The sequence below is a fragment of the Pristiophorus japonicus genome, chromosome 7 (genome assembly GCF_044704955.1).
Source record: "Pristiophorus japonicus isolate sPriJap1 chromosome 7, sPriJap1.hap1, whole genome shotgun sequence".
NCBI lineage: Eukaryota > Metazoa > Chordata > Chondrichthyes > Pristiophoridae > Pristiophorus > Pristiophorus japonicus.
In genome coordinates, this window is record NC_091983.1 from 88,184,866 (window position 1) to 88,329,044 (window position 144,179).

Consider the following 144,179-nt stretch of genomic DNA (forward strand, 5'->3'; position numbering starts at 1 on the left):
ATATATTCAAATCACAGATAGATAGATTTTTAACCAATAAGGGAATTAATGGTTATGGGGAGCGGGCGGGTAAGTGGAGCTGAGTCCACGGCCAGATCAGCCGTAATCTTGTTGGGTGACGGAGCAGGCTCGAGGGGCTAGATGGCCTACTCCTGTTCCTAATTCTTATGTTCTTATTAATGTTGGGGAAGTCCAGAACCAGGGGTCACAGTCTAAGGATAGGGGGTAAGCCATTTAGGACCGAGATGAGGAGAAACTTCTTCACCCAGAGAGTGGTGAACCTGTGGAATTCTCTACCACAGAAAGTTATTGAGGCCAATTGACTAAATATATTCCAAAAGGAGTTAGATGTAGTCCTTATTACTCGGGGGATCAAGGGATATGGCGAGAAAGCATGAATGGGTTACTGAAGTTGCATGTTCAGCCATGAACTCATTGAATGGCAGTGCAGGCTCGAAGAGCCAAATGGCCTACCCCTGCACCTATCTTCTATGATTCTATGTTTCAAGCTCCAAAACACGGAGCTCGAGTTGGTGCAGCTGGAGACACCTCCTGCCCAGTGTTTTATAAGGGTTTAGCATAATTTCCTTGCTTTTGTACTCTCATCATCATAGGCAGTCCCTCAAAATCAAGGAAGACTTGCTTCCACTCTAAAAGTGAGTTCTCAGGTGACTGAACAGTCCAATACGGGAACTATAGTCTCTGTCACAGGTGGGACAGAGTGTCGTTGGAGGAAAGGGTGGGTGGAGCGTCTGATTTGTCGCACGCTCCTTCCTCTGCCTGCGCTTGTTTTCTGCATGCTCTCGGCAACGAGACTCGAGGTGCTCAGCACCCTCCCAGATGCTCTTCCTCCACTTAAGGCGATCTTTCACCAGGGACTCCGAAGTGTCGGTGGGGATGTTGCACTTAATCAAGGAGGCTTTGAAGGTGTCCTTGAAACATTTCCTCTGCCTACCTGGGGCTTGCTTGCCATGTAGGAGTTCCGAGTAGAGCGCTTGCTTTGGGAGTCTTGTGTCGGGCATGTGAAAAATGTGGCATGCCCAATGGAGCTGGTCGAGTGTGGAGCTTCGATGCTGGGGATGTTGGCCTTATCGAGAACACGGAAGTTGATGCATCTGCCCTCCCAGGGTATTTGCAGGATTTTGTGGAGACATCAGTGGTATTTCTCCAGCGATTTGAGGTGTCTACTGTATATGGCACACGTCTCCGAGCCAGAAGAGGAGCAACCCCTCCCCATTGGGAATGATGTTGCCGGACCAGAGTCCCAGACTGGAGAGGTACAACCTGTACCTCTTTACCTATTTATATCCTACCTAATATTGCTACTGCCTCCTTCTTTACTGCTACATTGGCAACATCTTCTTTAGTGAAGACAGACCTGTGGTAATGGTACTCTCACGATGGTCCCACCCTTTGTACTTTTACCTGCCAATCTTTGATTCCAGTGCAACTGGGCCAGATCATTTTTCAGCTCACTAATTAGCGCTCCAGTTGAGTTTTCACATTTGATTTTTCCGTTTTTTAATAACTACACTAATGCTCACGATAGTGATGACAGTTTGCCAAATGCTCCCCCCATTGAAACATACTTCTTGATCCAACTCATTCCCCAGTACTAGATCCGGTACTGCTTTCTTGCTCATTAGGCAAGAAACATACTGATCAAGAAAATTTTCGTACACATTTCAGGAATTGCTTCCTCTCTCTGCCTTTACACTGCTAATTTACCAGCATTTTGGAATAATTGAAGTCCTCCATTATTATCACACAAGTTGTTGCATATTTCTAGTTTACGTGCAAATTTGCTCCTCCATCTCCTTCCCACTATTTGATGGCCTGTACTTTACACCCAGCAGCATAATAGCTCTTCTCGTAGAATCATAATGGTTACAGTACAGGCGGCCATGCAGCCTATGCCAACTCTCAGCTAGTCCCAATCCCCTGCCCTCGTAGCCCTGCAATTTTTTTCCTTCAGGATACCTATCCAACTCCCTTTTGAAAGATTAGATTGAGTCTGCCTCCACCACCCTTTCAGGCAGTGCATTCCAGATCTTAACCACTCGCTGTGTAAAAATGTTTTCTCTTGCATTGCCTTTGGTTCTTTTACCAATCACCTTAAATCTTTGTCCTCTGGTTCATGACCCTTCTGGCAATGGGAAGTTTCTTTATCTACTGTCTAGACCCCTCATGATTTTGAACACCATCAAATCGCCTCTGCTCCAAGGCGAACAACCCCAGCTTCTCCAGTCTATCAATGTAACTGATGTCCCTCATTCCTGGAATCACTCTCGTAAATCTTTTCTGCGCCTTCACATCCTTCCTAAAGTATAGTGCCCAGAATTGAACAGTACTCCAGTTACAGCCGAACCAGTGTTTTATACAGGTGGTTCATAAATGTCCATACTTTTGTACTCTACACCTTGATCTAGGATCCTATAAGCCTTTTTAACTGCTTTCTCAACCTACGCTTCACCTTCAGCGATTTGAGCACATATATCCCCAGGTCTGTTCATTCACCCCTTTGATTGTACCATTTAGTTTATATGTCCTCTGACATTTCTACCAAAATGTATCACTTCGCACGTGTTAAATTTCATCTGCCACATGTCCGCCCATTTCACCAGCCTGGCAATCTCTTCCTGAAGTCCATCATTCTTCACTACTTTCAAGCTTTGTGTACACCCACATCCAAGTCATTAATATATATCAAGAAAAGCAATGGTACAAGAACAGACCCCCAGGGACCACCACTATACCTTCCTCCAGTCCAAAAAAAACATTCACCACTACTGTTTCCTGTCACTTAGCCAATTTTGTATCTATGCTGCCACTGTCCCTTTTATTCTATGCAGACCTGTTGGGAAACACCACCAGCAGCAGAGATAGAAGGACCCAGCCCCTGCAGGGAGCAGCGTGAGCCATCCTGAGAAAACGACAGAAGCAAAGAGGACGACAAAAGCAGTGTCACAGGAACCTAAGTAGTTGACTGGTGGTGCATCTTGGAGCAAGGTCAGGACCCAGGAGAGGGCGGACCTGCAGGAAGGACAGTAGGAGTGTGTGTGTACATGACCCATGGTCTACAGTTGTCTTGGATCCCCTTGCCATTGAACAAAGACCCGGCTCTGCCAAACCTGTGAGGTAGCTGCTGTGCAACAGCCACCCTACGTTAAAAGAATTTATGCACATGCATCTTCCACCCTTCAAAATGAAATTCAGGACCCTCATGGACAACCCCAACAAAGAGGAATTCCTCCCTCTCTCGTATAACGTCATCAGAGCAAAGCAGTGAAATACATGCATCAGTGTTGATTATGTAGGGAGAAGTGTGATTAAAATGTTAAAAGGAAAAATCTTCCCTTGAAATGAAATTAATGCTATCTGTACACAGAGACTGAACTACAATTATATGCATCTACCATGTAACAGCTCAGCTAACTGGTAGTCCAGTGACAACAGCACTTATTCCATCTGGCTAAAGGCAATTCTGGATGGTTATGAGGAATATTGAAGTTAGGAGTGCCATTTACCAAGTGTAAATAAGTCAAAACATGGTGGTTAAATACCATTTTTATTTTTCACAAGAAATAAATTCATGATTGAAATTTACAGTGAGAGACACCATACATTTGTCCTGCAACAGAATTAACATGTATTTGGCCAGTACGCATAAGGTTCACGAAACAACCAGCACTCTGGTCCCATAATTATGTACATATAAAATTTTCCTTGGGTTAAAACTACCCTTTAATAAATTAATCAATGAACAAGGTAACAGTATTGCACTTCGACAGCAAAAAAAAAATTAGTCGTCATATATAAATGGAGCCAGGTGATGGGCCAGCCAAACAACTTTTATACCTTGTAACATGGATTACAAACAAGAAATTTGCATTTAGTACTTTGGATAGGCGAGGAGCAGGAGTGGAGGAGAGGGGGTTTAAGGACAATGACGGGAAACAATCTTATTTTTATGTAACTGCCAACTTAAGGTACATAAGCTACATTTGTCAAACTTTGAAATATCTGTTCCAAATTAATTAAACAGTACAATATTGGCTTTAGTTTCAGAAAAGACTAATGCATATTTTACCAAATATATAGTCCTCCTGCCTTTTTGCATCAATTCATGCGTACCATTTGGGAGAGCGAGAGATGTTGGTATGGGGAAATATGACACTTACATGGAAGAAACATTTCTACAAGTACCTCCAGATTACTTTGAACACATTTTATCCTTTCAAAAGACCAAAGCATTTGGCATACTTTAACTTGTTTGAAAAATAACAAGTCTTTTCAATCAGAAGATCAAGCACAGATGTGAGTTACATGTACTTTAACATTGTGTTGAGTTTGTAAGTGAAAAAGGTTTGCCAGACTAAAGATGCTACTCCATTTTTATAAAAACCTACCACCTACAAAAGAGGGGGTTTTCAAAAAGCAGAGTGGTAATTGAAGCATTTCTCAACTAATCCACATGAAGAACTGGGCAGACAAGATTCTGGAACTCTACATTTAGAATTATGATGCAACTATAAGTCAATCACAGACCACAGTCATGTTTGAAATAATTTTCCATGTTACCAAACACCAATATCATGTCATCAGGTATATAATCATCCAAAAAATGGAGCCACAATATAACTTATTTTCTTGATGCAAAAATATATATATTTAAATATAAAAATTGACTTCAGTTTTCAAATGTAATGCAACAGTTCTGGTCTTAGGAACCCTCAGGCACACAGATCAAATACATTTACTTAACCTGACCATGGATTTAATCTTGAACAATTTGAATGCCATACAAAGGAATTGTCTCATTAAGCAAGGTTATAGAATAAATGGAGATTGTATGTTAATCCAATACTATATGCAAGTCAATACAGTACAAAACTCAACTGTTATCCAAGGTTTGGACTCAAAAGGGACAGGTTAGAATAGGAAATGAACAGCAATATCACATGTGTGACAGCTGACAAGATGTCTTCTAAAAATCTGCTCTTTTGGTATGTGAAATCAAGTCAGTCAATTGTCTTTACAGAATTACATTTTAAGCACTGGATTGATGGACTGGCAATTATTACAATTACAGTAAGCAGCAGCAAGATAGAAACAGTATATAGAGAGAGGTACTTGCTTTAAAAATGCCTTTGCCATGACTGGGGCAGATTATGGAAATGTTTAGTGCAGCTAAGTCACACCTTTAAAATGGATGCGTTTGAAGTGACCATCATTGTTTCACTTCTATTGGAGAAGAATGGGTAGTTTCAGGTCATTTGGTAGCATGATGCATTTGTAATGTTAAACAAAGGTAGATTCCACTAGATGAGGATTAAAGGCAATGCATCAGCTCATGAATAGAAGCAACCTGAAATTAGAACAGGACAGTGCTAAGACTATGTTTTGCCAAATTAAAAATTTGACAGTCTCAAGATTTGGCAACCCATTTCAAATGTCATATAGCCAAAGAACTTAAAATGAGTACTATTTAACTAAAAAAGGCTAAAACTGATAACATTTCACAAAATATTTCACAAAACCTCTTGACAGACAGCATGCAGCACAAATGTATTTAGCTCATTACTTACTATGGTAATTGGAAACAAACCATTGCAAGACTACTAAAGAAGTTAATCAGTTGTTAATATTGCAGTTACTTAAAAATATACAAGTTGTCCCATTAAATTGTGCGAGCACCTGGCTTGAATGGCATTGGATTTTTTAATAGAAATGCTGTACGCTTAATAAACCATTATTTGAATCAAAACTCTCAGCTGTTTTATTACACCATGTTAAATTTAACTTAAAGCTGCAACATTCAGATGTTTATCATCCAATGTCGTCATGTGCAGAAACACATGTAAAGTCAGTTTAGAAGACACCGACAGTTAATATTTTAAAGACTTTTGGAAAAAGTGAGTACAAAATACATGCATTTGATAGATAAAAATTGTTATAACAAAAGCAAAGAATTAAGTGGCATTTGTACTTTTAGTTCAATCAATTCTCAATCCTCTCCACAGCAGAAAACGCAGTTAGCTTCTCAATGCTCCAACTGTATAATTGCTACTCCCAAAAGAACATGGAATTTGCTTCTTGTTCAGTGATTGGAGATCATTGAGGAGGCCCAGTTTTTGACAGCTGTAGTAGTGTTCTGTAGATAACTCCACGTTAAATGCGTGGTGTTCACAAAATGCTTCTTCATACACTCCCAACTGATTTGACCCCTGAAGTTTGGCAAACATGCAAGAATTAGCATAAAAATATTTAATAGAATGCTATAAATATAGGTTTCCAGATAACACATCGGACTAGGTAATTTACTGATTGTCGTCACAAATCTAAGTTTAATGTTAGAATAGCACTAATTCTAGCTTTCAGTATTCAAAGCATCACAACCAGTTTAGTTATATACCTTGAACAGCCATTAAGTATTTTTTTTAAATATGTCTGTTAATACACGAATGTAAATAATTAGCCAACCCTTTATTAAAATAATTATAATGTTCACAGCCTAGGGGTCATATTTGACCATGAATTGAGCTTCCGACCACATATCCATGGCATAACTAAAACTGCTGATTTCCACCTAACATTGCCCATCTCCACTCCTGCCTCAGCAACCTTCATCCATGCCTTTTGTTACCTCTGGACTCGACTTACTCCAAAGCACTCCTGACTGGCCTCCCACATTCTACCCGATGTAAACTTTACTTCATCCAAAACTCACCAGCCCATGTCCTAGCTTGCACCAAGTTCCACTCACCCATCACTCATGATCACTGACCTACATTGGCTCCTGGTTAAGCAACGCCTCAATTTAAAAATTCTCATCCTGGTTTACAAATCTCTCCATGGCCTTGCCACTCCCAGCCTCAACCCCACCCCCCTCCCAAAATATCACCTATAAGATATTTTGATCTTTTCGGTTTCATGGAAAGGATTGTGGTATTGAGTTGTTTCAGGATCTGGTTTTAAAACAAAATGGATTCAAATAGGTGTAAAAAGGCCACAGACATGGGACATGTGTATTGAAGCCAGAAGGGCCACGCTTTGGATTCAAACAGATAAAAGACAAATGTCAACTGTCACATCTCATGCCTATTAGCTGGGATGGTCACATTCATCTAGAGAACAGATGACCACTTTAAACTCAATCCATGGGTGGGTGTTGGGAAAGAGATGTATCCCATTAACAAGGCTAATGGTGGATCATTTTGCTGGAGACCCCAAGGGAGAAACAGGCAGTCAGGTTTAGAACAAGCGACTGAGGAGTCTAAAACTTAAGTCTGCACCTGGAAGCAAAAAATGCAGATTGGCCTCATTTTAAAAAAAAACAGCCCAAAAAGGTAGCCCTCAGAAAGAACATGGCACGCAGTTTATTTCCCCTCCCATGTTTGAGAAAAATTATACTGTACCTAGTATGAGAAATTGCTAAATTTGTATCAAAACTTGGTTACACCACACTTCGCAGTACGATGTGCAGTTCTGGTCAACATATAAAAAGGATAGAAGCACTGGAGAGAGTGCAAAAAGATTTGCAAGCATAATACCAGAACTGAGATTATGCCCATCAGGAAAGGATGAACAGGCCGAGTCTCTCTTCTGTTGTTAAGGCTGAGGGGTGACCTTAGGGGTCTTTAAAATTATGAAAGAGTAGACAGTGTTTTTCCACTTGTGGGGAAGAGCAAAAAAGACCAACACAAGATCGTCACCAAGATATCAAATATGGAATTCAGAAGAAACTTCTTTACTCAGTGGTGAGAATGTGGAACTCGCTATCAGAGTAGTTGAGGTGAATAGTATATAGATATATTTAAAGGGAAAGCTAGATAAGCAAGAGGGAGAAGGGAAGAGGGAGCTATGCTGCAAGTTGGATGAGGAAAGCAGGGAGGAGGCTCGAGTGGAGCATAAACGCCAGCATTAAACTGGTTGTGCCGTAATGGGCTTTTTCTGTGCTTGCTTTGACTGTTACTCTATGTTCACTTGTGGCATGTGAAATAAAGCAGCTCAACAATTCCTATCTGCCCTCATATCACCATGTGTTTGTTAATCTGCCTTTAAAAAGATTGGTGGAGCACATGTACCGAAAGTTCAGATTACAATGGGGTACTATTGTTATACCCCAGTTGTGCAATCTGAAAGTTAGATATTGTGTAGCACTGGCACAATGCAAGATGCTCAGACCTATTGTATGACCAGCACTGCTGTATCAAAGAGAATAGCTAAGGTACACACTAAATTTGTAACAGTAAGCAATGTACCTACGTTACGGTCAACTAAGAAAATGTAGGCTTTAAATGACATCAGCCTGAACAGGTTGGAAACAAAACAGAATGAAACACAGCACAGAACAGAGATACTTACTCGCAAGAATTAACAAATTGTTTCCACCACTGTTTCATGACCATTTTCATATATTCCAAAGCTGGAAACAGGTAATTCTGATGTATAAAGAGAAGCAATTCCTTGACATACTCTACAAGCTGCAACACCGCATCTGGGAGGTTCGAACGAAGCTGTAAGAAAAAGTGCACTGTGGTACTGAGACAGAAAAAAAATATATAAAAGCTAGCTAAATCCATGCTTCAGACTGTGTCCAGGAGCCAGTTTTTCATAAATCCATCAGAAGTGACAGGGTGAAAACAAGTACCTCGGAAGTCATGGCTTCTGCTTGAGCACCACTTACCAGAGTCCCGGCAATGTAAAACACAGGGAGAATAGTGCAATATGATTAAAGCATGTAGCTGCCACAGACACATGCTGTAATTATGTTTGCCTATGGGAACTTGGAATGTTCTTTTAAAATAAGACTTGCACTGCCAGCAATTTTCTAAAAATTTAGAGAGTTGAAAGATACACTCCATTAGGAGCCCAGTGACCTTTAGCTGGAGTCTTTATTCTAAAATATTACAGTTCAAATCCCCTACTAATGGCTGGCATTCTGATGGGAGCCATTATTTCCTTGACTGGGGCCTGCTATTTAACAATCTTGTACTGTCTAGTTCTCCCCAAATCAGATTATTTTGCAGATTGGGAACTGGACCTTTTACCGTAAGCCAGAGGTGGGAATGAGAATGGAGATTGTGGTGTCCCACTTGCTTCTTGAACTACAATATAAAGTCACATTAAATTTCTTGTAAAACAACCAAAACATAAAAAGTAGGTGGGAAACCAGTAATCTTGTCAATTCACCACTGCAAAATTAAGCATGCAACTCATGAGCAAGTACTCAAAAAAATCAAACCAAATTTATGAATAGGAATTGAAGCACATTTTAATTGATCCAGGTGTCAGAATCGAGAAGGTGCATTGCAATTCTCCTTCAAAACCTGTACTTACCCACTCAGTAAACTTGGGCAGATTTTCAATGATCCATGCAATATGACTTGACAACTTCTCCTTTGTATACACAACTAATTCAGTCAGCCTTCTCCAAGCTAGCTCAAGGTTTGGCCCAAACATGGTTACAGCCTCAGAGTAGTAATGAGGAATATGTGTTTCTATCCAACTGTGAAGATAATGAACATGAGCATATGGACAGATCAGAAACCAATTGCAGCAGATGGCACTTTGAATCCTTAACACACAAAGCTCCCACTCAATTCTATGATCCCCTTTGCCAGAGATGAATTCATCTTTTGACAAGTAACAGTATTTACATGTTTAAGATTCATATTGAACAGAATATTCCAGAGACTTCCAATAAATAGCTTGTGAACAAAGGGTTCTGTGCAAACCTGGACATCTATGCCAAGTAATTATAAATAATATTTGGGGCTTGCAACGAGACAGCACAGATGAATACGTGGCTTCAGCAGTGGTGCAGCAGGGAGGGATTCAAATTCCTGGGGCATTGGAACCGGTTCTGGGGAAGGTGGGACCAGTACAAACTGGACGGTCTGCACCTGGGCAGGACCGTAACCAATGTCCAAGGGGGAGTGTTTGCTGGTGCTGTTGGGGAGGAGTTAAACTAATATGGCAGGGGGATGGGAACCAATGCAGGGAGACAGAGGGAAACAAAATGGAGACACAAGCAAAAGACAGAAAGGAGATGAGTAAAAGTGGAGGGTAAAGAAACCCAAGGCAAAAAACAAAAAGGGCCAATGTACAGCAAAATTCTAAAAGGGTCAAAGTGTAATAAAAAGGCAAGCTTGAAAGCTCGGTGCCTCAATGCGCGGAGTATTCGGAACTCAGGAGAGGGCTGTGAGCTAGTTCGAGTGGGAGAGAGTGCAGATGAACAGGACCCCAAGAAAGAATGCAAAAAGCTGGATGCAACAGAGCAGAGTAGTACTGGGGTAAGTGTAAACCACAAGGTGATAGGAAGGAACAATATGTATGAATATAAATAGGCTGCAGGAGGTGTCAAAACTAAAAATCATGGTTTAAAAACTAGTATTAAAACACTCCACCTAAATGCACGCAGCATTCGAAATAAAGTAAAGGAGTTGACGGCACAAATCATTACAAATGGGTATGATTTGGTGGCCATTACAGAAACGTGGTTGCAGGGTGGCCAAGACTGGGAATTAAACATACAGGGATTTCTGACAATTCGGAAGGATAGACAAGAAGGGAAAGGAGGTGGGGTAGCTCGGTTAATAAAGGATGATATCAGGGCAGTTGAGAGATGATATTGGCTCGAATGAAGAAAATGTTGAATTGTTGTGGGTGGAGATTAGGGATAGTAAGGGGAAAAAGTCACTGGTGGGCGTAGTTTATAGGCCCCCAAATAATAACTCCACGGTGGGGCGGACAATAATCAAGGGAATAATAGAGGCATGTGAAAAAGTAATGGCAGTAATCATGGGGGATTTTAACCTACATATCGATTGCTCAAATCAAATTGCACAGGGTAGCCTGGTGGAGGAATTCATAGAATGCATATGGGATTGTTTCTTAGAACAATATGTTACAGAACCTACAAGGGAGCAAGCTATCTTAGATCTGGTCCTGTGCAATGAGAGGAATAATAAACGATCTCCTAGTAAAAGATCCTCTTGGAGTGAGTGATCACAGTATGGTTGAATTTGTAATACAGATTGAGGGTGAGGAAGTAGTGTCTCAAACAAGCATACTATGCTTAAACAAAGGGGACTACAGTGGGATGAGGGCAAAGTTGGCTAAAGTAGACTGGGAACACAGAATAAATGGTGGCACAATTGAGGAACAGTGGTGGACTTTTAAGGAGCTCTTTCATAGTGCTCAACAAAAATATATTCCAGTGAAAAAGAAGGGCGGTAAGAGAAGGGATAACCAGCCATGGATAACCAAGGAAATAAAGGAGAGTATCAAATTAAAAACCATAAGGTGGCCAAGGTTAGTGGGAAACTAGAAGATTGGGAAAATTTTAAAACGACAGCAAAGAATGACTAAGAAAGCAATAAAGATAAGATAGATAACGAAAGTAAACTTGCGCAAAACATAAAAACAGATAGTAAAAGCTTACCGATATATAAAATGGGAGAGTGACCAAAGTAAATGTTGGTCCCTTAGATGAGAAGGGGGATTTAATAATGGGAAATGTGGAAATGGCTGAGACCTTAAACAATTATTTTGCTTCGGTCTTCACAGTGGAAGACACAAAAACCATGCCAAAAATTGCTGGTCACAGGAATGTGGGAAGGGAGGACCTTGAGACAATCAGTGTCACTAGCGAGGTAGTGCTGGACAGGCTAATGGGACTCAAGGTAGACAAGTCCCCTGGGTCCTGATGAAATGCATCCCAGGTATTAAAAGATGGCGGAAGTTATAGCAGATGCATTCGTTATAATCTACCAAAATTCTCTGGACTCTGGGAAGGTACCAGCGGATTGGAAAGCAGCTAATGTAATGCCTCGGTTTAAAAAAGGGGGCAGACAATAGGCAAATAACTATAGGCCGGTTAGTTTAACATCTGTAGTGGGGAAAATGCTTGAAGCTATAATTAAGGAAGAAATAGCAGGACATCTAGATAGGAATAGTGCAATCAAGCAGACGCAACATGGATTCATGAAGGGGAAATCATGTTTAACTAATTTACTGGAATTCTTTGATATAACAAGCATGGTGGATAGAGGTGTACCGATGGATGTGGTGTATTTAGATTTCCAAAAGGCATTCGATAAGGTGCCACACTAAAGGTTACTACAGAAGATAAAGGTACATGGAGTCAGAGGAAATGTATTAGCATGGATCGAGAATTGGCTGGCTAACAGAAAGCAGAGAGTCGGGATAAATGGGTCCTTTTCGGGTTGGAAATTGGTGGTTAGTGGTGTGTCACAGGGATCGGTGCTGGGACCACAACTGTTTACAATATACATAGATGACCTGGAAGAGGGGACAGAGTAAAGTGTAACAAAATTTGCAGATGACAAAGATTAGTGGGAAAGCAGGTTGTGTAGAAGACAGAGAGGCTGCAAAGAGATTGAGAGGGGTTAAGCAAATGGGCTAAGGTTTAGCAGATGGAATACAATGTTGGAAAATGTGAGGTCATCCACCTTGGGGAAAAAAAACCAGTAAGAGGGAGGATTATTTGAATGGGGAGAAATTACAACATGCTGCAGTGCAGAGGGACCTGGGGTTCCTTGTGCATGAATTCCAAAAAGTTAGTTTGCAGGTGCAGCAGGTAATCAGGAAGGCGAATGGAATGTTGGCCTTCATTGCGAGAGGGATGGAGTACAAGAGCAGGGAGGTCCTGCTGCAACTGTACAGGGTATTGGCGAGGCCGCACCTGGAGTACTTCGTGCAGTTTTGGTCACCTTACTTAAGGAAGGATAGACTAGCCTTGGAGTGGGTACAGAGACAACTCACTAGGCTGATTCCAGAGATGAGGGGGTTACCTTATGGTGATAGATTGAGTAGACTGGGTTGTTACTCGTTGGAGTTCAGAAGGATGAGGGGTGATCTTATAGAAACATTTAAAATAATGAAAGGGATAGACAAGATCGAGGCAAAGAGGTTGTTTCCACTGGTGAGGGAGACTAGAACTAGGGGGCACAGCCTTAAAATACAGGGGAGCCAATTTAAAACCGAGTTGAGAAGGAATTTCTTCCCCCAGAGGGTTGTGAATCTGTGGAATTCTCTGCCCAAGGAAGCAGTTGAGGCAAGCTCATTGAATGTATTCAAATCAGATAGATTTTTAACCAATAAGGGAATTAAGGGTTATGGGGAGCAGGCAGGTAAGTGGAGCTGAGTCCACGGCCAGATCAGCCATGATCTTTTTGAATGGCGGAGCAGGCTAGAGGGGCTAGATGGCCTACTCCTGTTCCTAATTCTTATGTTCTTATGTTCAGTTGCATTCTCCACCCAGAAGTTTTTTTGGAATCAGAGTGTTGAATGTAAACAGAATGCAAGTGGCAATTGGAGAAGTGACTTCACTATGCATCATATATAGATTTACTTGCTAGGCGAGATTGGAGGTATGCCTCGTCCAGAAATTTACCTGAGAATCCAGTTCCAGTACTTCAACACCCTCCCTCCCAAAAACGCTCAGTTCCTAGGACACGCCTTACACTATAGCAAGATCTTGGGATACCACTCAAATGCATTCACAACCCAGAACCACCCCAATTCCATATCCCAGAACCACCCTCCCACACCCATGGATCACCCTCTCAAATTCTCAGACCTTTATACCCAGAGTTCTGCCAGACCCCACTAACCTCAACTAGCTATTCCCTATTTGTGCTATCAACTAGGAAAATTAGCTATACCTTCTACATGTGTATCTGGCTTTTAAAAAAAAAAAGAGTTAGAATTCATTGCATAATCCAACAGATCCAAGGCCAAAACCAGATTTAAGAAATATGGATATAATTGTGAATTCATTCAATTCTGAAAATTCCACCAACTCTCCCACAATGCACAGTGTGTATTTAAAAACTCAATTTGGCCAATTCAAATCACAACTTCACAAAGTGGCTCTCCAGTGACACTGATCCTGGTGAGGTACAGAATGCATTGTTTTACATAGGGGTATATTATGCCATGTAATGTACAATGCTGCAAGTTGAAGATTAGACTTTTTAAATTCAAGTCCTTCGACTCAAAATATTCAATGAAAGTACTCCGACACAAAATGACAATCTTTATAGGCAATCTTAATTGTGTTAATGTAATGTTTAATGTCTTTATATTTTGGACAATACAAATTTCAGTTAGTTAGAGGAAAAAATGGTGATAAACTGTGTGACTTTACAGGAAGCACGACAGTTTTAAAAAAAAGGAATAAATGAAAGACTTTTGATATGCAAGAGATAATGGGAGAGTAGCTCAAGGGAGAAAGTCCAAGAGTATTATTCAAATTTTCTTTGTATGAAGGAACAGCTAAAAAAAAAGTGGCAACATTTTGGGGCAATCTTAGCACACACCCACACTGCACTAACCTGTTTCCCAGTTTGGAATAATAAGATATTTTATTCCAAGCCTGCTGAGACACCGACATCATCCCTGACTGCCGTAGGACATGAGCAGAAGACGATGCTGAGGAAGAAGTGTTCAAATAGAATCAATGATCAGTCAGTAATAATGGGATTCAGATACTTCTCCATAACAGGCATCTGTGGTTCAACTAGTTCAAATCATACTAAGCAAGTAACTTATGTAAATGCCCCTAGCAGTATACAACTTATCATTTGAGACCAAGTTCAATTTAGTTATAAATCAAGCCGCAGTGCCTGCTGTTTGAATTTCCCAAAGAGCTAACTCATATCAGGCACCAGCTCTCTGCATTTTTTGACTACCGAGCACTGGAGACCATTATGCATAGCATGCTAATGTGGCTCTAAAGCGCTTCCATCCTAGAGAAATCACACACAACTACAATTATATGTTGATGAAAAGTCCTCCCCATAATGTGACTGGGAGGCATGAAGAAGGGTGCTCACCCAGCAGGCAATGTAAAATGGGCACTACTCTGGAAGGCCAGTTAAATACAAGTTGCTATTCTTGTTCGATTTCATTGCGACAAAGTTATTGAAACATTGGAGCTATCCTGCTGGCTACCTAAATCTGTTGTGCAGGTTAGGTCAGTGACTCCATCCATTGTATGCCCATAGTAATTTCTCTCAATTTTAGTAATTTCTCTTTTCAGGAGGAATACCACTTTAGACACTCCATTCAGACACACCCTTGCACTGCCACTTGTGCATACAAGGAGTGAGTTTCTTATTTGAATCTGACTGAAGACTGCCAGCCAACTTCCATCCCTAATAAGAGCCAATACCAAACTCCACACACTCAGTTAGCCAGATTTGGAGGCCATTTCCAGCACAGGGATGCAGTCAAGGTTACACCGCTTTCCAATTTTATCAAGCAGGCTCATTCCAGGCAAATACAATAAATCTCCATTGGATCGCCCAACTTTCAGTCCACAATTATACAAAACAGACAAGTGAAACAGTTCAATTATTTCATTTCAATTTCTTGTGGAAAATAGACAGCGTTGAGTGAGTTCTGCACTTCCACCATGTGGAAGTGTTCTCAAGTACAGAGCATAGTTGACTGCACTTATACATGCTTCCAGTTTGAACGCAGCATAATTTAAGAGTAGAAAGAGCTACCATTCCATCAACATAAAGGTGGTCTGTGACCATAAAAGCAGAATCATACATGTAAACTTGTTCGTACCCAAGAATAAATTGGAAATTTAAAAGAGCAATTTACACATTGATTATTGTAATAATTTAAAATATCTTTAAAACAAGCTTTGCATCTAAAAGATAACACTGAAGTGGCATTGAACCTTCAAAGTGCAATCTTGCAAATTTCAAAAGATATTTGACAGTATGCTAAATATGGGTGTAAGAATTGTGTTGTCTGAAGCCAGATACTTCTCAATAAGGTTGGACAAGACAACAAATGCACACGCTGCTCACATCTCAGAATTGCCAATTCACAAGTCTCATTAATAGAGACAGAGTTTGATGTTCTCAATGATACAGCACAGATGGTGACCATTAGGCCTATCGTCCTTTGGCAGAGCTATCCAATTATTCTAATAGGAGCAGGAGCAGGCCATTTGGCCCCTCGGGCCTGCTCTGCCATTTAATAAGATCATGGTTGATTTGATCCTGGGCTCAGCTCCACTTCCCTGCCCATTCTCCATAACCCTTCACTCCCTTCTTGCTCAAAAATCTGTATTGCAGCCTTAAATATATTCAATGACCCAGCCTCCACAACTCTCTGGGGCAGAGCATTCCATTGATTTACAACCCTCAGAAGAAATTCCTGCTCATCTCAGTTCTAAATGGGCGACCCTTTATTCTGAAACTATGCCCCCTAGTTCTAGATTCCCCCGCAAGGGGAAACATCCTCTCTGCATCTACCTTGTCGAGCCCCCTCAGTATCTTATATGTTTCAATAAGATAACCCCTCATTCTTCTAAACTCCAATGAGTATAGGCCCAACCTTTCTTCACAAGTCAACCCCCTCATCTCAGGAATCAATCGAGTGAACCTTCTCTGAACTGCCTCCAATGCAAGTATATCCCTCCTTAAATAATGTGACCAAAACTGTACACAGTACTGTAGGTGTGGCCTCACCAATACCCAGTACAGTTGTAGCAGGACTTCCCTGCTTTTATACTCCATCCCCATTGCAATAAAGGCCAACATTCTCACACCACTGCTCTTTCCCCATAGCCCAGTAAATTTTTCCCTTGAAATATTTATCCAGTTCTCCTTTGATTATTAAATCTGCTTCCACCACAGAGTCAATTCCAGAACACTAAATAAAAATGTTTCCTCATGTCGCCGCTGGTTCTTTTGCCAATCACCTTAAACCTGTATTCTCAGGTTACTGACCCTTCTGCTACTGGAAATTTTTCATTTATTGTATCAAATTTCCTCGAGACCAATCCTAGCTTCTCCACATAATTGAAGTCTTTCATCCCTGGTACCAATCTAGTAAATCTCTTCTGCACCCTCTCCAAGGACTTGACCTCTTTCCAAAAGTGGAGTGCCCAGAATTCAACACAGTACTCCAGCTGAGGCAGAACCAGTGTTTTATAAAGGCTTAGCAGATCTTTCTTGCTTTTGTACTCTATGCCTCTTAATAAAGCTAAGTATGCCATATGCTTAAAAAAAAAAACACCTCCTCAGCTTGTCCTGCCATCTTCAAAGATTTGAATACACACCCCCAGTTCCTGCAACTCCTTCAAAATTGTACCATTTAGATAATATTGCCTATCCTCATTCTTCCTACCAAAATGTATCATGTGTCTGCCCATTTTACCAGTCTATGTCTTTCTGAAGTTTGTTACTATCTTCACATTTACTAGATTTCCAAGTTTGATATCATCTGCAAAGTATGAAATTATGGCATGTATACCCAATTTCAGGTCATGTACATAGCAGTGGTCCCCTGGGGGTATGGAGAGAAAGCAGGAAAGAGGTACTGAGGTGATGATCAGCCATGATCTTATTGAATGGTGGTGCAGGCTCGAAGGGCCGAATGGCCTACTCCTGCACCTATTTTCTATGTTTCTATGTATACCTCCCTCCAATTTGAAAAGCAACCAACCACTCACCACTGCACTCTGCTTTCTGTCCCTTAACCAATGTTGTCGCCATGCTGCCACTGCCCCATTAATCCTGTTAACAAATGTATTAAGTGGTACTATGTCAAATGCCTTTTGATAGTCCACTTACACAAAATCAACTACACTACCCTAATCAACCCTCTCCGTTACTTCAAAGAACTTGATCAAGTTAGTCAAACACGATTACCAAATCTGTGCTGACTTTCATTTATTAGTACATACATTTTCAAGTGCCAATTAATTTTGTCCCAGATTAATCTCTATGCCCACCACCAACATTTCATTGACTGGCTTGTAGATGCTAGGTTTATCCATCTCCCCTTTTTCTTTCCTTTTTTAAATGCAGGGGTGTAACATTTGCAATCTACCCACTTAGCTGAAAACATTGCTATTGGCCCCAAATCATTGGAAGCCATTTTAAGCGGTATGTTGTGTTCTTCAACATTAACCTAAGAAATAGGGGCAGGAGTAGGCCATACAGCCCCTAAGCCTGATCCGCCATTTAGTAAGATCATGGCTGAAATTCTACAATAACTCCATTTCGCACCCCATCCCTGGATTCCCATAATGCCCAAAAATCTATCACGATCTTGAATATACTCAGCGACTGAGCATCCACAGCCCTTAGGGGTAGAGATTCCAAAGATTCAAAACCCTGAGTGAAGAAATTTCTCCTCAGCTTAGTCCTAAGTGGCCGACCCCTTATCCTGAGGCTATGCCCCCTACTTCTAGATTTTCCAGTCAGGGGAAAACAGCCTCTCAGAATCTTAAATGTTTCAATGAGATCACATTCTTCTAAACTAGAGAAAACATAGACCCATTCTACTTGATCTCTGCACATCAGACAGCCCTCTGCTCCCAGGAATCGATCTACTGAACCTTCATGGCACCCCTTCTAAAAAGGGAAATACATCTTTCCATGGGTAAGGAGACCAAAACTGTGCACAGTACTACAGGTGCCCTGTATAATTGTAGCAAGACTTCCTTACTCTTACAATGCAACCCCCTTGCAATAAAGACTACCGCACTGTTTGCTTTCCCAATTGCTTGCTGTACCTGCATGTTAACTTTGTGATGTGTACAAGGACACCCAAATCCCTCTGAATACCAACATTTCCCAGTCTCGCCCTTGAAAAAAATATTCTGCTTTTTCATTTTCCCACCAAATGGATAATTTCACATTTCCCCACATCACATCTGCCACCTTCTTGACAATTACTTAGCCGGTCTATATCCCCTGGAGCCTCGATGTCCTCCTCAAAGCTTACTTTCCCACCTAGCTTTGTATCGTCAGCGAACTTGAATACATTACGCTCAGTCCCCTCACCCAAGTCATTGATATAGATTGTAAATAGCTGAGGCCCAAGCACTGAATCTTGCAGCACACCACTAGTTACACCCTGCCATCTGGAAAATGACCCGTTTATTCCTGCTCGCTGTCCGTTAACCGTCTCAATCCATGCTAATACAGTACCCTCAATTCCATGAGCCCTAATCCTGTATAACAACCTATTGTGCGACACCTTATCAAATGCCAATCCAAATATACTACATTCACTGGTACCCCCTCATCTACCTTGCTAGTTACACCATCAAAACTGATTTGCCTTTCATAAAGTGTTGAGACTGCTTAATCAGTGATTTTTCCCAAGTGCCTGTAACCATGTCCTTAATAGAATCAAGCATTTTCCCTACCACCGATGTCAGATTAACTGCTGTATAGTTCCCAGTTTTCTCTCCTCTTTTTCTTGAACAGCAGGGTAACATTTGCTACCTTCCAATCCACAGGGACCATTCTAGAATCTAGGAAAGTTTGGAAGATCAAAACCAATGCGTTCACTACCTCTGCAGCCAACTCTTAAAACCCTAGGATGCAGGCAATCAGGTGCAGGGGATCTGCTGGCTTTTAGTCCCATTAATTTCTCGATTACTTTTTCTTTATTACTTCAAGTTCCTCACTCTCATCAGACCCTTGATTCCCCACACTTTGATATGTTCTTTAAGTCTTCTACTGCAGAGACAGAAAATATTTGTTTAATATCTCTGCCATTTCCTTATTCCCCATCATAAGTTCTCCTGACTGTGGCTCCCTTGGAGACATTTACCTTCACTAATCTCTTCCTTTTTATATATTTGTAAAAAGTTCTAAATCGGTTATATTTCTTACTAATTTATTCTCATTCTATTTTCTTCCTTAATCAATTTCTTGGTCATCCTTTGATTTTAAAAACCTTCCAATCCTCAGGCTTACTCCTCTTTTAGCAACATTGTGAGCCTCTTAATCGAATACGATCCTTAACTTCTCTAGTTCGCCCAGTTGTACCACTTTTCCAGTGGAGTTTTTATTCCTCAAAAAGGAATGTATATTTTGAAAATATGAATTATTTTAAAATGTCTGCCATTGCTTACCGACCATCATATCTTTGAACCTAGGTTTTCCAATTTACCTCAACCAACTCGCTCTGTTTAAATTTAAGATTCTAGTTTCAGACTTAACCACATCACTCTCAAACTCAATGAAATTCTAAAATATTATCACTTTTCTACATATCCTTTACTACAAGATCATGGATTGTGAACAGCAGCATACTGGCTAGTGAAATACCTCATGGTCAAAGTAATATCAAACTTCAAAGTGGTAACATTCAACAATGACAATTCATAGTTTTACAAACCATTGAAGGATCCATGTATTCTGATGTCATGCATCACAAAGCCTGCAGCAAAAATCATTAGCACAAACAACAGACGAAACCAGGGGAAACCGCCAGCTCTCAACTTCTGCAGGAGGTTCTGGAAAATGAAGAACAGTCACTATCAATGCTTAAAATGAAATAGATGTTAAATCAGTGGTAAAAATAAGGGAAGAGCAGAAACCTGCAACTATGCGATTTAGCTATGACAACTTGAATTTATATAGCGCGTTGCATTGACTTGTCAAGGTGCTTCACAGGAGCAGAATCAAGACAAAAATCGACACCAAGCCAAAGATATTAATACAGGGTGACTAAAAGGTTGGTCAGAGGTGTAGGTTTTAAAAGGAGCATCTTAAAAAAGAAGAAAACAAAAATTAGGAAGGGAATTCCAGAGCTGAAGGCATGGCAGATAACATGGGGGGGGTTTAAAGAAATCAGATTTGTACAAGAGGCCAGAGTTGGAGGAAGAGTTCTCGGAGAGTTGTAGTGCTAGAGGAGGTTACAAATATAGGGAGGGGGCAAACTCATGGAGGGATTTGAACACAAGAACTAAAAAACCATAGGTCAGAGAGCACAGTTGTGATGGATGAACGGGACTTAGAGTTACAATAAGAGCTTGAGTTTTAGATGAGCTTAAGTTTATGGAGGGTGGAAGAGAGGATTTGAATAGTGGAGTCTATGGATTACCAAAGCATGGATGAGGGTTTCAGCAGCAGATGGACTGAGGCACGTGCGGATACCAGCACTTTGTGGTGGAAGTAGGCAGTCTTTGTGATGTAAAGGATATAGGGTTGGAAGCTCAGCTTAGTGACAAATCGAATGCTATGTTTGTAAACAGTCTGGTTCAGCCCAAGACAGTGGCCAGAGAATGGAGTTTATGGCCGGGGGGGGAAGAGGCGGGGGAGCAAAGACAAAGGCTTCAGTCTTCCAAGTGAAGGGAAATTTTGGTTCATCCAGGACTGGATGTCAGACAAGCAGCCTAACAGAGGTAATGGAGAGGCCGAAAGAGGTGGTGGCGAGGTAGAATGAAAATAGAAAATGCTGGAAATCTCATGTCAGGCAGCATCTGTGGAGAGGAAGCAGAGTTAATGTTTTGGGTCGATGACCCTTCCAGATTCCAGCATCTGCAGCATTTTGCTTTTGTGTTGTGTGGTGGTGAGGTAGAGTTAAGTGTTGTCAGCATACATGGAACGAAGCTGTCACCAAGGGGCAGCATGTAGATGAGAAATAGGAGGGGTCAATCAAGAGTAGATCCTTGGAGTATTCCAGAGGCAACAGTGCAAGGGCAGGAAGAGAAGCCACTGCAGGAGATTTTCAGTCTACTGCAAAGGAGTGTGGAACCAGGCAAGGGTAGCCCAACTCAACTAAACAACAGAATAATGTGGATGTGCCCATTCTAACGCTTTAAAACAGTATTACATTTAATCCCTTACATTACATGCAGTGTTGCAGGCACCTATTTCCTGTGAATTTGTGACACCTTTTCCAGACAGTTCTTCATTTGTAACTTTAAATGAACGCACAGTTTCCTGCAGAGTTTTCTGCACCTGCAATTAAGGATGTTCAATGTTAAACTCATTTATTCATCAAGGCTGCACAGAAACATACCCATCGACATTAGAAGTTTTACATCCAGTACACATTTATAAAATCCATCATGGTCCTGTCACTGTCTCACTTTTTTGTGACCAATTATTTTTTCTCCATAAAAAAGTTTCACAATGCACCATTTTAAGTTCTGCTTTTTATTTTATTAACTTGCAAGTGAAACAGTTCTCAAGTAACAAAAAGTGAATCTGACACGATCGCACCAAAATAAAACTTAGCAAACAGGATCACTTGTTTAGTCACAAATTTTCCAACTGTGCAAAGGATTTTTGCTTTTGAGGGGGGGGGGGGGGGGGGCACAATCCCCTTTTATTTCCAAAATAGAAATAATGCTCCTTCCCCACACCACTCCCCTCCCTCGTGCCTGTGTTTAGGAGAAAATAGTAAAGACCACATTGTCACCATGTCGAGAGGTAGATGGTTGACGGAAAGGGGGGGGGGGGGGGCGCACAGAGAATGAAGGGAGATGGGAATAAAGCGGGAACATGGGATTAGGACTACTGCTCACATAGAAGATAAACACCAAGTTGAATTGTTTCAGTGTTGTAAATCCTTGTAAAAAATGTGCACGTTGCTGGAGATGTTAAGCATGATCACAATTAGCCCTTTCTGATTGGTAGCAGAGTGAGCTTAAGAACACAAGTTCCAACTCCATGCTGAGGGAGCTTTCCCGCTGGGAGGTACACAAAGAACAATGGGTTCACATGATTAATGAAAAAAATGAATGCACCAACAACCCCTTAACAACTGATAGAGACCAATCCAGACTATGTACAAATGGAGCTTTATCATGCTTGACTATTAAATTAAAAGTAACGCAAACACTTAAACTTACTACTCTGCGTGATAATTTAAAATTGCAACAAATCTGAAAACTGCGACTTTGGAAAAGAATTATGGCGCCAAGAAAACAGTAACTTCATAATAGCACCTGATTTACAGCACAAAATTATTAGACGGAAAATCCCATTTTATTGGGAAAAAAGTGTTATTAGAATGTACAGTAGCATTAAGAAAATGTACAAATAAAACAAAGAGAAAACCAATTACATCAAAGATCTATTAATTATAGAGCAGTGGATGGCACCAGACTCTTTTCTTTACAATACAGCACTCTCCAGTCCTGCTGAAAGAGTATCAGGAGTTAGGCTATAAATTAAAAAGCAGGACCTCAAGGGTGATAATCTCGATTATTGCCTGAACCACGTTCAAATTGGCATAAAAGCAGACAGATCAGAAGAATTAACACCTGGCCAAAGGGCTTGTGTGGGAAAGAGGAGTTTTTCATGGGACATTGGCACCAGTTCTGGGACAGGAAGGAGCTGTACCAATGGGACAGGCTCCATCTGAACTGGGATGGGACCAGTGGAAAGGGTAAATAGGGAGATGGCAAAGGCTTTAAACTAGTATGATGGGGTGGGGGAAGGATTTACAAGAAACATAACCAACCTAAATATAAACAATACAGGAAGAGAGAGTACAAGAATAAAGTAAGGAGGACATTGATGGCAAGGGAATAAATAGAGTTATAGAAAAGGAGTCTAAAAAGATGGTTCAACATAGAGTAAATCTTATTAAACAGGAGTTAAACTGTCTGTACAGCAATGCAGTGTCCATAATAAAACAGGGGAGCTGGAAGCAATCATGCTCTGTCTGGTTCTTCACAATGCAAGATTACCGATACATGGCTACAGAAAAATAAGGACTGGAAATTAAACATTGCAGGGTATAACATATTTAGAAAAAAAATATAAGAAAAAAGGAGACGGAGTAGTTGTATTTATTAGGGATAACAATGGCAGTAAAAAAAAAAAGTGACGCATCAATCAGCAAGACAAAAATAGAATCCATATGGATAGAGATAAAAGATAAAAGGTGTGGTCTACAGAGCATCTAATCATGGACAAGAGATGAAGAAATATACAGACAAATTAGGGAAATGAGTAAAAAAACAAAAATCATGTGGGTTTCAGCTGCCCTGATAGTAATTGGACAGAAGACGGAGGTAAAGGGGATAAAGGAATGGAGTTTTACAAAGTGTACAGGTCTCCTTTCTAAACCAATATACATCAGGGAATGAATCAGAACAAAAAGGAGAAGCAAAAGTAGAGGAACATCTATGCAATAGTGACCATAATATAATACGCTTTAAAATGATAACTAAGGACACAAGTATGACAAAAACCAGGGTAATAGATTGGAGAAAAGCGGATATTGATGGGCTGAAAATTGAACTTGGGAAAATAAAATGGCAAACAATATTGACAAACAACGATGTAGAACATAGAATCACAGAAAATTACAACACAGGAGGCCATTCGACCCATCATGTCTGTCAAAAGAGCTATCCAGCCTAATCCCACCTTCCAGCACTAGGTCCGTAGCCCTGTAGGTCACGGCTCTAAGTGCACATGCAAGTACTTTTTAAATGTGATGAGGGTTTCTGCCTCCACCACCCTTTCAGGCAGTGAATTCCAGACCACCACCATCCTCTGCTTTTCCTCAGCAGTGGGAAATATTTAAAATGGTGTTCAACAGAGTGAAGGAACAATATATTTCTCTAAAAAAAGAAGAAATGAAACTAAACACTAATGAGATTCCATAGATAAATAAAACCATAAGGGAACAATTGTGTAAGGAAAGAGGCATATATTAATTTCAGACAGCAGGGGAGTGCATTATAAGGGATAATGAGATTAGGAGACAAGTCAAAAAACCAATTAGGAAGGTAAAGAGGAACTATGAAATTAAATACAATTGAGGAATTATAAAACAAAATAGTAAAATATTTTATGGGTACATCAATAAAAAAAGGTTGGAATGGGAATAGGCCCATTAAGGGACAGATAGGATAATACCACAGGTAACGATAGAGAGATGGTAGAAATATTAAATAATTATTTTGCTTCAGTATTTACCAGGGAGATAGATAGATGGACATGGCACTGGAGGATGAGACAAGTGCATTAAAAAAAAGGGGGGGGGGGGGAAGATATTAAATCAATCAAACTCAGGATAAAACCCCTGGTCCAGATGGATTGCATTCACACATTTTAAAAGAATCTAGGGAAGAGATAGCAGAGGCATTACTACACATTTAATAATTGGTTAAAAAAAAGGAGCAATGCCAAAGGACCAGTGGACAACTAATGCAAGACCTATATTTAAAAGGATAGAACATGTCCAGGGAATTATAGACTAGTCAGCTTAACATTGGCAGTAGGAAAAATAATGGAATCCCTACTAAAAGGAGAAAATAGAACATCCAGAAACCAGAAATATAATAATGAATAGTCAGCTTGGATTTCAAAAGGGAATGTCTTGCATGACCAACCTCATTGAATTTTTTGAAGCGCTAACAGAGTAGACAATGGTAATGCAGTAGATGTAATTTATCTAGATTTTCATAAGGCCTTCGATAAGGTACCCCACAATAGACTGATGAACAAGATCAGAGAATGCGGAGTCAGGGGACAAGTAGCAGAATGAATGGCTAGCTGGCTTCAAGACAAAGCAGAGAGTTGGGGTAAAGGGTAGCTATTCACAGTGGCAGAATGTGGGTAGCAGTGTTCCACAAGGATTAGTGCTGGGACCACTTACTTATTCACAATTTACATTAATGATTTAGTCTTTGGAATCAAAAACAATTTCTAAACTTGCAGATGACAGGGGCGGGGGGGGGGGGGGGGAGGTCAGAGTCAATACTAAGGAGGACTGGAACAAATTACAGGAGGACATTAATAAACTTGCAGAATGGACATATATTTGGCAAATTACATTCAACACAGATGAATGTGAAGCATTACATTTTGGTAGGAAGAATAAGGGGGTCACTTATTACTTGGAGGGCAAGAGTCTAGGTTGGGTAGAACAACAAAGGGATCTTGGAGTACAAATGTATAAATCAAAGTTGCAACACAGGTTAGCAAGGCTGTTAAAAAAAAGCAAGCCAAGCAATCGGATTTATTCTAGATATAGAATTGAAAAATAGGGAAGTTATGCTAAACCTGCATGCTAAAATGGTTTAGTTGCAATTGAAAATAACTCAAAATTACCTTGACTGGAATGCTGTCCCAAGTTTCCAAAAGATTGTTTAGCAGAAGACTGAAAAAAAGAATCACTTAATAATCAATGTACTATTCACCTTGAAATTGAATTGCACATCTGATACTCCAGCAAAATAAAATTGTAAGCATTTGACATGAATGGGAAGGTGCCATGAGCAAATGCAAGCCAAAATTTTGCAATTTTTAAATGGTCCTGTAGAAGTAGGCAGTTAAGTTGCATTAATATAGATGCTGTAACCAGAAATTGAACAGCATATACTTATGTAATATAAAAAAAAGAGACCTGAACTCTCAAACTGCAGACTAGCAAATCTAAGCTTGGTAGTGGAAAAATGCAAGAAGGAACAGATAATGTAAATACAAAAAAAATTATTTAACATGGATTGCACAATGAACCAAAGGATACAATTACAAAATTAACTAGCCTCAAACACAATGACATTAAAAGGAATTTTTCAAAAGGACAAATTGATAAATCAAAATAGGCTCCCAGCTAAAGCAGTTAAAATATGCGTGTTTTAAAAAAAATCAAGTAGGCTCATTATCTGGTTAGGATTATAAGTATAAATAGGAAATATTTTGTAGAACTTTCCCCAAGGAAAATGAAATGGATTGAACAGAGCAACAGTATGTGCCCTGTGGGCCTTCTGCCATTCTTAGATTTTTTAGGTCCTTAAAGCAAATGAACTAGTCTACACAGCATTAAAGTAATGCTTCCGCACAGACCGGCAGATATCAACAAGCTCTCAGCATCAATCACAGGTATTCTGGAGGAAACTAAATGTTTGGGAAAACTACTGCAGTCCTTCAGATGCAGCATGAAAACAATTTAGAAAAATGTAGTTTAATTAACAATGTTTGACTACACAGATTTTGGACAAACGCCAACAGTGGAAGTGTAAATTCATGATGAGAACAATTGCATACTATTAAGGTAAATCAACATTATCCTTTTTTTTTTTAAATATTTATTTATTTGTGGAAAAAAAATACCAAACTAAGACACGAGAAAGGAACTGCCCTAGAGTAGCTCAGTAAGGTGAGGCCAATTGCCAATCAAAACAATTACTACACCAGAGTGCTTCAATAACCACTGTGTAAATTCACTCCCTCGCATCACATGCTCCTTGCCGATTAAAAATGAGGACTCCATTTAATAAAAAATATCTAAGTCAGAATACTAAAATGTTACCAAATGGTATAGCTGGCAACTGCCTGCACAACATGAATTAGCCCATGCACAATATGCAAACCAAGCCACACCATAGGCTATTGAGAATTCATATTTGCTTTCTAAATTGGGACAAGGAATTTGAACCAGGGTCCTGCATTGGGCAGCAACTAAAGTGGAATTCCCAAAACACTTCAGTTTTTAATAATTTGGAGGAGAGGAGGCAGGAGAGAAGAATCCTAAATAATTCTGTTTGCCACGCTAAATAGGCTCTGGCAACCATTGTGGTTGAGATCCAAATATTGCAGGGGGCTCTGAAAAGTTAGGTCTGATGACAAATAAAAAAAGTGCTTCATTGTCAAGGGGAAAATAGATGGCCAAGAACCATACTCTGGACTTATTACTAGCATCAAAACATGCATTTAAACCTAAACAGCTCAAAATATTCATAAGCTGCAACAGAAATTCCAACCACAATAGACCAGCTCACTCAAAACAGAACTCAAAATAGCAGTATCATTTGGTTTGACAAACCAGCTTATTCCAGTGTAAGTCTACATATAGATACACTCTGGAAAAATTGCCATGTTTAAAAAAAATACAAGGACATTTGCCCATTACACCACTCATTTGCTCTTCAGTGTTCCTCTATGCAATGAGTTTTTGCACTAGTCACCTGGACTGAGAGAGATGTTTGGTGTACAGTTGCCGCCAAACGCTGAAACTGTTCAAATCTGTGGTCAAGCATTCAACCATACATTTTAAGAGCTGAAAGTTAAGAAAAAGGGACATTAGCTTCACATTATACCAATTCACAAAAGATATGCAATTCATACTACTTTGCACCTTATTGCTACATTGCCTTTGGCTTGATTGGCTGATCAATTGAAAAAAAGTATCAGATTAAAGTTCTCATTAAACACAACTGGGAGACCCAGTAAACAGGTAATGCAAAATAAATTGGTTACATGCAAGCAAAAAAAGTGCACACTTATTTCTTGCTCTTTATTTATTATGTCACATTTCAACCTTCATTTTCTCCCAAGAGTTCTGACTCTTCAGAGGTAAAGCTCCATGGGCATCAATTGCTCTGATAATTAACCCAATTGCATATTTAAGAGACTCTCAGCAGTGAATGTACACAGGCTATTTCAACATCTGGGCAGTGGGGGGGGGGGGGGGGGGATGTCACCTCCCCAACTTACCCCCACAGCAATTTTCAACAAGAATCACTGGATTCTAGTAAGGAACCTCAATTAATTTTCTCTAGTCCAGGAGTACTGAGACCATACATTGTCTCAGGTCAATTAACTCAGCACAGACTGGGATCAAACTAGTAATCTTCCAGACCTATGCAGCTAAACTACTTTACCAGCTGGGCAAATTAATGAGAAGGCCAAAAATAATGTGAAAATAATCTCTCGTTGCTTTCAAAATACACAGGTACGACCTCCCAAATCCCGACATCTTTCACAGCCAGTATGAACGCAGCTTAAGTTGGGGTCTTATGATAGTGGTGATCAAATGGATCTTGTGCCACTCGCTATTTACTTTTCTTCCTGCAGCTGTTGCAATGCAAGGATTGGTGGAAGCCGGAGACTGGTGATTGATTGATGCAAAGCAACAGAATCTGGCTCCATGCGTTGAGATTAAGTGAACAACTGGCATCAGCTTGCAGGATCTTGGGCACCTTCAAGACTACATGGATCCCTGGCTCTAAGTTAGAGTGTGTCGCTGACAGTGAATGTACCAGTCATGCCATTAGTGATCCTCCTTCCATATAAAAAGTGTGCCAAAAGACCGATTTGAAATTTTTTTTTTAAAAAAAAGAGTAAATAACTCCCCCCACCCCAGCAGACACCAAAAAAAAAAATCAAAAAACATTCACAAGACACTTAACTATACTATCGCTGAAAAAGAATTGATAAAAACTTTAAACTTACCTTTTTTTGCAGGTCTTCATACTTAACAGTCCCAAGGGCTGCAAAATAGGCCTTTTTTTTTTAAAGCAACTACAGGTCACCGCTGAGCCAAATAAGGTTTCTGGATTCAGGACGTCTCCAAATTCCAGAAATACCCAAACCTCGACCCAGGCATTTCCAGACTTCGGAAATAGGTTCCGAAATCCAGAACTGCCTCGGTCCAGAAGTTTCCAGATTTGGGAGGTCGTACCCGTACTATTTTTAATAATCGTAGAATCATAGAATAGTTACAGCACAGAAGGAGGCCATTCAGCTAGTCGAGCCCATGCCAGCTCTCTGCAAGAGCACTTCAGCTCGTCCCACTCCCCAGCCCTTCTCTGTAGACCTGCAATTTTTTTTCCTTCAGGTACTTATTCAATTCCCTTTTGAAAGCCACGATTGAGTCAGACAGTGCACTCCAGATCCTAACCACCGCTGCGTAAAAAGCTTTTTCCCTCGTCGTTTTTGGTGCTTCTGCCAATCACCTTAACTCTGCGTCCTTTGGTTGTCGACCCTTGTCAATGGGAACAGTTTCTCGATCTACCCCATGATTTTGAGCACTTTTATTAGATCTTCTCTGCTTTAAGGACAACAATCCCAGCTTCAATTCTATCCATGTAACTGAAGTCCCTCATCCCTGGAACCATTCTTGTAAATCTTTTCTGCACCCTCTCCAAGGCCTTCACATCCTCCCTAAAATTAATACATTTCTTGATATGGATTTATGGAAGATTAAGAACTCAATATCCCCATTCAAAGAAATCACTCAATAAGCCTTCATATAAAATATTTGATATAGATTGGAAGTTAGTTTGATGTTAAAATAAAATAGTAAGTGCAAGAGAACTGGATATTATTTTTAACTTTTGATGCAAAAACTGCTATTGTAGTCCTCTAAATTTCAGGAATTTTAAATATTCTTCTCGACCTTGTAATCAACAACAGTTGCAACAATGTCAAACTAAGTCTTGTACAAGATTGAGCTGTAGTCTTTTTAAAAAAAAACTGAGGTATTGTGAATGCATTTTATAGGAATCAAACTAAAACTAGCTCATTTTCCACTCGCACATCAAATTGCATTTTATTAGTCATCTATAGTCTCATAACATCGCTCACCTCTTTCTTCATGTCTGGAGGACAGTTAGGAGTTGCTCTGGATAAGAAGGAGGGAAAGTAGGTGTGCAATGTAGATTCGGGTTTGGCTCCAAATGCCAAAACTTTCAGCCTAGGATAAAGATGGCGCAACTGATCCTGCAAACTGAAAATAAGAGTTACAAAATATCAGAAGATTAACAGGCAATTTTAAGAACGTGTGTGCGAATAGGAAAGTGGTGAAACAAGGATTACATTGCACAGGGTGCAATGTGAATTAATTACAAGAAAAGCTTAGAAAGAAAAAAAAAGCACACTGTAGAGATTATTGCAATCCAATACATTGTTTACTTGACAGTTATACGGTTTTTGCATTCAAGTTTAAAACAGTGTACAATGGAATATGGCTGCATTTACAATATTGTATGCAATTTTGAGTTCTGTGCTTCAGAAAGGATATTGATGCATTAGTGACAATTCACACAAGAATGACGACAATAATTTGGGGAATTAGGGCTCCAAGATTTGAGAAAGGCTCACATACTAAACTTATTTTTGTGGAAGAAACTGTAGTTTTTATTTTAAATACTGAAGGCACAGATAAATGTAAATATTTAAACTTAGCCTCCCAAGGGCAGAATGAGATGGTAGAAGGACAAAGGTAACTAGCCTAAAATGTTAAATTGCTCCCACTCCACAGAAAAAAAAAAAGAGTAGATACAAAGGGCCCCAAGTTTCCACAGGATAAAAAACGGGCGCCCCTCAGAGCTGGGCGCCCGTTTTTCGCGCCTAAAACAGCGCCAGTAAAAAAACGCGCTATTCGAGCGCTTTGCAGCTCCTTGTCTGTTTGGCGCGGCGCCCAGGGGGGGCGGGACCTACACTCGCGCCGATTTTGTAAGTGGGAGGGGGCGGGTACTATTTAAATTAGTTTTTTTCCTGCCGGCATAGCTGCGCGTGTGCGTTGCAGCGTTCACGCATGCTCAGTGTGAAAAAAAATTGGCACTCGGCCATTTTTGTAGTTCTTTGTAGCGGTTTAATTTTTGAACATTTTTTTTAAATAAAACCACATTGCCATCAGCACTGAGGCTTCCCTTCTCACTGTCTCCTTCCCCTCCCTCCCCTCCGCGGCAACAAGCCGCTGTGTCCTTCCCCTCCCTCCATGGCAACAAGCCGCTGTCTCCTTCCCCTCCCTCCACGGCAACAAGCCGCTGTCTCCTTCCCCTCCCTCCCCTGCGTAGCAACAAGCCGCTGTCTCCTTTCCTTCCCCTCCCTCCCCTGCGCAGCAACAAGCCGCTGTCTCCTTCCCCTGCGCGGCAACAAGCCGCTGTCTCCTTCCCCTGCGAGGCAACAAGCCGCTGTCTCCTTTCCTTCCCCTCCCTCCCCTGCGAGGCAACAAGCCGCTGTCTCCTTTCCTTCCCCTCCCTCCCCTGCGCGGCAACAAGCCGCTGTCTCCTTCCCCTCCCTCCCCTGCGCGGCAACAAGCCGCTGTCTCCTTCCCCTCCCTCCCCTGCGCGGCAACAAGCCGCTGTCTCCCTCCCCTCCCTCCCCTGCGCGGCAACAAGCCGCTGTCTCCTTCCCCTCCCTCCCCTGCGCGGCAACAAACGGCGGTTTCCTTCAAACGATGGCTGAAGCACTTTCACACAGGTAGGAAGATGGTTTATTTAATCTTTTCTTTGCTTATAAATGTTTATTCAGGTTGGATTTATTTGTATAATATTTGTAGAAGTATAAATAAGGATTGATTGTAGAATTTAATGAGTTCCCTTCCCCCCCCACCTCATTCTGGACGCCTAATTTGTAACCTGCGCCTAATTTTTTTAATGTGTAGAACAGGTTTTTTCAGTTCTACAAAAATCTTCACTTGCTCCATTCTACTTTAGTTTGGAGTACGTTTTCACTGTGGAAACTTTCAAATCAGGAGTCAGTGGCCGGACACGCCCCCTTTTGAAGAAAAAATTCTGTTCTAAAGTAGAACTGTTCTACCTGACTAGAACTGCAGAAAAAAAAGGGGAGAATTGCGATTTCTAAGATAGTCCGTTCTCCACCAGTTGCTCCTAAAAATCAGGCGCAAATCATGTGGAAACTTGGGCCCAAAGAAACTGAACAAAAGCAGTCAAGATTATGCACATTAACCAGGTTAAAACAGCCAAATAAATATGATTAAAGAGTGGATTGAAGATTTTAAGGAAAGTGTAAGCCAATATGGTCAAATACTAATTAAGTATTTAGTTATAATCAAGAACACGTTCATTGAATCAGACTAGACTGACTGGAGTAGTGCGTACAGAGATCGATTGCCATAGTTTGGAGCCAGGCATAGGATTATATTTTTGAATGCACAGTAAATATTCATGCCATTTTTGGTGGGGTACATTTAATCTGTGCCCATATATAGTTTGAGAAAAAAAACTATTGAGTCATGAAACTGCTTCAAACATAGACTAGAACAATCTCAAACCTGCAGTGTTCATAAGCAAACATCAGAATTAACTTACTTGGGTGAAAGCGAGTTGTTAGGCATGTAAGCAAAGTCTAGCAGTGGGAAAAAGTCTTTTGGCCCAATTGTTCCAAATCCTTTGGACAGATTGGAATGCATCCTGAAAATTATAAGTAGTCATGAGAGATGTAATCAAAGGTTTAATCAGCAACACATCTTGTTCATCAAAGCAGATATTAAGAGATTAACCATTTAATGAGGGTAGAACACATTATCCAAGTTCACACTGATGGCCTAGCTCTCCTTTCATTCTTGATTCAGATTAATTTTCCACCCAACAAAATGTGGAGTTAACTAGAAAGATCACAGTATGAACTAACAATTCAACTGCATAACTGACAATGACCCAGATTTTCCCTCAAGAATAACGGCGAGTCTATTAGTGCTCTATTATAATGGAGTAAATCGGACAGCAACGCCCGGCACTACACAAGCGCAGTTCAAGACAGAAATCCGGCAGTTGCCGTCAGATACCCTGCTCCTCCATAGAGTGCGCTTTAATAGTCCCCAACTATAGATTCGGTGCTGAAATCAATGCAATGCCATGAAGTGGGGGGTATTTGCCCACGAGTTCCTCACTAAAGACACCAGAAAAAGTTAGGGCTGGTACATTCAGAAGTGTGAATTTTTAAACAGTGTGATAAATGACAATTACTGCCAAACAAGCTATCTGACCCTGAAAATTTCATTTTACAAGTGTGGAGTGTCATTCCATCAGCAGTTAGTGTTCGAGATTTTTTTTTATAAGTTACATTTTTTTTTACATTTTCTGTTCTTGGTCTCACCCCTCTCTCCCAATCCAATATTTCCCAATCTTTATTTTGCTTCCTGGACATGATTTAATCTAATTTATACTTCCTGATTTAGACGTTGCAGCTGGAATTTTAATCTGGAGGCAGGTCATGAGTGGGAGGGGTTGGGGGGCCTGGAGAGCGGTCAGGAAACACGGGAAAATTTGTTTCTAAGCAGGTCCTGCCTAATTCAACGGCTGGGCCTGAAAGCTCCATTTCCTGTCCGCAGCCAGCCAGATAGAGGATGGCTGACTGCAGGCAGGTAGCCTGCGGCACCAGGCTGCAGATAACAGAACGCGGAGAGTGGATGAGGTAGGGACACTGGATCCAGGAGGTAAACGGAAAGGGTCCAGCAGTCCTCGCCTCTCTAACTGGCAGGTTCCCCAAAGTGCAGGAAACCCGACCAGCCAGTTAAATTTGTAATGGCAGATCACCATGGAGGCACACCAGCCTCATTATATTTAAATGGATGATCCGCCTCAGAGTGGTTTGGTTGCCCTCCCCTGTTAAAATCCAGAAGTAGGCAGATTGGGATTAAGTTTTTTTTTTTAAAACTCTAACCTCTCATCCAAAGAAGTTAAAATTCCCCCTGCGTGTCTCAGAGAATTCTTCAATGTAATTGGTTTACGAGCCTCTGGTTTAAGAGCCTCGCTGTTTCTTTGCATGCTCACAGATGCTACAGATCCCCTGTAGAGGGAGTCGTGCTGGAACAGACACCAGATTAGAGCAAGTCTCTGCTCTAAAGCCAGCAAAAACTTCATGGGCAGCTATCAGCAAGGTGAATGTTCCTTCACTGCTGACTGCAAATTCCAGGACATTAGGATAATGGCAAAGGATTAACACATGCATTAGGCAAACTACTTTGTCAGAGGGTGGAAAAATTTACACAGCACACTTAGACTTGGATCCGATAAGTAAATCTAGTACATAATGACGATGAACATATCTTCCTGCCAAGCTAAATGCAGTCAGAACCCAAATTTCTGTAATAAACTGGCAGTCTGTCACAAGATTAGATGGCGACAGATCTGGGAATGTCACAAGTACTTGACCTTATCTGGAATGAAGCTGTGAAGTACTTACGATCAGTTTCAGCTCAATGGAAATGATAACATTGCTCAAAATAAATGAATTGCATTTATTCATTGCACGACCGGTTTAATTTTGAAGTCTGCATCTCAGACTCGACAGTGAGGAATGGACTATAACTGACCATTTTGTCCATCATTCTAGACAAGGAGTGAGTGACTGAGCTTTTAGTCATAGTTAAGGTTTTCACCCATGAGTAATGTGCTTTCCATTTGTACAGAAAAACACTAATGTGATGAATGCGGTGGGGGCAGAAGCATGTACTAATTAAAGATTATAGCACTCTACTGTTATTCAATCTTTTCCAAGGATGAAGCAGCCATCCTCTGCAGGGACTGTGGTCTCCAGAGTAAAGGCAAGGTTTCCGTTCATTAATGTGGCCACCCCTACTTGGGGCAAGCAGAGGGAAGCCTGTATTTGTTCCAGCCAATACTCCATGTTCTGAGGTGAGGTGGATGTCTTGTAGGAATGCCATGTCTGTCTATTCTGCCTTTGGGTAGCTCAGAATTCTCCCTTCTCTGAAGAACAAAGCGAGTCAGTTCGGTTTTACAACAATCCGGCAAATTCCATGTTAGTCCACAAGTTATCAGACTTTACTGAATTCAATTTCTCAACTTGCCATAATGGGATCCGAACTCCAGACCTCTGGGTTGCAAGTTCAGTGTCAACAACTGGACTACCCTTGCCAGATATTTAGGGTAATGAATGCTTTACAAATGGCAACTGAAGCCAATTACAATATTAAAAAAATAATATTAAAATGGTAGAGGGAAAGAGCAGCAAATAACTTCATGGAGGAAAACAAATGCCCGTCTTCTATGCTGAAATTTGTGATTATATCATGGAGCCATACAATATGGATTTTGGTACAGGTTTTCCATATTTTAAAATCTCATTAAAAAGATAGTGCATACTCACATTAGCAATCTGTCCAAGTAGCTGATTGAATAGGCAGACAGAGCTTTGACACCCAATACAGGAAGCATGATGTTAAGCCATACTAAAGTGGGAGGAAGAAAATCGTAACTTTGCTAGACCAGAATATATTGCAAATGGATGAAGAATTCCTTCAACTAAAAATTGCTTCAATCTAAATATGAATTTTGCTCAAATTCTCAAGAGAAAAGAGGGAAACCTTGTATGAAGATGACCATTGTAATTAAAATCTGGTTTCAATTAAGAGTTTCCACCGTTCTACCTTTAAAACATGTTAATGTATGCACCAATTGTAGAAGTTCAGAAACCCCAAGAGCGAGAGTTGGAGGGATATGGTGAATATTCGGATAGTACTAAACCACAGCATAAAACAAATCAAATCGATTAATTTCCAAATATCCCAAGTTAAGCATCAATTCCTTACCCTTCAATCCTTCTGCCAAATCTGCCCCAGCCTGCCCTAGGGCCCACATGATGCTGAGGCATTTCATTGGTTTGTTTTGCTGGGACCTCAGCAATTCCAGGTACTGAAAAATTAAAAACACTAATGAGTAATAAATATTTGCCAGGTTAAAAAACTGTAAAGGTGAAATTTATCAACATGAGAAAGCCCTTTTGCTTTGTAATTAACACAAATTGCATTCCCACATATTGGACTTATTTAAAGCTGCAATTCCATTTGTGGATCATTAAGGATGGAGAAAAAAAAACATACGTTCTCTTTTTTCACTGGGGCCCTAAACCCATTCACATTACAAGTGATTAAATTAGTGTCGAAATGCTCTACCATCAATCCCCTCCCTGCTTTTTAAAATACAGCACGTTACTCCAACAGATCTCAAATCTATTAAAACCTGGTAGTCTCAATATTTTATGAATACCCCAGAAGTCCTGTTTTCTAACACCACTTGCCCTGTAAAGAATGAGAAGTCACACTGGGGTAAGCAAGAACTCTACCCATATTCTATATTTATTGCTAAACTGCAATTCACCTCCACAAACCAGACATTTTATTCCTTTTCATAAAAATATTGCAACTTTACACAATTTATTTGAATTATTTGCAAGTTTAGCTAAAATTTGCTATTTGCAATAAGTGTGAACAATCAGGCAGCCCTGTCAATAGGAATTTTAAATATAAAGGACTCCGGGGGCCGGGGAGACAACATCCACAGAGACAGCAGGCAAGGATTCCTGCCATCAGTGTGTTCAAAACTACCCCTCATGCTCAATAAAAATTTCCCAAGAGGACTGAACTGCGCAAAACTATCACATTCCGCAGATGAAATTGTCTCATTGCTTATTCCTTAATTACACTGGATACAAGGAGCAGTTATCCGACCTGCATCTAAATTTGCCTAATTGACACAAATAGACTGGATATTGCTCCATCCCCAGCAACATTCTTGAAAAAGGCTGTACTTGTACTGGCAGTCAGCATCGTTGCTCCAAAAAGATTGAGCATTATTTATTTTGAACCTTCAGCTGGGTTCACTACTGTGACCAAAGCAAAGATTTTGTCCTGCATGAAATGAGGATAATTTCTGTATGGGAAGGGTAAATTAACTTCAATTTATAGAAAAACAAAAGTTCCACTCAACGGGTTATGTTTTAGCTGCATTCTATCACAATGAAAATGTGGCCAGCCTTCATTGTTCATCTCATTGCCTGTAGTCTGATTAGGCTAGACCACTCTTGGAAATAGTAGCATGTCAGTCCACAGATTTCTGAAGTAGGCAAAATGCATCTGCTTCAGTGTCCAAGAGGAGATAGGTGTCAAAAAAATGGTGAGCCATCAGGTGTGGTTAGACGACTACTGATTACACCATACCCGCTCAATGATTAATATTTCAATTTCTTTACTGTTAAGAATGTGATGGAGGCAGATTTAATATTAAAGTAATGGAGGAGTCACCCAGTGGTCCCCAGTTATCTATTCCAGACTGCCTCACCCACATGAGGAGGCTAATGCATACTCAATCAAAAGCTATTGAAAAACAAGGAGACTGGACACGCTTTTTGTTTTGAAATAGTTTATGAATTAGAAGTATGTGTTTTTCTACTTTCGTAGGAATTATCTTAACATTTAATTAAATTTGATGATTAGTTTTACCCTGAACGCAATGTGGTCTGTATCACCTTCCAGAGTAGACAGCAAAAGAGTTTGCCTCCTCCATATTACTTTTTGGTTATGCGGCTATTTTCTATCTCATGACATGCCAAAGTCCAAATCATCTACATACACTGGAAACAAAAATTGACCTAGCATTGACCAAGCCCCACCCTCTCCTCAGAACAGCACCCATTTAAGTGAACCGTTTAATGTCCAACAACTAACTTTCTATCCAAACTGCTACATTTCCTCTTATACCAGATGCCTGCATTTTTCTAATGGGCCTCGTGAGAAATCTTAAAATGTCTTCTGAAAATCCATACACTGTACATTACCTCTCCTGCATTCCCTTAATCTATTCAAAATCAGTAACCGCTTCAAAAAAAATTTTACAAACAATTTGCATTCAACAAATTTGTACTGGCTGTCCTGCTCAAGTCTGCAATAAGTGACCTGCCACCACTCGTATACAAAGTATGCCCTGATTTTTTAAAAAAACAAAACAAAGCTATAATATTTTGTGCAATCTGTGCTTACCTTTCCTAGATTCATTGTTCCAATTTTAGGTTTGTCCAGCAATATAGCCTGAATGCAAATTCTGTAGCCATGCAGAGATTCACCTGAAAGAAGCAAGGTTTTAAAAAAAATATAGTAAACTGTTTGCTATGCTTTGGATACACTTGGACATTCCTTCCTTTGGCCACAAGTTATCAGGTTTCCCATCAGTACTAAAAAGTCTGATGCACAATACAATTTCTATTATTTCTTCACTCAAAGGGTCTGTGAATCTTTGAAATTCTCTCCTCCACAGAGCTGCGGATGCTCAGGTAGAGAGTATATTCAAGACAGGTCGATAGCTTTTTGGATACTAAGGGATGAGGGATATGGGGATAGTGCAGGAAGGTGGAGATGAGGTAGAAGATCAACCATGATCTTATTGAATGGTGGAGCAGGCTCAAAGGGCCGAATGGGCTACTCCTGCTCCTATTTCTTACGTTCTTATGTTCTAAACCATTCCTGTTCTAATCTACGTTAGTAGGGTAGAATCAGTGATTAAAGGTAATCTAGTCAATCTTACAGATGAGAAATTGCAGAAAAGTATCCTGTCAATTTGAATTTACAACCCAAGACTACATGCATGCTAAAATGCAAAAATATTATGCGATAGTCAGAGAATAGCAATCCCAATGAATCAGGTTAATGTTATACAGTCCTGCAACATCCAGTCATGCATGGTGGTAGACAATTAAGTAACAGGAAAGAGGCTAGATGAACATCCCTATTCTCAAAGATGGCAGAGCCCAGCATGCAAGTGCAAAAGACAAGGGTGAAGCATTTGCAACCAACTTAAGCCAGAAGTGCTAAGTGGATGATGCTTCTCAGACTCCTCTGGAGGCCTCACCATCACAGATGGCAATGTTCAGCCAATTAGATTCACGCCATGTAACAGCAGAGTCCACTGGGACCCCAACAACACCTCAGCTGTAGATACAAAGACATGTGATCCAGAACTACCCATACTCCTAGCCAAGTTATTCCAGTACATTACAACACAATGAATGATACAGCACAACAGGAGGCCATTTGGCCCATCAGGTCTGTGCCAGCACATTGAAAGCTATTCAATTAGTCCCAGTCCCCTGCTCTTTCCCCAAAACCTGCATTTCCACCCCCCCTAAGTATTGATCCAATTGCCTTTTGAATCTGCTTCCATCACACTTTCAGGCAGAGCACACTACGCTATAACAAATTGTTGCATAACTTTCTCCCCCTCTGGTTGTTTTGCTAATTACCTTAAATCTGTGTCCTCTGGTTACCGACCCTTCTTCCACTAGAAACAGTTCCTTATTTAATCCATCAGAACCACCGAGAGATTTTAAACACCTGTCAAATCTCCTCTTAGCCACCTCTGCTCTAAACTAGAACAACCCCAGCTTCTCCAGTCTCCAAGTAACTGAAGTATTTCATCCCTGGTACCATTCCAGTTAATCTGCTCTGCACTCTCTCCAAGGTCTTGACATCCTTCCTAAAGTGTGGTTCCCAGAAGTGGGCACAATACCCAAGCTGGGCCCTAGCATAACTTTCTTGCTTTTGTACTCTATGCCACTATTTATAAAGTCAAGAATCACATGCCTTTTTAACAGCCATCGCAACTTGTCCTGCCACCTTCAAAAACTTGTGAATGTACACCCTTGGATCTCTGGGTTCCTACACCACCATTAAAATTGTACCATTTATATTGCTTCACCTCATCCTTCTTACCAAAATTAATCATTTCACACGTCAGTGTTAAATCTCATCTGCCTGCCATGTGTCTGCCCATTTCACCAATCTGCCTACATCCTCCTGAAGTGTATTACTATCCTCCTCTTCACCGTGAAGTACATTTGAGTTGTGTAATGTGCAAACTTTGAAATTATGCCCTGTGTACCCAAGTCCAGGTCATTATTCTAAATCAAAAAAAGAGCAGTGGTCCCAACACCGAACTCTGGGGGACACCACTGCATACCTCCTCCCAGTCTGGAAAAAAAAACTTTCACTACTACTTTCTGTCCCTTAAAAAATTTTGTATTCAAGCAGTCACTGTCTCTTTAATCCCATCTGCTTCAATTTTGCAACGTCTATGTGGTATTTTATCAAATACATCTACCCAAAAATGTGGAACACTGTCCAGGTATGTACGCTCCACAAACAGCAAGACAAGTACAACCTGTTCAATTACTGCACCATCAGCCTACTCTTAATCTTCAACAAAATGATGGAAAGAGTCAGCAACAGTGCTATCAAGCAGCACTTATTCACCAATAACCTGCTCACCGATGTTCAGTTTGGGTTCTACTAGGGCCAGTTGACTCAAGGTTTACAGCCTTGGTCCAAACATGGAATGGAGCTGAATTCCAGAGACAAGGCGAGTGACTGCCTTTACCATCAAGGCACCATTCCACTGTGTGTGGCTCCAAGGAGCCCTTAGTAAAATGGAAATTGATGGAGTTCAGGGGGAAAACTCTCCAGTGACTGAAATTATACGTAGCACAAAGGAAGATGGAAGGAGACTGATCACCTGAGCCCCCAGGACATCACTGCAGGAGTTCCTCAGGGCGGTGCCCCAGGTCCAAATATCTTCAGTTGCTTTATGAATGATCTTCCTTCCATCACGTCAAAAGTGCAGCTGTTCACTAATACCAGGCATTGCCCAGTTCCAATGCAAGCCTAACAATCTCCTCTTGACATTCAATGTCATTACCATCAAGTCCCATGTCATCAACTTCATGCGTGTCTCCAAGGACCAGAAACTCAAGGACCAGGCACATAAATGCAGTGGCTACTAGAGCAAGTCAGAGACTGGGTATTCTATGTTAACTGTCTCACCTAATTCAGAAGAATGAGGGGTGATTGTATAAGATTGAGGGGGCTTGACAAGGTGCATGCAGAGAGGATGTTTCCACTGGTGGGGGAGACTAGAACTACAGGACATGATCTTAGAATAAGGGGCTGCCCATTCAGAAATGAGATGAGAAGAAACTTCTCCGAGGGTTGTGAATCTGTGGAATTCGCTGCCTCAGAGCTGTGGAAGCTGGGACATTAAATAAATTTAAGGCAGAGACAGTTTCTTAAACAATAAGGGGAAAAGGGGTTATGGGGAACAGGCAGGGCAGTGAAGCTGAGTCCATGATTAGATCAGCCATGATCTTATTGAATGGCAGAGCAGGCTCAAGGGGCCTTATGGCCTACTCCTATTTCTTATGTTCTTGTGTAACTCTCCAAAGACAACCCACCAGCTGCAAGGCAAAAGCCAGGATAGTGATAGTATACTCTCCAATTACCTGGATGAGTGCAGCTGCAGCTCTACTCAAAGCTAGACACCATGCAGGACAAAACAGATTGCTTGATCAGTACCTCATCCACTACCTCCACCACACTGTGGCTGCTGTGTGAACTATCTACAGGATGAACTGCAGCAAATCGTAAAGACTTCAGCAACACTTCCCAAATGCGTAAACTCCACCACCTAGAAGGATAAGGGTAGCAGATGCTTGCAACCACCATCATGAGGGGAGTGGAGGGGAAATTGTTTCACCCAGAGGGTGGTGAGGGTCTGGAACTCACTCCTTGAAAGGGCAGTAGCAGAAGAAACCTCATGACATTTAAAAAGTGCTTTGATATGCAACCGACAAGGCTACAAACCAAGATCTGGAAAGTGGGATTAGCATGAATAGCTCTTTTTTGGCTGACAGACATGGGCTGAATGGCTTCCTTCTGTGCCATAAATTTCTATGATTACCTCAAAATTCCCCTCCAAGGAACAAATGGCGGGACATCTAGATAGGAATAGTGAAATCAAGCAGACGCAACATGGATTCATGAAGGGGAAATCATGTTTAACTAATTTACTGGAATTCTTTGATATAACGAGCAAGGTGGATAAAGGTGTACCGATGGATGTGGTGTATTTAGATTTCCAAAAGGCATTCGATAAGGTGCCACACAAAAGGTTACTGTAGAAGATAAAAGGTACGCGGAATCAGAGAAAATGTATTAGCATGGATAGAGAATTGGCTGGCTAACAAAGCAGAGAGTCGGAATAAATGGGTCCTTTTCAGATTGGAAATCGGTGGTTAGTGGTGTGCCACAGGGATCGGTGCTGGGACCACAACGGTTTACAATATACATAGATGACCTGGAAGAGGGGACAGAGTGTAGTGTAACAAAATTTGCAGATGACAAAGATTAGTGGGAAAGCAGGTTGTGTAGGGGACACAGAGGGGCTGCAAAGAGATTTAGATAGGTTAAGCGAATGGGCTAAGATTTGGCAGATGGAATACAATGTCGGAAAATGTGAGATCATCCACCTTGGGAAAAAAAAACACAGTAAAAGGGAATATTATTTGAATGGGGAGAAATTACAACATGCTGCAGTGCAGAGGGATCTGGGGGTCCTTGTGCATGAATCCCAAAAAGTTAGTTTGCAGGTAATCAGGAAGACGAATGGAATGTTGGCCTTCATTGCGAGAGGGATGGAGTACAAAAGCAGGGAGGCCCTGCTGCAACTGTACAGGGTATTGGTGAGGCCGCACCTGAAGTACTGCGTGTAGTTTTAGTCACCTTACTTAAGGAAGGATATACTAGCTTTGGAGGGTGTACAGAGACGATGCACTAGGCTGTTTCCGGAGATGAGGGGGTTACCTTATGATGATAGATTGAATAGACTGGGTCTTTACTCGGCGTTCAGAAGGATGAATGGTGATCTTAGAAACATTTAAAATAATGAAAGGGATAGACAAGATAGAGGCAGAGAAGTTGTTTCCACTGGTCAGGGTGACAGCCTCAAAATACAGGGGAGCCAATTTAAAACCAAGTCGAGAAGGAATTTCTTCTCCCAGAGGATTGTGAATCTGTGGAATTCTCTGCCCAAAGAAGCAGTTGAGGCTAGCTCTTTGAATGCATTAAAATCACTATTAGATAGATTTTTAACCAATAAGGGAATTAAGGGTTATGGGGAGTGGGCGGGTAAGTGGAGCCGAGTCCACGGCCAGATCAGCCATGATCTTGTTGAATGGTGGAGCAGGCTCGAGGGGCTTGATGGCCTACTCCTGTTCCTAGTTCTTATGTTCTTATGTAAGCCACACATCATCCTGACTTGAACTTGCATAACTGTTCCTTCATCGATGCTGGGTCAAAATCCTGGAACTTGTTCCCCAATAAATAGCATCGAGCGCATCTGCACCACATGTACTGCAGCGGTTCAAGGCTGTGTCACCCATCTTCTCAGGCAGCTAGAGATTGGCAATAAATTGCCAGCTATGCCAGCAATGCTCACACCAGAGAATGATTTTATTTTAAAAAGCCAGTAAATTGAAATGGTCCCCCCCTTAAATGCTTAGAATCTTTGATTGCCTACTGTGAAACACCACATTTAGTAATTCTTACTTAAAATGAAGGGCACCGAATTGTGAAACCTTTATTTTGTCACTGTGTTTAGCCGACAGGCGTTCAAGCCCATGCTGTTTATGGCTTTATACTTGGTTATTAACTTTGTAAAAAAACATTGCAGGTTTCATTAGTGAAGCCATGTTGGACATTAATATGGGGGAAGTTTTGAAGTTTTTTTTTTAATTGCCCATTTAAAATTTTGCAAAGTCAAAATTGGAAAGTTGCCAAAGTAGCTTAATTGAAGGAGTGATGCTAAAGCCTCTATGCAAGATCACAGTCCACAAGAGACTTGAGAAATGGTCAGAGAAAAATAAAGTTGGTGTCAAGTGGAACACTGTTAAATGCTTCCCAAGTTGAATTGAAGTGAATTCCACTGTGACATTGTCATTGGACCCAACATCACAATCACTTATAATGGCATAAAAGCACTAAAATGGTTCTTAGTAATTACTTACCTGTGGTCTTATCTTGTTCGCGCAACATAGTGTAGATGCAGTGGTCAAAGAAGTGCTCCAGGTGGTCTGAAGCTTTTCCCAGCAGCGATTTGATAATATTCCGAAGCTCTTTACTCACAAGGCTATGTGGATAGTCTATAAAACAAGTGACTTTAAAAGTTAGTTAAGAACACTTGGCTCTAGCAAGTCGAATTTTAAATGGAGTGAACAACAATTAGAATTGAAGCAAATTCTGGACATCATGAAGCACCAGCAGAAATATAAAATGTTTAGTATTGCTTTCGGTTCGGATTCGTGTCTAAACATTTAATTCTTCCATTATTTTTGCTGATCATCATAATGGTGCAGGTTAAATTGCATTCTGCCACACACTTACTTGCACAAAAAGAACAGCCACTAGAGCAAAATATCAAGGTGCTCCCAGTATCCATGCAATTGTATTTCAACATCAGGCTAACATCTTCAAGGTCAGCAAACTGGAAGAGTACTCTTACACCCTCAAGCTTTCTGCACTATTTATTGTGCCACCTAAGGTTAGTGTCATCAGAAAACTTAAGATATATGGCTCTCTATTCCTTCATCCAAGTCATTTAGAAAATAATGAAAAGTTGAGGCCCAGATCCCCAGGTGTACGTGATCACATCACATTCTGCCAATTTGAGTACATACCCCTTATTTCCATTGGACGGAGGCAGAGCATTTGACTGCAGATCAAGAGGTCCCTGGTTCAAACCCAGGTGCCCCCTTCAAAGCATATTGTAGTAAACACTAAGGAACATTTTAATAGACTTAAAGACAGGCTATTAGAATGGGCAGACACATGACAGATGAAATTCAATGCAGAAAGTGAGGTGATTCAACATTTTGGTAGAAAGAATGAGACCATACACACTAAATGGTACAATGTTAAAGGGGGTGGTTGTGCAGAAATCTTTGAAGGAGGCAGAACAGATCAACAAAGCAGTTAAAGCAGCATATGGAATCCTTGGCTTTATAAATAGTGCCACAGAATACAAAATCCAGGAAGTTATGGTAAACCTATATTAAACACTAGTTCAGCCCCAGCTGGAGTAGTGTATCCAATTCTGGGCCCCACACTTTCGAAAGGATGTGAAGGTTTGGGAGAGAGATTTACTAGAATGGCTTGAGGGATTATAGTTACATGAATAGACCGGAAAAGCTGGTGTTCTCCTTAGAGCAGATAAGACCGCGGAGATTTGATAGAGGTGTTTAAAATCATGAATGGTTTAGATAGGGTAAATAAAGTGCAACTGTTTCTAGTGGCTGCAGGGTCATTAACAAGAGGGCAAAGGTTTAAGACAATTGTCAACAGAACCAAAGGTGACATGAGAAAACTTTTTTTTAATAAACACACTGAGTGGTTAGGATTTGGAATGCAAGAGGGTGGTGGATACAGATTCAACAGTAGCCTTCAAGAGAATTGGGTAAATACTTGGAGAAAAAAAATTGCAGGGATATAGGGAAAGAGCAGGAGAATGGGACTAACTGGATTGACCTTCGAAAGAGCTGGCACAGACTCAAAGGGCCGAATGGCCTCCTTCTGTGTTGTACTATTCTATGATTTCCAGGTTCACAGTTCATTTAAAAAAAGTTTACTAGTCACTGCGCTAAAACATCAAAACTTTCAGTGCACCATGGCACACATGAATCCAGAATGAGGAAAAGGCAGGTGGGGGAAGCAAAATCCCACTGTACGGATGCAGAAGCCAGATAAGAAAGCGTCATCATCAACAACAAATGGCTTCCTCTGGAAACCTGCAAATTCACATCTAAATATGTCTGCAACAAATTTTCTACGAGCTATGGGAGAGCTGGAACCACTTTTGCCCTCGTCAGCTTTGGAAACTACATCTAGCAGGGGGAAAAAAAACATTTTTGCATGAATGTTGAATAGAACTTCTGTCTCTTGCCTTAAGAAAAATCATTGCCCTCTCCTCTCTGTCATATGTTGTTAAAGAAGGAGGTGGTACTAACATGCTCCAGCATAGTTTCCAGTGAGTTTAGCTCGAATGGATTAATTTAAAGATAAACAATTTCCAAGAGAGGTCAATGCTCATCACAGTACACTGGTACTTTCAAGTTTCTGTTTTAGCCATGTAGCAAGAGAGACTTAACAGAGGCCAGGTGCTTACATAACAGAAGCAAGGGGGAAGAAAGAAGAAAGGTAAAATATCAGTTATTTAAAAATGTCAATACTGTGCTCATCACACAAGTCACTCTCATAACTCCTGAAATCTACGAAGTACAAGAGCGAACAAGAAACTTGTATGATCAGCTTCGAAATGATGCATGGCATAAGCCAAAAAATGAAAGCTCATGAAATACGAAGTAAAATAATGAACTTTCAAGCAATCAAACCATTATCCTGTAACTCTGAACATGTTTCATCACACAGGTTGACCTTAAATTAGCAAATAATTAACAAGTGTGTCAAAAATAAAGATACCACAAAGATGGCAGAGTGCAGAAATCTATTTTTCAGCAAATCATGTTACTTTTTGGGCAACTACGAATCAATTGCCGGTAATTCCATTTAATATATTGTGATGGTTGCTGGAACCATGTAATATACTTGCGGAGTGACTCATGAAAGATTCCGGCTTCATTTGAAGTTGTTCACCAGTCAGTCTGAAGTTTGTCAGCAGACATGCCCATTCTTGCCCTGCAAACAACTGGTCAGGTGCGGTGGGTAATCCACACATTTGCAAACCATAATGGATCTCACATTTATGAATAGGCCACATGCTTAATCAGTGTGGTTGGTTTGCAATGCCTTTTCCAGTCAAAAAGGCAAATAATTGGTCCAAGCAAGAGTGCTCAGTTGATACTGGGAATTTTAAATATTTGTGTCTTAAAATGTAAAACTCCTAGGATAGTTTTGGGTTGAATAGGTGTTTTTCTTACAGGTGCCAGCTACACAACACAATGCTTAAGTGATGCATGACTGAATTTATGTCTATTACACAGACAAAGGTTAACAGAAAGTACTAACTAAAATGACAATACATCAAGGTTAAAATCCAACTGACCGTAAGAATATTGACTGAGGGTAGGGTCTGCCTCTGGTGCTTGTAACTTATAATTTAGGTATCCAGCCAAATCCTTCACCCAGACAGATGGATTTCCAGGAAACAAGTTCTGGCTTTTATCCAGCTGTTCCTGAAGTTCTTTCAAATCAAGCTGCAGAAAAAAGAACTACATTTTAGTTTATATGGCAGTACCTATAAGCTCAATTTATATAACTAGGCAACACTACAATTATCTGGCATTTGCAGAATAGCTTTTGACTGGAGGCAGGTAAGTTCCAGCAGGAGTTAAGTTTAGCTCTTTAAATGAGGCCACCAACTCCAAGCCAAGTGTTGGGACTCAAGCTCTCATTTCAAACGTGGCATCAAAATCACTGTTCAATTTACCAGATTACAGAATCAGAACACATGAGCAGCTTACTAGCACAATACATTGGTGTAATAACATGGTTGAGATAGGTCAGGCAAGCAGCCTCATATCACCCCAAAGACTAGCTCTCAATATTGGTTATGTCATCAGATAGATTATAGAGCAGGAGTGTCAAAAATCCATTACTTAAAATGTATTAAATGTGAAATAAGATTTAAGTAGGAAGAATAAATAGAGAAACTCAATAACCAACACAAACAGGTAGATTTCTTTAAACTTCAATTATGTCAACCAAAATTTCAACAGGTTTCTAACCAAAATCAGTTTAGTGCAGCAACTGAAATCCACAATACTGAAAAGCCAGAACAAACAGAAAATATGGAAAAAAAAAAATATATATATATTTCTTGTGCACGTACAGCTTTAACAGCAGCCTCCAAAGAAGGAAACATCTTGTGCTTCATCCCTGCATCACCACTGGGTTTCTTGATCACCTTTCCTCCAGAGGTTGGTTTCTGTTGCTGTTGCTGTTGCTCAAGAGCGGATACTGGAGGAACTTGCTCTTTGTTTTGCTTCTTTCCCATTTTCTCAAACCCAAGTTCAAAAAGGGTCTCAGAAGGTTTCAAAGGAGCTAAGAAATAGGGAAAAGTTATTGTCCATCAGATTCAATTATATTTGACAGTAGTTTTCTTGTCCCCATGCACAACTGAAATCCACATTTCAGCACCAACAGAACATTGTTTGAGCCAATATTTTTTTGACCAATGAAATTGGACATCTGCATCACACCGAACACAACCTCAATTCAATTGGAATTTACCTAGTTAATAAAGGCAGCACATCAAGATATTCTACAGTCACAACTCAAATGAAGCACAGCCCTTGTTCTTCCAGTTAATTTCTCACCACAATTCATTTGAAAACACACACCAAAATCGCCAGATGGAATGTGCAGAGCTACCTAATCTCTGCTAATAGATTGATGTGGACACTACAAACAAGTTGAATATATATCCTGGAATTACGAAGCGGGGGGGAAAGAAACAGAAATTTCACCCCAACCACTCAATGCACTCATCATGGTTTTATGAAAGGGAAATCATGTTTGACAAATTTGCTAGTGTTGAGGATTTAACAAGCAGGGTGGATAAAAGGAAACCAGTAGATGCTGTGTATTTGAATTTCCAGAAGGCATTTGATAAGATGCCACATAAATGGTTACTGCACAAGAGAGCTCACAGGGCTGGGGGTAATATATTAGCATGGATAGAGGATTGGCTAACTGACAGAAAACAGTCGGGATAAATGGGTCATTTTCAAGTTGGCAAACTAACTAGTGGGGTGGCACAGGGATCAGTGCTGGGGCCTCAACTATTTACAATCTATATTAATGACTTGAATTAAGGGACCTAGTGTAATGTAACCAAATTTGATGATACAAAGATAGGTGAGAAAGCAAGTTGCGAGGAGGACGCAAAGAAATATAGATAGGCTCAGTGAGTGGGCAAAGATTTGGCAGATGGAGTATAATGTGGGATAATGTGAGGCTATCCACTTTGGTAGGAAAAATAAAAAAGCTAAATTATTTAAGTGGGGGAGAGATTACAAAATGCTGCGGTACACAGGGATCTTGTACATGAAACACAAAGTTAGCATGCAGGTACAGCAAGTTCTTAGGAAGGCAAATTGAATGTTGTCCTTTATTGCAAGGGGGATGGAGTTTAAAGCTAGGCAAGTCCTGCTACAGTTGTACAGGGCATTGGCAAAACCACACCTGGAGTATTGCATACAGTATTGGCCTCCTTATTTAAGGAGGGATATATTTTCACTGTAGGCAGTTGAGAAGGTTCACGAGGTTGATTCCCGAGATGAAGGGGTTATCATGAAGAAAGGTTGAGCAGGTTGGACCTATACTCATTGGAGTTTAGATGAAAGAGAGGTGATCTTATTGAAGCGTATAAGATTCTGAGGGGACTCGACAAGATGGATGCAGAGAGGATGTTTTCCCTCATGGGGATATCGAGAACTAGGGGGCAAAGTTTCAGAATAAGGGGTCACCCATTTAAAACGGAAATGAGAGAATTTCTTCTGGGGGTTGTAAATCTGTGGAATTCTCTGCCCCAGAGAGCTGTGGAGGCTGGGTCATTAAATATATTTAAGGCGGCGATACACAGATTTTTGAGTGATAAGGGAGTAAAGGGCTATGGGGAGCGGGCAGGGAAGTGTAGCCGAGTCCATGATCAGATCATCCATAATCTTACTGAAAGGCAGAGCAGGCTCTAGGGGCCAAATGGCCGACTCCTGCTCCTATTTCTTATGTTCAATCTGCATTCAGATGCTGGCTTGCTTGTTCAGGTGAGAAGGCTGAAAAAAAAACTATTAAAAGAGCAGAATGCTCTTTCTCCACTTCATCATCAATAGTTCCATTTTGGAATGAGAAGATACAAGAACATTACATGAGAAAAGAAAATTTGGCAGGAATCATAAATGATTTCCGGGAGAACAGCAGTGCAAGTCTAAGAGGACCAAGTATTGTTTAGAGCTGAAAACAAAAGCCCAGAGAATCATTTACTGAGAAATAACCTACATTTGTTGGATACACCACAAACAGCAGAGTTTCTGCAGGATTACCAGAAATGTTACAAACTTGGTTCCTGGAGCTGGAGCAGGCTCACCGAACCAGCAGCCTGATCCTCGGTAAGGCAAGAAGCCCAGAGGTATCATCCTGAAAATGCTGAGGCAAGCAAGCTTAAGTTGCTATCAGTGGCTAGAAAAATCATGTAAAGCCTTTTCTAGATATTTGTTCAGGTCTATAGCCTCAAAGATCACAGCTTAATCCAGTGAAGGAAATGCCATAGGACTGGTGATTTGTGTGTGTGTATGTATGGGGGGGGGGGGGGGGGGGGCACGGTAAGAAAGAGAAAGAATAGAGGGTTGGAGGAAAATAAATCAGATGATCTACACCGGGTGCAGTTGCTGGTGAATGTGCACAACAGGCAACGGCAATTCTTCAATAAAGGCAGAAAGGGACTTAGTTTAATCCTGTCCCATGCAAAAACATGACGAAATTCAAAATGAATCTAATTTTCAATTCTGTGTACTTGCTCTGCACTTTCCCCACCATCCACTATACCCACCCATTGCTCGACTTATTAATTCAATGAAAATACCAATTCAGGGATAAGTATTTAGGACAAGCAGTGTAGTATGCATTGCAATGACAACAGTGCTGATTTTCAAGGGTACTTAAATTTATTGGTTGGTTGGGGGGTTTCGACTTTTTAAAAAAAATCCAAGCTAATCAAAAGATTATCCATATCTCCAAGTGAGTTGTGTGTCCTTCCTTTCAAATGCAAGGTCCCAAACGTAATCTACCCTCTAGGTTAATAACAGAAGCAGGTACAATAACAGGCCTATGACATGTAGTTCCCAGAAAACAGGCCCTTGCTGCAAGCAGACAAACAAACCTACAGCTGCAATTCCCTCATCCCAAAAACAGCAACACTGACACGATAGCACTTTCCATATTAAAAAAAAAAGTCCTTGAATTATAGTCCGTTTTTGGTAACTAGCAGTTGTGTGTGTGCGCGCGTGTGTGTGTATATATCGAAGTTTATTAATAATTTACAACGATCTTTGGCATTCCTAACTAGTTGGCTGCACTCGAAGAACAACATGACCTCACCATAGACCGATGAAATGCATGCGAGAGAAACTGACATTGGATTAAAGCAGCAAAGTAAATTTACAGAGGACCAGGTCTCATGTTTGCATATGCTCGGAGACTGATGGAAAGTATGACCATTTTGAGATTACAATTCTCACTATTATTTCAAAGAAATTGCTAGCAAAATCATCTTTTCAAGGTTCCATTCAGAACTGCTCGTGTCTCTCAATCCTATTGATAATTTTCATACTTGGGTTTTCCATGGCACTTCTCTTGATAGTACATCCAGCATTTGAGTTCTCTGCATTAAACAGACTAACACAGGGTTGTCAACCGTCCCAGAATGTCTGAGTCTCCCAGAATGGCACCCTGGCACTGTTGCCAGCAAAGCAGTTGGTGAGGCGAGAGTCCGGGGTCGGAGGCCTATAAAAGGCCCAGCGGCAGCAGTTGGTGAGGCGAGAGTCCAGGGTCGGAGGGCTATAAAAGGCCCAGCGGCAGCGAGAGGCGGCGGCAGTTGGTGAGGCGCGAGTCCGGGGTCGGAGGCCGATAAAAGGCCCAGCGGCAGAGAGAGGCGGCGGCAGTTGGTGAGGCGCGAGTCCGGGGTTGGAGGCCTATAAAATGCCCAGCGGCAGCGAGAGGCATGCCGGTGCAGCTACAGGGAGAAGGCAAAAAAGAACAAACAGAAAGGTGATGTCACAGCCAAGGGGGTAAGTGATTGGCTGGTGATTGGTGAGTAGTTTTTCTTTTTTCTCTTCTATAACAGTAAGTAAACTTTAGCATTGTTGTTGCCTATCCAAGGGTTAAGTCATGACAGGACAGCTCGGTCGCGTGTTATGCTCCTCCTGTATCATGTGGGAACTCGGACAACTCCAGTGTTCCTGACGACTATTTGTGCGGGAAGTGTATCCGCCTCCAGCTCCTGACGGACCGTGTTGCGGAGTTGGAGCTGAGGGTGGATTCACTCTGGAGCATCCACGATGCTGAGAATGACGTGAGTAGCATGTGTAGCGAGTTGGTCTTATCGCAGGTGAAGGGTCCACAGCCAGATAGGGAATGGAAGACCAGCAGGAAGAACAGTGCAATGAAGGTAGTGCAGGGGTCCCCTGTGGTCATCCCCCTGCAAAACAGATACACTGCTTTGAGTACTGTTGAGGGGGATGACTCATCAGGGGAGGGCAGCAGCAGCCAAGTTCATGGCACCGTGGCTGGCTCTGTTGAACAGGAGGAGGAAGAAAAAGAGTGGGAGAGCGATAGTGATAGGGGATTCAATTGTAAGGGGAATAGATAGGCGTTTCTGCAGCCACAACCGAGACCCCAGGATGGTATGTTGCCTCCCTGGTGCAAGGGTCAAGGATGTCTGAGCGGGTGCAGGACATTCTAAAAAAGGAGGGAGAACAGCCAGTTGTCGTGGTGCACATTGGTACCAACGACATAGGTTTAAAAAAAAAAAGGGATGAGGTCCTACAAAACGAATTTAAGGAGCTAGGAGCTAAATTAAAAAGTAGGACCTCAAAAGTAGTAATCTCGGGATTGCTACCAGTGCCACGTGCTAATCAGAGTAGGAATCGCAGGATAGCGCAGATGAATACATGGCTTGAGCAGTGGTGCGGCAGGGAGGGATTCAAATTCCTGGGGCATTGGAACCGGTTCTGGGGGAGGTGGGACCAGCACAAAGCGGACAGTCTGCACCTGGACAGGACCGGAACCAATGTTCTAGGGGGGAGTGTTTGCTAGTGCTGTTGGGGAGGAGTTAAACTAATATGGCAGGGGAATGGGAATCAATGCAGGGAGACAGAGGGAAACAAAAAGGAGACAAAAGCAAAAGACAGAAAGGAGATGAGGAAAAGTGGAGGGCAGAGAAACCCAAGACAAAAAACAAAAAGGGCCACTGTACAGCAAAATTCTAAAAGGAAAAAGGGTGTTAAAAAAAACAAGCCTGAAGGCTGTGTGTCTTAATGCAAGGAGTATCCGTAATAAGGTGGATGAATTAACTGTGCAAATAGATGTTAACAAATATGATGTGATTGGGATTACGGATATGGCTCCAGGATGATCAGGGCTGGGAACTCAACATCCAGGAGTATTCAACATTCAGGAAGGATAGAATAAAAGGAAAAGGAGGTGAGGTAGCATTGCTGGTTAAAGAAGAGATGAATGCAATAGTTAGAATGGACATTAGCTTGGATGATGTGGAATCTATATGGGTAGAACTGCAGAACACCAAAGGGCAAAAAACGTTAGTGGGAGTTGTGTACAGATCTCCAAACAGTAGTAGTGATGTTGGGGAGGGCATCAAACAGGAAATTAGGGGTGCATGCAATAAGGATGCAGCAGTTATAATGGGTGACTTTAATATGCACATAGATTGGGCTAACCAAACTGGAAGCAATACAGTGGAGGAGGATTTCCTGGAGTGCATAAGGGATGGTTTTCTAGACCAATATGTCGAGGAACCAACTAGGGGGGAGGCCATCTTAGACTGGGTGTTGTGTAATGAGAGAAGATTAATTAGCAATCTCGTTATGCGAGGCCCCTTGGGGAAGAGTGACCATAATATGGTGGAATTCTGTATTAGGATGGAGAATGAAACAGTTAATTCAGAGATCATGGTCCAGAACTTAAAGAAGGGTAACTTTGAAGGTATGAGGCGTGAATTAGCTAGGATTGATTGGCGAATGATACTTAAGGGGTCGACTGTGGATGGGCAATGGCAGACATTTAGAGACCGCATGGATGAACTACAACAATTGTACATTCCTGTCTGTCGTAAAAATAAAAAAGGGAAGGTGGACCAACCGTGGATATCAAGGGAAATCAGGGATAGTATTAAAGCCAAAGAAGTGGCTTACAAATTGGCCAGAAATAGCAGTGAACCCAGAGACTGGGAGAAATTTAGAACTCAGCAGAGGAGGACAAAGGCTGTGATTAGGGCAGGGAAAATGGAGTACAAGAAGAAGCTTGCAGGGAACATTAAGACAGATTGCAAAAGCTTCGATCGATATGTAAAGAGAAAAAGGTTAGTAAAGACAAACGTAGGTCCCCTGCAGTCAGAATCAGGGGAAGTCATAACGGGGAACAAAGAAATGGCAGACCAATTGAACAAGTACTTTGGTTCGGTATTCACTAAGGAGGACACTAACAACCTTCTGGATATAAGAGGGGTCAGAGGGTCTAGTAAGGAGGAGGAACTGAGGGAAATCCTTATTAGTCGTGAAATTGTGTTGGGGAAATTAATAGGATTGAAGGCCGATAAATCCCCAGGGCCTGATGGACTGCATCCCAGAGTACTTAAGGAGGTGGCCTTGGAAATAGCAGATGCATTGGCAGTCATTTTCCAACATTCCATTGACTCTGGATCAGTTCCTATCGAGTGGAGGGTAGCCAATGTAACCCCACTTTTTTAAAAAGGAGGGAGAGAAAACAGGGAATTATAGACCGGTCAGCCTGACATCGGTAGTGGGTAAAATGATGGAATCAATTATTAAGGATGTCATAGCAGCGCATTTGGAAAGAGGTGACATGATAGGTCCAAGTCAACATGAATGTGAAAGAGAAATCATGCTTGACAAATCTTCTAGAATTTTTTGAGGATGTTTCCAGTAGAGTGGACAAGGGAGAACCAGTTGATGTGGTATATTTGGACTTTCAGAAGGCTTTCAACAAAAGATTAATGTGCAAAGTTAAAGCACATGGGATTGGGGGTAGTGTGCTGACATGGATTGAGAACTGGTTGTCAGACAGGAAGCAAAGAGTAGGAGTAAATGGGTACTTTTCAGAATGGCAGGCAGTGACTAGTGGGGTACCACAAGGTTCTGTGCTGGGGCCCCAGCTGTTTACACTGTACATTAATGATTTAGACAAGGGGATTAAATGTAGTATCTCCAAATTTGCAGATGACACTAAGTTGGGTGGCAGTGTGAGCTGCGAGGAGGATGCTATGAGGCTGCAGAGCGACTTGGATAGGTTAGGTGAGTGGGCAAATGCAAGGCAGATGAAGTATAATGTGGATAAATGTGAGGTTATCCACTTTGGTGGTAAAAACAGAGAGACAGACTATTATCTGAATGGTGACAGATTAGGAAAAGGGGAGGTGCACCGAGACATGGGTGTCATGGTACATCAGTCATTGAAGGTTGGCATGCAGGTACAGCAGGCGGTTAAGAAGGCAAATGGCATGTTGGCCTTCATAGCGAGGGGATTTGAGTACAGGGGCAGGGAGGTGTTGCTACAGTTGTACAGGGCCCTGGTGAGGCCACACCTGGAGTATTGGGTACAGTTTTGGTCTCCTAACCTGAGGAAGGACATTCTTGCTATTGAGGAAGTGCAGCGAAGGTTCACCAGACTGATTCCCGGGATGGCAGGACTGACCTATCAAGACTGGATCAACTGGGCTTGTATTCACTGGAGTTCAGAAGAATGAGAGGGGACCTCATAGAAACGTTTAAAATTCTGATGGGTTTAGACAGGTTAGATGCAGGAAGAATGTTCCCAATGTTGGGGAAGTCCAGAACCAGGGGTCACAGTCTAAGGATAAGGGGTAAGCCATTTAGGACCGAGATGAGGAGGAACTTCTTCACTGAGTGGTGAACCTGTGGAATCCTCTACCACAAAGTTGTTGAGGCCAATTCACTAAATATATTGAAAAAAAGTGTTAGATGTAGTCCTTACTACTAAGGGGATCAAGGGATATGGTGAGAAAGCAGGAGTGGGGTACTGAAGTTGCATGTTCAGCCATGAACTCATTGAATGGCAGTGCAGGCTAGAAGGGCCAAATGGCCGACTCCTGCACCTATTTTCTATGTTTCTATGTTTCTAAAGCAGAGAACCAGCCGTGGTTCGCTTCTTGAAATGCCTCATGCAAGAACTGCAGACACGGAAATTGAAGCTTTTCCCACTTCCTGGCACCATCATACCTGGAACCTGCCTACTTGGTGCTCAGTATGCAGCTGTATGTCTGTCTATGGCTCCCAGACATTCCCTGCCTGCCATTTTAGGAAACAGCCTGTAATTTCCTGGTAGCTGGGCCCACCCCACTCCAGCTGCACATCCAGCCAAGGTACCACGGCCTCGAGTGGGACCAGCCAGACACAAGAAAACTCCTATTCAATTGTGATCAGAAATGCAGCCTGCACGTTCTGAAACTAGTAAGCGAAATTAAAGAAATGTTTGTGGGCTCATTATCCTCTACATTTTGTATGGTCTGCCATTCATGGATTGAATACTGCTCATTTTTTTAAAATATGTCATGGGTAACAAGCAGATTTCATCTCAATTCCATTACTTTCTCCCTCCTGAAAAGTTGTAAAATGGCAACTTTGATTTGCACAGGACAGAGGGCATCAGCACCCAAGCATATTGCTGCCTGGGAGGCCAGGGATGGCCTCATCAGGTCATGGTCAGATTTAGTAACTTTATACTGTGCACCCATATGGCTGCCACATGATGCGGCAGGTTGGCACCACCCCACACCATAAAACATCCCTACAATGACCAATCCATTCCTTTCACACCACCATTGCAGCGCTGGGGGGGGGGGGGGGGGGTGTACCGTTACTGAACAGAAATAGGAACAGGAGTAGACCATTTGACCACTCGAGCCTGCTCTGCCATTTAATAAGATCATGGCTGATCTGATCATGGACTCAGTTCCACTTCCCTGCCCGCTCCCCATAACGTTTTATTCCTTTAAATTTAAAAAAAAAATAAATAAATAAAAAAATAAAAAATAAAAAAAATTAAAATAGCTCAAAAATCTGTCCATCTCGACCTTAAATATATTCAATGACCTAGCCTCTACAGCTCTCTGGGGCAAAAAATTCCAGAGAAGAAATTCCTCCTCACCTCGGTTCTAAATAGGCAGCCCCTTATTCTGAGACTATGCCCCCTACTTTTAGTTTCTCCTATGAGTGTAAATATCCTCCGCATCCAACTCGTCAAGCCCGCTCATTACCTTATATGTTTCGGTAACATCACCCCTCATTCTTCTGAACTCCAACGATTAGAGTCCCAACCTATCTTCGTAAGTCAACCCCCTCAAAACATAGAAATCTACAGCGCAGAAAGAGGCCATTTTGGCCCATCGTGCCCGCGCCGGCCGACAAAGACACATTGCCCTCGGTCAGCAGCCCTGAAGGTTACATATGAACAATGGCAGAAAGGTAAAGAGCATCCAGCCCACACAACTGCGCCAAAACATTCTACACTCCACCCCAACCGGAGCCATGTGATCTCCTGGGAGGGGCAAAAACCAGATAAAAACCCAGGCCAGTTGGGGGAAAAAAAAATCTGGGAAAATTCCTCTCCGACACATGCAGGCGATTGAAACTAGTCCAGGAGATCACCCTGACCGTATTTGATTCCCTGCAGTACTTACCATCGTATCTGCACCAGCCAACAAGAGGTTATCCAGTCGAATCCCACTTACCAGCTCTTGGTCCTGCACTTCAAGTGCCCATCCAAGCACCTTTTAAAAGTGGTGAGGGTTTCTGCATCCACCACCCTTCCAGACAGTGAGTTCCAGACCCTCACAGCCCTCTGCGCAAAGGCGGCACCCCTCAAATCCCCTCAACCTTCCACCAACCACCTTAAAACTATGCCCCCTTGTAATTGACACCTCCACCAAGGAAAATAGGCCTTTGCTATCCACACTCCTCAAAATTTTGTACACCTCAATGTGGTCTCCACTCAGCCGCCGCTGTTCCAATGAGAACAAACCCAGCCTGTCATATCTGTTCTTATAGCTAAGATTCTCCATTCCAGGCAGCATCCTAGTAAATCTCCTCTGCATCCTCTCTAGTGCAATCACATCCTTCCTATAATATGGCGACCAGAGCTGCATGCAGTACTCCAGCTGTGGCCTAACCAGATTATACAATTTAAGCATAACCTCCCTGCTCTTGTATTCTATGCCTCGGTCAATAAAAGCAAGTATTCCGTATGCTTCTTAACCACCTTTCAGGGATCTGTGGACAATCACTCCAAGGTCCCTTTGTTCATCTACACTTTTAAGTGGCCTACTGCTTAATGTGGAAATCCTTTCCTTATTAGCCCTCCCAAAGTGTATTACCTCATACTTCTCCAAATTAAATTCCATTTGGCACTGCACTGCCCACCTGACCAGTAGATTGATATCCTCCTGCAGTCCATGACTTTCCTTGTCATTATCAACCCCAGAGCCAATTTTAGTGTCATCTGCAAACTTCTGGACGAGTTTCAATCGCCTGGATGTGTCAGCCATGACTCAGTAGGTAGCACACTCGCCTCTGAATCAGAAGGTTGTGGGTTCAAGCCCCACTCCAGAGACCTGAGCACATAAAGCGAGGCTGACACTCCCAGTGCAATGCTGAGGGAGCGCAGCACTGTCAGATGTTGTCTTCAGAGAGAAAGCAGGAAAGGGGTACCAAGGTTGAATGATCAGCCATGATCTTATTGAATGGCGGTGCAGGCTCGAAGGGCCAAATAGCCTGCTTTTGCACCTAATTTCTATGTTTCTTAATCATACTCCCTATATTCAAATCTAGATCATTGATGTGTACCACAAAAAACAAAGGGGCCCAGTACTGAGCCCTGCAAAACCCCATTGGAAACATTCTTCCAGTCACAAAAGCATCCATCAGCCAATACCCTTTGCTTCCTACCTCTAAGCCACTGATCTCTGGAATCAACCAAGTGAACCTTCTCTGAACAGCCTCCAATGCTAGTATATCCTTCCTTAAATATGGAGACCAAAACTGCACGCAGTACTCCAGGTGTGGCCTCACCAATAACCTGTACAGTTGCAGCAGGATTTGTCTGTTTTTATACTCTATCCCCTTTGCAATAAAGGCCAATATTCCATTTGTGGTACCTGCATACTAACTTTGTGTTCCACACACAAGGACCCTCCAGGTCCCTCTGTACTGAAGCACTTTGCAATTTTTCTCCATTTAAAATGATAAAATTTGCTTTTCTATTATTTCTGCCAAAGTGGATAACCTCACATTTTCCCACATTATACTCGATCTGCAAAATGTTTGCCCACTCACTCAGCCTATCTACATCCCTTTGCAGATTGGTTGTGTCCTCCTCACAATTTGCTTCCTCACCCATCTTTGTATCAGCAAACTTGGTTGCATTACACTCGGTCCCTTCATCCAAGTCATTAAATATAGATTGTAAATAGTTGAGGCCCCAGCATCGATCCTGGCAGCACCCCACCAGTTACTGTTTGACAATCATTTATCCCAACTCTGTTAGCTAATCCTCAACTCATGCCAACATATTACCCCCAACGCCGTGAACTTTTATCTTGTGCAGTAACCCATTATGTGGCAGCTTATCGAATGCCTTCTGGAAATCCAAATACACCACACCCACTGGTTCCCCCTTATCCACCCTGCTCGTTACATCCTCAAAAGAACTCCAGCAAATTTGTCAAACATGATTTCTCTTATAAAACCATCTTGACTTTGCTAGATTGAATTATGCTTTCCAAATGTCCTCCTAACTGCCAACGACAGATGTTATGTAGACCAGTTAGCCGAAGAACATAAGAAATAGGAGTAGGAGTATGCCACCTGGCCCCTCGAGCATGCTCCGCCTTTTAATAAGATCATGGCTAATCTGATCACAGACTCAGCTCCACTTCCCTGTCTGCTCACCAGAACCCTTTATTCCCTCATTGCTCAAAAATCTGTCTGTCTATCTCCACCTTAAAATATATTCAATGACCCAGCCTCCACAGCTCTCTGGGGCAGAGAATTCCATAGACTTACAACCCTAGAGAAGAAATTCCTCCTCATTTCAGTTTTAATTTAATTCAGTACCGATGGATGTGGTGTATTTAGATTTCCAAAAGGCATTCGATAAGGTGCCACACAAAAGGTTACTGCAGAGGATAAAGGGAGGAAATGTATTAGCATGGATAGAGAATTGGCTAGCTAACAGAAAGCAGAAAGTCGGGATAAATGGGTCCTTTTCGGGTTGGAAATCGGTGGTTAGTGGTGTGCCACAGGGATCGGTGCTGGGACCACAACGGTTTACAATATACATAGATGACCTGGAAGAGGGGACAGAGAGTAGTGTAACAAAATTTGCAGATGACAAAGATTAGTGGGAAAGCAGGTTGTGTAGAGGACACAGAGAGGCTGCAAAGAGATTTAGAGGGGTTAAGCAAATGGGCTAAGGTTTGGCAATGGAATACAATGTCAAAAAATGTGAGGTCATCCACCTTGAAAAAAAAACAGTAAAAGGGATTATTTGAATGGGGAGAAATTACAACATGCTGCAGTGCAGAGGGACTTGGGGATCCTTGTGCAAGAATCCCAAAAAGTTAGTTTGCAGGTGCAGCAGGTATTCAGGAAGGCGACTGGAATGTTGGCCTTCATTGCGAGGGGGATGGAGTACAAAAGCAGGGAGGTCCTGCTGCAACTGTACAGGGTATTGGTGAGGCCGCACCTGGAGTACTGCATGCAGTTTTGATCACCTTTCTTAAGGAAGGACATACTAGCTTTGGAGGGGGTACAGAGACGATTCACTAGGCTGATTCTGGAGATGAGGGCGTTACCTTATGATGATAGATTGAGTAGACTGGGTCTTTACTCGTTGGAGTTCAGAAGGATGAGGGTGATCTTATAGAAACATTTAAAATAATGAAAGGGATAGACAAGATGGAGGCAGCGAGGTTGTTTCCACTGGTCGGGGAGACTAGAACTAGGGGGCACAGCCTCAAAATACGGGGGAGCCAATTTAAAACCGAGTTGAGAAGGAATTTCTTCTCCCAGAGGGTTGCAAATCTGTGGAATCCTCTAACCAAGGAAGCAGTTGAGGCTAGCTCATTGAATGTACTCAAATCACAGATAGATAGATTTTTAACCAATAAGGGAATGAAGGGTTATGGGGAGCGGGCGGGTAAGTGGAGCTGAGTCCACGGCCAGATCAGCCATGATCTTGTTGAATGGTGGAGCAGGCTCGAGGGGCTAGAAACATAGAAAATAGGTGCAGGAGTAGGCCATTCGGCCCTTCTAGCCTGCACCGCCATTCAATGAGTTCATGGCTGAACATTCAACTTCAGTACCCCATTCCTGCTTTCTCACCATACCCCTTGATCCCCCTAGTAGTAAGGACCTCATCTAACTCCTTTTTGAATATATTTAGTGAATTGGCCTCAACAACTTTCTGTGGTGGAGAATTCCACAGGTTCACCACTCTCTGGGTGAAGAAGTTCCTCCGCATCTCGGTCCTAAATGGCTTACCCCTTATCCTTAGACTGTGACCTCTGATTCTGGACTTCCCCAACATTGGGAACATTCTTCCTGCATCTAACCTGTCTAACCCCGTCAGAATTTTAAATGTTTCTATGAGGCTTTTTAAAAAAGGAGGGAAGAGAGAAAACCGGGAATTATAGACCAGTCAGCCTGACATCAGTAGTGGGCAAAATGATGGAATCAATTATTAAGGATGTCATAGCAGTGCATTTGGAAAGAGGTGACATGATAGGTCCAAGTCAGCATGGATTTGTGAAAGGGAAATCATACTTGACAAATCTTCTGGAATTTTTTGAGGATGTTTCCAGTAGAGTGGACAAGGGAGAACCAGTTGATGTGGTATATTTGGACTTTCAGAAGGCGTTCGACAAGGTCCCACACAAGGGCTAGATGGCCTACTCCTGTTCCTAATTCTTATGTTCTTATGTTTTAAATGGGTAGCCCCTTACTCAGATTATGTCCCCTAGTTTTAGTTTCCCCTATGAGTGTGGAAATATCCTCTCTGCATCCACCTGGTCAAGCCCCCTAATTATCTTATATGTTTTGATAAGATCACCTCTTATTCTTCTGAACTCCATTGAGTATAGGTCCAACCTACTTTAAGTCAACCCCCTCATCTCTGGAATCAACCTAGTGAACCTTCTCTGAACAGCCTCCTATGCAAGTATATCCTTCCTTAAATATAGAGACCAAAACTATATGCAGTAGTCCAGGTGTGGCCTCACCAATACCTTGTACAGTTGTAGCAGGACTTCTCTGCTTTTATACTCTACCCCGCCCACCCCCCCCTTGCAATAAAGGCCAACATTCCATTTGCGTTCCCGATTACTTGCTGTACCTGCATACTAACTATTTGTGTCTCATGCACAAGGGCCCCCAGGTCCCTCTACTGCAGCACACTGCAATTTTTCTCCATTGAAATCATAATTTGCTTTTGTATTTTTTCTGCCAAAGTGGATAACCTCACATTTTCCCAGATTATACTCCATCTGCCAAATTGTTGCCCATTCACTTAGCCTGCCTATAGCCCTTTGCAGATTTGTGTGTCCACCTCACAATTTGCTTTCCCATCCATCTTTGTATCAGCAAACTTGGCTACATTACACTCGGTCCCTTCATCCAAGTCATTAATATAGATTGTAAATAGTTGAGGACCCAGCACCGATCCCTGCGGCACCCCACTAGTCACTGTTTGCCAACCGGAAAATGACCCATTTATCCCGACTCTTTTTCTGACAGCATGGTTAGAGGATTGGCTAAATAGATTACCCCCAACCCCATGAGCTTTTAGCTTGTGCAGAAACCTTTTATGTGGAACCTTATCAAATGCCTTCTAGAAATCCAAATACACCAGGAGTTTATTTGTTGGTCTTAATATGATTAAAAATTGGATTGCAGGGAAAATGTTAGACGGAGACATCAATACTTCCATAGTTACTTTACCATCACAAACAGGCCGAGAATGGTCTTGATTGTAGGGTGGACTCTGTGCCAACGTAAATTGGCAGGGAGTGGCTTCCTGGAGGCAGCCTCCCATCTCATGGCTTCATAATCTCCAGAGTTATATTGCTAATTTTATGCTGATGCACACCCAGAACCACTTTTCATAAATGCATAAGTGGTATTAATTATTTGTTTTGCTCAGTGAATTGGTTGTTCAACATAGTTAATTTACATACATTAAGCAATTTGTATAGCCAAGATATACAGACCAGTAAGGTTTCAATTCTAATTTCCTCATCTGTGCTGCATGAACTGATTTCAATCTGGGCAAGTCATGAAGCTACAGTTTATCACAGCAGTTCTAGCTAAAAAGGGATTCCCACTCCAGATCAACTAACCAGCACAAATGTCAACGTCAGATCAAACTATCACAAAGACACCTGCAGTCAAGTACCCAAACAGCATTCATTGTCAAAATTCATGTGAATAGCAGTCAGCTGGACAAATTACCAGAGGAGTCCTGCTGAACCAAACCCCAGCAAGGAGTCACCATTTTCAGAAGATAAAAAACTGGCAAGGAAAACACAAAACCACAGCAACCACCAAAAGGGTCATGCTGACAAAAATCTTTTCTTCCAAAAAAAAGCACTTTGAGATGTCTGGTGGTCGAGAAAGGCGCTATATAAATCCAAGTCTTGCTTTCTTTATCCACTCTCCAATTAAATGGCCTGTGCACAAAGGGGTGAGACAAGATGAAAGCTATAAATTCTGCACGCAATACTGGAAGCGAGCCAAGAATTAAAGTACATTATTACAGACCAGTGAATATTTTAATTCACTAAGAATATCCTTTTAAAATGAAATTACAACCCAGTTAAAAAGTGAACTGCAATTCTCAAGTCTTTTTACAATTACGCAAGTTTCGTAAAGTTCCTTAGTCACGGTACCATGAATTTAATTCCCCTCGTGCCAGTTTTAATTAACTTTTCTTTGGCTGATCCTACATTGAAAAAAGGACAATCCCAAAGGAGATTTTAGCAAAATATTAAGAATTGAATTCACGTCAACATTGTTTGATAAAGTGCAGACACTTCCAAAAACCTTATGCTCAATTCACTCAGTGGAACAAAACTTTCTTGCAGCAAAACATTCGAGTGCAACGGGGCTCTTAACACCACATCTAGAATATTCCAATAAGACAAGTTTGATTGAGAAAAACGTAACACTTTGAAACGTTTTAGCATAGTTTGCACCTCACCAAAATGTCACGGCAGTTTTCATTATGTTGAATATCATGGAGCGTCTAATCAGAACATATAACAGTGGGAAGTAAAGCTAATTATTGCTAATGCTATCGTGTGATTAATAAATTGAAACTAAAGCTAGCGGAAACACAAAATTGTAGCCAGATAAAAAGGATTTACTATAAAATTTAGTCTAATTGTTGCATTTATTCCACGATTCTAAGAAACTGCAACAGAACATGGATTTAAATTAACAAGTTAACCTGTCCAGGCATATTATCCGGACGGACTGAGTGACACTTCCTGAACAGATTTCTGAACAGAGCATGCGAGACAAGCGAATGGGTAACCTGCGTTGCAAGGCCGAGGACGCCACCATTTCCAACCGGCTCGGCCCAGCGCACGGCCCACAGGCCTCCCACGGCCCCCCGAAACAGGCCCTGGTGCAACGCTACCGCCAGAGAAGCGTTTTACTCACGGACTGGGTCTATCCGAGGCATGTTTTCAGACAGAGCTTTCCGCAGCGACTTCTTCTCATTTCGAGTGAAGGTGGTTTTCTTGTTTTTCTTGTTAACGATTTCCCACTTCCCAGCAGACGCCATTGGGTCAGGGTGCTGTGCCGTGTACCGCGGGGAAGGAGCGCCCAGCTCGGGGCCGCCGGCTATTGATAGAAGCGGTTCCCAATCGAGCGCTTTTCAAACAACGCCTTCTGTCCAATCAGAGCGGCCCGAGCCCAGCGGTTCCGCACGCGGCGTGCCACGTCGTCTGGATGCCCTTGTTACGTCACAGAGTGCAGCGTTTCCCGGGGTCTGGTGCTGGAGGCTATGTTTGGAATGTGGCCCAGGCTGGAGCTGTGCACAGTGCCCCTGTGTCATTGGCAGCCACTCGATTTGATGTTAATACGTAAACAGATGGTATGTGCATGTCACTTTTTCAAAATAAACGTATGTTTAAATGGGCCTGCCGTCTGCGCTTTCCTGCGTCACTTCTTGCGCTCTCTTGCCAGCTCTGCACTCCATCCCCATTCAATGGCCCTGCTGCTGAATGCAGTTAGAAAGAAAGACTTGTATTTATATAGCGTCATTCGCGATTAAGAACGTCCGAACGCGCTTTACAGCCAATTAAATACTTTAGAACTGTAGTAGGAATGTAAGAAATGCGACAACCAATTTTGCGCACGGCAAGTTCCCACAAACAACAATGTGATAATGACCAGATAATCTGTTTTTGTTAATGTTGATTGAAGGATAAATAGTTACCAGGACACCAGGGACAACTCCTCTGCAGTTATAATACACTGGGGTTCTCAATTTCTTTGGGATTGTATGAATTCTGCCTGCTCCAATGTAAGCACCAGCAGAGTCTTCAATTTACAAGATGTCAGGCTAAACTGCAAATTATATTCTTTTGAGGGAAGTATGTAAACTATGCTGACATAATCGTTTGGAAAACTAGAGCCACTGGTGATTGGGAACGCTCATTAGGAAGAGTGCTTTTGGCTCCCGTTGCTTCATATTGTGCATAACATTTTGGGGGGAAGGGGTGAAGATTATTTGTAATACAGAGTACTTTTCTTCTAAAATGGGACTGGCTGACACACTTCTGCAGTTGTCATAAGTTTGGGTTGACCACATTCTTTAAAACTGAGAAGTATGAAAAACAAATTAAATAGATTCAGGACCAAATTCGTTTACATTAAATACCATCAAAATATTTGTTAATCCTGCAGTACAAAGAGTTTATGGTTTACAGGGCTGTAGTGATACCCACCCTCCTGTATGGCTCAGAGACTTGGACCATATACAGTAGACACCTCAAATCACTGGAGCAATACCACCAACGATGTCTGCGCAAGATCCTGCAAATCCCCTGGGAGGACAGACGCACCAATGTTAGTGTTCTCGATCAGGACATCATCCCCAGTATCGAAGCACTGACCACACTCGACCAGCTCCATTGGGCGGGTCACATTGATCGTATGCCCGACACAAGACTCCCAAAGCAAGCGCTCTACTCGGAACTCCTACACAGCAAGCGAGCCCCAGGTGGACAGAGGAAACATTTCAAGGACACCCTCAAAGCCTCCTTGATAGGGTGCAACATCCCCACTGACACCTGGGAGTCCCTGGCCAAAGACCGCTCTAAATGGAGGAAGAGCATCCGGGAGGGTGCTGAGCACCTCGAGTCTCGTCGCTGAGAGCATGCAGAAAACAAGCGCAGGCAGCGGAAGGAACGTGCGGCAAACCAGACTCCCCACTCACCCTTTCCTCCAACAACTGTCTGTCCCACTTGTGACAGAGACTGTAATTCCCGTATTGGACTGTTCAGTCACATTTAGCAGTAGGCCACTTAATAGTGTAGATGAACAAAGGGACCTTGGAGTGCTTGACCACAGAACTCTTTTTGGGAGGAAACTAAAACATTAAATCGTGCCCCCCCGATCTGGGGGACGCACCAAACATTTTCAAGGCCCTTTTATTTTTGTTTTTGGGGGTTTTTTTTGGGGCAATAAAATCATTTTTTTTTTCTCCAAGTGCCCCCTATAAAAGGGGAGGGGGACACTAAAAAAAACACCAGCAATTAAAAGAAATTAAACTTTAAAACATAAAATCAAATTAAAATTTGGTTGCCGGGCGTGATGATGCACTCCAGTCCCTCCAGTGCCCACCTCTCGCGGAAGGCCTCGAGCGTACCGGTGGACACCGCGTGCTCCATCTCTAAGGACACCCTGGCGCGGATGTACGCGTGGAAGAGAGGCAGGCAGTCAGGCTGAACGACCCCCTCGACCGCCTGCTGCCTGGACCGGCTGATGGCACCCTTGGCCGTGCCCAGGAGCAGTCCTACGAGGAGGCCCTCGGACCTACCTGCTCCCCTCCGCACAGGGTGCCCAAAGATCAGGAGTGTGGGACTGAAGTGCAGCCAGCATTTCAGGAGCAGCCCCTTTAAATAATAAAACAGGGGCTGCAACCTCGTGCATTCAATAAAAACATGGAACACGGACTCTTCCAGACCGCAGAAATTGCAGGCGGCCTGGGAGCCCGTGAACCGGCTTAAAAATTTATTGCACGGCACTGCTCCGTGCACCACCCTCCAGGCCAAGTCCCTGATAAATAGTGGGAGGACTCCCGCGTAGAGTGCCCTCCATCGGGGACCCCCGCCTCCTCCGGACGGCAAGATGGTACGCCATGGCGTGTCCGGACGGCAGGCGAGGATGGCAAAGTTGAGAGTGTGCAGGAGCAGCCCGTACAGAGAAACCCCTCCGCGCGGAACTGAAAGGCACGGAGGGGATTTCCCCGAGGCGGCTCAAGTTGTGAGGCGCCGGCTCCCAAGGGAGGTTCCGGGGTTTGGCGCCAATGAGGAATTCCGTCCGGACGGGGGTCAGTTCGGACGGGATTTCCCCACGTGCTTGAGCCTCCTCGATGCACCTAACGGAGTCAGGGCCCAGAGCTGTTTTTAGCGACTCGATGGCATCGGCCGCACGGCAAACGTTGGCCGAATTTAGGCACTGCGCCAGCGTGTCTGGCGTCATCCAGCCCGCTCCTTGGCCATCGAGCAGGTCCCTGAACCTGGTCACCTCACCAGCCACAGCCGTCTCGTCCGACTGCCACCTAAAACCTTGGTCGTGGAGGTACGGATTCCCGAGCAGTGGCTCCTGCAGGACGGCCGCCACTCCAGCCGGTGGAGAGCTGCGCTTGGTGGAGACTTTGTTCCAGACCCTGGTGAGTTCCTTGTAAAAGACAGGCAGCTCCTGGACGGCGGTCCTGACGCCCCCCAAGCTCACAAACAGGAGCTGCGTGTCGTAGTTGAGGCCGTGCTGCTGGCGGAAGAAATACGTCGCCAGAGCACGCCATCTAGGAGGGGGCTCGACGAAAAGGTATCTCTGCAGGGTCTGAAGACGGAAAGTCGCGAGCTGGGCGCTGACGCACACCAACGACTGACCGCCCTCCCCAAGCAGGAGACTCAAGACCGTGGCAGAGACCCAGTGCTTCCTGTTGTTCCAGAAGAAGTCCACCAGCTTCTTCTGTATCTTGGTGACAAACGCAGGGGGAGGGGTCAAAGTGACCAGCCGGTACCACAGCATGGCGGCCACCAGCTGGTTTATGACTAGCGCTCGACCCCTGTAGGACAGCACTTGGAGCAGTCCTGTCCAGCGCCCTAGGCGAGCGGCGACCTTGGCCTCCAGCTCTTGCCAGTTCGCCGGCCAGGCTTCCTTATCGGGGCTAAGGTAGACTCCCAGATAGAGGAGATGCGTTGTGCTCCAGGCAAAAGGCCTGAGCTCCTCCGGCAGGGAGTCCACCCGCCACTGACCCACCAGGAGTCCGGAACATTTCTCCCAGTTGATCCTGGCGGAGGATGCGGCCGAGTAAATCTCCTGGCACTCACGCATCCTCCGCAGGTCAGCGGGATCCTCTACCGCGAGGAGCACGTCATCGGCGTAAGCCGAGAGGACGACCTCCACGCCCGGCCCTTGCAGAGCCAGTCCCGTCAACCTCGTCCGCAGGAGGCACAGGAAAGGCTCCACGCAGATGGCATATAACTGGCCGGACATGGGGCATCCCTGGCGCATCCCTCTCCCAAAGCGAAGGGGCGCCGTCAAGGACCCGTTAACCTTTATCAGACACACCGCGGCGGCGTACAAAAGTCGGATCCGAGCGACGAAATGCGTCCTGTACCCGAAGGCGCGCAGAGTTCCGAACAGATAGGCGTGATCCACCCTGTCGAACGCCTTCTCTTGGTCGAGAGATAGGAAGGCGACCGACAGACCAGCCTCCTGGGAATGATGGATGAGATCCCGGACCAGATGGATGTTATCGTGGATTGTCCGGCCCGGGTGTGTAGGACTGGTCGGGGTGGATCATGTGGTCCAGCACGGCGCCAAAGCGAGCAGACATCGCCCTGGCGAAGATTTTGTAGTCCGTGCTGAGGAGGGAGACCGGGCGCCAGTTCTTAAGGAGGCGGAGATCGCCCTTCTTAGGCAGCAGGACGATGACTGCCCTGCGCCAATAGAGGGGCATCTCCCCGGCCGGCAGACTTTCCCCCAGGACCCGCGCGTAGTCGCCCCCCAGGACGTCCCAGAACGCCCTGTGGAACTCCACGGTCAGCCGTCCAGCCCCGGGGCTTTTCCCCTCGAGAGCCGGTCGAGGGCGCCGGTCAGCTCCGCCAGGCTTAGCGGAGCTTCCAGATTTTCGGCGACCTCCGGGCCGACCTTCGGCAGGTCCTCCCACAAAACTCTACGCGCTTCCTCGCTGGACGGCTCCGGAGAGAACAGAGCCCCGTAATTTTCACGGGCCCTGTTGTTGACGCCCTCCAGATCCGAGACGAGAGAGCCGTCGTCGGCCAGCAGCGTCAAGAGCTGCTTACGGACAATCTGTCTTTTTTCCAGCGAGTAGAAGAAGGGGGAGCCGCGGTCCAGATCCCGCAGGAACCGGATCCGCGACCTCACGAACGCGCCTCGGGACCCGACGAGCTGCAGGTCCTTCAGCGCGGCCTTCTTCGCTTCGTACACCGTCCGCAGGGCCGGGTCCTCGACGACTTGACCGAGATGGGACTCCAGGTCGAGCACCTCTTTTTCTAGGCGCCCGACTCTGGCCGCCCGCCTCTTGGTCGACCCCCTCGCGTACTCTTGACAGAAGACGCGGACGTGAGCTTTGCCCACGTCCCACCATAGCCTCAAGGAGGGGAAGCCCCCTGCTTCCTTCTCCAGTCGGCCCAGAAACGACGGAACGAGTCCTGGAACCGCACGTCCTCCAGCAGCTGGTTGTTAAAATGCCAGTACGCGGACCCTGTCCTCGCGCGGAGCGAAGCGAGCTCCGCCCACACCAGGTGGTGGTCCGAACATGGCACCGGCCGCATGGAGGCTGCTGGGATGCAGGAAACGTACGCCCGAGACACGTAAAGGCGGTCGATTCTGGACCATCCTACTCCAGGCCTCACCCAAGTAAAGGCGCTGGAGTCGGGTTGGAGATTCCGCCAGACGTCCACCAAGTCGAAGGACCCGACCAGGTCCCTCAACTTCTCGATCGCCGTCATGCTCTGCGGGGCACCGGAGCGGTCCCTCGCCTCGAGGGTGCAGTTAAAATCCCCCCTGAGGACAATGCAGTCGCCGACGTCGACGGAGCCAAGAAGAGCGGACACTTCTTCGAAGAAGCGCGCTTGCTGCGGGCCGGGCTGAGGGGCGTACACGTTCACGAGATGGAGCGGCACGTCCCCCAGGCGAACCATGACGTGCAGCAAGTGGCCTGGCACGGGCTCCTTGACCCCCAAGATCTCCGGCTGAAAATACGGGGCCAGCAAGATGGCCACCCCACAAGAAGTGGCAGTGAGGTGGCTCATGCGGACCTCTCCTTGCCATTCCAGGAGCCACGTAGCTTCGTCTCCCGGAACGGTGTGGGTTTCTTGCAGGAAGCACACCGCATATTTCCCCACCTGCAGGAGCGAAAAATTGTTAAATCCACAGTGTGCCTCTCTGCCGCCGTTAATGTTGAGGCTGGCTATGGTTATCTTCATGACAAAAGCATAGTGCAACTTCTACCTAACCTATTGTGGGGGGGGGAGTGGAGTCGTTTGTTGAACTCCGCTCCCTCCGCAGCCCAGCAGCTCAAGGCCTTGCGCCTTTGATAAGGGCCAGCCCGCGGCCATGGTTTTAGCGGCGGCGCGGACGGACACGATGAGCAGCCCCGGCTCGGACCATCTTTCCAGGGCCAGATGGGCTCGGTTGTGGCGACCCTGGCTCTGGGCCAAAAAGTCCCGGAGTTCCTTTACAGGAATGAGGGGGGACTCAGCGACGGGCACGAGGAGATCCACCGCCTCACTGGCGATGGACTCTAGATCTTTTCCCTCGTCCCCCACCGTGTCCCGGTCCCCCTCCGGGAGGTCGCTGCCAGCAGCCGGCCCGTCGACTGCACGAGGTACGGCAAACGGCTCGGCCGCTCCATCCGGCCCTGGCTCTGCCCCGATCCCACCCCCAGGATCGTTGGCAGAGTCGTCCCCACTGGGCTCTTTTAAAAGCGGTGCTGGGTCGGGAAGCGACAGCGGTAGGGGTTCCTCCTCCGCCCCAAGAACCGGGGAACACGGAGAGACCTAGTTTAGGAAATTCTCCAGGTCTACCCAGTCCCCCAGCTCCAAAGTAGGGGGCGAGGGTTGGTGTTCTTCCCCCTCCCCGCCGCCACCCCCCGGCCCAGCGTGTGGATGTATGTTAAATAAATTTTAATTTTAATTTTCTGCCGAGTCAAGCAAGTCCCGGGGGAAGTTGGATAAAGGCTGGGCGGGCTCAGGTTCGGCCTTTTCGGCCCCGCCCGCCTCAGTCCCCGGGACGCTCAACCCGGCGGCAACGCATTCCTCCGCTGGCCCCGCGCCCCCCACGACAGGCAGATCTTCCACGCCATCCCCGGGAGGCAGAGGCTGGGCAGCCTCGACTGCCCCACCCTCCCCGGGGACAGATTCCTCTTGCCTACGGCGCAGATTGGGGGTACTGGTGGGGGACGCGGGACACGCGGCGGACACCGACTCCTCCGCGGAGGGATGTTGTTCTCCCTCCGCCTCATTGGAGCGGCGCCTCCTTTTGTTCCTGGGAGTGCGCGGAGGCAGGGAGACCTCCATGTCTGCCGAGGCCTCCCGCTCCACCCCCCCCCCTTTTTCTTATCTTGCCCGCGCCCGAGCCCCTCTGCGGTATTGGTCAAGGGCTCGAGCACGGGCTCAGGGCACCCTGCGCTCGCCGATGACTGGGTTGGGCTGAGCGCGGTGATCAAACTGTCTAGCGCACTGAGGGGACCCGCCTCGAGATGTTTCGCCTTCCTCCGCGCCTTCTTTCCGACCGGACGCTCTCCCCCCCACCCCCCCCCCCCCCCCCCCCGGAGGCCGTGAAAACAAAGGCCCCGGACGATGCCCGCACACCCACAGCTCCCGGCACACGGACGCTACTAGGGGGAGGGGTGGCGGCGGCGCCAGCCTTGGCCGCCCTCGGTGGTTTAGCGGCCTTGGAAGCGGGGCAGTTCTTAAGACGCGGTAGGCAGTCCCCTCGTGCACCACATTAAAATTACCCTCTGTCGTCTCCTCCCGCGCCAGCCGGACAAAGAGCTGGCGACGGAAGAAGAAGACGTGGCGCAGGCTGCTCTCCCTGAGGCCGAGCGATATGGGGTTGATCCCTGACCTTACCTCCCCCAGTTGGTGTCGGTGAGGGAGGAGGAGCCCAGCGGGAACAAAGGGTGGGACGTTAGAAAGGATGACCCTCTGCGCGGTGGCCTCGAGAGGATCCTACGGCAGGAACGTCCCGCCCACCGTGAGCCCCTTTTCAAGGGCCAGGGACACCGCCCGCTCCGACCCCAGGAAGAATACAGCCTTCCCAGACATCTTGGAGGCCGCGACAATGGCCGAGGGGCCGACTATCCCAGCCATCGCCCGCACGCACTCCTCAATGCTCATTGTGGGGTGAGTGTAGCTCTTGACCCCGTGTTTTTTTGTTATAAGTCTGAACGGTGGCAGGGCAGCAGGAGGCGCAGGAAGCGCCGTGGATGTGGACGCCGCCTGCGCGTATGTCTTAGCTGGCCCTGCCACCAGCGTGGATGGGGTCGCCATCACGGGGTCCCTTTAAGGGCTACACCCACCCCAAAGTCACAGGCCTTAATGGTCTTAAATTGGCCTCGTTTAAGTGTATGAGCAGAGGAGCTCTCAATGAGGCACACCTCTCCCCTAGTTGACAATTGGGGAGGGGCCTTGCTCCCTCTGCTCAGTTGTCTTAATTGTTTTTTCAATTAGGAGGAAAGGGCTCTCAGAGAGAGAGGGGAGAGACAGAGAGAGAGAGAGGGGGTGGGAAAGAGGGAAGCTGCGAGGGCAGGTCTCCCCTCACAGCGATGGGTGGGTGTTTTTTTTGGGGTGCACTCCCCAGATGGCAAACAAAACAGTCTTTGTAGATGGTCTTCGTGTGGGGGGAGAAGATGTCTTCACCTGGAGCAGATGGAGCCACGCAGGCACACACTCCCAACGATATTAAATAGAGTGATTAGTAATACTTCAGCCAGGTAGCTCCAGCTATCCCAGGCTAGGCAATGGGGGAGGGGTGCTTCAGTGGTGTGTGGGGCCTAGCTGTAAGCAAGACCCCCACACACACTTCCACACACACACACACCCCCCGCGATGTTCCGGGCCTCGAAGAAATCTTCTTTTCTCCCCCCACCGATACAACAAAGTCTTTAGGGGAATGCACCAAAACACACCCACCTTTGGTTGATGAAGTTTCTCCCTCCTTCCACACTGGATAGTTGTTGTTCTTTTTCTGCTCTCCTCCTCTCCCTCTGGATGAATTGGAATTGTAGTAAGCCCCTTCCTCCTCTTCCTGGGCTGTTTCACAGGGCTCACAAAGGCCTTCCAGGCAGGAGCAACAGCAGGGAGCTCCTTCTCTCACTACAGCACAGCTCCAAGTGAATAGGCCACGCCTCCAACAGCTCCACCATTGGTCCACAGATTCCCTGAAAGTAGCAGGTCAGGTGGATAAGGTGGTTAAGAAGGCATACGGAACGCTTGCCTTTATTGACCGAGGCATGGAATATAAGAGCAGGGAGGTTATGCTTAAATTGTATAATACTTTGGTTAGGCCACAGCTGGAGCACTGAGTGCAGTTCTGGTCGCCGTATTATTGGAAGGGCATGATTGCACTAAAGAGGGTGCAGAGGAGATTTACTATAATGCTCCCTGGAATGGAGAATCTTAGCTATAAGAACAGATATGATAGGCTGGGTTTGTTCTCATTGGAACAGCGGAGGCTGAGAGGAGACCTCATTGAGGTGTACAAAATATTGAGGGGCCTGGGCATAGTGGATAGTAAGTGTCGATTTCCATTGGTGGAGGGGTCTATTACGAGGGGGCATAATTTTAAGGTGGTTGGTGGAAGGTTTAGAGAGGATTTGAGGAGGGCCTTCTTTACGCAGAAGGTTTTGGGGATCTGGAACTCGCTGCCTGAAGAGTGATGGATGCAGAAACCCTCACCACTTTTCAGAGATGGTTGGATGGGCACTTAAAGTGCAGTAACCTGCAGGGTTACGGACCTAGAGCTGGTAATTGGGATTAGTCTGGATGACCTTTTGTTGGACGGCGCAGATATAATGGTAAGTACTGCAGGGAATAGAATACGGCCAGAGTGATCTCCTGGACTAGTTTCGATCGCCTGGATGGGTCGGAGAGGAATTTTCCCAGATTTTTTCTCCCTAAATTGGACTGGGTTTTTATCTGGTTTTTGCCTCTCCCAGGGGATCACATGGCTCCGGTTGGGGTGAGTGTAGAATGTTTCAGTGTAAGGGGTGTCGCAGTTGTGTGAGGCGGACTGGTTGGGCTGGGTGCTCTTTGCCTTTCCGTCATTGTTCATAGGTTTATATGTAACCTTCAGGGCTGCTGACCAAGGGCCGTGTGTTTCTTTGTCGGCCGGCGTGGACACGATGGGCCGAAATGGTCTCCTTCTGCGCTGTAAATTTCTATGTTTCTATGGGCCAAAGTTTCCACAGGAGTTACTCCTATTTTTGAAGCAACTAGTTTTTTTTGGAGTATCTGAAAAATCACAATTCTCCACATTTAGTTTGCTCCAATTTCAGTGAGTTAGTTCAGTTTCTTTTTAGTTCAGTTTTTTTTTCCAAAAGGGGGCATTACAAGCCACTTTTGGCCATTTAAGCAAGTTTAGACAGCGAAAAGTAACTCCAAACTAACTTAGGCCAGCATTTGTCTGCTCTGCAAAAGTTGGGGACACTTTAGAAATCAGGCGCAGGTAGCCAGAGATAGCGGGGGCAGGGGGGGGCGGGGGGAAGGGAAGTTAGAGGATTTTTTCAAAGCACTAAACACCTTCACAACAACATTAAAGAAGCACAAGTACATTTAAAGCACTAAGCACTAAAGAAAGCAGTACATTTAAAGCACCAAGACTTACAAAGCACTAAACAAAGCACAAAAAGTAATAAGCAATTAATTAACAAATAAAAAATAGAAGGAACCCTGCACCTAAAGCACCAAAGTAATAAGCAATCAATCAATCAATAACAAATAAAAAATAGAAGTCCGACCTTTATGTGAAGGGAAGGCAGCAGGCCGCCGATGAGGGAGAGGGGGTGGGGGGGGGGTGAAAAGGGGAGGGGGGGAGGAGAGGAGGGAGAGGAGGGGGAAGAGGAGGGGGAAACGTTAAACAGACGAGCTTGCCGTGTGAGCCTGAACTTCCATTAGTAGAAAACTCTTGCAAGAATCCAACTCCACTTACTCACTTCACACAAGTATTAATTATCGAAAAAAAAGTCCTGCCCAACTATATCTAGGTGCTGAACTCACTATCAGGCTGAACTCCCACGGAGGCTAAATTCCATAGTTGTCTGTGGTTTCACAGTCCACTGTTCCCTTGCAGGTCGCGGCGGGGAGCCCATTCGGCCAGGGCTAGGGGCGGCGTGCTTCGGGCCCCTCCCACACAGCCTGCAGCACATGCACACAGAATCTGGGGGCGAGGAGTTACTGCACATGCGCGCACACTCTGTTTTCAGTGCTGGGACCTGACTCCACCCCCCATGCGTTCTGCTGCGCTGTGCCAAGGGCCTGGATCGATCGGACTGCGTGGAGAATACGAAGGTAAATAATAGGCGCCGTTTCTGTTGTAAAAAGTTGGCGGATCTCACGGAGGTGCGCCGTTCTAAGGGTCGAAAGAAACTTGGGCCCTATGTTTCAATTACAAGCTAATCTAACCTTTTCAGAATTCTCCTTCCAGTTTTTCTTAGTTTCTTTGGATGATTCAGATGAGTCTGGTCTTGTTTCTTGGTAATCAGTGTATTCTCAAAGTGTATCTTTCAAGGTGAGATGTTACAAGTAGAAAATGTGAGCCTCCAAATACATGGAGTTGGATGTACCCACACCAGAGCTTTAAACCAGCAGCCAAACTGGAACATGTAACCTGATGATCTTCTTTGAAGTAAAGAAAGTCCTTTGAAAAGGTCAAGCAAATAGAATATGAACAATCACCACACTTTATAACAGTTACATTCCCTTTCCTGCATTTCAAACAGACTGTCAACACATAACAATCAGAAATACAGCAGTCTCGAAATACATGGCCTGCTTGTAATGCAGTTTAATCATACTGTCCCCCTTCAAAAGGAGCCCATTATTTGCTTATTTTTGATCAACAACCCTGCCTGTTCTCACAGACCATGGCACCAAACTTCTGTTGGCCTTCTGGCTTTTTCCCATCGTGGCTCTGGCAAATATGTGTCACAAGACCTGGAAATTAGGACAGGACCTGGATACACCAATTTCCAGCCTTTGCCACCAGTCTCTGTGGGACTTTGTTTGGGGTGGAAGCTCTGTGCAGCTCAAGCAAAATAATTCAAGTCAGAAAATATGTGGCCAGTGAGGTGATTCCTAAGTTGGAACTTTTCTTGTCCCCAGCCTGGTGGAACAGCCGGTACATTCAACAAAGAGTACATCAGCTGCTACAAGAGTACAGGTGGGGCCCACCTGGGAATCCAGGGGTAGATTATGGTAGATTATTGGCCAGAAGCAAATTTCCTGGTGATTTTTCTTGACCCTCTTATAAAGAGGGGACGGCTGGGCCACATTTTGTAGTTTTGGTCTACTGTGCACTGTTTTGTTCTCCTTATCCGAGGAAGGAAATACTTCCCTGAGAGGCGGTGCAACAAAGGTTCACTAGATTGATTCCTGGAAGAGATTGAGTAGATTTGTCCTATACTCTCTGGAGTTCAGAAGAATGAAAGGTGATCTCATTGAAACATACAAGATTCTGAGCGGGATTGACAGGATAAATGCTGAAAGATTAGCTGGAATGACTAGAAATAGGGGGCATAGCCTCAGGATAGGGGTCGGCCTTTTAAGACTGAGATGAGAAGGAATTTCTTCACTCAGAGGGTTGTGAATTTTTGGAATATGGGGATCAGACAGTAAAGTAGAGTTGAGTTCGAAGATCAGCCATGATATTATTGAATGGCGGAGCAGACTCGAGGGGCCTTATGGGCTGCCGCTCAATTAAATCTGCAGGTCCATCAATCTTACCAGCAATGCTGCCGAGCCTTGGAAAATGGAGGATGCCGCGGGCTCCTCCACCAGCTGCTGAAAGAGCAGCATCCGCCCTCCTTTCGCTATTTTTTGCTGGTAAGCCCCCGAGTTTTTAGCCCTAAATCTCTTACATTTAATCTTGTATGTATGACCCCTCTTTCTCGACCTCTCAACTACTGAAACTGTCTGCTTCCAGCTACCCTTTCACACCCTTTTAAAATTTTAATCACTTCTATCATATCACCCTGTAAGAGAAAAATTTGGCATTAGGGGTACCAGCGGGACAAGGGTTAAAGTGCTGGTTCCTGCACCGACCCATAAGGAGGTAAAAGGCCTTTCTTCTCACGCCTTGTACATTCCAGCACCAAGGCTCCAGAAGGTACTGTTATGGGTTGGGATACCAGATAGTATTCCAACAAGGAATGTCAATAGGAGAGAACCTAAACAGACCGCTGATAAGGCCGTGAGAAGAGGCCCGAGATAGACTTTATGGCACCAAAGGAAACGTATAACAAATTCCAACCTAATGATACCATTCTGGGAACGGTCTAAGATGGTCACGAGATCATGGCCTGTCAATCGGGAGTAGTACTGATAAGGTAGTCCAATTAGAGAAGTAGCACTGATAAGGATAGTCCAATTAGAAATCTAGGGAGGTCTTGTCCGGGAACAGAGGGGTTTTGAAATGTATAAAAGTTGTATGATTGTGCTGTTCGAGGAGCATCTCCACTCACAGGCGGCTGTGATGAGGGGTGTTCCTGGATGTTCGTAATAAAGATCGTTATACTTTGCCATCCGTCTCTGTCTGCTAACTTCGAGAATTGTTACGTGTGCTGGGGCGAGCGTCGACCCTCTATATCAGTGGGCCCGCTCGTGGGAAAAGAAGCCTTCCCTCTCTCCACTCAACAACCCCCACGAAGATAAAAATAAAATTTTCAGCACATTATCCTCCCCACCTTGAAACAGGTTCCCGAGAAGTGATGCTAGCATTTCACATGAAATTGGAAAAGTGTTCTAAACTAGTGGGAAAACCGTGCAGCGCTTCTGTTTTGAGATTCTATGGTGTTGGATGACCATAGTATATCTCTGCAGTGTGATACTCCATTGCAACAAATGGTAATTCTGGTCACATCTTGATCTTAAAGGAAAAAAAAGAGAAAAGAAAGAAGAAAGACTTGCATTTATATAGCGCCTTTCACGACCACCGGACGTCTCAAAGAGCTTGACAGCCAATGAAGTACTTTTGGAGTGTAGTCACTGTTGTAATATAGGAAACGTGGCAGCCAATTTTGCGCACAGCAAGCTCCTACAAACAACAATGTGATAATGACCAGATAATCTGTTTTTGTTATGTTGATTGAGAGATAAATAGAAACATAGAAAATAGGTGCATGAGTAGGCCATTTGGCCCTTCGAGCCTGCACCACCATTCAAAAAAATCATGGCTGATCATTCCCTCAGTACCCCTTTCCTACTTTCTCTCCATACCTCTTGATCTCTTTAGCCGTACGGGCCATATCTAACTCCCTCTTGAATATATCCAATGAACTGGCATCAACAACTCTCTGCGGTCGGGAATTTCACAGGTTAACAACTCTCTGAGTGAAGAAGTTTCTCCTCATCTCAGTCCTGAATGGCCTACCTCTTATCCTAAGACTGTGTCCCCTGGTTCTGGGCTTCCCCAACATCGGGAACATTCTTCCTACACCTAACCTGTGCAATCCCATCAGAATCTTATAAGTTTCCAAGAGATCCCCTCTCATTCCCTTTAAACACCAGTGTATAAAGGCCCAGTTAATCCACTCTCTCCTCATATGTCAGTCCCGCCACCCTGGGAATCAGTCTGGTGAACCTTCGCTGCACTCCCTCAATAGCAAGAATGTCCTTCCTCAGATTAGAAGATCAAAACTGAACACAATATTTCAGGTGAGGCCTCACCAAGGCCCTGTACAATTGCAGTAAGACCTCCCTGCTCCTGTACTCAAATCCCCTAGCTATGAAGGCCAATATACCATTTGCCTTCTTCACTGCCTGCTGTACCTGCATGCCAACTTTCCATAACTGATGAACCATGACACCCAGGTCTCGTTGCACCTCCCCCTTTCCTAATCTGCTGCCATTCAGATAATATTCTGCCTTCGCGTTTTTCCCCCCAAAGCGGATAACCTCACATTTATCTACATTATACTGCATCTGCCATGCATTTGCCCACTCACCTAACCTGTCCAAGTCACCCTGCAGCCTTTTAGCGTCCTCCTCAAAGCTCACACCACCACCCAGTTTAGTGTCATCTGCAAACTTGTAGATATTATACTCAATTCCTTCATCTAAATCATTAATGTATATTGTAAAGAGCTGGGGTCCCAGCACTGAGCCCTGCGGCTCTCCACTAGTTACTGCCTGCCATTCTGAAAAGGACCCGTTTATCCTGACTATCTGCTTCCTGTCTGCCAATCAGTTCTCCAGCCACATCAGTACATTACCCCCAATGATATGTGCTTTGATTTTGCACACCAATCTCAAATATTAGCCAGGACACTGGGGATAACTCCCCTGCTCTTCGAAATAATGCCATAGTTCTTTAATGTCCACGTGAGAGAACAGACTGGGCCTTGGTTTAACGTCTCATCCGAAAGACGGCACCTACGACAGTGCAGCACTGGAGTGTCAGTCTAGATTTTTGCGCTCATGTCTCTGGAGTGGGACTATGAACCCACAACCATCTGACTTAGAAGCAAGAATATTACCCACTGAGTCACAGCTGACACTTAAAAAGACTAAGGGACTGCGGTTAGAGAATATGGTTAATTGAATGCACTAAACCTACAGCCAAAATTGCGGAAATTACAAATTATACTGATAAGTTCCTGTTCAGTTGCTGAGTATGTCATTTCTCAAGGCTGTAGCCAATAAAGTCTTTGAACGTGGCAAGCACATTCACATAATCAGTGGAACAGACCACTTGATTCAGCTTCACCTTTTGGATCAGATCCATTAATGGCATGGTTGTGTTGAAACATAGCCTTCCATTAATATATCTGGCCCAAGATTTTATTCCTTTGATAATAATCGGCCACCCCAAGGAATTCCTGTACCTGTGTCTTCATTATTGAGTGTATTCACCCGTACCTGGGGGTCGAAATTTCCCTCCGCCCGAAATGAGACGCACCTACCACTGTTTGGCATGCATTACCGTCGCAATGAATGCGGCAGCCATTAGAGCAAAATTCAGCAATTTGGTTGAAAAAAAGGAGTAGTGCGGTATTGGTGGTGGGAATGGGCTCTTTGCAGCGATGTGGGGGCGGAGTGGCCAATTAGGCCGAGAAATTCAGTTGATGCCGATTGACTGATAACGAAGCAACAGTTCCCTGGCCGCCTTAAAGGGCAGGTTTTGCAGCTAGGACCTGAGCATTGAGTTTGCCTCTAGTGCTTGCGAAGGAATGGCTAATGCGAGAGCTTTAAGGAGGGCCAGCCGCTTCTCCGATGTTGAACTTGAGACCCTGGTCCAAGCTGTGGAGGGAAGGAGACGCGTATTGTATCCGGACACAGGAAGACCCAGTCTTTGTGAATGCTTGGAGAGAGATAGCTGTGAAGGTGTCGGGGGTCTCAATTCATGACTGCACCGCCACTCAATGCTGCAAAAGACTGAACAACATCATTCGATTGATGGAAGTAAGCACATATTCCCCCAACTCCTGACCTTCCATCTGCGAGCCTCTTCTTCACCTCTTATTTCCCACCTTCACTACATAGTCACTGAAGCACCATTTGATTGCTGAGGAATCTATATCTATGTGTGCTTACTCACAATGGAGGTTCCCTTTCATGTGAGTTACACCTGCATGTAATGGACCCACACTTGCACTCATTGCCGAGGTCTCATGACACTGCTGCTACTCAGCAACCCTTCTTTGCTTTGCAGGCCAAGGTATCTCACAATCATTCGGAGCAACAGAGGACTGGTGGGGGCGAGGCCAATATCCAGCAACTCAGTGACATAGAGGAGAGGGTGCAGCGGCTAGTAGGCACACATGTTGCCTTCCCTGTGGTCGTGGTAGTGTAGATCCTGATGGGGGCAGCATCGGTAAGTGAAGGCTTTCCTTTAATGCCATCCCTTCTCTGAAAGCCCAAACGCCTACCAGTCAATTGCTTATCATTGTGTGCAAGTTGCTTGCTGGATGGTGCAATGCCCCACCTCACTCTGACAGAATCCTTTGTGCCATTTATAATTGCAGGTGATACCCAGAGTGTGAGCAAGACTGAGACCCTTCAGGTGAGTGTGAGCCAGAGTTAGACTGAGAACCTTGAGGTGAGTGTGAGCCAGAGTCAGGACGAGACCCTTGAGCAGAGTGCAGACATTGGCGGCACATCCGATGAGGGCGAGGAAGAGGGGGACACTGTTGAGAGCACTGCATCCCTGCTTCCTACACTCCCATGCACCAGCTCAGATACTGGGAGTACACGGTCGGGTCAGTTAGATTTAGCAGAGGAGTCTGCACTGGGTGATGTACCGAGGCCTAGCGGGCTGCAGCATGGTCAAGGGAAAAGAGAACCTCAGGTTCCATCTCTCCGTGGGCAAGGTCGCACGCGAGTTCTGCTGCAGAGGACTCAGACGAGCTCCTCGATGTGGCAGCTTTTGAAACAAGGGTGTAGATGTTGGGGGCAATAGCAAGGGTGCCTGAGAGCCTGTCGCAAGTGGTCAGGAGCGTGGAGGAGTCTGCCTCCCGCACTGTGGACAGTTCTGCGCACACCATGGAGCCCATCATTGCCAGTGTGCAGACAATGGTGGACTCCCAGAGTAACCGTGCGGATCCAAATGTGATGAGGCGTGTTGTGGGCGATGTGGCAGCTGCCATTACAGCACAGGCCGAAGGGAGCCTGTGCTGTATTGGAGAGGATAGCCGCCGGCCTGGAAGCTCAGAATGCTCTAACACACTCTGAGCAACATGCCATGGAGCGTCTTACTGCTGTCGAGTTTGGTGGCGTCGAGACTGTGTCTGCTCTCATGTAGTATCAGCTGGATGCCACACGAGATCTGACTGCTGCCATCGTGGCTGGATGCACCATGGTCCACGGGGACCTTCTGGTGTCATGCCACTCCACTGACCTGTGCTCCAGCAGATTGGTGGAGATGATGGGGTGCTGCCCCAGGGGAGTGGCGCAGGCTCCTCGGACCAGGATCCTGATGTGATCCTGAGAAAACACAGCAGTCCTGAGCCAAGACCTGCCACTCCGCCATTGCTGCCAACCATGGATTTGCCCCAGCCAATTCTGACTAAAGGTGCCGAGGAGGATGCGGCCCAGTCTGAAGCTGGCCCTTGCAGGGCCAAAGCTGGTCGAGGGCGTCCTACAAGGTCATCTGCAGCTTCTACACCTGAAACACAGCAGCCTTCCCAGAGCCATGATGCAGCCACAGGGGAGACACTGCAGCGTAATTCCAGAATACGTATGCGTAAGAGGGGTTATAAGGAAATGCACAAGGGTGATAAATGATTATGTGTAAGTTTTGATGCACCATTATTTGTTGTGTAATAAATCTTAATTTTGGGTTTGAATATCTGTGGAGGTCTGTCATTTCACTGTGGGGAATGAAGTGTGAAAGAGCTCATTGGTTTGGCCATGGAGATGCACAGATGAAGGCTAAAGTGCGCCTGAACTCAGTGGAAACGAGCATTAATGAGATGGTTTAGGACTTCCCTTGTCGGGTCTGGATGTCAACGCCGCTGACTCACATCCTGCTCCTCCTCCTGCACCTCCTCCTCATCCTGCACATCATGCTCCTGCGCCTCCTCCTCCTGATCCTCCTCCTCAGGTGCTACTGCTGGCTCATCCTCCAATGGTTGCACCCGCATGATTGCTAGGTTGTGAAGCATTCAGCAGACAATAACGAATAAGGAGACCTGCTCAGGCGATTACTGCAGTGCTCCTCCTGAGCGATCGAGGCATCGGAACCTCTGTTTAAGGATTCCGATGGTCTGCTCAATGATGCACCTGGTGGCTGAATGACAGTCATTGTACGATTGTGCAGAGTGGGTAGCTCTTGTCTCCAGTCTTTGTTTGACCCAGCAAAGACGCCTGGCACACCGGTCTGGTGCAGGATGAAAGCATCGTAGCTGCTGCCAGGATACCGGGCATCGACTGCCACGATTTTGTGGTTGTGGTCGCACACTGGCTGGACATTGAAGGAGTGGAATCCCTTGCAGCTACGGAAGATCTCGGGATTGTTCTGTGGCGCCCTCAATGCGATGTGGGTGCAGTGTATGGCGCCCTGAACCTTGGGAAGCCTGAAATCCTGATGAATCCGGTCTGCCACTCCAACTGCTTCTCCTTGCTCATAGGGAAGAATGTGTAGTCCCTCCTCCTCTTATACAGAGCATTTGTCACCTGTTCAAAATGTCTGCTGTTGCAGCTTGGAAAGGTCCAGTCACATAGAAATTGAGGGCAATGGTGAGTTTTGATGCAACGGACAGAGCTGTCCTCAACCTTGTTTGAGGCTGCAGGTCTGGCTGCGGGAGATTGCACAGCTCCGTGACGATGTCCTTGCGGAATTGCAGTCTCCGGAGACACTGGTCACCCGTCAGGTCCATGTAGAACTGCTGTCTGTAGACCCTTTCACGATAGGGCCTTCTGCCACCATGTCTACGTAGGCGTCTTCCTCTGACAGCTGCCTCATTGCCTTCTCCCTCCTGCTGTTGTTAGTCCTCACCCTCTGCTGCCTGGTGCTGGCAAGCATCTGCCTCCTGTCCATGTGGGCCACTATGTTGTGCTGGGGGTCTGTGTCCATGACCCTCCTCCTGACAGCAGGCTTCCAGAGGTCCTTCCTGGGGCACCTTTCTGGATTCAGCTCTGTCGCCATCTCCGTGGCCTTCTGCATCTTCCTCAGCGACGTGTGCTGCGTCCTTTGCCCGCTGCCTCTGCAGGCGTTGGAGCCGGCGCCACCTTCTCCTGCATGCCTCACTGCCGTGCACAATGCAGGGGGCATTCTGTTTAGTAGTCCTCCGCAAGCCCAGCCTCCTCAATCAGGGCTCTATGTTGCTGAGTATGAAGAGGCTGGCCCACTATTCCTCAATTCAGGTGTCAAGAAGGCAACTATCAATGGTTTAAAGTGTCCAAAATAATGTGACAGACAAGAATGGTGGGAGACACACCACATCTTTAAATGCCGTTGGCGGTCTTCAGCAAGCAGTGTGAACTGACCCAAAAGCCTGTCATTGGCACCGACAGGCGGGCGGAAGACGATTTAAGGGCATTGGAGCTTCCGGGGTGGTTCTGAGGCGGTGCGCGCTCTGATGTCGTCGTTAATGACGCACACGCATAAGTGGGGCGGAAGTGGTGGGAGTGGGGCGGATACCTACACCGCAGGGAACATCCATCAGGGCAATGCCGCGAGTGTCGGGCAATCCACCGCAATTCAGCAGCCATTCTGATCCAACCAAAGCGGCGGCCATGGGCCTTCTAGAAAGGGGCAATTTTGACCCTCCGATCTTTATGTCCCCCATTCTCTCAATGACTTGGGTACAATACTTCCACCGTGCCAAGGTTACACTATTTTCTGTGACTGTTAACGTGGTCTTGTTGAACTGGGTTGGTACTTCTGTGATACAGTCAAGAACTTTGTCTTGAATTAAAAACACATGTTTCAAGTTTTGCATTTACCTTATATATTTTCTTGGGTAGAGGTGCTGATCATTCCCATAAGCAGTCTGAGTATGCCCGTACTGCCCAATATCTAATTGTACAATAGCATAACTCAGGCGTATAACAATAGAACCCCTCCCCTCCCAACCAGGGGATCCAAACTAGATTTTGTGTCTTTTGCAGATGCCCTCATGCACTTCTCCAATCTTTTTGAATAGAGACTGAAATATTTAGTGAGAGGAGGGAAGTACAAATCATTAAGAAAGATTATAAATCCCAAAACGTGACATAAAAAAAGGAAGACTTGCATTTATATAGAGCCTTTCACAACCTCAGGAAGACCCAAAGTGCTTTACAACCAATTAAGTACTTTTGAAGTGTAGTCACTGTTGTAATGTAGGAAATGCGACTGCTAATCTGTGCACAGCAAGCTCCCGCAAACAGCAATGTGATAATGACCAGATAATGTGTTTTTGTGATGTTGATTGAGGGATAAATATTGGTCAGGACACCGGGGATAACTTCCGCGCTCTTCTTCAAAATAGTGCCATGGGATCTTTTATATCCACCTTAGAAAGCAGATGGGGCCTCGGTTTAATGTCCCATCCAAAAAACAGCACCTCCGACAGCGGAGCATTCCCTTAGTACTGTACTGGAATGTCAACATAAATTTTTGTGCTCAAGTCTCTGGAATGGGACTTGAACCCACAAGCTTGTGACTCAGAGGCGAAGTGCTACCAACTGAGCCAAGGTCGATACATACCTCTGCTCTCACCCCTTCCCCTCCCTCTCAGAACCATGACAGGTTTCTCTTTTCCTCACCTTTCACCCCACCAGCCTCCACGTTCAACGGATCATTTTCCGCCACCCAAAGCATGATCCCACCACCAATCACATCTTCCCCTCCCCTCCCCTCTCAGCATTCTGAAGGGGCTGCTCCCTCCGTGACACGCTGGTCCATTTCGCAGTCACCCCAGCACCCCCCCTCCCCTTCCCACGGCACCTTTCCATGCAAGCGCAGGAGATGCAACACCTGCCCTTTTACCTCCTCCCTTCCCATTATCCAGGGCCCCAAATACTCCCTCCAGGTGAAACAGCAATTTAGTTGTACTTCTTTCAATTTAGTATACTATATTCACTGCTCACGATGTGGTCTCATCTACATTGGGGAGACCAAACGTAGATCAGGTGATTGCTCTGCGGAGCACCTCCGTTCATAGAAACATAGAAAGTAAGTGCAGGAGTAGGCCATTTGGCCCTTCGAGCCTGCACCGACCGCCATTCAATATGATCATGGCTGATCATGCAACTTCAGTACCCCATTCCTGCTTTCTCTCCATACCCCTTGACCCCTTTAGCCGTAAGGGCCACACCTAACTCCCTTTTGAATATATCCAACAAACTGACCTCAACAACTCTCTGTGGTAGAGAATTTCATGGGTTCACAATTCTCTGAGTGAAGAAGTTTCTCCCCATCTCAGACCTAAATGGCTTACCCCTTATCCTTAGACTGTGACCCCTGGTTCTGGACTTCCCCAACATCGGGAACATTCTTCCAGCATCTAACCTGTCCAGTCCCATCAGAATGTTATATGTTTCTATGAGATCTCCTCTCATCCTTCTAAACTCCAGTGAATATAAGCCCAGTCGATCCAGTCTTTCTTCATATGTCTGTCCTGCCATCCCGGGAGTCAGTCTGGTGAACCTCCGTTGCACTCCCTCAACAGTAAGAATGTCCTTCCTCAGATTAGGAGACCAAAACTGTACACAATATTCAAGGTGTGGCCTCACCAAGGCCCTGTACAACTGCAGTAAGACCTCCCTGCTCCTATACTCAAATCCTCTCACTATGTAGGCCAACATGCCATTTGCCTTCTTCACCGCCTGCTGTACCAACTTTCAGTCTGCACCGCCTTCAGTCCGCAAGTGTGACCCTGAGCTTCCAGTCGCCTGTCTCTTTAATTCTCCACTCCACTCTGACCTCGGTCTCCTATGCTGTTCCAAAGCAAGCTCGAGGAACAGCACCTCATCTTTTGTTTAGGCACTTTACAGCCTTCTGGACTCAACATCGAGTTCAACAATTTCAGAGCGTAACCACTACCAATCTTTGGCTCCCTTTCCCTGTCCCTGAGCCTGTTTCTGTTTTTCTCCTTTTCTCTAATGGCAGTTGGTATTTACTCTGCCATTCACACCCTATCTTGACTAATGTTTTCTAACTCCTGGCATTAACATTTCAATTCGGCCCATCATCCCTTTTGTCTTTCTAATCTCTCCTACCTTCCACCCTATCACAGACCTTCCTTTTTGTTCTTTCTTTCCCTCCCCCTTTCAGTGCTTGTTAATAATGTGTTCTTTCCGGACACTTTCCGGTTCTAACGAAAGGGCGTCAATCCGAAACGTTAACTCTGCTTTCTCTCCACAGATGCTGCCTGACCCGCTGAGATTTCCAGCATTTTCTGTTTTTATTCCAGATTCCAGCATCTGCAGGATTTTGCTTTTGTGCTCTGATGCATATCTCGCCCCTCATTCCCAGGGTAGATCTGAGTTCCGCAACGTGCTCTTGAAGACCACACACTGAAACTGGATGCAGCACCATGACTGCTGAACCTCCCTCAGACCCCAGACATCCACAAGCTACATAGAAACCGGCCCGAGAGATGTGCAACCTCTATGCCTAGCACTTAAGATCCTTGCCGCAATTGCAGTTTCATGCATTGTATCTGGCAGATGCTGAATTACAACCCCTGTGGACAGACCATCAACCCCTTTCCCCGCCCTCGCAGTTCACCTCGGGCTTATAGCTGGGAGATGTCCAAAGGTCTCACTGCAAGCTACCTCTACCATGTCACATTCCATCTAGCTGAGGCAGCCTTGATTGATAAACAGCTTGTCCTGCCCCCAGCTTATCCATGACTCCCCCTTAAGGCACATGCAGGGGAGTTTTCCGCTTGTTTCTGCCAGTTTTGCACCCAGATTCCAGTACAATAGATCAGGGAAATTAAAATTTAGGTGAGTTACTCCCAAAACCACTTGCGTACGTGTTTTCCGCAATCTTTTGTGTTGGTTCAAGATTTAATTTGCCCGAATCAAACCCGCCCACAAAACTGACCACAGCTCCAGGTCAAAGTTGCGAGATTCCGTCGATTGCACTGGTTTGGAAAGGCTCTTCAAATTGTACTCATTTTCCTAGCCACACAAGCACTGGTAGGCACATTTTAAAAGTTTTTTCATATCAAAAAATATTTCAATTTACTAACAAACTGACTAATGTACACCAATGAAACTTAAATGGTTCAGTATTTTTTTAACGTAATTTTCAGTGATTTTAAATCAGATTACTCACAGGCGGGTTCACGTTTATTAAAAATGCTTACATTTGGTGATGACCTCATTTACAGCTTGATGAATAAAAATGCACCAGGTTACCACGCTTAAATACATCAAGGCATACTTTGTAATGGAAGGGGAAAAAAGAACCAATTACGTTCGATTACGCTGCCCAATTGCACTGGTTCATGGAAGATTTGACGTTTGTGATTATATAAATTAATTTTAGTGGAAACTTGAAGCATAACCTAACATGCGCAATTTCAAGTGCATTTTGGCGCAATTTCCCAATTGTGTCCAAAGCGGAAACTCTAGCCCAGGTTATCTCATCTTTCACAAACACCCAGTGTACCCCTGTATACCTTAACATAAAGAGAAAGCGTACTTACATACTTTTCTAGGATGTGCTGCCTTTTAAAATTCGGTCTGTGAGATAAGGAATGAGCTTTCTTGCTGCCTTTCCCTGAGCCCATAGATATGGTTGAAGCCATCCTCAACTCCGAGGGACTGCCTATGATGATGAGGTATGGTTGACCAGCTGCACCTTCTCCATCCTCTCTTAACTTGTACTATTCAGTCCTCCCTGCAGATTAAGAATTCTTGGGGCTCTGGATACCATGAACATTTGGGACTCCTAAGCACCCAATGGGTTTCCATCCCTGTCCCTCTCTGCAGCGCCAGGGAATCAAGAGTTTGACCTTTAAATTGATTAAAAAAATAAGTACTCTTCCTCTTTATGTTAGGGCAGGTGGAACTTAAAAGTATTATTCTTGCCTTATCTCGGTGCTGTTCTTCAAGTGATGGAATGTCATGCAGATCTTTTTCCAGGTTTATGAAACAATCAACTTTGAGCTGGCCCAGTTATAGATCTACTGCCACGCAACACAGCTCCTTAAAATGTCATCTTGGTTTTCGATAAAGAATTGCAGCAGAACCTTCAGGTTGCGATCATTAAACCAGGCTTTCCGAACATTGCGTGCAATCACTAAAAAATGCTCCAACTTTTGCTTACAACACAGCTGGATTTACTACATTTGCATCATTTATCATAGATAGCTGGCTCATTAGTCGCTTTACGTGTAAAATGAGCACTACAGCTGTGTCGTGATTGACTTTTTCTGTAATTCCTGTTATTTAATTCATGTTGTACCTTCTCTGCCAGTAAATTGGAAGCACCTACCACTTTGATTGGTGGCTGTTAAACATGACTAAGTATGGGGTTAAGTCTTTATATAAAAAGAGAAAAATATTCCCTTAAGAGATCAAATTCTGCGAACGTGGTTCATGTTTTTTTCAGCTGCAACCTATATCAATTGTGCAGTTAATATTCTATGGTTAAAACAAGAGAGCTCCTTTTCAGACTCTGGGGGACAAGATTTCTATAATTATCTATTGTTGAACTCCGGGGAGAAAAGAAAAAAATGTGACTGAACATACATAATTTGATGTTGCAATGAGTCATTACTGACAGGCACCAGGCAGTCTTCAAACCGCATAGATAAAAGGTAGCTGATAATACTTACATTTCTTGGACTTTCTTTGCAAAAGTTTACCACATGTCAGCACAGCTTGATTTCTGATGATTTTGTGTTAATGGAATAAAACTATTACACAATGGGAAAAAGGGAGAAAAACACTACATGCTGAAAATAGAGAACGGTTAATGTTTCAGGTGTAATCGTTCATCAGAATGGCCTAGAAACAAGAAAAGGATTGCTTGATTCTTGCTGTCTATCAATTGTTTTGTTAAAACAATTGATAGTGCACAAGCATCATGGAGTAAAAACACTTTTCACATTTTCTCGTGAGTGTAACAGGGAAGTAACATTTTAGCAACAGGAGAAAGATCAGCAGTTAACCCAGTAATTGCAGATTCAATTAATTTGAGCCACGCAGTAATTCCCAAATTGTAACATGCTGGACTTGTATTTTTGATCATATCTCTGTCTAGGCATTATGGTAGTCAATGTGATGGGCATGATAATACAAGCAGATTTTCAAATGAAGAAAACTGAGAGTACTGGAAGCTTGCAATAAAAATAGAAATTGCTGGAATACCCTAAAGGTTAGTCAGCATCTGAAAGAGAAGGGAGTTTAATGTCTAAGGGAGAAGCCTACATGAGAATGCAGTGAAAATAGCTAACCCTGCTGCACTGATGCATGAGAAGATAGGTATCATTCTGGAGGATAGACAAAACTTTATTTGAACACTGTTTAATGTACTACATACTCACTTTGCAACATATTTGTAAAGTCCTTACTCTACAGTATGAAACCACACGAGGCACATTCTGGGGACAAGGTCACTCGGTGACCTGAACTCTTTATTCACAGGACTCCAAAGACAGTGACCCTGCGTGGGACCTCCCTTTTTATACCTGAGTGATCAGGTAAGGAGTGTCTCCCACAAGTTCACCCCTTGTGGTCAAGGTGTGCATCTAGGTTGAGTGTACACAGCAGTACAGTGGTATTACATTGTGGTTACATACATAACAATATTCTTCTGAATGGATGTACTTGCAATGTACATGGAAGATATAACTGCTATTTCACAACAGGTACTAGGCAGGTGCTCTCTCGATGTAAATATCAGGATAGCAGGAGAATAAAGTGTCATATTAGACTAAACACCTCAGAAACTGTTATTGTTGGAAGAACTCCACAAGACTGAGTACTATGAGCTAAAAATGATGTGACCTGAGTCTTTTTAATACAATTCCAGAGTGCCTAAGCAGCATGACAGACAACCTTTTATACTCCCTTGTACGAGGTGTGCAGGTGACCCTTGGGGCCTCCAACAGTTGTGCCCTCTGGTGGCAAGTCTTACACAGTTACAATGTTTACATACATAACATCGCCCCCGCCCCCGCCGCCGACAAAGTCTTTGATACAAATTATTTACAAGTTGAGACGATCCAGGGCCCTACGCTACCTGGTTGATTGTCTGAGTTCAAACTCTGGCATGGGTGAGTTGGTCAGACCATTGCTGCACTGCGGCGCGGCTAGTCTGACAGGACTGTTGGGAATGGTGAGTTCATCCTCTTGATTGACAGCGAGGTCGGTTGTTGGTTGGGTGTGTGTTGGTTGGTCGATGATGGTGATGTCCTCTTCAGGTTGTTCCTGGTTGTCGGTGAACCGCAGTTTGGTCTGATCCAAATGCTTTCTGCACGTTTGTCTCATTCAATAGTTTAACTATAAACACTCTGTTCCCGTCCTTGGCCAAGGTAGTGCCAGCGACCCAGTTAGGACCATGACCGTAATTAAGGACAAACACAGGGTCATTAACATCAATGTCACGCGATACAGCCGCGCGATCGTGGTACATGTTTTTCCGGTGACACCGTGTTTCCACATGATCATTTAGATCCGGGTGGACTAGGGACAGCCTGGTTTTGAGTGCTCTCTTCATTAATAATTCTGCAGGGGGAACTCCAGTGAGCAAGTGGGGTCGCATCCGGTAGCTGAGCAGAACCCGAGATAAGCAGGTCTGCAAGGAGCCGTCCGTCACGCGTTTCAAGCTCTGCTTAAGAATTTGGACTGCCCGTTCGGCTTGACCATTGGATGTGGGCTTAAATGGGGTAGACCTGACATGCTTGATGCCATTGCAGGTCATAAACTCGTTGAATTCCGAGCTGGTAAAACACGGTCCACTGTCACTGACAGAGACGTCGGGTAAGCCATGGATGGCGAACATAGCCTGGAGACTTTCAATAGTGGCAGTGAATGTGCTGGATGACATGATTACTCTAAATGGATTGAATGCGTAAGCATCCACTACAATTAAAAACATCTTTCCGAGAAAGGGGCCGGCGAAATCTATGTGGATCTTGGATCACGGTTTGAAGGGCCATGACCACAGACTCGATGGAGCCTCCCTTGGTGCATTGCTCAATTGTGAGCATGTGTTGCACTGGTGTACGCATGACTAAGTCCTAGTCAATGCCGGGCCACCAAACATGTGACCTGGCTATAACCTTCATCATGACTATGCCTGGGTGGGTATTGTGTAGTTCACGTATAAATGTTTCGCTGCCTTTTTTTGGCAAAACCACACGATTACCCCATAAGAGACAATCCGACTGGATGAACATTTCATCTTCACGTCGATGAAATGCATTAATTTCATCTTGTATTTCCCTAGGAACAGCCGACCAGCTCCCATTGAGGATGCAACTTTTTATAAGTGATAGCACAGGATCCTGGCTGGTCCAGGTCCCGATCTGGCGAACAGTGACAGATGATCCCTCGCTCTCAAAAGCATCCATGACCAGAAGCAAGTCATCGGGCTGCGCTATTTCCACCCCGGTATTGGCCAATGGTAGCCGACTGAAGGCATCAGCACAGTTCTCCGTGCCTGGCTTGTGGCGGATAACATAGTCATAGGCGGACAATGTTAGTGCCCATCCTTGGATGCATAGAAACATAGAAAATAGGTGCAGGAGTAGGCATTTCAGTACTTTGATCCTGCACCACCATTCAATAAGATCATGGCTGATCATTCACCTCAGTACCCCTTTCCTGCTTTCTCGCCATACCCCTTGATCCCTTTAGCCATAATGGCCATATCTAACTCCCTCTTGAATATATCCAATGAATTGGCATCAACAACTCTCTGTGGTAGAGAATTCCACAGGTTAACAACTCTGAATGATGAAGCTTCTCCTCATCTCAGTCCTAAATGGCTTACCCCTTATCTTTCGACTGTGTCCCCTGGTTCTGGACTTCCCCAACATCGGAAACATTCTTCCTGCATCTAATCTGTCCAGTCCCGTCAGAATTTTCTATGTTTCCATGAGATCCCCTCTCATCCTTCTAAACTCCAGAGAATACAGGCCCAGTCGATACAGTCTCTCCTCATATGTCAGTCCTGCCATCCCAGGAATCAGTCTGGTGAACCTTCGCTGCACTCCCTCAATAGCAAGAACGTCCTTCCTCAGATTAGGAGACCAAAACTGAACACAAAATTCCAGGTGAGGCCTCACCAAGGCCCTGTACAACTGTAGTAAGACCTCCCTGCTCCTATACTCAAATCCCCTAGCTATGAAGGCCAACATACCATTTGCCGCCTTCACCGCCTGCTGTACCTGCATGCCAACTTTCAATGACTGATGTACCATGACACCCTGGTCTCGTTGCATCTCCCCTTTTCCTAATCTGCCGCCATTCATATAATATTCTGCCTTCGTGTTTTTGCCCCCAGTGGATAACCTCACACTTAGCCACATTATACTGCATCTGCCATGCATTTGCCCAATCACCTAACCTGTCCAAGTCACCCTGCAGCCTCTTAGCATCCTCCTCACAGCTCACACTGCCACCCAGCTTAGTATCATCTGCAAACTTGGAGATATTACACTCAATTCCTTCATCCAAATCATTGATGTATATTGTACATAGCTGGGGTCCCAACACTGAGCCCTGTGGCACCCCACTAGTCACTGCCTGCCATTCTCAAAAGGACCCGTGAATCCCGACTCTCTGCTTCCTGTCTGCCAACCAGTTCTCTATCCACGTCAGTACATTACCCCCAATACCATGTGCTTTAATTTTGCACACCAATCTCTTGTGTGGGACCTTGTCAAAAGCCTTTTGAAAGTCCAAATACACCACATCCACTGGTTCTCCCTTGTCCACTCTACGAGTTACATCCTCAAAAAATTCCAGAAGATTTGTCAAGCATGATTTCCCTTTCATAAATCCATGCTGACTTGGACCGATCCTGTCACTGCCTTCCAAATGCGCTGCTATTTCATCCTTAATAATTGATTCCAACATTTTCCCCACTACTGATGTCAGGTTAACCAGTCGATAATTACCCATTTTCTCTCTCCCTCCTTTTTTAAAAAGTGGTGTTACATTAGCTACTCTCCAGTCCATAGGAACTGATCCAGAGTCGATAGACTGTTAGAAAATGATCACCAATGCATCAGTATTTCCTTAAGTACTCTGGGATGCAGACTATCAGGCCCTGGGGATTTATCGGCCTTCAATCCCATCAATTTCCCCAACACAATTTCCCTAATAAGGATTTCCTTCAGTTCCTCCTCACTAGACCCTCGGTCACCTAGTATTTGCGGAAGGTTATTTGTGTCTTACTACGTGAAGACAGACCAAAGTGTTTATTCAACTGGTCTGCCATTTCTTTGTTCCCCATCATAACTTCACCTGAATCTGACTGCAAAGGACCTACGTTTGTCTTCACTAATCTTTTTCTCTTCACATATCTATAGAAGCTTTTGCAGTCAGTTTTTATGTTCCCAGGAAGCTTCCTCTCGTAGTCTATTTTCCCCCTCCTAATTAAACACTTTGTCCTCCTCTGCTGGATTCTAAATTTCTCTCAGTCGGCAGGTTTGTTGCTTTTTCTGGCCAATTTACATGCGGGACGAAGCATTGGTGTTTATACCGTTCCTTTCTGAAAACAGCGAAATGAGTGGTGGGTTTCAAACTCAAACCATTGGTGCATTTTCTTAACCATGTCTACACATGCCAACGCCTCTTTCTCGACCATACTGTAAGCTCTTTCAGCCTTCGACAGACTTCTAGACGCGTATGCAACCGGTTGAAGTTTGCCCGATACATTGGTTTGCTGTAACACACAGCCGACCGCATACGAAGATGCATCATTAGCTAGCACTAATCGTTTACACGGGTCATACAGTACAAGTAACTTATTAGAACAAAGTAGGTTTCTGGCCTTCTGAAAGGCAATCTCTTAAGATTTACCCCAAACTCAGTCGTCACCCTTACGTAGCAACATATACAATGGTTCCAGCAAAGTGCTTAACTCGGGTGGAAAGTTACCGCAATAGTTGAGTCCCAGGAACGAACACAGCTCCGTTACATTCTGTGGTCTGGGTGCACTCTTGATGGCCTCTGTCTTTGAGTCCGTGGGTCTGATACTGTCTGCCACAATCTTTCTCCCCAAAAATTCGACCTCTGGCGCCAGGAAAACACACTTGAAGCGTTTCAGCCTGAGTCCCACTCTGTCTAGTCAACTTAGAACCTCTTCCAGGTTGTGCAGGTGTTCGGTGGTGTCACGACCAGTGATCAGGATGTCGTCATGAAACACAACGATGCGCAGAACCGATTTCAGCAGACTCTCCATGTTCCTCTGGAAGATGGCAGCAGCTGAGCAAATCCCAAAAGGGCACCTGTGGTACATAAACAGTCCTTTGAAAAGATTGATGTGCATCAACATGCACAAAGATTCAGCCAGCTCCTATGTCATGTAGGCGGAGGTTAGGTCCAACTTGGTGAACGACTTCCCCCCCCCCACTAACGTTGCGAACAGGTCAACCGCCTTGGGTAGCGGGTACTGGTCTTGTAATGAGACTCGGTTGATCGTTACCTTGTAGTCTCCGCAGATTCTGACCGTGCCATCGCTTTTCAACAACGGAACAATTGGACTGCCCTACTCATTGAACTCGGCTGGCGATATGATTCCCTCTCGTTGAAGTCTGTCCAGTTCGATCTCGACTTTCTCCTCCATCATATATGGAACCGCTCGAACCTTGTGATGAATGGCCCTTTCATCGGGGATTAGATGGATCTGCACCTTGGTGCCTGTGAAGTTGCCGATGCGTGGTTCAAATAGCGACGGAAACATGCTCAGCACTTGGGCGCACAAGGCATCATCCACTAAAGATAGTGCTTTGATGTCGTCCCAGTTCCATTAAATTTTTCCCAGCCAGCGTCTGCAGAATAGCGTTGGGCCATCGCCTGGTACAACCCACAGTGATAAATCATGCACAGCTCCATCGTATGATACCTTAACTGCCGCACTGCCAATGACTGGTATGAGCTCTTTGGTGTAGGTGCGCAGCTTTGTCTGAATTGGGCTCAGTTTGGGCCTTGTTGCCCCAGTTTCTCAAAAGCTTTCTGGCTCATAATTGACTGACTCGCCCCAGTGTCCAACTCCATTGATACCGGAATACCATTCAATTTGACTTTCAGCAGGATAGGAGGCCTCTTGATGGTGAATGTGTGTACCCTATACACTTCTTCCTCGGGTTGAGTTATTCTGCATGATCCGCGCCGGATCGATCATCCTCTGCCGACTCTGCCGTGTGGTGAGTCACAGCACTCTTGCACATTCGCTGGAGGTGCCCCATTGTTTCGCAGCCTTTTCACACGTAGTGCTTGAATCGACATTGATGGGCTCAATGATTACCCCCGCAGCGCCAACATGGTGCTAATGGATTTGCATTCATGCCCAATGGCGGGCTCTGAGTCATCCTAGGTCTTGCAGCTGCAGATGTGTAGGCCTTGCCATATGCAGTTCTGCCTGCAAGCAACGTTATTTTATGCACAGTACTTGCCAGTGAGCTTCGATGCTGGGAAGATGTGTGTCTGGTATTATCGCTCGTGGATATGAATACCTGTGCTATTGTGATGGCCTTGCTCAAATCTAGGGATTCGGCAGGCAGTAGCTTGCGAAGAATGACCTTGTGGCCAATGCCAAGCACAAAAAGGTCCCGCAGCATTTCCCCCCAAAATCCAGCAAATTCGCAAGTTCCCGCAAGGCGTCTCAGGTCGGCGACATAACTCACCACGTCCTGGCCCTCGGAGCTGTGGTGCGTATAGAAGCAATACCTAGCCATTACGATGCTCTCCTTCGGCTTGAGGTGGTTTCGAACCAGCGGACACAACTCTGTTTCTCCGATGCTAGCAGATTCTTGATGAGGCCGTATATTGTGGACCCACGCACGGTGAGGAGAATCGCCCTGTGGTTGATAATCCCCATCCTGCTCATTGGCCACAAAGTACTGGTCGAGACGCTCAACAAAAGATTCCCAATCGTCACCCTCTACAAATCTCTCTAAATTACCAAGGGCAGCCATGACCGCGTGAATGTTTGTAATCTGTTACTCGTCGCCAACAGTTACGGATGGAAGAACCTCACAAGACCGAGTACTGTGAGCTAAAATGGATGTGACCGTAGTCTCTTTAATACAACTCGAGAGTCCCATGGCAGACCACCTTTTATACTCCCTTGCACGAGGTGTGCAGGTGACCCTTGGGCCTCCAACATTTGCACCCACATACATAACAGAAACAGTTAGATGTCCACAAGTCTTATGATCCAGAGGATCCACATACATGCCAAGCTACAAAATGAGAAAAAGCTGACAAAGTTTCAAAGCCAGCCCTCAATATAGGCCAATGATATGTAGTTATATTGAAAATGTAGTGGGGCATGGGACTGTTGTAACTTAAATGGCAGGTACACTGTACGTTTTATCACTTGTATAGTAGAAGCACTTCTCTACGAGTTCACATTGGCATTTTCGATTCCTTCCCTCCATTCATACTGACACTTTTCTCCCTCTCCACAAGTTCATGTTAGCATGTTCCTCCCTTCCCCCATCAGTTTATGCTGTCACCCTTCTCCTGCCCCTTCAGGTCAAGCTACTAATCTTCTCTCCCTTCCCTGTGGACACTGGCATCCCTTACAAAGATACCTAATATTCATTTTAAGGTTTGTCTCTTTTATGTGGCATATATTTTTATTATACTTTAATTAAGTATCTAAGTTTCTAGTCATGTAACATCAGTCTATATAACCACAAAAAGTTATAAAATTTGCAAACTTGTAACTGGTGTAATTTTGCATTGACTTTCAGATGCAAAAGGAAAATTACCTTGATTTTCATTATAGTAATAATAATGTGAAGGAGCTACATAATCTGTTAAGTGTTCCAATGAGGGTGGAGGGTGAAGTGGGATGGGGGGGTGGAGTTTGAAATTTGGGTATATGTCTACAGTATCTCTTGACTAATGACTTCCTCCTAGGGGCAGAGGTAACCAGGACATCTGTGAGGCCTCAGTGGCTCCAAGATGACATATCTCTGCCGATGGAAATTTTAACCAAAGTCACCTTCTGCAGTAGACTCAATAATCAGACATCTGAACCAGGCAGATTCACAGTACTCCAAGACATTGTTGATGATTGATCAGCAAGAATTGCTAATGGAATCTTGAGGGATAGACATGTTACTGGGGTCTGGGATTCTTCCCATGTGGCTCCAGGTAACCCTGAAAATGAATACCCTTAATGGATAGGGTGTTTTAGCTGGGCACGCAATGGGAAGCTTATCAGTTTCAGTTGGCTGAACTCCAGCAGTACCCACACTGCACATACTTGGGGCTCTCTACTAATGATAGTTGACAATGATGATAATTAGGGAGATCGAGTAAGATTCCAGTGATATTCTCTGCCAGCCTGTATCTAAGGTTTCTGGAGTTGGGTAAGTGTACTATGTCTCTGCAAGAGGTGTGCACTCCATTTCCAGACAATTAGAAACTCCGTAGGCACAGTTTCCTCAGTATTTTCATTGAGCCTCTTGAATATGCTGATCGGTTTCCACACATGCCAGATACTTGAAAAGGAGAACTTTGCAGAACTATGGGGAAAGAGCAGGGGTGTGGGACTAATTGGATAGCTCTTTCAAAGAGCTAGTACAGAAATAATGGACCAAATGGCTTCCTCCTGTTCTGTATCATTCTATTCTTGCCTTAGTCAGGTGGTGGTGTGTTCAAACCTCATTCTAGAGGCTTGAGCACATAATCTCGACCGACACTTCAGTGCAGTACTGAGTGAGTGTTGGAATTTTGGAGGTACCCATCTTTTGGATGAGGCATTAAACCACAGCTCTGTCTGCTCTCTCAGGGGATGTAAAAGATCCTGTGCCACTATTTGAAGAGCAAGGGGATTCCACCAGTGTCCTGGCCAACATTTATCCTCCAACCAATGCCACCCAAAACAGATCATTTAGTAATGAATCTAACTATGGGACCTTGCTGCACACAAATTAATTGCCACATATCACTACATTACAATGACCACTGTTCAAAGTACTTCATTGGCTCTGAAGCACGTTGGGACATCTATAAAAAGTGCTATATACAAGCAGATTTTTAAAATATGGATTTAGGAATTTATAATGGTACAATTAGCAGTGAGCAGGAGGTTCATGCATATATATTACAGTGGTGTTAAGTCATGGAAAATTTGAGATTATGTTTGGTAATGATGGGAGTATTGCAAGATATAAAGAAGAATGTGACCTTGTAGCACTATATAGAAATGAGAATAAAATGTAGCTAAGTATTTAGAAATTGAGATAAAGTTGTATACAAGAAGGTTTTTGTTATTGTAGTATTGCACTGAAATGTCAGCCTCGACTTTAATGTGCTCAAGTCATGGAGTGGTGCTTGACCCCATGACCTTCTGACTCAGAGGCATGCGTGCTAGCACTGAGCCAAAGCTGACACTACCAGAAAATATAATTAAACATCATGAACTATACCAGAAAATATATGACGCACATTCAGGGAGGCCACTAGTGAAGAAAGAAATACAACCTCTGAATAAGCCGTGGAACACCAAAACGCCCACAATTGGGCAAAGAAATTTGGCCTGGCACCTGGGAACAAGAACAGAATCCCAATAGCGCTTAGAACCAGTAAACAAATTCATCCTGGCAATCGGGAGTGGACATGGGATGACAATAGACCCAAGAATAGGTGAACCTGGTTAGACGCCATTTAGAATACTGAATTTAGTCTGGGCATTGCACCTCAGGAAGGATATATTGGCCTTGGAGGAGTGCACTGCAGATTCACCACTATGATATCGGGGTTAAAAGGGTTAAATGATAAGGACAGGTTGCATATACTAGGCTTGTATTCTCTTGAGTATAGAAGATTAAGAGATGATCTAATTGAGGTGTTTAAGATGATTAAAGGAGTTGATATGGTAGATAGAGAAAAACTATTTCCTTTGGTGGAAGAGTTCAGAACAGAAGGGCATAGCCTTAAAATTAGAGTTAGTCTGATCCGGGTTGATGTCAGGAAGCACTTCTTCACACACAGTGGAAATCTGGAACTATCTTCCCCCCAAATTTGTTAAGGCTAGATCAATGGAAAATGTCAAAACTGAGATTGCTAGATTTTTGTTAGGCAAGGATATTATGGAACCAAGGCAGGAAGAGTGAAGATACAGATTAGCCATGATCTAATTGAATAGCAGAACAGGCTTGAGGAGCTGAATGGCTTCATGTTCCTAACCAATCTGGTCTTTAGAAGCTTTGGGAGTGCCCGTCGAATGTGGCTAGCCTGCAGAAAAACAAATTTCACTGGCTGGAGGCAGGGCAGCATGCCAAAATAATGATGGTGTCTGGGCACCTCAGTAAGCAGCCACAGAAGTGATCCTCTAACAGGGCAATAATAAAATATTTGAAAAATTGTGCACAACAAAAATAAATTTGTACTTGGGGGAGCCCGCAAATGGGCAAAGGAGGCAATGGTGACCGGGAAGGGGAGCCCCAAACCATAAATTAATTAAACTCAATTACTTAATGTAAAAATAAAATTTATTTTTAAAATCAAATTTTTAATTAAATGTTTTTCTAAATACCTTCCGGAACTTCATATTAAAAAAACTATTGTGTCCGAGCACTAAGTTTTTAAATACTTAATGCCACCCAATTGTGGAAATCAGCACGTTAACCTTGACATAGGCAAGCCCCGTTATAAATATCGACACAAAGTTATAATGGAAAAAGTTGACAAAAGTGCAACAAAAACGTGACAAAGGTGTCAAGTGGATCTGAAAGTAAGTGCATCCATATATTAAAATGTTAATCAGTACGTCACTAGTCAAATGATTGTACATTTTCTGGTTTCAGAATTCAAGCAAATTTGTTGAGTCGATACTTGTATACACATTTGTGTGCACTGTCTTGTTTATACTGCCAATTAATCTGCATTTCTCTCAAAATACACTCCTGTTGACAGTTTGATGTGATTTCTGCATTAATTTTTCATGAAGTAAACCCAACTCAAATGTAATTAAACCATGCTTAGACTGATTCAGTAGCAATCCAATATAATTTGACTGCACATTTGCTGCTGAAATATTAGTATAGGCAACATTTATAAGCTGGCAGATGGAGAGTCACCATTTGAAAATTCAGGTCAAACTGAGGTTATCATTCTTTAACAAGTGAATCAAGTCCTAACTGTGTTAACGATATAGAGTTTCAAGTTTGGTTAGCAAGATAGAGATCAAATAAACATTTTCTTGTCATTTTTCACGCGTTTATTTTAAATAAAATTTCACAGATGCAAGTTTTTTCGCACACTAGTGTCACGGGCACAGTATCAGAGAGGTGGTGCAAAATGTGATGTCAAAGGCATATTTATTGGTTTCTGATTAAAAGCAGCTGGAACCAAGTTAATTTGATCTTAGTCACATCATAAAAGCATCCTTTATTCCTCATGTTTAGAGCAAACTATAATAAATAAATCCCCTTAAAAGCACTATTAAACTTTACACTTCAGACTTCTTCAATCCGCCAAGTCAGTCTGTTTCTCCTCTGTCTAAAAGCCATCGATCTGCATAAAACTGTAAAAACACCATATTCTGTGTCATAGACCATCTACTAAAATGTCTGCATGCTTTCAGATGTTATAAAGTGACCATAAGTATATCCAAGCTGTTTCAATTTTAAAAGAAACCCAAACTACATGCTGCATATAACACAAAGGCAATCGACTTGCATCATCATCGTGGATTTCCGATTACTTTCAAACCAAAGTGCAAGGTATTCATTTAAGAAAAATATACAAATTAAATATATTTTATAATACAGTCTGCCAGTAATAGTGATGAAGATGACATAGCTGTAGCAATCTGCAATACAGAATGCACAGATTATTGTGATTGTGCAGTGGCTGTACAAACTCAACTCAAATTAATGTTAGTTAAACAGCCTGGGAGTTTCTCAATCACAGAGAGAAGACAGATAGGGAGAGGTACGGGTAACAATTACATAGGCTTAATATTCATCCTGGTCAGCTTCTGGGTGATTTATATTAATGTCTTCATCTTCCGGAGGAGCAAATCCATCCTGCAGAACAAAACCAAACAATGTATTGATTCAGCAGCACTGGGTACACAACAACAACAACTTGCATTTATATAGCACCTTTAATGTAGTAAAACCACCCAAGGCACTTCACAGGAGCATTATTGAACAAACTTTCACTGAGGGATAATAGCAAAGAAATTCAAGAACAAAAGCAAAATACTGCGAATGCTGGAATCTGGAATAAAAACAGAAAATGTTGGAAATCTCAACAGGTCAGGCAGCATCTGTGGAGAGGAAGCAGAGTTAATGTTTCAAGAAAATGAGTATATTGGGATTGCTGAAAATGCAATTGCTGCCAATGGGACTGTAGCACCTCTTTTATTGCCACTACATTTGAATTGTGTGATCAGAATTCCAAGAAACATTCATTAACAAAATAAACTCGTCTCCAAAGTCAATGCAAAATGCTGTTACAGGCTCTCCTTGGCCCCAGCTAATGTAATACATGAATTAATCATGAGATGTCTAAGAACTGACTGGGCGACATGTCCTCTAATTTTCCTCTCCAAATTTTACTTTTCCTGTATGTTTTGACGAATGGCAAAAATTCTTATTTGGATTAACAGAATTTTTATCGAATCATAGAAACTTACAGCATAAAAGGAGCCCAGGCCATTCGGCCCGTCGTGTCTATTCTGGCTATTTGAAAGACCAGTCGTGCTTAGTTCCACACCCTCACTTTTTGTCCATAACCCTGTAAACTCATCAAGTACCTGGTAAACATCCTCTGTACCCTTTCTAGGGTCTTTGCATCTTTCCTGAAATGTGATGTCCAGAATTATCCACAATACTCCAGCTGAGGCCTAACCAGTGATTTATAAAGTTCTAGCATGATCCCTTTACTTTTATATTCGATACCTTTATTTATAAACCCTTTTTAAACATCTTATCAACTTGCCTTGCCACCTTTAAGGATTTGTGTATTTGGACATCAAGGTCTCTGCTCATCTACACTTTTCAAAATCGTGACATTTATAATATACTGTCTTTCCATATTAGTCCTCCAAAAATGCATCACTTCACACTTCTCCACATTGAATGCCAACTGCCATGCTTCTGCTCATTTAACAATGCAGTCTTTATCAACCTGAAGTCTGCAACTATCCATCTACTATGATGCTAAGTTTTGTATCATTTGCAAACTTAATAATGCTGCTCCCTAACCAGCGTCTAAATTGTTCATAAAAATTGGTAAGTGTCTGACAAACATCCATCCGCCGCCACCACCCTCTCCTTCCTGTCACTGAGTCACTTCTGTATCCATACTGCCACTTTCCACTTACTTCCATCGTCTTAACAAGTCTACCATGTGGCACTTTGTCAAATTTTTCCAAAAGTCCACATATACATCGACTGCATTACCTTGGTCAACCTTCTCTGTTACCTCGAGGAATTCAATCAAGTTAGTCAGACGCGAATTACCTTTAACAAATCCATGCTGGCTCTCCTTGATTAGCCCATGCCTTTCCAAATGAAAGTTTATTTTGTCCCTGATAATGGTTTCCAATAACTTCCACATGATAAGCTGACTGGCCTGTAGTTTCCTGGTTTATCCCTCTTCCCTTTCTTGAATAGTGGTATCATATGAGCAACCCTCCGGTACTACTCCTGTATCCAATGAGGCCCGAAAGACTGACCAATGCCTCTGCTATTTCTACCTTTGCTTCTTTCAGCAACCTAGGATGCATTCCATCTGAACCAGATGACTTACCAACTTTCAGTGAAGCTAATCTTTTTAGTATGTCTACTCTATCACTATTCTGTCCATAACTTCCCTCTCTTCTTTTAGTGCAACTTTCAGATCGTTTACTTCCTTTGTGAAGAGAGATGCAAAGTACTCATTTTCTCCTCGAAATTTGGGTTCTGAATTATAAAAGAATTATCCAGTGCAGGGAACGTTGATGGTGCTTCAGTGCTCCCATCACTACATACTGAAAATACAAACTGTACCATCCCCTACAGCAAAATACCAATCTGAAATGTTAGAAAAAGTGAAACATTGTAACATTCTGATGATCTGAGAGCAGCGATCCTTTCAGTTGTTCTCAGAGTATTCCACCAATAAAGTCCCATCTGCAAATCCTGTTCAAATGAGCAAGTAGGTTGAAATAAAAATACTGTAAAAGGCAAAATTCTTTAATCAAATGCTGTGTTGTGTATCTTAAATGGTGAACAAAGATCCAACTGCCTGACTACAACAATCTGGATGAATTTCCTCGATTCCAAGATTTGATTTTATCTCATTCTGTTAAAGTTAAATCACCATGTAAAAAAAGGAATTGCTTTATCACAAAGGGTGGGGTGAGGTGAAAATAAATTAGCTGGCTGTCAAGATAGGCAGATTGAGAAGGGTTGCACAACATCACAATTACTGTTGCATGAACTTGCACTGACTTAGATTTCAGTTGAAGGGCCACTCAGCGTTGGACATGCTGCAAAAGATTCTGCACATTAGACAAAGATCACACCTGGATGACTTCTTAAATCAATTGTTATGAACTATATTGGTAAATGCCCACCTTGCGGATTATAGAAGTGTGCAAAAACCACCACGGTACACCTCTACATTATGTAGAGGTGCTCGCTGAACTAACACATTCCTAGTGCAAAATCAATAACAATTTGTATTTATATAGCACCTTTAATGTAGTAAAATGTCCCAAGGCACTTCACAGGAGTGTTATAAGACCAAAAATTTGACACCGAGCCACATAAGGAGAAACTAGGACATGTGATTAAAAGCTTGGTCAAAGAGGTAGGTTTTAAGGAGCATCTTAAATGGAGAAAAGAGAGGTAGAGAGGTTTAGGCAGGGAATTCCAGAGCTTAGGGCCGAGGCAACAGAAGGCACGGCCACCATGGTTAAGTGATTATAATCAGGGATGCTCACGAGGGCAGAATTAGAGGAGCACAGATATCTCGGTGTGATGTGGGGCTGGTGGAGATGAGAGAGATATTAGGGGCAAGGCAATGGAGGGAATTGAAAACAAGGATGAGAATTTTGAAATTGAGGCGTTGCTTAACCGGGAGCCAATGTAGGTCAGTGACCACAAATCAAGTGCACAGTCAGATAAGGTAGATTAAAGCTGCTTCTACTAAAATGAGCTGGCCCCTAGCAACCAGCTCTAAATCTGGGAATGCATGGAGAAGCAACTCCTCCAAAGGTTCATCTCTGATGGGATATCTGACAAGGTTACAGTGAAGGCTGGCAAACTAGAAAAAGTTTTCAGGGAAGTGTGGTCCTGAAATTCATTCGAGAGGACAGAAAAATTTCCTTCGGTTACGGTGAGTTCTGGGCTGCACGGTGGTTATACTTCCCTGTGCGCACCTGCATCCAGTGAGGGACATGAACCTGGGTGTTCTTGAGAGGGATTCAGCGGAGGACTTTAATATGAACCTGATCACCCAGTTCCATTTAGTATCAGGACCTCAAAAGTGTTGTTTTTTTGAGAGGAGATGGAAACTTTTTTCTTGAAACCATTGGCCCTGAGTAGGGTTGGTATATGCATGCATCTGTGTCCTCTATTGGTCACCTCCCTTGACATGGGAAGACATACTGGAAGACATTACCTGAAACCTTGGTATGCAGACATGTACTTGTATATCCAGGGCTCGATTCCTACTATGAATGGGTTGCAGAGAGGCAAGAGCTGCTGCTGAAGCTTCAAGCCTACAACTGATGGAGCCACCATTCAATGCCGTGGTTAAGAGAATGACGACAATGCACTCACATTTTTATAGGGATTCCTGATGCTCTCTGTGCAATGAGAGAGAAATTACTAGTACATATTGTCCACTACTGAGGACTCAAACACACACTTGTCAGTTATCTAACACCCAACTAGTAACTGTCCTCCTTTGGGGAGGAGTAAGCAGGGATCTCTTTGGGGTTGAGGTGGCTTCAAGATGCTTGGTAGAAGTTCAGAACCAAGTCAACCCGTAATGACAGTCTTGATGATCTGAGACATGAGCCAGGCAGTACTTTTAATGATCAACCAGCCAACATGGTTCACCAATTGAAGTTGGGCTGGGATTCTTCTTAATTGGCTCCAGATAATCTTGAGCGTTAAAACCTAATGGTTAGTAGTGAGAAGCTGATCAGTGATCTACTTTGGTAAGTTGCACAGTTTTAGATGGTTCAAATTCACCAATATCCCTGTGCACACCTGGCTGTCCCTAAGCCTAGACTCTGCCAAGTTGCACGCAAGTTCTTTGGACATACCCAAGTGGGATGTGATCTATATCAGTTAGCCCTAACTGATGCTGCATAGTAGTTTCATGTGGAGCTGCTTCTGAAGTAATAATGCTCTTTGATAATTGCCTCAATTACTAGAGTTAATTGAGGGAATCTGGAGACTAAAAACCCCAAACAGATTCAAAAAAATGATGCATCATCTTTTTAGATGAGTGAATAGCACTAATGAGCTTAGCCACGAAAAGCACTCCTACACTTTGTGCAGTGCATAAAATGCAATGAATGACCAAATACTTTCCCAAGCGATTGGCATGGACGACAAAAGTAACAGAACATTTAAATTTGTGTAGTGAATGATGTTCTGCTGCAAGAAAAATAAGCCAAGGCTCCATCCTTTCTAATATACGGAAAGGGGTGGTCCATGTGGTCAAAACAGAATAGTCATTAGTTATTTTTTTCCCCGTGATGAACATTGAGTGTGCTCCTGTGGTATCTGGAAGATGCTTTGAATGTAATTTATCTTCTGTAGCTATATGTCAAACACAATACAATGAATGTACAACCAGAGATTGAGTATCACAAGCTCAACCTAAAAACAAGGAATGTGTCCGTTGGCTGCTATTAAAGCACAAACAGAAGTGGCACACAGCAAGTTAAACCCCAAATAGGTTCAGGATGTAGCCACAGATTATTATAGGGAATGATGTGACTTGGGCATTATATACGTCAAAACAAATTATATTCTGAGAATGAAAGGTAATAACTGAAATTACTTTCCTCCTCCTGACTTGGAGCACCTGAAGGGAATATTAGATTGAACTTCAAGGGCCCTAAAAGCAACAACTGACACCACTGAAACAAAGAGGGTGCAGCTGTATTGGCTGAAACTGATGCTAGAAGCTACATGTGGGTATTTCTGACAACATGACAAAGGACTAGATAGAGTAGGTTAACAGTTGCAATGTGACGAAAAATCCCTTTATTGGTTTAACGCCATTAAAAAAAAAAAGTTCTTGGTAGGAAGGAAATTGTCATCTGTGGATGAAAGTCTACTGGGCGATACAGTTTATGCCAGAGCAGGTGCATTAGCTGACATCAGTTGAGTACTTAGAGATCCTAAAATCAAAAAGAGGTGCGTCAGTAGACATATGTCAAAGTTCCATTTTGATGAGGTTGACACTATCTTTGGAAGATATTGCTTGGGTCAAAAATGATTCTTAAATCTCATTCTAAGTTAATACTTTCAATAAAACAGAAAAGACTAAGTACATTTTTCTGTACTAAGAACAAAAATGAGGTTTTGCTGCAAATGAGGAGAGAAAAATAGAAAAAAAATACAAATCAAGGTCTTCAACAAAATGCATGAGGAGAGACCACCTGACTCTCAAGACAACTATAAGCTAAAATTTCTTAAGGGACAGTGCACTATGATCGGTTGTTCTGATTGCACCCAATATCCTATTAACTGTCAAAGATAAAGCATAGTAATGGCAATACACACCTCAGTTGCATACAGAATCTCCACAATCCTCTGAACGGCAGGGCTGTTCTCACTTTCGTGTTCTTGGCAGATGAGTTCAATGTCCCTTAGTTTACTGAAGTAAAAGTCTCTCTCTTTCTCAAGCCCATCCACTGTCAGTTTCAGTTCCATTAGCTTTTAGAATTTAAAAAGAAAAAGGTTAATTAAAAAATTATTTTGTTGAAACCTGATGAATGCCTGTTTTTTCGATATCTGGTAAGAAAATAATAGTTAACCCTGCAACACACGATAGTCTGACTGATTACAGACCGAGGTGTTTAGAGGAAAATTGCAGTATATGGGTAAATGTAAGGAAATGGATAATAGCTTTTTCTCGCATGAGAGAAATATATTTTATGCATACTAATATGTCTCTACTTATCTGTAGAATAACTCCAAGAGGCCTAGTGCTGTGCTTCAACTGCTGTGACCTTAGTTTCTTTATTGTAACTGCAGAGTGCCTTCACTGTATGGTGACCAGCCTTTTATACAGCTCCAGCCGGAGCCTCCCACGTTGCACCCTCTAGTGGTACCAGCATAGTATACATATATGACAATATTCCCCCCGCAAAGTCTTTGATGCGAGTTAGTTACAGGTTGAGGCGATCCGGAACACTGCGCTCCCTGGTTGATCGTCTGAGTGTCACTTCTGGCATGGGTGAGTTGGTTGGGTCACTGCTGTCTTGCAGCACTGTTGGTCTGACTGGACTGTTGGAGATGGTGGGATCATCCTTGTGGTTGGCAGCTAGGTCTGTGTAGGTGGATCGCTGAAGGCAAGGTCCCCTCCCGGTAGTTCCTGGTTACCTATAAATCGCAATTTGGTCTGGTCCAAATGCTTTCTGCATGTTTATCCGTTAAGCAGTTTGACAACAAACACTCTATTCCCCTCCTTGGCTAAAACAGTGCCAGCAACCCATTTGGGGCCATGACCATGATTCAGCACAAACACCGGGTCGTTTACAGTGATGTCGCGTGATACAGCCGCGCGATCATGGTACATGTTTTGCCGATAACGCCTGGTTTCCACCTGATCGCTGAGGTCAGGGTGGACTAAGGAGAGCCTGGTTTTGAGTGCATGTTTCATTAGTAACTCCATAGGGGGGACCCCGGTAAGCGAGTGGGGCTGTGTCCTGTAATTGATCAGCACCCTGGATAGGCGGGTTTGTAAGGAGCCTTCCGTGACGCATTTCAAGCTCTGCTTTATGCTTTGGATTGCCCACTCCGCTTGGTCGTTGGATGCGGGCTTGAACGGGGCAGACCTGACATGCTTGATGCCATTGCGGGTCATGAATTCATTGAATTCCGAGCTGGTGAAACACGGACCATTGTTGCTGACCAGAATGTCGGGCAAGCCATGGGCGGTGAATATGGCCCTGAGACTTTCAATGGTGGCGGTGGGTGTGCTGGATTCCATTATTACACATTTGATCCACTTAGAGTAGGCAGGCGTCCACTACAACGAAGAACATTTTTCCTGGAAAGGGCCCCGCATAATCTATGTGGATCCTGGACCATGGTTTTGAGGGCCAGGACCACAGATTAAGTGGAACCTCCCCAGTGGCATTGCTCAATTGTGAGCAAGTGTTGGAGTTGTGCGCCAAGTCCGAGTCAATGCCGGACCACCAGACGTGGGACCTGCGATAGCCTTCATCATGACTATGCCTGGGTGGACACTGTGTAGGTCGCGTATGAAGGTTGCCGTGTCTTTTTTTGGCAGGATGATGCGGTTGCTCCATAAGAGGCAATCCGATTGGATGGGCATTTCATCTTTACGACGGTGAAACGGCTTTATCTCGTCTTGCATTTCTCTTGGAACCGCTGACCAGCCCCCATTGAGGACGTAACTTTTTACAAGAGATAACACAGGTCGGTCCAGGTCCTGATCTGGCGGGCCGTTATGGGTGACCCTTCACTTTCGAAGACCTCCATGACTAGGCACAGGTCTGCGGGCTGCGTCATTTCCACCCTGGTGGTGGGTAACGGTAGCCAGCTGAGGGCATCGGCGCAATTCTGTGCCTGGCCTGTGGAGGATCGTATAATCGTAGGCCGACCGTGTTAGTGCCCATCTTTTGATTCACGACGCAGCATTGGTGTTTATGCCTTTGCTTTCCGAAAACAGAGAGATTAGGGGCTTGTGGTCGGTTTCTAACTCGAACCAGAGTCCGAACAAATACTGGTGCAGTTTTTTTTACCCCATAGACACAGGCCAAAGCCTCCTTCTCGACCATACTGTAAGGCTCTTTCGGCCTTGGATAGACTTCTAGACGCATATGCAACCCGTTGGAGGTTGCCCGCTACATTTGCTTGCTGTAAAACACATCCGACACCGTACGACGACACGTCACGTGTTAAAACTAGACGTTTACCAGGGTCATACAATACAAGCAACTTGTTCGAACACAGCAAGTTTCTGGCCTTTTTGAAGGCGGCCTCTTGATTTTGACCCCAAACCCAGTTGTCTCCCTTGCGTAGCTGCTTATGCAACGGTTCGAGCAAGGTGCTCAACCCTGGAAGAAAGTTACCGAAATAGTTGAGGAGTCCCAGAAATGAGCGCAGCTCCGTTACATTTCGTGGTCTGGGTGCATTTTTGATGGCCTCCGTCTTCGAGTCTGTGGGCCTGATGCCATCTGCCGCAATCTTCCTCCCCAGGAATTCTACCTCTGGCGCCCGGAAAACACACTTGGATCGTTTCAGCCGGAGTCCGACTCTGTTTCGTCGACTTAAAACCTCTTGCAGGTTGTGCAGGTGTTCGGTGATGTCGTGACCAGTGATTAGGATGTCATCCTGAAATACAACGGTGTGTGGAACCAATTTCAACGACTCTCCATGTTCCTTTGGAAGATGGCTGCAGCCAAGCGGATCCCGAACGGGCACCTATGTTCCAAAAACAGTCCCTTGTGTGTGTTAATGCATGTTAATTTTTTTGACGACTCAGCCAGCTCCTGGGTCATGTAAACGGAGGTTAGATCCAGCTTGGTGAACGCCTTTCCCCCTGCTAATGTTGCAGAGAGATAATCGGCTTTGGGCAGGCGGTACTGGTCCTGTAATGAAACTCGGTTGATCGTTAACCTTGCAGTCGCCGCAGATTCTGACAGTGCCATCGCTCTTTAGTACTGGAACAATTGGGCTGGCCCACTCGTTGAATTTGACTGGTGATATGATTCCCGTGCGTTGGAAGTCTGTCCAATTCGATCTCCACTTTCTCCCTCATCATGTTAGGGACTGCTCGAGCCTTGTGATGAACAGGCCATGCCTCGGGGACAAAGTGGATCTGCACTTTGGCGCCTGCGAAGTTGCCGATGCCTGGTTCAAATAAGGATGGGAACTTGCTCAGCACTTGAGCACAGGAAGCATCGTCCATTGAAGATAGTGCTTTGACGTCTTCCCAGTTCCACCGAATCTTCCCCATCCAGCTTCTGCCAAGCTGCGTTGGCCCGTTGCCTGGTACAACCCACAGTGGCAATTCATGTATCTCTCCATCATAAGATAGTTTTACGTTCGCACTGCCGATAACGGAGATCAGTTCCTTGGTGTAAGTGCGCAGCTTTTTCGGAATCAGGCTCAGCTTGGGTCTTTGTTCTTTGTTGCCCCACAGTCTCTCAAATGCCTTCTGGCTCATAAGTGACTGACTCGCCCCCGTGTCCAACTCCATGGATACAGGAATGCCATTTATCTTGACTTATCATCATCATGGGGGCACTTTTGGTAGTGAAGGTGTGCACCCTGTGCACTGCTTCCTTGGGCTGAGTCGCCTCTGCAGCTTGTCTTTATGATCCTTGCTGGATCGGAAACCTCCTGCCAACTCCTCCGCCATATTTTGAGTCGCGATTCTTCTGCACATTCGCTGTGGATGGCCCTATTGGACGCAGCCTTTGCACACAGTGTCTGAATCGACACAGATGCCCCGCAACGCCAGCATGTTAAACGATTCACATTTACACTCCTTGGCAGACTCTGAGTCGGACTAATTCTTTGATCAACAGTTATTTTCTGCACAGTACTTGCCAGTGAGTTTTGATTCTAGGAAAATCTCAACATTGAGGTCGTGAATGTCTGGCTTAAGGTGATGATCCGCTTCACGTTCTGTCCCAAAAACGTCCCACAACACATTGTTGAGTTCGGCAAATTCGCACAGTTACATGAGCCTTCGAAGGTCTGCGACATATTCCGCTAAGTTCTGGCCTTTGGTGCGGCGATGTGTGTAGAAGCGATACCTGGCCAGCGAAACCCGAGTAAAGGCTTCAGCCTCTGTAAACTTTTCTAAACTACTAACAGCAGCCACCTCTGTGTGTAAGTCTGTGATCTGTACTTGTCGCCAGTTAATATGTCGCTACTTATCTGTAGAATAACTCCATGGGGCCTAGTGCTGTGCTTGAACTGCTGTGACCTTAGTCTCTTTATTGTAACTGCAGAGTGCCCTCACCGCATGGTGACCAGCCTTTTATACAGCTCCTGCCTGGGCCTCCCGCAGTTGCACCCTCTAGTGGTACCAGCATAGTATATACAGAGTATACATATATGACACATACAATGCTGCTCATGGTGGGTAGGAGAATATGCTTTTTTGGAGGCCGATTTATGATACTCAAGCAAGATTGTTCATTTTTTACAATGTCATGAAAATTCTGGAGGTATTTATGGGTTTAAATTATGTAATTATGCTCATATTTTGTGGAAGCTGTAAGTTGATGCTGTTTATTATATGCTTTTATATTTATGCACTGAATTTTGTCTCAAACACCTTTGTACAAAATGTTGGATACACAGGAAAATGATGGGGAAGATATTCCAAACTGTAGATTGGCAAGAATATGTAGCAGTACTAGGCAGTGGAAAGGCATGTGGGTTTGGAGGGTGGTTAAGGAGTCTAGAAGCAGTAAGAGGGAGATGATGCATTAAAATTTTGGCAAGGAGGGTTCCTGAGCAATGGAAGTGGTTTCAGAGTCTGGGAGAGATATGTTGGCAGTGTGGAAATGTTGGGAAGATAGTTCTGGGATGAGAGAGCGAAAGGATCACAATGGCAAGGTGTTGAGAGTACTGGGAGAGGAATGTAGGGGTGGGGACAGCGTGAGGGGAGTTGTGGAACTGGGTGCAGTGTTTTGGGGATTTGAAGCAGTAAGTGGAGGATGGGGTTTGACAGCAGTAAATGGGGTACCGAGCTCCAGGAGCATTAGTAGTTACAGGAAAGGTTGGTATACGCAGTGGGGAGGGGTGCAAAGGTCTAGGACAATTGGAGATGACGGTCATGGTGTGTGGGAGGATTGAGGGTCAGACAATATTTGAGGTGCTGAGAAATGATGGGGCTCAGTAGATGTTGGTAGTATTTTTGAAAGAGGCAGTGAAGGAGAATGAAGTCTGTAAGTCTATGAATTTGCCCTGCTGCAGTTTTAAAAGAGTTGCTTCCCAGCACCAAACTTTTGCTTAATGCTGGCAAATAAATGTTTTCAATTCCTAAAACACAGCTCTTAAAACAAAGGCATGGGAGAATCACACTACCCGAGAAAAGGGCGATAGCCACGTTCTTATTTCAAAAACAGCAAATGCTTGCAATTTTTTTTTAAAAGCCAGTTCTTGAGCCACATCCTGGAACTTGCCGATAGGGATTATCTTGAGGGTAGGTTTGCATGCAGATAGCAAGGTGTTCAGGATGAGAGCAAGAAAAGGGTGCATGGTAGAGGGTGAATGTCTCACTTCTTAATTTTCTCTCCTTGAGTTCTTCATTCTTTCCACTGCTATAGTTCTTTTCTGCCTCTGCCAGTTTGTTTCCTATGCACTTTTGTAGTTTATTTCCTATTGTATTTTCTGCTGTCCTTTTTTAGAATGACACTCTGCTCTGCTGCCCTATTCTCTCTCTTTATTCCAGATCCAACCACTTCTTCATTTTATAGTCTGCATTTTGTCCTTTGTTTTTTCCTCCCACTTGCTGCAACTGAATTACCCCATGATAGTGTGGAGCAGGGATCAAGCTGCCACACAGAAGTGACACAGGTGAAAGCATAGGCTGCTAGAGCCTTAGCCATTAGGCTCGAAAATGATTTAGGTCAGTGTTGCTCAAACTGCGGCCATAGAGACTTTCAGGGGTCAGTGAAATAACGAGTACAGAGCAGGGCTGGCCATACAGGACATGCAGTGCTTGATGCGAGCCGGGAGGTGGGAGCAGTGTGCGGCTGCCACATGCACAGCGCAGTTTGGGCTGACTTTCTCACCTAGGAGGGGAGTGCTGAGAGTGGCATAACGATCGGCAAGTGAATCCGCAGTTTAAAAAAAATTTGTTCATGGGATATGGGCGTCGCTGCCAAAGCCAGCATTTATTGCCCATCCCTAATTGCCCTCGAGGTGGTGGTGGTGAGCCGCCGCCTTGAACCTCTGCAGACTGCGTGGTGAAAATACTCCCAACATCGCTGTTACGGAGGAAGTTCCAGGATTTTGACTCAGCAACTATGAGGGAACAACAATACTGAGCAGGTTATTGGTGAGTAAATGCCACTTGATAGCACTGTTGACAACACCTTCCATTACTTTGCTGACGATTGAAAGTAGACTCATGAGGCGGTAATTGGCCGAATTGGATTTTTCCTTTTTTTTTTGTGTGGACAAGACATACATAGGCAGTTTTCCACACTGTCAGGTAGATGCCAGTGTTGTAGCTGTACTGGAACAGCTTAGCTAGAGGTGCGGCTAGTTCTGGAGCTCAAGTCTTCAGCACGACAGCCGGGATGTTGTCGGGGCCCATAGCCTTTGCTACATCCAGTGCACTCAGCTGTTTCTTGCTATCACGTGGAGTGAATCGAATTGGCTGAAGATTGGCTTCTGTGATGGTGGGGACTCCAGGAGGAGGCAGAGATGGATCATCCACACGGCACTTCTGGCTGAAGATGGTTGCAAATGCTTCAGCCTTGTCTTTTGCACTTGCGTGCTGGGTACCGTCATCATTGAAGATGGGGGTGTTCATGGAGCCTCCTCCTTTCAGTCAGTTGTTGAATTGTCCACCACCATTCACGACTGGATGTGGCAAGACTGCAGATCTTTGATCTGATCCATTGGTTGTGGGATCGTTTCGCTCTGTCTCTAGCATGCTGCTTCCGTTGTTCAGCAGCATGTAGTTCTGTGGTGCAGCTTCCCAGGTTGGCACCACATTTTTAGGTACGCCTGGTGATGCTCCTGGAATGCTCTTCTACACTCCTCATTGAACTAGAGTTGGGTGATGGTAATGGTAGAGTGAGGTTACAGATTGTGGTGGAATACAATTCTGCTGCTGCTGATGGCCCACAGCGCCCCATGGATGCCCAGTTTTGAGCTGCTGGATCTGTTCTGAATCTATCCCATTTAGCACAGTAGTAGTGCCACACAACACGATGGAGGGTGTCCTCAATTTGAAGATGGGACTGTCTCCACAAGAACTGTGCTGTGTTCACTGCTACCATCGACAGATGCATCAGCAACAGGTGGCTTGGTGAGGACGAAGTCAAGTAGGTTTTTCCCTCAGCACCTGCCACAGTCTGGCAGCTATGTCCTTCAGGACTCGGCCAGCTCCGTCAGTAGTGGTGCTACTGAGCCACTCTGTGGTGGACATTGAAGTTCCTGACCCAGAGTACATTCTGTGCTACCCTTGAGTGCTTCTTCCAACTGGTGTTCAATGCAGCTGAGGGCGAGTGGTAGATGGTAATCAGCAGGAGGTTTCCGTGCCCATGTTTGACTTGATGCCATGAGACTTAATGAGGTCTGGAGCCAATGTTGAGGACTCCCAGGGCCACTCCCTCCTGACTGAATACCACTGTGCCATCACCTCTGGTGGGTCTGTCCTGCCGGTGGGACAGGGCATACCCAGGGATGGTGATGGAAGAGTCTGGGACATTGGCTGAAATGTATGATTCTGTGGGTATGACATCAGGCTGTTGCTTTACTAGTCTGTGGGACAACTCTCCCAAATTTGGTACGTCCCCAGATATTAGTGAGGAGGACTTTGCAGGGATGAATGAGCTGGGTGTGCCTTTGTCGTGTCCTAAGTCGGTTCCGAGGTCAATGCTGGGTGGTCTGATTGGTTTTATTCTTATTATTGCTTCTTGCTTGGCTATGACAATCCGGTCATTTCCTGGTCACCATTACTGATACCAGCTTTTTATTGCGAGCAGCGGGAGTCCGGAGATGTCGGAGCGGCCTATAAAGGCCCAGCGTTCGTCGAGGAGGCGGGAGTGCGAACAGTGGGAGTCCGGGGACGTCGGAGCGGCCTATAAAGGCCCAGCATTCATCGAGGAGGCTAGCCGGTGCAGCAGCAGCAGGGAGAGAAGGCAAAGTAGAAAGAAATCAAAAGGTGACGTCACAGCCAAGGGGGTAAGTGATTGGTGAGTAAGTTTTTCTTTTTACTTTTTATTTTCTTTATCAGTAATCTTTTAGCATTGTTGTTGCCAAACTAAGTTAATCTAGGGGTTAAGTCATGGCAGGAGAGCTCGGACACATGTTATGCTCCTCCTGTAATATGTGGGAAGTCAGGGACGCTTCCACTGTCCCTGACGACTACATGTGCGGGAAGTGCATCCACCTGCAGCTCCTGACAGACTGCATTGTGGCACTGGAGCTGTGGGTGGATTTACTCTGGAGCATCCGCGACGCTGAGGATATCGTGAATAGCATGTTTAGTGAGTTGGTCTTACCGCAGGTAAAGGGTACACAGCCAGTTAGGGAATGTGTGAACAACAGGAAGAGCAGTGGAAGGAAGGTAGTGCAGGAATCCCCTGCGGTCACCCCCTGTAAAACAGATACACCGCTTTGGGGTACTGTTGAGGGGGATGACTTATCAGGGGAGGGCAGCAGCAGCCAAGCCCATGGCACCGTGGGTGGCTCTGCTGCACAGGAGGGCAGGAAAAAGAGTGGGAGAGCTATAGTGATAGGGGATTCTATTGTAAGGGGGATAGATAGATGTTTCCGCGGCTGCAACCAAGACTCCAGGATGGTGTGTTGCTTCCCTGGTGCAAGGGTCAAGGATGTCTCGGAGCGGGTGCAGGACATTTTGAAGAGGGCGGGTGAACAGCCAGTACAATGTTACAATATACATTAATGATTCAGATGAAGGAATTGAGTGTAATATCTCCAAATTTGCAGACACCACTACACCGGGTGGCGGTGTGAGCTGTGAGGAGGACGCTAAAAGGCTGCAGGGTGACTTGGACAGGTTAGGTGAGTGGGTAAATGCATGGCAGATGCAGTATAATGTGGATAAATGTGAGGTTATCAACTTTGGGAGCAAAAACACGAAGGCAGAATATTATCTGAATGGTGGCAGATTAGGAAAGGGGGAGGTGCAACGAGACATGGGTGTCATGGTACATCAGTCATTGAAAGTTGACATGCACGTACAGCAGGCGGTGAAGGTGGCAAATGGTATGTTGGCTTTCATAGCTAGGGGATTTGAGTATAAGAGCAGGGAGGTCTTACTGCAGTTGTACAGGGCCTTGATGAGGCCTCACCTGGAATATTGTGTTCAGTTTTGGTCTCCTAATCTGAGGAAGGACGGTCTTGCTATTGAGGGAGTGTAACGAAGGTTCACCAGACTGATTCCCGGGATGGCGGGACTGACATATGAGGAGAGAGTGGATCAACATAAGAACATAAGAATTAGGAACAGGAGTAGGCCATCTAGCCCCTCGAGCCTGCTCCACCACTCAACAAGATCATGGCTGATCTGGCCGTGGACTCAGCTCCACTTACCTGCCCGCTCCCCATAACCCTTAATTCCCTTATTGGTTAAAAATCTATCTATCTGTGATTTGAATACATTCAATGAGCTCGCCTCAACTGCTTCCTTGGGCAGAGATTTCCACAGATTCACAACCCTCTGGGAGAAAAAATTCCTTCTCAACTCGGTTTTAAATTGGCTCCCCGTATTTTGAGGCTGTGCCCCCTAGCTCTAGTCTCCCCGACAAGTGGAAACAACCTCCCTGCCTCTATCTTGTCTATCCCTTTCATTATTTTAAATGTTTCTATAAGATCACCCCTCATCCTTCTGAACTCCAACGAGTAAAGACCCAGTCTACTCAATCGATCATCATAAGGTAACCGCCTCATCTCCAGAATCAGTCTAGTGAAACGTCTCTGTACCCCTCTAAAGCTAGTGTATCCTTCCTTAAGTAAGGTGACCAAAACTGCACGCAGTACTCCAGGTGCGGCCTCACCAATACCCTGTACAGTTGCAGCAGGACTTCCCTGCTTTTGTACTCCATCCCTCTCGCAATGAAGGCCAACATTCCATTTCGCCTTCCTGATTACTGCTGCACCTGCAAATTAACTTTTTGGGATTCATGCACAAGGAACTCAAAAGAGTTTCATGCACAAGGACCCCCAGCATGTTGTAATTTCTCCCCATTCAAATAATATTCCCTTTTACTGTTTTTTTTTCCCCCCAAGGTGGATGACTTCACATTTTCCGACGTTGTATTCCATCTGCCAAACCTTAGCCCATTCGCTTAACCTATCTAAATCTCTTTGCAGCCTCTCTGTGTCCTCTACACAACCTGCTTTCCCACTAATCTTTGTGTCATCTGCAAATTTTGTTACACTACTCTCTGTCCCCTCTTCCAGGTCATCTATGTATATTGTAAACAGTTGTGGTCCCAGCACCGATCCCTGTGGCACACCACTAACCACCGATTTCCAACCCGAAAAGGACCCATTTATCCCGACTCTCTGCTTTCTGTTAGCCAGCCAATTCTCTATCCATGCTAATACATTTCATCTGACTCCACGTACCTTTATCTTCTGCAGTAACCTTTTGTGTGGCACCTTATCGAATGCCTTTTGGAAATCTAAATACACCACATCCATCGGTACACCTCTATCCACCATGCTCGTTATATCCTCAAAGAATTCCAGTAAATTAGTTAAACATGATTTCCCCTTCATGAATCCATGTTGCGTCTGCTTGATTGCACTATTCCTATCTAGATGTCCCGCTATTTCTTTCTTAATGATAGCTTCAAGCATTTTCCCCACTACAGATGTTAAACTGGGCCTTTATACACTGGAGCTTAGAAGGATGAGAGGCGATCTCATAGAAACTTATAAGATTCTGATGGGACTGGACAGGTTTAATACGGGAAGAATGTTCCCGATGATGGGGAAGTCCAGAACCAGGGGACACAGTCTTAGCATAAGGGGTAGGCCATTTAGGACGGAGATAAGGAGAAACTTCTTCACTCAGAGAGTTGTTAACCTGTGGAATTCCCTACCGCAGAGTTGTAATGCCAATTCATTGAATATATTCAAGAGGGAGTTAGATATGGTCCTTACGGCTAAAGGGATCAAGGGTTATGGAGAGAAAGCAGGAAAGGGGTACTGAGGGAATGATCAGTCATGATCTTATTGAATGGTGGTGCAGGCTCGAAGGGCCGAATGGCCTACTCCTGCACCTATTTTCTATGTTTCTATTCCAGACTAATTAATTAATTGAATTTAAATTCCACAGATTTGAACTCAAATCTCTGGATTATAAGTCCAAGCCTCTGGGTTACGAGTCCAGTAACATGACCATTATGCTACAGTTACCAAGGCTGATGATGGGTGCCAAAAAGTTGATCGGTGATAGTGTCAAGGATGGACAGACTGCAGTGAAAAGCAGGCATACCCATCTCACTGCTATTTGTAAGTAAATGCCTATTTTGTAAAAGCATTATTAAAATGCTCTTTACATGCAGCATTTTCATATTATTTGTATTATTATAGTATTATAATATAGTGATTACTAATGCATTTGAAAAGGGGTCCTTCAACCAAAAAAGTTTGAGAACCATTGATTTCGGTGACAGTGCTATCGCCAGATAAGATCTAATGTCATTTTGGTGAAGAGCGTGATGCCCACTCAGGGGTAACCCATCCACTATACATGGCTGATACAGAACAGAAAATAAGCAGGACCAGCTTCACTTAAAAGGATCGCTGGATGAGATCTGACAATATGAAAAATTAATCGATGTGCAAGTTTTTAGCCTTCAGGGTGATCTTAATTGCACTTCTTGCTCCCTCTGCTATGTTCTCAGCCTCAGCTGCTGCAGGCTGATGGTCTGTGATTACCCTGTCTGATTTCCCACTCTCCCAAAATGGCAAGTGCTGGAAATGCAGCTCGCCAATCGAACATGAATGAGGCCCAATCATCAAAATGATTTGGGCCTCTGGCCATCAGGCTGGCCTTGAGACTGCTCTGCTCATTGCAAGTCCGATTCAGACTGAAAACCAAAATTTGGGCCAAGAATGACAGCAGAAAAAAAATACATTAATGACTTAGACTTGGGGGGGGGGGGGGGGGGTAAGAGAACAATTTTGAAATTTGTGGATGAGATGAAACCTGGAAGTGTAGTAAACACTGAGGAAGATAGTAATAGACTTCAAGAGGACAGACAGTCTGCTGGAATGGGTGGACATGTGGCAGATTAATTTTAATGCAGAAAAGTGTGAAGTGATAGATTTTGGTGGGAAGAATGAGGAGAGACCATACATACTAAAATTGTACAATTTTAAAGGTGGTGCAAGAACAGAGACACCTGGGGGTGTTTGTGCACAAATCTTTGAAGGTGGCAGGACAGGTTAACAGGCAGAACAGTTAAGAAATCATATGGGATCCTGGGCTTGAAAATAGAAGCATAGAATACAAAAGTCAGGAAGTTATGCTAAACCTATATAAAAACACCAGTTAAGCCCCAGCTGGAGTATTGTGTTCAATTCTGGACACCACACTTTAGGAACGTCATGAAGGCTTTGGAAAGGGTACTACAATGGTTCTAGGGTCAAGGAATTACAGTTACGTGTTTAGACTGGAGAAGCTCGGGTTAATCTCCTCAGAGCAGAGAAAGCTAAGAGAAGATTTGATAGAGGAGGTTAAAATCATGAAGGGCTTAGATAAGAGTAAATGAAGAGAAACTGTTGCCAATAGCTGAAGAGTTAACAACCAGAGGGCACAGATTTAAGGTGACTGGCAAAAGAAGCAGAGGCAGCATGTGCAAATTTTTTTAATGCAACGAATGGTTAGAATTTGGAATGCACTGCCTGAGGGTGGTGGATACAGATTTAATAGTAGCCTTCAAAAGGAAATTGGATAAATACTTGGAAAAAAAATTGCAGGGATAGGAGGAAAGAGCGGGGGAGTGAGAGTGGGACTAACTGAATTGCTCTTCGAAAGAGCCGCGCATAATTGATTGACCGAATCTCCTACTGTTTATGTAGTCATTCCGTTAATATAGTTTTAATTGGGACTTGAAAACAAATAATTTTTTTTGAAGTTTAAGTGATCAGATTGCTAGAAGGGGTAATTTCAATTGTGATTACTTTAAAGTTAATACAAATAAAAAGAACAAAAAGGAAAATATGAAGATAAAAAGATGGAAATGATGAACAACTTGTTGATGACTCATTTCAACTTCTGTATGTTTAGATAAACACAATGAACCAAAAGGATATTGGATGTCATCACTACAGAGAAACTCAATTGTGCTCATGTTCATATCAGCTTCAAAAGATTATACTTCTTCGCATTATCTGCATTATTTAAAAACTAGAGTGTAGAAGTTAACTTTGTAAAGCACATTGATTATTGATCAGTTAGAATATTTTTTACACTATCAAATTGAAATTTAAGTTTAATAATGCTATGTTAAGATTATCACAACTAATGTTGCACCACTAATTCTGCATGTTGTTTTTTGTCGCACTTATGATTCAGACTTTATTTATACCAATTATTCTTGAAATTGTATCACCGAAATTTTTGACGGCTGAACTTTATGGCTATACTTACATTGATAAAATCTATAAGTATACTGTCTTGGTAATTTAAATAGCTGTACAAAAGGTAGTTGTACAATAAAGTGCATCAGGTCCTTGACACCTTCCAAGTGTGAAAGAGTGAAGAGTAACTCTCCAGTGCTCAATTATACTTACGTTAACTGCTGGCTGTGACAGTTTCTTTATATGAGTCAATATGTAGGGACGATTCTGGGCCACTTTAGACATCACAATATAATCCTAGACGAAACCTAATCTGAATCAATTTCTCCTACAATAGCGCTTTAAACTCCATTGCCCCGTATTGGACAATTTTCAACACTAATGTCTTTTTATACTGCTCACTTCAAGTTCCATGTTATTTTGTATGAAAAGGACAATGGCCCAGATTTTCCGTTTAATAAGGGTGATAGCTTCACCGTTAATTTAAGAGTAAATCAGACAGCAAATTCTGGCGGTTGCACATGCGCAGTTAAACGTAGAATACAGGAAGTTGCTGTCCAAGTTGCCCTGTTCCTCCAGAAGCTTTGCGATAACAGTATTTCGCCGAGAGACTCGGCATTGAGATACATGGAAGAGCATGAAGTTGCAGTACTTGCATGATAGAAACCCAATAAACTCACCAGATAAAGTTAGGGCTTGTCCATCCAATGTAAGTATTTTATTTATTTATTTTTATTTTTTTTTTTAAACGGTGTGATAAGCCTTAATTACTGCCAAACAACCTCTCTGACATTGAAAATTAACTTTTACATGTGGAGTCTCATGCCTTCAGATTTTACTTAATGTTGGAGATTTTAAAGACTGTTTAAAAAAAAATCTTTGTCTCTTATCTTTCTCTCTTAATCCCATTTTTCTTTCCTTCTTTTTATTTTGCTTTTTGCATATTTGTTTTGGGATGTATACTTAATTTCCTACATTTAAAACTGTTATTTACATGAAAATTCAGACTGCTTTATAAGTGTGCATTTTAGACAGAAATGTTGTATCGATTACTGGATTAGCAGAGAAGCTTGGCAAACAAAAAACAATAGAATATAAGTTATATACAGTCACTCATGTATTACAGTACAATTTATGAGTTAGGTTTTTCTTAAATATATAGACGGCAAAGTTGCTTCAGTAGGTTTTGTGGTGCCTTATTTTGGTGTAAGAGACTCAGTACTACAGAGGTTAATAGGCTAATTTAATAACCTGTACCTCATTTTGTAAATAGTAAAGCAACGCATCATGGCTTTGTGAAAAACACTCATTGGGTTCTTTAAAAGTACTGGATGTTTGGGGAGAATGTTCAGCTTTTTCAAGTGTAATTTGTAATCATTTGTCCCCTTTAGAAAATTAAATAAATTAGGAAAAGTTCATGTCAGTACAAATTGTACATTATCTATTGGAATCAGTCGAACGGGATTATTCATTCCAAGCACTCTCAAATCTTGAAAATATAGGTTTGCTGTTATTAGGGATTAAAAAAAAAATCTAAATACATATTTAGCAACAGAGGATAAAAATAATTCACAACATATTGACCAGAGAGCTAGTTTGACAACTGAACCTTGTATGAAGGTCCCACCAAAATAAGGAAAGGTTAGGAAACTTTAACATGAAGCATAACTATCAACCACATCAACATATTCTTTAACCCCATTTTGTTTATTTAGAATTCTAAATTAACATGCTAGAGGCACTTAGTAGCAGGAGTTACTTGTACTGATTATGTGGTCGTCAGGAATATCTTGTGGTTGGTTACCCTTGTAGCACTAAAATGATTAAGTATACCTCACAAAGCCTACCTGCTGGTTCAGCTCTACTATCTGGGCATCTGCATCGGTGGCTCCATTTCTGGTTACGTGTTGTGTTTTCCTCATACCCATTGAGGATGGTACATTTTGTGTTCTTGTCATCTTAGGTGCTGTTGGAGATGTTCTCTGTGGCACTTAAACCGGAATTGACAATAAAGAAATAATTTCAAAACAATTTCAAATTTTAACTTTTGGTATTTTAGTACAGAATACAGACCGATATTCTGGAAAGTAAAACATTTCTCTATCTATGAATCTGATAAAATCATTTTCTGTATTGGTGTGGGTGAGGGAGGAGGAATGGGGCTCAATGTAGTTATATGCTGGAAGGGAAATCCATTTTTAGGCAACCATTCATGTTAAGTCAACTGACAGAACCGGGCCTTCCAAAACGTTAACAAGACATGTTATGTAGTGTTCATCCAGGGCTGTTTTTTTTTAAAAAGTGTTAGCCGTCCAATCAAATGGTCCCCTTACAAATTTGGTTACCAAGGTAATGATAAATGATTTCAATTTTCATAATATGTTGCTTTCCCCCTGACAACATACTTCTTGGCAAAATCTTTTTATCTTCTTGTGTGAGTGACTCCTCAACCTCAGTAACTTACACGTCTCTCCTGATTCGACAGTTTTCCTTTTTTTCCTCTCTCAATCTCACCCTCCACGTAAATGTCAGTACCCACATCCATTGACTTTGTAAGAGACAAGTTGTCATCAGCAAGGTCACATCACTGACAGGGTTTCATCTATCTTTGACTCAACATGCCAACATGGTAAATCTCACCCCATCATTTGGCATTGTTCCCACCCCTTTCAACAGCACCGATTATGCCCTCTCCTTAAAAAAAACCCATCTCAAACTACCAGTCTATCTCTCGCCCTAGCCCACTTTTTCTCTCCAAGGTGGCTGAATGCATGGTTGATACCCAACTAAAAGAACAAACTTGCCTTTATAACTTGCATTTATATAGTGCCTTTATGTGGTAAAACATTCTAATGCGGTCCACAGAAGTGTAATCGGACGAAAATTGACACCGATCCAAAGAAAGACATTTGAACAGATGAGCAAGTGCTTGGTCAGAGAGCTAAGTTTTTAGCAGCAGCTTAAAGGAGAAGAGGTGGAGAGGCGAAGAGGTTTGAGGAACAAATTGCAGAGTTTAAGGCTGCGACAGTTAAAGGCATGGCTGCCGATGCTGGGGCGAAGGAAGTGGGGGATGCATAAGCAGCCAGAGTTGGAAGAGCAGAGTTTTTGGAGGGTTGTAGGGCTATCAGAAGTTAAGAGATAGGAAGGGGGAGACATGGAGGGGATTTGAACACTGAGAATTTTAGAATTGAGACATTGGTGGACTGGGAGTCAATGTAGGTCAGCGAACACAGATGATGGGTGAATGGGGCTTGGTGCAAGTTAGGAGATGGGCAACAGAGTTTTGGATCAGCTCAAATTTACAGAGAGTGGAAGACGGGAGGGCCAGCCAAAAGAACACTGGAATAGTCGAGTCTGGAGGTCACAAAAGCATGGATGAGGGCCGATGGGTTGAAGCAGGGGCAGAGATGGGCGATATTATACAGGTGGAAGTAGCTGCTTGTGATGGAAAAGGTATGTGGTCAGAAGCTCAGCTCCGGGTCAAATATATGAAGGCGAGATTGTGAACAGTCTGGTTCAGCCCGAGACAGTGCCCAGAAAGGGGTATGGCACTGGTGACTAGGGAACAGAATGTGTGGCGAGTGCCGAAGACAATGGCTTCAGCCTTTACAATGTTTAATTCCCTATGTTGTATGATACCTTTCACGATTTCAGGATGCCCCAAGCCCTTCAGAGCCAAAACAGTAGTGCTATTTGGCTGTTGGCACTGATGTAATGTAGAAAGACTTGCATTTATAATAGCACCTTTCATGTCCACCGGACATCCCAAAGTGCTTTTCAGTCAGTGAAGTACTTTTAAAGTGTAGTCACTGTTGTAATGTAGGAAACATGACTGTCAATCTGCACACAGCAAGCTCCCACAAACAGCAGCATGATAATGACCAGCTAATCGTTTTTTTTTAAATGTTGATTGAGGGATAAATATTGGCTAGGACACCGGGAATAACTCCCCTGCACTTCTTCAAAATAGTGCCATGGGATTTTTTTACATCCACCTGAAAGAACAGACGGGGCCTCGGTTTAATGTCTCATCTGAAAGACAGCACCTCCGACAGTGCAGCACTCCCTCAGTACGGCTGATCTATGTATGGAGCTATTCAATAAGATTCGGAAACATCAACAGGCCCCCATGTCAGGAATAAGGTAGTCTGTTTGATGTAGAAAATCTATGTCAAGCCATATATGGACTTTGTATTTTATATGTTTTATTTAAAAAAAATGTAAACCTCCTTCTTAGTATATTGAATCACAATAAGAAAACATATTCAACATGGAATGTGTTTGGAATACTGGAGTGTCAGTCTAGATTTTTGTGCTTAAGTCTCTGGAGTGGGACTTGAACCCACAACTTTCTGACTCAAAGGAAAGATTGTTGTTACTAATCAAGGCCAACACCAACACGCTTATCACTCCCTAATATTTGTTTCAGCCCTTCCAATTCAGCTTCTGATCCACTCAGTACTGACAGTTAACTGACATTAATGGCACTCTACCTGACTGTCCCTCCAGCCCCTCTTTGTCTTCCTCAACCTCTGTTGCCTTCGACATTCGTGTTGAGCTGTAAGAAATTTCTTTTGCTCCCCCATTACTTGCTTGCACAGAAATCATGTTTGACAAATTTGCTGGAGTTCTTTGAGGATGTAACGAGCAGGGTGAATAAGGGGGAACCAGTGGATGTAGTGTATTTGGATTTCCAGAAGGCATTCGATAAGGTGCCACATAAGAGGTTATTGCACAAGATAAAAGTTCACGGGGTTGGGGGTAATATATTAGCATGGAAAGAGGATTGGCTAACTAACAGAAAACAGAGACTCGGGATAAATGGGTCATTTTCCGGTTGGCAAACAGTGACTAGTGGGGTGCCGCAGGGATCGGTGCTGGGTCCTCAACTACTTACAATCTATATTAATGACTTGGATGAAGGGACCGAGTGTAATGTAGCCAAGTTTGCTGATACAAAGATGGATGGGAAAGCAAATTGTGAGGCGGACACACAAATCTGCAAAGGGCTATAGGCAGGCTAAGTGAGTGGGCAAAAATTTGGCAGATGGAGTATAATCTGGGAAAATGTGAGGTTATCCACTTTGGCAGAAACAATGCAAAAGCAAATTATAATTTCAGCGGAGAAAAATTGCAGTGTGCTGCAGTAGAGGGACCTGGGGGTCCTTGTGCATGAGACACAAATAGTTAGTTTGCAGGTACAGCAAGTAATCGGGAAGGCAAATGGAACATTGGCCTTTATTGTAAGGAGTATAGAGTATAAAAGCAGAGAAATCCTGCTACAACTGTACAGAGTATTGGTAAGACCACACCTGGAGTACTGCGTACAGTTTTGGTCTCCGTATTTAAAGAAGGATATTCTTGCACTGGAGGCTGTTCAGAGAAGGTTCACTCGGTTGATTCCGAAGATGAGGGGGTTGACTTATGAAGATAGGTTGAGCCTATACACATTGGAGTTCAGAAGAATAAGAGGTGATCTTATTGAAACATATAAGATAATGAGGGGGCTTGACAAGGTGGATGCAGAGAGGATATTTCCACTCATAGGGGAAGCTAAAACTAGGGGACATAGTCTCAGAATAAGGGGACCGCCCATTTAAAACTGAGATGGAGAAATTTCTTCTATGAGGGTTGTAATTCTTTGGAATTCTCTGCCCCAGAGAGCTGTGGAGGCTGGGTCACTAAATATATTTAAGGCGGAGATAGACGGATTTTTGAGTGATAAGGGAGTAAAGGGTTATGGGGAGCGGGCAGGGAAGTGGGGCGGAGTCCATGAGCAGATTAGCCATGATCTTATTGAATGGCGGAGCAGGCTCGAGGGGCCAAATGGCTTACTCCTGCTCCTATTTCTTATGTTATGTTCATTCTCTCCATCTTCACCTTCCATGCGAGATGTGAGGAGCTCATGGATTTATTGAAGTTTGAAAATTGAAGCCATCTGCTTGGTAGATTCTGCCTCCTCTTCTCCTTTTTATACCCTTTCCAATCACATCTTAATTCTCCTCCTCAATCCATCTCTGTGGCCCTGTCTTTGGTGGTCTCAACAGTACTACATCTCTTCCAATGACCAGCAGCCACACATCTCTGGCACTGACTATCAATTCTCTGACTACACACCATGGCTAGACCTAATGGTATGCAAACGCCAAGCTTTACTAAACCCAGAGATGATTTTAAATCCCACATTCATTCATTCCCCAAGAAGTAATTCACTTCTGGAACATATCACTTCCATCATTGCTAAAACCTTTCCGAACACTTTCATCACCTCAATTTCTGAAATGCTCTGCTCAGAAGCATTATCGTTGACTTACTTCAGCTAATTGAAACAGTCACAAATTGTTGCACTACAATAATTGGGAGGGGTACATTAACACCTTCTGCGAAGTAATGCAACTCTTATTACACGAAATGTGGATAAATAATCTGTATCAGAATGTTAGCTTTGTAAGCTCTGCCATTAATTGGAAAAAGTACCAGTCAATCTGCTCTATTGAAGGGGTGGCTGTCACTGGGAAGAAGCAACACAGCAAAGACAGCCCAAACATTGGAAAAGACAATAGAATCTCAGAGTATGACGGTAACAAATTTCCCCTTATCCTTAACTGTTCCCCAAGATCAAACACTTCATCACATCACCGCTCTACCAATGCAATGTGATTGCCAAGCACTCAATATAGAATGGTGTTATTCAAGTATATATTGCTAATATAGCAACTCAATATATTTCCTTCTAAGTACTGTCCAAACAAAATTTGTGATTACCTTAAAATCTATTACATATAAAATCACTGAAAGGTCACAACATTCAATTTCAACATGCACGGAAAATCCACGTCACCCTCCCGCATGGGAATTTCTCATTTAAAAAATGTCCACATTTACCAGCATTAGATCTGTAGGTGGCAAAGTGGTAGGTAGTTTTAACGGTAAATACCATAAATATTTGGCTCAAATTAATAGCCTTTACTCTATTCTGGTGTTCTGAGTTAGTTTGACATTCTGGAAACTGCATAGTTCTACAAAGGCTATTCTACAGTAGTGTCAGCTGTGGCTCAGTGGGTATCACATTCGCCTGAGTCACAAGGTTGTGGGTTCAAGTCCACACCAGGAACTTGAGCACATTAATCTAGGCTGATACTCCAGTGCAATGCTGAGGGAGTGCTGCACTGTTGGAGGTGCCGTCTTTCGGATGAGACGTTAAACCGAGGCCCCGTCTGTCCTCTCAGGTAGGCGTAAAAGATCCCATGGCACTATTTCAAAAAAGAGCAGAGGAGTTATCCACGGTGTCCTGGCCAATATTGATCCCTCAATCAACATAACAAAAACAGATTATCTGGTCACCATCACATTGCTGTTTGTGGGAGTTTGCTGTGTGCAAGTTGGCGGCCGTGTTTCCCACATCACAACAGTGACTACACTCCAAAAGTACTTCATTGGCTGTAAAGCACTTTGAGATGTCCAGTGGTTGTGAAAGGTGCTATATAAATGCAAATATTCCTTTATCTTGTTTCATGAAAGTATGTTCATCAGTGTATTATTTTAATAATTAAGTTTTCCCCGCTGCTTCCTTTACTATGGCTGCCCCAGCCAAAAGTTAAGCTCCCCCTCCCTTCCAGATATTTTGTTTTCCTGACCTCAATGGCACTCAGTCCCAACACTGGCCTTTGGCTCTCCCAACAGGGGTCATTCTTCTTTGCCATGCCCACCGGCCTGGCTTCGGATTCTGATCCTGTTCCCTTCCCTCACCTTTCCTCCTCTTCCTTCTATAGAAACATAAATGTCATCAGTTCTTCTTACTTGCACTGAATTTAGGTTCCTCAGTCCCATTTTCCTGCTTTCCTCCATACCCTTTAATATTCCTCCTCTTTAGGTAATTATACCGTACATTTTTGAATGATGTTATCAATTTAGCATTGACCAACACTCATGGCAATGCATTCCACAATCTGATAATTCTGCGTGACAAGGCTTCTTCTAATCGTCCCTTTATGTATCTTCAGCATATATCCTCTGCATGTAAACTCAGCATGTAAAATAAGAGCATTAGTTGAGTTATCATTTGAGAGTATGCTCAGAAGGGACAAAATTCTATAACCCAACAGGCAATCACATTTACCTGCAGTGCCCACAGGTCTCTTCGGTTTGTTGAATATTTGTTCACCTGGGTTGTGTGGTGGAACTACATCCTGTCCTTGTCTTGCATAAACTGGGTCATAATCCTTTCCATCGTAGTTTGCATCAAAAAATTTCTTAAACCATTGAACAAATTCAAAATTGTCTTGGAACTTTCCTTTCACTAATTTTTCTACTGGAATAATCTGAAAAAACATGAAAACATAAATTTTTTGTCCAATCTGGTTAGTTCGCATTCTTCAAGTTAAGCTATCCTCCATACACCTATGATACTGATCAAATCCATTAAACCGTAAAATTTTCAATGTATTAGCCTACTGAAGAGTACGTATCACCCCAGGATTTGATTGCCCTTGCTCTGCTTTTATATAGAAAGAGATATTCAATTATTTTATTTCTGGAAAGAATTGAGCCAAATTTACCAATTTGAAATTTTTTTTCCTATATTAATTTTATGTTGCACAATTCAAGCTATGTTTGTAAAAAGGCATAGCACCTTCACCACACCCCCCCCCCCCCACCCACCAAAATCAAAGAGAGAGAAACTGCAAAATACAGACAGCATTTTATTCTTCAATTCAGAGTGGAGTAAGATGGGAAAACTGGACTTGGAGAAGTGAGAAGAATTTCGAAGAATACTCCTGAGGATTTTCAAAATGTGCTGTGTAATATTCTTCACGTGGCTTTTAAAGAGGGAACTGATCACACATTAGATCGGTGGATTGAAAACTTGTTTGCAAACAAAATGATGACGACGACAAATGGAAAAGATTGCTTGGGAAGCAATGACCTGTAGTCACACAAGGATATGTTCGACAACTCAAATGATATGAGGAGGATACCTCTGGTAATATGACAAATGTTTCAATCTATGTGATCAGATGAGTGCTTTACATAGAAACAGAAAATAGGAGGCGGCCATTCGGCCCTTCGAGCCTGCACCACCATTCAATAAGATCATGGCTGATCATTCACCTCAGTACCCCTTTCCTGCTTTCTCTCCATACCCCTTGATCCCTTTAGCCGTCAGGGCCATATCTAACTCCCGCTTGAATATATCCAATGAACTGGCATCAACAACTCTCTGCGGCAGGGAATTCCACAGGTTAACAACTCTGAGTGAAGAAGTTTCTCCTCATCTCAGTCCTAAATGTCTTACCCCTTATCCTAAGACTGTGTCCCCTGGTTCTGGACTTCCCCAACATCGGGAACATTCTTCCCGCATCTAGCCTGTCCAGTCCCGTCAGTATCTTATACGTTTCTATGAGATCCCCTCCCATCCTTCCAAACTCCAGTGTATAAAGGCCCAGTTGCTCCAGTCTCTCCTCATACGTCAGTCCAGTCATCCCTGGAATCAGTCTGGTGAACTTTCGCTGCACTCCCTCAATAGCAAGAACATCCTTCCTCAGATTAGGAGACCAAAACTGAACACAATATTCCAAGTGAGGCCTCACCAAGGCCCTGTACAATTGCAGTAAGACCTCCCTGCTCCTATACTCAAATCCCCTAGCAATGAAGGCCAACATGCCATTTACCTTCTTCACCGCCTACTGTACCTGCATGCCAACTTTCAATGACTGATGAAACATGACACCCAGGTCTCGTTGCACCTTCCCTTTTCCTAATCTGCCGCCATTCAGATAATATTCTGCCTTTGTGTTTTTGCCACCAATGTGGATAACCTCACATTTATCCACATTATACTGCATCTACTATGCATTTGCCCACTCACCTAACCTGTCCAAATCACCCTGCAGCCTCTTAGCATCCTCCTCACGGCTCACACCGCCACTCAGTTTAGTGTCATCTGCAAACTTGGAGATATTACACTCCATTCCTTCATCCAAATCATTAATGTATATTGTAAAGAACTCGGGTCCCAGCACTGAACCATGCGGCACTCCACTAGTCACTGCCTCCCACTCCGAAAAGGACCCACTTATCCTGACTCTCTGCTTCCTGTCTGCCAACCAGTTCTCTATCCACGCCAGTACATTACACCCAATACCATGTGCTTTGATTTTGCACACCAATCTCTTATGTGGGACCTTGTCAAAGGCCTTTAGAAAGTCCAAATACACCACATCCACTGGTTCTCCCTTGTCCACTCTACTAGTTACATCCTCAAAAAATTCCAGAAGGTTTGTCAAGCATGATTTCCCTTTCATAAATCCATGCTGACTTGGACCGATCCGGTCACTGCTTTCCAAATGCGCTGCTATTTCATCCTTAATAATTGATTCCAACATTTTCTCCACTACTGATGTCAGGCTAACCGGTCTATCATTACCTGTTTTCTCTCTCCCTCCTTTTTTAAAAAGTGGTGTTACATTAGCTACCCTCCAGTCCAAAGGAACTGGTCCAGAGTCGATAGACTGTTGGAAAATGATCACCAATGCACCCACTATTTCTAGGGCCACTTCCTTAAGTACTCGGGATGCAGACAATCAGGCCCTGGGGATTTATCAGCCTTCAATCCCATCAATTTCCCCAACACAATTTCTCGCCTAATAAGGATATCCTTCAGTTTCTCCTTCTCACTAGACATTTGGTCCCCTAGTACATCCGGAAGTTTATTTGTGTCTTCCTTTGTGAAGACAGAACCAAAGTATTTGTTCAATTGGTCTACCATTTCTTTGTTCTCCATTATAAATTCACCTGAGTCTGACTGCAAGGGACCTACGTTCGTCTTCACTAATCTTTTTCTCTTCACATATCTATCAAAGCTTTTGCAGTCTGTTTTTATGTTCCCGGCAAGCTTCCTCTCGAACTTTCTTTTCCCCTTCCTAATTAAACCCTTTGTCCTCCTCTGCTGAATTCTAAATTTCTCCCAGTCCTCAGGTTTGCTGCTTTTTCTGGCCAATTTATATGCCTCTTCCTTGGATCTAACACCAACCTTAATTTCCCTTGTTAGCCACGGTTGAGCTACCTTCCCCGTTTTATTTTTACTCCAGACAGGGATGTAAAATTGTTGAAGTTCATCCATGTGATCTGGAAATGTTTGCCATTGCCACCGTCAACCCTTTAAGTATTATTTGCCAGTCTATTTTAGCCAATTCACTCCTCATGCCATCGAAGTTAGCTTTCTTTAAGTTCAGGACCCTAGTTTCTGAATTAACTGTGTCAATCTCCATCTTAATAAAGAATTCTACCATATTATGGTCACTCTTCCCCAAGGGGCCTCGCACAACAAGATTGCTAATTAGTCCCTTCTCATTACACATCACCCAGTCTAGGATGGCCAGCTCTCTAGTTGGTTCCTCGACATATTGGTCAAGAAAACCATCCCCAATACACTCCAGGAAATCCTCCTCCACCGCATTGCTACCAGTTTGGCTAGCCCAATCTATGTGTAAATTAAAGTCGCCCATGATAACTGTTGTACCTTTATTGCACACATCCCTTATTTCTTGTTTGATGCTGTCCTCAATCTTACTACTACTGTTTGGTGGTCTGTACACAACTCCCACCAGCGTTTTCTGCCCTTTGGTATTCCGTAGCTCCACCCATACCGATTCCACATCATCCAAGCCAATGTCCTTCCTTACTATTGCATTAATTTCCACTTTAACCAGCAACGCCAACCCCGCCCCCTTTTTCCTTCTGTCTATCCTTCCTAAATGTTGAATACCCCTGGATGTTGAGTTCCCAGCCTTGGTCCCCTGGAGCCATGTCTCCGTGATGCCAATTATATCATATCTATTATCTGCTATCTGCGCAGTTAATTCATCCACCTTATTTCGAACACTCCTCGCAATGAGGCACAGAGCCTTCAGGCTTGTCTTTTTGACACACTTTGCCCCTTCAGAATTTTGTTGTAATGTGGCCCTTTTTGTTTTTTGCCTTGGGTTTCTCTGTCCTCCACTTTTACTATTCTCCTTTCTATCTTTTGCCTCCCTGCATAGGTTCCCATGCCCCTGCCGTATTAGTTTAACTCCTCCCGAACAACACTAGCAAACACTCCCCTGGGACATTGGTTCCGGTCCTGCCAAGGTGCAAACCGTATGGTTTATACTGGTCCCACCACCCCCAGAACCGGTTCCAATGTCCCAGGAATTTGAATCCCTCCCTTCTGCACCACTCCTCAAGCCACGTATTCATCTGAGCTATCCTGCGATTCCTACTCTGACTAGCACGTGGCACTGGTAGCAATCCTGAGATTACTACTTTTGAGGTCCTACTTTTTAAATTTAGCTACTAGCTCCCTAAATTCATCGCGTAGGACCTCATCCCGTTTTTTACCTGTATCGTTGGTACCTATATGCACCACGACAACTGGCTGTTCACCCTCCCTTTTCAGAATGTCCTGCACCCGCTCCGAGACAACCTTGACCCTTGCACCAGAGAGGCAACATACCATCTTGGAGTCTTGGCTGCGACCACAGAAACGCCTACCTATTCTCCTTACAATTGAATCCCCTATCACTATCGCTCTCCCACTCTTTTTCCTGCCCTCCTGTGCAGCAGAGCCACTCATGGTGCCATGAACTTGGCTGCTACTTCCTTCCCCTGATAAGTCATCACCCTCAACAGTATCCAAAGCTGTGTATCTGTTTTGCAGGGGGATGACCGCAGGGTCCCCTGCTCTACCTTCCTTGCATTGCTCTTCCCGTTGGTCACCCATTTACTATCTGGCTGTGTACCCATTACCTGCGGTGTGACCAACTCACTAAACGTGCTATTTACATCATTCTCAGCATCGTGGATGCTCCAGAGTGAATCCACACATAGCTCCAGGACCGCAATGCGGTCTGTCAGGATCTGCAGATGGATGCACTTCTCGCACACGGTCGTCGTCAGGAAGCGTCCCTGACTTCCCACATAGTACAGGAGGAGCATAACACGTGTCCGAGCTGTCCTGCCATGACTTAACCCTTAGATTAACCTAATTTGGCAACAACAATGCTAAATGTTACTTACTGATAAGGAAAAGAAAAAAAGAAAAGCTACTTACCAATCACCAGCCAATCACTTACTCCCTTGGCTGTGACGTCACCTTTTGATTTCTTTCTACTTTGTTTTTGCCTCCCTGCTGCAGCTGCACCGGCTGACCTTTATAGGCCGCTCGACACACCGGACAGCCGCTGCTCGCATTGCCGCCTCAGCAACGAACTCTGGGCCTTTATAGGCTGCTCGACGCTCCCCGGACAGCCGCTGCTCGCACTGCTGCCTCACCAACGAACTCTGGGCCTTTATAGGCCGCTCGACGCTCCCCGGACAGCCGCTGCTCGCACTCCCGCCTCACCAACGAACTCCGGGCCTTTATAGGCCGCTCGACGCTCCCCGGACTGCCGCTGCTCGCACTCCCGCCTCACCAACGAACTCCGGGCCTTTATAGGCCGCTCGACGCTCCCCGGACTGCCGCTGCTCGCACTCCCGCCTCACCAACGAACTCCAGGCCTTTATAGGCCGCTCGACGCTCCCCGGACTGCCGCTGCTCGCACTCCCGCCTCACCAACGAACTCTGGGCCTTTATAGGCCGCTCGACGCACCGGACTGCCGCTGCTCGCACTCCCGCCTCACCAACAAACTCTGGGCCTTTATAGGCCGGTCGACGCTCCCCGGACTGTCGCTGCTCGCATTCCCGCCTCAGCAACGAACTCTGGGCCTTTATAGGCTGGTCGACGCTCCCCGGACTGCTGCTGCTCGCACTCCCGCCTCACCAGCACATGGTTTACATTGCAAGGTTTCAAGAAAAATCAAGCCGATAATGCCTTCTTTTCGTCCCTGCAATTTTTTTTTGAGTTTCTCTACTAGTCCATCGCCTCCTGAAAGTAATGACATGTTGGTGTGCCAGCGACCTGCTGAAGAGGAGATTCTTCATTTGTAAGCCAGTACTATTCAACTGGGAATGTGGGAATAAAAAGATCAAAGCCAAGGAGGTTAAAAGCATATAAACTCTTCAAAAAAGAACATTTTGTCCTGATTTCTATATGGGCTAAATTCCAAAAGCCCACCTGGACTGCAAGTTAAATCTCTGTTGAGCCAAGCCCTTTTCCTCGAATATTAATTCTTCAAGCAGAGAGAAGATTTTTCCCCCAGTGAGTAGTGGATATGTGGAACTGACTCTAGCAAATGCTGTACCAATTCTTTTAAATAAAAAAAGCTAGTTAAGCATCTGGTTAAATATGGGATTGAAGATTACAATGACATACAGTGGTGATCTAACACATGCATTAACCAAACTGACTTCTAATGGAACCACAGATGACTATCTTGTTGAACATAACTTGTCAGCATTGTATATCTTGGTTGTACGCTTGGATTAATATTCTGAAACTTTATTTTGCTCAAAATATTTTCTATTCCATACTTTGTTACTTTCTTTATATTAGTCAATGTAATCCCTAGGGCAGTGAGAGATACATGGAAAGATTGACAAAGGGCCATCAATTTTGTATTCTCTGCAAAGAGGTGTGCCAGGGACACCTTAATCTGAATCAAGTGCTCTTTTGTTTGACTGGTACATTTACATGGCATGGGCATTAATAATTTAAACAAATGCATCAGGTGCAATAGGACCAAACCATTTGTCAGGTTTACCTTTGAAACTACAGAAGCAGGAAAGGGAGGAAGAGGAAAGTGACACCATCTGCAGCTCAACCACACAAGACAAATATGAAATTAGACTAATCCTTCAACTCTGGCGTCTCATGCATCTCCCACTCTCTTAACTCCACCATTGATGGCCATGCCTTCAGCCATGTAGGTCTCAAGCTCTGCAATTATCGCCTTGAATCTCTCCGTCCTTCTCTCTCCTACTTTAAAACCCTCCTTTAAACCAACCTTGATAACAAAGCTTTTGGTCACTCATCGTATAATCTCCTTCTTTGGCTCAGCATCAACTTTTGTCTGATTACGCTCCTGCGAAGAACCTAGGGACATGTTCTTATGTTACATAGAAACATAGAAAATAGGTGCAGGAGTAGACCATTCAGCCCTTCGAGCCTGCACCACCATTCAATATGATCATGGCTGATCATGCAACTTCAGTACCCCATTCCTGTTTTCTCTCCATACCCCTTGATCCCTTTAGCCGTAAGAGCCACATCTAACTCCCTTTTGAATATATCTAACGAACTGGCCTCAACAACTTTGTGGTAGAGAATTCCACAGGTTTACTATTCTCTGAGTGAAAACGTTTTTCCTCATCTCGGTCCTAAATGGCTTACCCCTTATCCTTATAGACATGTTGCTGTACTATTCTTAGGAATGGCACTTACACATGGAGAAGTGCCCACTTGCAACTTACACTAATTTTAAAACTCAGATTTATTGGCTTTGAATCTAAACCTATGTTATATGGAAGAGAACAAATAATGAAAATTAGAAAGTAGTGACTTAATTGAGATCATATTGATACAATGAAGTTGGTACTAGACCAATGAAGTCTTGAGTTAAAATCCCAAACTGAATTCAATAAAAGGTGCTAATTTGCATCCGAGCACCTGAAAAAGGCCATTAAAGCTGCTGGATTGTCATAAAAATTCTGTATCAGTGCCGTGTTCCAACACATGACTCCAGAATCCACACTACATAGCCAACACTTAATGCCCCCTGAAGTGATCTAGAACGGTATTCAGTTGTGCAATCAGTACAAAATTGGAAGACAGCCCACTAGCATCTTTCCCAGGGCAATTAAAATAGTCTCACCGTCATCATATTCCGAGAACAAAAAGAAAGCATCCTAATTAATTACGTTTGTAACAGGTTAAATCTAGTTCCTAAGGAATTTGAATTATTACATGAAAATGGATTTCTACAGCACAGAAGCAAGTGGTGAGCCTTCTGCTTGAAGGGCTGAAGGCACTCCCACAATGCTGTTAAGTAGGGAGTTCCAGGATTTTGAACCAACAGCGAGGAAGGAACGGTGATTATATGTCCAAGTCGGGATGGTGTGTGACTTAGAGGGGAACTTGGAGGTAGTGGTGTTCCCATGCACCTGCCGCCTTTGTCCTTCTAGATGGTGGAGGTTTGTGGGTTTGGGAGGTACTGTCGAAGATAATGACCGTCAGGCTATTGATTGGAATCTTATGGGACAGCTCTCCCAACTTTGTGGCACCAATCCCCAGATGTTAGCAAGGACGACTTTGCATCGTCGACTCAAATGGGTGTGCCATTGTCATGCCCGCTGCCTAGATTGCAGCCGAATGGTCTGTCTTGTGTTAATATTTTTATTCTTTTCTGTAGCTGTTTGATAGAACTGAGTGGCTTACTAAGCGATTTCAGAAGACAGTTAAGAGTCAACCATGCTGCTGAGACTGAAGTCACATATAGGCTAGACCGGTTAAGGACAGCAGATTTCCTTCCCTCAAGAACATTACTGAACCAGTTGGGTTTTTATGACTATCCGACAGCTCCAAGGTCACTTTTACTGATACCAGCTTTTAATTCCAAATTTATTTAGTTTAAAAAAAAGACTGAATTCAAATTCACAAACTACCAGGGTGTGATTTGACTTGTGCTCTGGATTACTAGTCCAGTAACATAACCATTACATTACCCGTGAGGTCCACACCTAACTAAAAATGCCTCAAATAAATCACTAAATAAAGGATTCCAATCTTGCTACCATCAGAAATGACCTTGTGGAGCACAAAATAGTTATTTTGAGTAATACAGGAATTCTACATTGGAATTCTATGCTTGAATCATGATTGGATCAGGCAATCATCAGGTATTCATTTAAAGGTTATAGTTAAAATCCTGAGGGCTGGGCTTTGGGGGTTTTTTCGGCAAAAACGGTTGCGATACGTGAAACTTACTGTTTTCACTGCGCTACCGATTTTAGCCCAAAATTTCTGCCTTTACGCATCGGTAAGGGAGGCATTGCATACTCATTTGCGGCGCAAACCGTGAGTTTCGGCAATTTTAGTCCGGGGCCGGGAGCGCTGCAAGAGAGGCCTTGGGAGGGGGGAAAACAAAATCCAAACACATTTACAAGACCCTTATCTATCGAATCGCTGAAAACAAAATTAATAAAAACTTTAACTTACCTTTTTAGCAGGTTTTCGTACTTAACACTGCTGGCAGGGCTACATTGACAGGTTTGACCTGTTGCTATTCTGGGCGCGGCGTACGGGTCCGGGAGTGTGTCGAATGTCCGACGCAAACTGCATCGTTGCATGTTGGCACACCTCTCCCCGGCGGTGCTTGGAAGCGCCGCCGTAAACAGGTATCTGAGGATCCCACTCGGGCTTTGCGACCGGGTTTTCGCGGCAAAACCCCGATCGCAAACCTCTGAAAATCCGGCCCTTAATGTTCGTTTCAACATGTATTGAGACAGGCAGATCGCCCATGGTATTACACATGGGTAATCTGGGTCTAGAATGTGATTGTGATGTTTAGCCAGTAAACTGACCTGTACCACAGCTTAAAAATTCCTAAACAGGCAAATCCAAGTAAATAAAGCTGCTTGTAAACTCAAGAGGGCAATTGTAACTTCTTGTAAATTTCCCACTTCAAATGAAAAGAATCGATCATGAAAATAACTACAGTTAAAAAAGTGTTTTGCACCTGTAACATGTGACACTGCAGTGTTATGGCTGGAGTGTGACAGACATGCATTGGGAACACAAAAACAGAAGTAGGCCATTCGGTGTCTTGAGTATGTTCTGTCATCTATTAGATCATGGTTAATGCAAGACTATAATAAATAAATAAATGGATATATCTCAGTGAATTGCAAGGCAATAATCCATTTGCGCAGTTTAAATTCACTTTTGAATGCATTGTGGAAATAGGGACCGATATCACCGAACAGTTTTTTTTCAATTTTTGAAACACTGCATGTTTTCCATTGCTGTTGGATTGTGCAAATTAAGATAACCTACCTGGATATGGTCTTCCTCATGATTTCAATGCAGTTTATCCTCCACATACAGATGAATCAGGTCTGTAATCCAATGGGGGAAATCACAGGACTCTGTCCTTTTAATAATGTTCCTCGCAACAGCCATGTGATCTCCCTCACTCCCACACTGTACACAAGTCATCGATCCCGATTCCCTCCTTAGGAATTTTTGACGGAGGTGGCTGAAAAGTAGACCGAGGTGATACAACGAAGGAGAAATTAAACAAAATTAACAATCAATCTCCAAGCACTCCAAATCAGCATGAAGACAGTTGGGAAGGAAGATTGAAGCTCTTTATGTAGAGGATAAAATACATTTAAAGAATGAGGAAGAACCAACACCAAAGATGGTTCATCATATTTGCTTCCTCATTTTTATCCTTCAGATACAGACTTATACCATGGTAGCAGCAAAAATGGAGATGGGTAATTCTGTGATTTGATTTAAAGACCAGCTTAGAGAACTGATGTGCCAAAGATGGTATTTGCCTTAGCAGATATATTCAAACAGTGGTTGGTGTTTAGGAACATGTTGAGGCTCATCTAAGTGACTGCCTTATAGCTAGGCTCTCTCAAAATTAATCCATTAAGTTGCAGACTCAGCAGAATAAACATTAATTTGGCTTGCACGTTCCCAAACCAGCTAACATAATAGAGAAATACATTCTATTATCTATCCACAATATATTGCTTGGAGATGGGTACACTTAAGAGTTACCTCAAAGAAGCAAAATTGTCTAGTATGACAACCCCTTGATCCAATCCATTCTGCAAAATATTAACAGTGAATGCTGCAATCAACTTCAGAGGAGCACAACGGGAAGAGACAATCTGACAACAGAATTTGAGAAGTAAATTTTTGAAACAATTTTTGAAAAAACAAATGAAGGAGGTCCAAGAATGGCTGCATTTGAATGTCAAAGTATGGTAGTTGCAGCACCAAAGCATATTGTTCAGTTACTTGTCATGCAGAAATGAGCGCCAAGAAACCAATCACATTTGGCCTCAAGTGATCGCAAGAGTAAAGAGGCATATAAAAGTTTAGAAAAAACAAAATTATCACAAGCTGGTTCCAAAGCTCTGTATGTAGAGGATAAAATACATTTAAAGAATGAGGAAGAACTAATACCAAGAGTATTGCCAAACAAAAACTTTTTATAAACCTCAATATCAGGCAAAGACTAGAAAGAAAAATGCTTGGTATTTTACTTAGAGGATTAATGAATCATCCAAACATCAAAACACAAGCCTTTCCCATAAGGTGTCATTTCCCTTCAGAAAAAAAAATCAAACGGTTAAGACTATATTGAACATGGAAAGGAGGATCGTTAGTTCACAGGCTACACTGCCCAAGAGCCAACCTATCAAATGGAGGATCAGAGGAGGAAGAACAAAAAAAGAATTGTGCCACTTCTGTAAGTCCATTTGGACTAACAGGGTTGGGCCATGAGAGAGGGTGGGATAGGTCAATAAACAAAGTTGGAGAAACATTTTTCTTCAGCCAATATGGAACACTAGGATCACTGCTGTTTCCTCAGTCTGAATTATATATAATAGTCATAAAATTAGATGAAATGCAAACAGTAATATTTCCCCCAGAAGACTAAGACTATCAATAGCCAATCACAGAACTGTCTTAATTGTTATAAAAAGATAACCAAAATTATCAGCCTTTTGTTTTAAAGTGGCTATCAAATAATTTTCTGGACAATCACATGTTCTGAAAATGACATTGACTGCTTTTAGATAGCAAATTCACTTGGGGGATATACCTTGCCCCTGCTCATAAAATCTGCTAAAACATTCCAGACACTGGGGAGGTGCCAAGCAGAAAGGCCAGCAACATAAATACCAAACACGAAGAGTGTCTCTATACAGAGAATGAGACTGACATCTAATTTGCTAACGCGACTTTTTGATTATCTGTTCAGATCCTCAAAAGCTGTCAGCAAGTTAAATCCTCAAAGAACTTATGGCACTTGTAGATGGACAAATTTCACTCAGTACACTTCAGTGGTCATCTGTACTTGTAAGCTGCAAAGTGTTCATATCCAGGTAGGGGTTTTCCATTTATCTACATGAGGAACATCACAGATGACCCTGCAATAGATTACCTGGGGGGTCCACGGTGATTTATACAGTTGATCTCCTCGACTGATAAAATCAATCCAAGCCATTCCATACCAAATGTTGAAACTCCATGAAGAGGTGGAAGGAAAAATCTTCTATTGTTTATACATAGAAATAGCTCCAAAGTGTTCACGGCTTACAGTAGGGTCCAGAATAAATAAAATGGTATTTCAGGATTAAACTCAGGCAAGATTTACCTTGGGCAACAAGGACCTAAAAATTATTTCGTCCTCTAATTCAGAGCATTGAAAATGGCTCTCTAAATTAGTGAACCTCAAGATACACAAGCACCAGCTGTAATTTGACAAAGCAGCGTTAGCTTCCACTGTCAAAGATTGCATGTGCACCAACCAAATACCACTGAACTATCAGCTACCAAAACCATATCTCGTCATTAAACAAGCTAGACCAATACATGCTGTATCTGACACTTACTTGTTATAACATGCTCACACTGAGGCAAATGTTTTCTTGAAGTTTTAACAGGCGAGGTACTCATTCAAAGACTGTACAGAACTACCTCAACACTGGTCTCAGAAAACCAACCAACTTGAGTTAGATGGACAACATCTATCTCAGAACCTACTTAAAGTAGACAACTAGTGACAGGATAGGATATTCTTCTACATCTTAGTAAGCACCAAGAATATTTGTACTTCTAATCTTTAGGCTGGAATCTCAACTCCAACATTTCACTCCAAGTCATTCTTTGCTCCAGATATCTTTGTCCAGCGCTTCAGATTTTCTCAACAAATGCTTCTTGACAATGAAGCATCACACTTTATTGGGGGTATTGCAGTGATGAACGACAATGAAGATGTTGCTTGAAATAGCCGATGATAAAGCATACTAAATATAAATGCAAAGGAGTAAATGACAAAATTGAACTTCAATCTGATGTAAAATAAAATTTGAAGAAGATTAAAAACTTCAAAAAGAAGTTACTGAGTGAAAGGCAATAGTACAACATTGCTGTTGACAGAGGAAAAAACAGGAGGGAATCGGGACTGAAGTTTTATATATACACCAAAGTAGTGAGGGAGATCTTGCAGTCCCTGGAGGAAGACAAAGCAATCTGTGATTTCTGTTGCTAGATGACAGACCTGATTCACCTGTATATGGAGTATGCACAAAGTAAGAAAAATGGATGCTAACTTTATTTTCAGTAGGTATAATGCCTTGATGAGCCATGTGATGCAGGACCTCACAAAATATTAGTTTTATTCTATACCAGTTCCAAACTTCATCAGATTATTTAGATAATTGTCCCAGTAGTTCAATATCATGTGCACATTAGATACACTTACATTTATAATTATTCTATTACAAACCTTAAAAGGTGAAAAGCTCCTAGGACTGAGAAAAGTGAATTGCCCTTTTTATTCTGTCTGTTGATAAAGACCAAAAGTGCTTAGGAAAAATTGTTTATGTAAGTTCATGCACTTCCTTACCAGATGAATGACAATACAGGAGCTGTGAAGGTTGCTAATGTTATTCCCGAAATTACACCACAATAATTTCACTACCTTACCTTCAAAGTACTCAAAAGATGCATCTTCAAAAGTGTGGAGGGCTAGGAGTTGCTCTCCCTTATTTCTACTGCATCAAATAGAAAAATAAACATTCTATGGCTTTGTCAGTACAACCATTACAACCTGAAATGGTTCTTCAGCATGATTATGACACAATTATACTGAAAAATATTTTTCTAGAATAGAATGAAACTCTTCCTTCAATTGCAGGCAGTAACTTTTGTCGTCAACTGTATGAACGATTTTTACTGTGTACTCAGAATTTAAATTAGAAAACTATTTTGCAGATGTACTTTGAATGAAATTTACTAATACTAGAAATTAGAAGTGAAAATTTATGCTTTCAATGCTTCGTGTGATATTGCATATAGAATATATATATATATATATATATATATATATATATTTTAAAACAAATTTTAATATTTAATGCAGTGCTAGCCAATTAATGAACACATTAACTAACACTGTTAAAGACAATTGCTTAGGCACCAACTGTTAAAATTTCTATCCTTTAAAATGTGTAACATTCTAAAAATAATTTAAAACAGAATTGCTGCTGTACTGTCACAATTATGTATTAGTGCAACTCATCCAAAATAGCAATACTTTATACAGACAAATAGTAATTGAGTCTATGTTGCCATACAATACATTCAGCCTTAAAGCTCAAAGGATTGGCTTCTACCTTTTCAATCTTCCAACGGAAAGTCTGATTCTGGGGAAGTCTTAATGGCATTAGTTCTTCATCACTTAAGATATGTCAGTTGGAATCCACACACATACGTTTCAAGTCTTCGTTAAGCAAAGTAATTTTTGCCCTTAAAAGACTTCTATTGTAACAAATATTAAGCATTCATCTTCATTTATATCTCTTAAGCAGCGGTTAAAAAAATAAAATGTGAAAAATGCTCGACTCAAACAGAACACTGGTGAGTTGGGAAGCATTGATTGTGCAGGGTTGTATTGTTAGAGGGATGACTTGAGTTGTGAAACAAAAATAGGAAATGTTGTGACTCTCAGTAGGTCAAGCAGCATACATGGAGAGAACAGACAAGTTGATGTTGAATATGTGGACCTTTAATCAGAACGGGAATATATTACAGATGAGCAGCATTTAAAAGAAACAAAGAGAAGACAGAGGGAACACATCCACCCACACGACAAAAGAGAATGTCCTGTAAATTGCTTGAATTGAAAACAGGAGATGGTTAAATAATAAGTGATATTAGCAT

At 43.7% G+C, this 144,179-nt stretch overlaps 2 protein-coding genes and 1 long non-coding RNA gene across 7 annotated transcripts in view; 1 reads left to right on the plus strand and 2 right to left on the minus strand.

Moving 5' to 3' along the window:
* Positions 1-3,551: 3,551 nt before the first annotated feature.
* tmem214 (transmembrane protein 214) lies at positions 3,552-64,832 on the minus strand. Of its 2 annotated transcripts, XM_070885112.1 has the most exons (17): positions 64,422-64,832; positions 47,765-47,976; positions 46,979-47,129; positions 43,929-44,063; positions 38,080-38,162; positions 35,854-35,956; positions 35,412-35,493; positions 32,612-32,713; positions 30,141-30,282; positions 27,740-27,831; positions 25,881-25,929; positions 21,651-21,764; positions 20,197-20,314; positions 14,367-14,463; positions 9,343-9,511; positions 8,368-8,519; positions 3,552-6,227 (listed from the first exon to the last, which is right to left on the minus strand). In XM_070885112.1, exons 1-17 carry the CDS (start codon positions 64,543-64,545, stop codon positions 6,101-6,103), a joined length of 2,052 nt encoding a protein of 683 aa, XP_070741213.1. In that variant the 5' UTR covers positions 64,546-64,832; the 3' UTR covers positions 3,552-6,100. The 2 variants fall into 2 exon arrangements, with proteins under 2 accessions (XP_070741213.1, XP_070741214.1); XM_070885113.1 differs by lacking the exon at positions 21,651-21,764.
* A 36,184-nt stretch (positions 64,833-101,016) lies between these two features.
* Positions 101,017-144,179, minus strand: part of LOC139267186 (microtubule-associated protein RP/EB family member 3-like) — a 124,363-nt gene continuing 81,200 nt past the window's right edge. For 3 of the 4 annotated variants that reach the window (XM_070885115.1, XM_070885114.1, XM_070885116.1), the window contains 4 exons: positions 129,413-129,614; positions 123,141-123,283; positions 107,566-107,718; positions 101,017-101,850 (listed from right to left, as the gene is read on the minus strand). In XM_070885115.1, the coding sequence (XP_070741216.1) occupies positions 101,779-101,850; positions 107,566-107,718; positions 123,141-123,283; positions 129,413-129,614 (570 nt within the window). In that variant the 3' untranslated portion in view covers positions 101,017-101,778. The remainder of the gene's footprint in view (positions 101,851-107,565; positions 107,719-123,140; positions 123,284-129,412; positions 129,615-144,179) is intronic. The other variant, XM_070885117.1, reaches the window with a different exon arrangement.
* On the plus strand, positions 108,193-121,060 carry LOC139267188 (uncharacterized). Its single transcript, XR_011593852.1, has 4 exons — positions 108,193-108,241; positions 115,716-115,925; positions 119,042-119,217; positions 121,001-121,060. It is a non-coding gene; the product is annotated as an uncharacterized lncRNA (long non-coding RNA).

Bases quoted from the DNA above. Each gene is read 5' to 3' on its own strand.
- tmem214 (XM_070885112.1), bottom strand. From the start codon at position 64,545: ATGGCGTCTGCTGGGAAGTGGGAAATCGTTAACAAGAAAAACAAGAAA. The intron at 35,494-35,853 runs GTAAGGAATTGA...CTCCCACTTTAG, and splicing joins TTTGGCAGAAGGATTGAAGG to TATGGCTTAACATCATGCTT. The intron at 14,464-20,196 runs GTTTGTAAAACT...CTTCTTCCTCAG, and splicing joins AATACATGGATCCTTCAATG to CATCGTCTTCTGCTCATGTC.